The sequence below is a fragment of the Camelus ferus genome, chromosome 5 (assembly GCF_009834535.1).
Source record: "Camelus ferus isolate YT-003-E chromosome 5, BCGSAC_Cfer_1.0, whole genome shotgun sequence".
Taxonomy (NCBI): domain Eukaryota; kingdom Metazoa; phylum Chordata; class Mammalia; order Artiodactyla; family Camelidae; genus Camelus; species Camelus ferus.
The window spans coordinates 83,178,884-83,323,062 of record NC_045700.1 but is presented as its reverse complement, the minus strand read 5'-3'; positions in this window follow the sequence as shown (position 1 = coordinate 83,323,062).

Here is a 144,179-nt window from a genome sequence, read left to right as displayed (position 1 = left end):
CTTAGACTCCACAGCCATGTGGGTTTGGAACAAGACCCCAATGTCACTGCGTGTTGGAGACTGTGTCCCTAGTTCTTTCTCCTCTTCTAACAAGAGGCATCATGTTTCTCCGTCAAGTCCAGGCCTTCCCCTTCCTACTGCTTAATCAGAGGCAGGATAGGACTGATCTGGTATGTTTTCATCTTATCTTGGAACGCTGTGCCCTTGACCAGACTCAAACCCAGACTCTCCGTCAGTCATTTCAGATGGCCTTACTGTTTATCCTGGGCTGATACCTGTTTATCTGGAACAGCCACTTTCTCTCCAGTCAACATTTAATATCAAGTGGCAGGTAGCCCGAGAAGGATTTAGAAGATGATAAATTAAATGAAAAGGAAACCAACGAAGACAGGGAATAAGGAAACTTTGTAATCATGGCAGGAGCGTGGGAATGCTAAAGGTACAGTCAAAACACCCCAAATACGTGAGAATAGGAGCCTATGGAAACCTGAGTGTTTGGGGGAGGTGGTGGTGGTGGTGGTGGTAGTGGTGTCAGGCTGACCCTCATGGACAAAGTTTTTAAGTGCTTTCTGTGTGATAGAGACTGGGTTTAGCACTTTTCGTGGATCGTCTTATTTAATATAGGCGTCCTGCTGAGTCAGATGTTACCACAGGCTCTATTTCATGGAGAAATCATTCACTGAAGATCCCATAGAATAGCAAATGGCGGGGGAGGACCTGAGCCCTGCGCTGTGTGACTGCGGGACCCGTGTCTAACCTCATCCCCACAAGCCAACCACTCTGCCTTTTCCCTTTAGCAGCTTGATCTTGGGCCTCCTGTTTATTTGGGCTTGCTGGACATTTCCACCTTGTGACTTTATCAAAGCTCTGCCTGGTCACACTTGCTACCTTATTTCCCAGTGTTAGCACAATCTGGATGCCAGCTGTAACTTCACAACGTACTCAGGTATGAATGGTTATACCCGGGGAGGCAGGTGGGCAGAGAGCCTAGGTTCTGTTCTGTGTGATTACCATACTACTGCTGCTCCTAAGCCTCCCTTGCTCAGTAAAACAGCACTCACCTCATCTGCATTTGTTCTTGGTTCCTGCTACGCAGCAGCTTGGCACCACCCCCTCAGCCTCACAACTGCAGACTCTCAGTCAATCTGGCTCCTCATGTCAGCACTCCCTGCCTGTGACTTGCTCCCACACCCACTCCTTGGTGGGGCCTTAGTAATCCAACCCAACTGTCCAACTGAAGGGCCCTGCCATGGGCGGGGGAGGGGGAGCAGGGGAGCAAGGAGAGACGGTGACGAATGGGTGAACGGTCAGTCCTTTGTCCATTCCTCGGGTTGCCATTTCAACATCTTTGCTGAAACGGAATTTGAATTTCAAAAGGTTTAAAGAACATTTCTCAAACCCACAATTTCCCAGCAGCTTGAAAACCTCTTAAAACATTACCTTCAATCTGCTGCTAGCGATGAGTGGATGTTGAGTACTTCTGTGAGCTGTGTCATGCTGGTTAGTCATGAGCTGCCTTCCTCGTCTCCTTGGCTCACCCACAAGCGAGCATTCAAACCAATGAGGCTCCCTTTGTCTTCTGGGAAGAACAATGCAATTCTCAGAAAGCTGCTACCTATGGCGTCTCCACAGAGGAATAATTCCCGAGCTGTGTAAGGGGAGCTCATCTAAATAAGGAAATGGAGACTTGGATTAGAGGGTGCAGAGAGGATTTACGCCGGAAGCACAGGGAGGGGGTTTCTCTTCCCCCTCTCCCTCCCCTGGGGTAGCCTTTGAGGTTGATATCTTGGTTGTGACCTATTTCTGGCCACACAGTCACTTTTATTTAGGGTGAAGGAGGCTGCTGTGAGAGCTTCGGTGGGAGTTCCATTGTCAATTCTGCATTAAAGGACCATTAAAATAAAGTGTTACTGTAAGTAGCTCTGTCTGTTAGATATTTCTCAGAAGAGTTTGTGCCTCTACTGAGGGCTGCTTGCTCGGTCTTTCCATTTTCGGGAGGGGGAAACATGCCCCTAACGAACAGAACCTTTTTAATTGATTATAAAAACAGAAGAGAACATAGCAGTGGGAATTGTTGGCAATGCTTTACAGCAAGTGGCGAATCACTGCATATTCATTTGTTTCTCATTGGCCAAGATGAATCCTCTTTTGGTATTAAAGCAAATGTGCTGTGAAGTTGCAGAGGACAGGGTTTAGCAACTTTTCCTGGCTGGAGGCCTGGGTAATTTTTTCGGTGGAGTGGGAGGAGGGCCAGGAAGTGATGGGGGTCGGGAGCTGCTCGGGAGAATGGGGAGCGATGAGGCAGACTGTTTTAATGAAGGCAAGAGCTGTGTAGAACTGAGATGGCTTCTGAAGTAGCTGAAAAGAATGGTTTTATCTGTGTAGGTGTAATGTGGGAGGGTTGGATTCCAGGGTGGTAATTGCAGGAATAATCTGACTGCAGAGCGGCCGTCCTGGGCATATAACTCACCTAGTTTGATAGTCCAAGAAACAGGACCAAATTAAAAATTTTAATGACAGAAGAGAGGAAGTAGTTCATCTGACCTCACTTTCCACACCTCCCCCATAACCACGTGGATACTCAAGGAGCTGGGCAGAATCTGGCTACATATTATAGGAACTAAGGAGACGATACGGCATCCTCACTCTCGTATTGCCCTCTGTGTCAGTCTTTTATAAACATCCATCTTCCTTCTCTTCCATCTCATTGTCTTCAACTCCCAGAGGTCCCCTTCTGCTCCAGTCAATCTGGACTCACACAGACTAGTGTTACGTTAAAAAGTCAGTTTCATCCTCCTTGGGACAAATGCTATTCCTTTCACCTGAGCCGCTTTTCTCCAACCCCCTGCTCCTTCCCGCAAGGCAGAACTGGCTCTTAATCATCCTTCCAGCGATAACTTAATGCTGCCTCTTCAAGAAAGCCTTCCATGGACCAGCTGGAGCTCTCCTGCTGGGGCACTTTTCACACTGTGTTTTTCCTTTATAGCAAGTACCACAACTTTAAATAATGACTACTTCTCCCCAGCATAATATGCATCTTTCTGGCAGATCTTAATAACTATTAATGAGAAGTCACAAATTATGTATTTCATTTATTCATTTCATCATGAAAAATTAACATTATCAGAGCTCAGACTTAGTGATTTCAAGGGTGGAATCCTTGAGATAGTAGCATGGAGTCCTCCCTGCCCGATCCTGGAAAATATTAGAAGATTCAGTCAGAGGTCTGTTCTTGTAACTCATCCAGGAGCTTTTATGAGTTCTGTAAACTCTTTCCTGCATTGCATTAAGTTCTGAAAAGGTGATGTATAACTAACAAGACATATGGCAAATATTTTAAGAAAAATTTCGAAAGGTTGAAGTGTGTGCTTGAAAATCTTAGGTAATTCTCATAACTAGTTTGTCAATTGTTGCTTATGAATCTGCTGGAGAGTTTCCCCCAGTCACTGAATGTTGTCTTGTTCTTTGGCAGCTCCAGCCAAAGAACAACCATATCCAGTGGAAACTCAGGGACACATATGATAAACACTTAATACTTAGAGGAAACACTTTCGGCTGAATCGTCCAAGACTGGTGGTTGGTTAATCATATCTTTTAAATCAGTGAATTAGGGGAAAAAATAAAACATATTTAAATATTCTACTTTAAATTGAAACATAAATATGCATCTGTTTTCTAACCTTCTGATGTCAAAGCGGGTCTTCTCTTTGAGTTTGGGTTTATTGACTAAAGTCCTTCATCATCTTTCTTGCAACAGTCACACACAAACTGCAAATCTGCATCTTCCAGTCTCTCTCCCTCTCTTTTCAAGAGAACTAAAAGACACTTGAGAGGGAAATCTGAAAGCAGAATCTTTTATATTTTAAGTTTTTCTCTTCCGTCTTTTACAGTTGCCTTTTAATTTAATACGTACACTTAGTAACTTTTTTTTAGTAACTTGTCTTTAGTGCATCTTTCTAAGCATTCAAATAGTTTTCGTAGAAACCACTGTTTTCACGTTCAGATTTCATAGATTTGCATGATACATATCTAAGTTATTTAACTACAATAAATCATACAATTGGCATCAATGAATTTAGGAACAAACACAACTGCATCTCGGAAAGCACATGACACAATTGATGGGACCAGAGAAGGAGAGCATCTTGGCCAAGAGTGATCAGTATCAGTTAATGTGAGCATCAGTCAGGACATTTCATAGACAGAATGGAGAGTGTCAGTTAATCCCTCAAACTGTTGCGCAGTGGTTAATTAAAAGAAGTCATTCTACGTCTAAATGTGTTTAATATTTCATTAATGTCAGTCTCTCTTGACAGATAGAAAGTTCCATAGAGGCAAGAACAGTTCTTTTGGGTGGTAGGTGCTCAATCAGAGCTTGCTGAATCAATGGATGGCCTTGCAGATGCAAAACTCACTCTCCAGTTCATGCTTTTGATAATCATTTCCTTCAGGTCATTTCCTCCCTGCAAATAACTTTGGTAGAACCAACTTTATGGTTTTATTGATTGATTCCCTGGTAAGGCCAAGAATCACAGGAGCAGCTATAGTAGTCTTAAGGGAAGAAAGTTTAACATTCCATTCTCAACCAAATAAAATAACAGAATAAGGATTGTCTACCATCACAGAGATTTTCAATTTTTAAAAAAATGTCAAATTATTCCTAGTACTAACAACTACATCATAAATAAATGTAACAAATGAAAATGTAATCACATTTAAAACCACAAAAATACTGGCACAAGAGATGCATATTTACAATATAGCTAGAAATACCTAACTTAAAATTAAAGGGTTTTATGGGGCTTGATTATCTCTATGTTCTTTTGTGGCTCTAAATGCTGACATCAGAAGAATGATTCTTGATGCATGACCCTGAAGTTACGAGCAGATATGTTATGGGAACCTACTGCTTGCCCAGTGCCTTGGCTGTGTGTGGGCCTCTGATGGCTTCAGATGGATAAGGTATGGCCTCTCTCTTGGACAAAACTAGCATCCAGGGGACCAGACTGATTGGGATATAAACATTTAACAAGAGAGAGTGAAAAAAACTGCCCTGATGAGAAAGCATGGAGGAATGAGAGATACAATCAAACTGGAGTGATTTAAAAAGAAATTTCTGAACCTACACAATGGTTTGCAACAGAGAAAATCACACTTAACCTGCTTGGGAATATTAACTAGAGGTGTTGGCTTGAAAGGATACAGGTCTCTGGGACACAGAGAAGAGAGAATTCAACAGCCTGGAGGCTCTGTTCCTCTTCTCATTATTGTTATTTATTTTTTTTTTTTGTCAGGACCAGAGTCTAACTTATCTTAGTAAAGAAGAGTAATAGTACCAAGACAATTGCTTTCCATGTGTCCAAGGTCAGCGGTCCCTCCTGAGTAGCAGTAAGGCTAAAGTAAGGGCAGATGGGTGGTGGGAGGTTTCTAAGGCAGAAACAGCAAATGAAAAACTGGAGGTTTCAAAATCTGTTACAATTTCATGAGTACAGTCATTAGCCGAGGTGTGTGGGTTTGGGTTTTTCCACAGCCATCTGTGGAAGTGACATTCACTGTGTCTCCTTCTCCATGGTCTGAGGGCGTGTGCTGAGGACAGATAATACCAGGGTTCCCCCTTCTGTGAGGTGACAAGCGTCTTTTCCAAAAGCTCAGGAGAAATGTCAGAGCAGTTTGTGGTAGAAGAATATGGCTATAATAAGAGGTCTAATTGACAGTAGGAAAGAAAAAAAAGCCTGGAGGGCAGGTAGTAAAATATCCCTTCTTAACTCTAGAATGAATGCTGGTGGTGATGGAAAAGTTAAGTTGTGCAATTAAAACCAGGTGCCGGGTGTACTAGGATGTTGATTTTGATCCAAGATTTTCAGCAAGTGTCTTCCGCGTTAGTCTCCAGAGATGTCCTGAGTGTAGTCAGGAGACAAATTAAGAGACTCTCCACTTACTCACAGTTTCCAACTTCCTTTTTGGTTGTATGCCACTTAACTAAGTGAACTTAAAGTGAGCAACTTAGATTTTAGGGAGAATAAACATTTTTTGTGTGATTTCCTGATATGGAATTCATCTTTACTATAATTATTTTTAAAAAATATTTTCTAGGATCATGGAAGAATCTTTAAGAATGTGAGTGACATAAAATGGGTAGTAGGAAGAATCTATTACTCTGATGGATCCTGGCGTCCTGTGGGAATTGTGCTGGTTGAGTAGCAATAGTTAATTTTCTTGGGTCCACAGATATTGGCCAAACACCAACCTCCAAATAGATACATCTATCAATGTTCTTCAAATGAAGTCCTCCTAGGCTGGTAAATTGCCAGAGAGTCCAGACAAATTTACCTTTACTTTGAATAGTGATCCAATTTTTATGAAACACCTAGAGGGAAATTTCAAGAAGCCACAAACCTCAGTTTTATTAATATTTCAATTGTGGAAAACTGCCTATACATCTGATTAACTAATGGACATGTCACAGCCAGTGAAAAAGCCCTAAAGAAACAGCATCTTTGTGATAAATAGCCCAACAAATTGTGGGAGCATTTTAAATATGTTGCATTATAAAGCAGGTAAGGGCCCTCTTTGATGACTTACTTTTTTCCACGCACCTCTCTTTCTAGTGTGGTACCTCCTCCTTATCTCACTTCTTCAGGCATTCAGAATGTTCAAAACTTGTAATCTTTGTTCCCTCTACCTTCATTTCCTCCTCTCAGAGACTGTTCTTAGAAAAGATCTGATATTACATGTATATTAATGCACATTTAAGTCAGTGTGATACCTGGCACTGGGGACAGGAAACATGGATGAAGGTGGGCAAGTGTTTTACATTTTAAACAATGGTAGAATGAGATTGTATTTTTAGTTAAATTTTTTGAATAGGTAATACATTTGTATGATTAAAAGATTTTTCTTGTTTCTTTTGCATCATTCCACAATTTTTATGAATATAAAAGAAAAATAAATACATTTTCTAATCCCCCTTTTATGCAAAAGGTCTCATATTATGCATATCATTCACATTTTATTTGCTTCAATTTATACATCTTGAAGATCCTTATCAATGCTTAGAAAGTGAGCTCATTCTTTTTTAATTTTTGTACCCATAGAGTTCCCTTTTATATGTATACCATAAGGTATTTAATTATTTTGCTGTTTAGGAACACTTGAATTGCTTCAATCATCTACTGTTAAAAACAAGGGTGCAATGATGAATTCTTTCATGAGCCACTTTGAACATGTACAAGTCTACCTGTAGGAGATTTTCCCAGGAACGGAATCTCTGGGTCCAAGAGTATATGCATTTGTAATTTTAATAGGTGTTGCCAAGCCACCCTCAGCTGGACTTGTACCCACAGACGCTCCTACCGGTGATGTTCAAGAGAGTGCCCGTTTCCTGGCAGCCCCAGGAACAAAGTGTGTTAAAGTGAAAGGGTTTAAACTCGTATTAAACAAATTTCCAGGGTTAGAGAGCTCTTGAGAAAGGAATTTGTTTCATAACTAAAAAATCTCAGTCTTCTGAACCCACCTCCCTTGGGCAGAAACAGCAAAGTCATACTTGCTACGTTCCAGGCGCTACGCCAATGATTAGGGGAAACAAAGGGAAATGTGTTAGGTTTTATGCTTTCTTTTCCTTCCCTGATGCCTCACCCAACCCCGGCAAGTTATCAAGGCCTATTGATTCACTTTATGTTTCAAAGTAGTTTATTTATCTTCTCTCCATCCCTATGTGTGTGACTGCAGTAGCATCATAACTGCTCGGTCTCCACTCCTCTCAGTTCCAATCTATCGCCTCTCTTTGCCTAAACAATTTTTCCAAGATATGAATTTAACCTTGCCTTTCTTGATCTCTTTATCTCTCCTCTTGGCTTATGGTTCAAGGTCTAAATTCCTTAGTTCAGCGTCTAAGTCCCCTTACAGTCTCACACGAACCTGCCCCTTCAACTACTCCCTCGGAGCTCAGCTCTGATGAACTGTGTGGTTTCCTTCCTCTCTGATTCTCTTCCTTTCCTTCTCTACCCAGCGAATTCTCTCTCATTTTCAAACTTTCCTTTTAAGCACCATCTCCTTTCATAAGTTTTCTCAGAACTCTTTTTTCAACTCTGCCATGCCAATTGGTGTTAACTTTTCACACCTTCCTCTGAGACCTATAATTTGTCCTATATGTTTGTTTCCCCTATTCAACTGTGAGCTCGTCGAAGACAGGGACCATTTCGTACTAACCTTAGACATTCAATGCTCAGAACTGTGTCTGGTCAGAGGCTCAATAACTTTGTTTAATTATTTAATAACAGCTAGTTGATAAAAGTTCTGGACCAGTTCCAAGATCGTATTCTAAAGAGAAATTATTTCAGTCTTTTAGCTAGTAGAAATGGACATGAATAACCTTGAATTCAAGGAGCCCTCTGTCTGAGTCTGTTTTGTCACAAACTTGGCTTGAATTTGGACGTTCAGATTCATGAATCTACCCAAGATCTGGGTAAGACTGCAGAAAATAAATCAACATTTTACACAGTCCCAGAGAATGGTTAAAGACTTGCCCAACCCATTCCTCTTCTTCCTGCATAAAGCTGGGTGGCCTCTCCCAGCCACCCTTAAGGACCATAGACTGAGTTCAGGCCAATGGAATATGGACGGAAGCAAGAAATGCTACTTCCAAGTCTAAAATCTTAAAAACTCCTGTGAAATTTCCACTTTCACTGTCTTTCCTCCTTCCTTGCCTGGATGCAGAAGGTCTTAGTGGAAAACTCTGAGGCCCTAGAACATGGTGGAATTGCATATCAGAACCACTACATGGAAGGCTACTTACCAAAGATTGAATTGGCTATTGATAGGATTAAAAAATAAATATTATGCTCTATTACTAAGGTAATAGACTTGTTTGTTACAGCATTTAGCTTATCCTGAAAATACACAGTTGCAAACACACACACACACATTCATGTTGTTTAATCTAATGACCACTCAGATTCTTCACCAGGAAAAATAAGGTGGGAGGTTCATGTGTAAATAGGACCAAATCAGAGTGGGCACATCACCTGTTCCCCTCCAGAGGGGGCACTAGGAAGACGCCTGCTGGTCTTTCTTGCCCTATTGCTGTGTGACCAGCACAGGAGTAAAATGGCCAATGGTGCAGAGTTAACATTCAAGTGCCAAGATGTCTGACAGTGAGGATTGGCATCATTTTAATACGTGCTTTCTCTTCTAATCAGCAGTGGACATTCTTTATGTGCAGCCACCAATTTTATTCTCTCCACACGTCACTTCAGTCCCATAAAAGCATTTTTGCATAACTTCTTTTCAGATCAACCCTACTTCACGGGTGAAAACCCATTGCTCCGAGTCCACTGTCACCACAAATCCTGCTTCCCAGCTTCAGAATACTGATGAGAAAAGGATTTGCCAAGGTGTTTTTTTTTTTTTAGCATTGCATCTGTCTACTTTTCCCAGATGAAGTTTATCAGCATAAATTGACCTAGACTCTGTGTTCTTTTTAACTAAGTACCATACATATAGATTTCTTTTTTTCTTCAATAATACTCATTCCCCAGGGAACCTATCCACTCTTGTGACTAAAATAACCTATGTGCTGATGACTCTCAAATACATACCACCAGGCTTCTTTCCTGAATTTCAGATGCTTCCGTCCAACTGTCTACCCTGTACCCTTAATTTGAATGTGTGGGCATCTACATTCTGAATTCAACCTACACGGTGAACGGACATCTCTAACTTCAAATTGAGTTCTTGGTCTTTCTTCTTTTCCCTGCCTTCTCTATCCCAGTGGATGGCAACTCCATCCTTCCGCTTGCTCAGATCAAAACCCTCTGTGTCTCTTCTCTCTCCCTCACCTCACTCTCTTGTCAGCAGCATACCTGGAATTTGATCACTTCTTACCATCTTGCCACAACCCTTGCCTTACCACCACTATTTTCCACCTGGACCAGTGCAATAGACACTTACTTCACCCATCTCTCTTTCCATTTGCTCCTTCCAAACTTGTAGACTATTCTTAACATTCCGGCTAGAGTTACCTTTTTAAATTGTAAGGCAGATGTCAATCCTCTGTTCAAAACCCTTCTAATCCACATCTGTATTAGTCAGGCAGGCCAGGCTCTGCTGTAGAAACAAATGTACCCTAACAATCTCCACGGTGTAATGTGGCAAAGCTTTATTTTTTATTCAGGTGAAGTCTGATGTAAGTCAGGTGGTTCTAACCATTTCCATTTGCAACAGTTGGATTTGGAGGACATGTTATTAGGGCAGAGAGATACGGAGGAGGCACAATGACCCTTTACTGCCTTGACCTGGAAGAGATAAATATCACTTCTGCTCAGAGCTAGGCACATGCCATGAACCACCTGCGAGGGAGACTGGGATATGTAGAAGAGTACTCGATTATTCTGAGATCTGACTCTTTGTTTACACATGCATCTCAAAGGAAAGGCTGAAGATCTTGCTATGAACACCAAAGCCTCTTAAGATCTGCACTCGTCTTGCTTTTACCCACTCTAATCTGTAATTCTCTGATTCCATTCCTACCGTTCTCTTTGATATCACCTCTGTTGCAGACTTGCTGCCTTCCTTGCTATTCTGTGCACGTGTCAGGTTCTCTCCACCCGGAATGCTCCTCCCCCAGACATTTGCATGCTTCTCCCCCAACTTCTATCAGATTCTAATTCAAAATTCACCTTTCAGCTCTTGCCCTAACATTTCACATCCCTCTTCTTTGCTCTATTTTTTCTTAGCATATTATTATCCAACATATATATTTTTCTTAATTATCTTATTTGTTAATCATACCTCCCACCAAAGCATAAGCTTTGAGAGATCAGACCTTTTGTTCCAATATCTAGAAAGAGTCTGGCACATAACTGACATACAAATAATTGTTCAATAAATGAATAAATCATTTCTTTCTAAACTGTCCTATGTCCTCTCTTATCTTTTCTCTCACTCTAAAATGATACAATCCTAGATCTCTAAGTTTAGCTCCTTTGAGGCCAGACTTAAGCAAACAACCTACAACATATGTCCATGACAAAAAAAAAGATAAGAGAATCAATTCACAGGGCATGCCTTGTTAATGATATAAGTAATGATATGCTGTATACAGACAACATGATATTTAACTCCTATGTCCCCATATGCCTATCTCTGTTGAAATGTAAAAACTCTCAGCAATAGTCCTTCCATGATATATTTAACCTGAATATGATTTAAATGTTTTTCTAGTTTCCTGTCATGCAGAATAGCACCTCCCACAAGCAATGACCTAAATATTTAGAGAATAAGAAACCCTTCAATCTTACGGCTGTATATTATGTTACACATCTCCTCTGATCTTCCTCATAAGTGCAGCTTCACATCCTTAAAATTATTTTTAATTGTTTCTGCTGCTTGTTATTGGAGAATTAAAGTGTACATGTGGACAGAGCCAGTTGGAGGTAGGAAGTGAAATCATGGTCTAGGTTCTTCCACGAAAAGAATGATTCTGCTGGGAGCTGCCCTCATTTAGTGAGGGATGGATAGCACCTACCGTTGGTTTCCTAGCAACAAGAAGCCTTCCTGCAGCTAGAACGGAGGGTCATTTCTGCATCTTCTCTTTAGATTCTCTTGGACTCTCTGAGAAGAAATTAATCTGGAAAATTCCCAGAACATAAGATGTATTGAAAAAAGTGTGTGTGTGTCGGGGGAGCCAAGGGGAGGTGGCTGTGCATTTGGAGAGGGAGATGAGGAAGAAGGAAAGTAGGGAGAGCAGGGGAAGAAGAATGACATAAAGGGAGTGGAGAAAAAAATCAATGAAAACACCAGAGGGGCCAGAAGAATTTTAAGAGTCTGTATTCTCATCGCCGCCCGAACAACCTGTATTCTAACAGAAGACATGACAAATGAGGCTTATTCACCAACTTGCTGTTTATTTTATGTCATTTTACTTTAGAACTCTGATTTTTGTTTTTCTTTTTATGAGCCAAATCCACAGGCTTTCTCTGTCTAAATTCTGTGCGTCTTTGATACAATAACTATATTTGAATGTTGTTTCCTATTTGCCTCTGTCCAGAGAAGTTCGAAAACATACCAGTTTTGGGACTCCAGATAGGTCTTGCCTCTTTGTCTGATATCTACCTGTTAGCTGTATGACATTGGTCAATTATTTAAGCTCCCGAAATCTCAGTCTCCTCATATGAAAATAGGAATAATAATGCTTGCCTGGGCAGACACTGCTAGTGTCTTACCGCTATCTCTTTGACTTTCTCTTTGTTAACAATGCTCTGATTTGGTTTGGATCAACACAGTGTCTAGCTTTAAAAGAAAAGAAAGTTCAACTTGATTTTCCAGGGTTCCTTGCAGGGAGAGTTACGGATATTTCCTGCCAATTAGATATAAACAGAAGTCTATTTGTTAGAGCTTCCAGGAAAGAAACTGTTTTCCTGATTAGAAAGAAAAGAACTGACTCACTTGGAACAAATCTCCAACCTAGCTCTCTTCCTCAGCACTGAAACTCTAACAAAATACCTAGAGGTGCAGCAGTGATGGGTAACCATGAGCACAAGAACCTTCCACTAAGGCTGGAAGAACATGAAGTCACAGGAGCCCAGATCCTTATTGATTTCCTCCAGTGGCTGTACCCAGTGTCTACCTCCAGGTGGGTTTTAAGATGACAAAAACAAGCCTCTATGGTTAAGCCCCTATTTGTTGTTTTCCTGTTTGTTGAGTTTTCTGCTATTTGCCATCAAACGGATACTCTGCCTCGCAGATTGGTTGTGAAGATCAGTTCAATATGATAATTAGCTAAAGTACTCACCTCATGGAAGGGGGCACGCTAGTAGTTCCCTTGCCTATAATTTCTCCAGTTCTATATTGTTGCTAAACTATTTTCTGGGCTTTTTATTTTACAAAAATGTTTTGCATGAACATCAAAATGAAAGAAGACTATCTTGGATTCCGTATAACTTTTGCCATTATATGTATTGTTCACCTGATAACAATGCCACGTATAATCATAATTTTCCCTCATCCCTCTAATGTCTCCTCAGTCGTAAAGAGTGTAGAAAATTCTGGTTTTATTGGTCTAATTCTGTCACTGACTTGCTTTGTAATTTTGCATAAATTCATCTCACTAAGTCTCTTCTTCACTTTAAAATGAGAAAATTAAAATAGGTCAGTAGTCTATAAAATGTGCATAGATATTTTATGAATAAAGAGTTCTATAATCAAATAACCCTGGGAAATGTTCTGTGCTTTTTCCATACCTTTCCTGGAGTGCTATACACTTTTTATACGCCCCTCTTAGAGGTGCACTAAGTATGTTAGTGTTTTAAGGAATGTAAGAAGGAAAAATAGGACAAAGATGTGATTTTAGCTTATGTAACCAGCACCTCCCAAACTTGTTTGATTAGACAGTTGCATTAGCCAATATTACACAATACCTGCCAACCTAAGGGTTTTATGATCACAACTTTAGGAAGCCAAGACCAATTGATCCCTAAGTTTTATTCCACTACAGCATACTGAGTTTATCTGGGATTTTAATTCCCTGATATTCTTGGGAATTCCCACCAACTCTTCTGACTTTCAACCCCATTTACTCTAAAGCACCAAGTTACTTGGAGTCAAACACAATGGGTGGTGAATTTTTATTGAACTCATGGTATCCAAGATGTTTATCTTTATTCAGTAATTCTATAATACTTAAAATAAAAAATTGCTCTAGGCAATCTTTATGAGAGATTTGTAAAGGGATAGTTGAACATCAGCTGAGTATGGCGAGCATAAGTTTTCCTTTCTTTTTAAGATCTACAACTCTTTTGGGTCTTTAAAAAGATAGTATCTATTTGAGGCCTAGATCATAACTTCTTTTTTTTTTTTTTACTTTTTAAAAATTAAAGTATAGTTAATTTATAATGTTGTATTAGTTTCTGGTGTGTAGCATAATGATTCAGTTATACATATGTATACATATATTCTTTTTCATTGTAGGTCATTACAAACTACTGAATATAGTTCCATGTGTTAAACAGTAGAAATTTGTTGTTTATCCATTTTACATATAGTAATTTCTATCTGCTAATCCCAAATTCTTAATTTATCCCTCCGCATCCTCTATTTCCCCTTTGGCAACCATAAATTTGTTTTCTATGTCTTTGAGTTTGTTTCTGTTTGTATTTGTATCATTTTTTAGATTCCACATATAAGTGACATCATGTGATATTTGGCTTTCTCTGTCTGACTTACTTTACTTGGTACGATAACTTCTAGGTCTATCCATGTTGCTGCCAATGGTATTATTTCATTTTTTATGGTTGAGTAGTATTCCACTTGTATATGTGCCATTGATCTATGTGTCTATTTTTGTGCGGTACCAAACTGTTCTGACTACTGTAGCTTTGTAATATAGTCTGAAGTCAGGAATCATGATGCTTTCAATTCTGTTCTTCTTTCTCAAGATTATTTTGACTATTCGGCATCTTTTGTATTTCCACATAAATTTTAAAACTACTTGTTCTAGCTCTGTGAAAGATGTCATTGGTATTTTGATAAGGATTGCATGGAATCTGTATATTGCCTTGGGTAGTATGGTCATTTTAACAATATTGATTTCTCCAGTCCATGAACATAGTGTACCTTTCGATCTGCTTGTTTCCTCTTCTGGGTCCCCTGTTAGGGGTGTGGGTCTTGACTAGATTGCTTCTCCTCCTCTCCTACCAGACTTTATGTGGTTCTTTCTTTACAGCCTTGGTTGTAGAAAACCCATTCTGCTAGTCTTTCAGATCATTCTCAGTCAGAGTTATTCTACACGTTGTTATAGTTTTGATGTGTTCGTGGGGGGAGGTGAGCTCAGAGGCTTCCTACACTGCCATCTTGCTCCTTCCTCCAATGTATTTTATTTTTGGAAAAGAAGTAGGATCTTTTTTTACAAATGTATCCCTACTGACTTAAGGTTGTCTGTGTGCTGGATTTTAACTCAATGCCTCTATGATGTTTGAGTATCTTCCTTCCTTTCACTCACATTAAAACTCATAATAATAATTTATGATGGCTGTGAGTCTCTATAGGATCCAGGGCAACAGATCTTGTGGCAGAGTGGTCTATTGTGAAACACCTTGAGGCAAGCTATGTGGAAAAAGCAACTTCTCATCTCAGTGCATTTTGCTTTGCTCAATTTCACTATTTTCCTTTAGCAGCTTGAGGGTACTGCTGACAAGTTTTTAAAATTGTGATGTTTCTGTATTTATGCTGATAACTCATTTTGAAGATTGTTAATATTTTATCAGAAACATATTTCTCTATCAATGCTGTTTTAAGGACTTTATCACATTCTTATTTGGTTTTATTTCATTCTGTTGATGTCAAAAACATGTGAATATCTCTCATAATTAAATGAAAGCTAGTAGAAAATTGGACTCATATACAACTGTTTGTCTGTTTATTGACATAACTTCTGATGTCAGATGTGTGGTGTTTTCTGACACCATCCAATACTCCAATTCTCTGATTTTCTGAGCCACACTCGATGTCCTGAAATTTAGTTCAATTTTGACACTAACTACCTGGAATTAGCACAGACCTTACAGCTCAAGGGCTCAGTCCCACCAGACTGCTCCCTCTTCAGATACCAGCTGCAAATGGTTTACTACAAATTCAGAGGTTCTCATGACCCCATCTGCAGGTTTGATAATTCACTAAACAACTCACAGAACTTAGAACTCAGAACACTTATGTTTGTCTGTTTAGATACAACTAGGAATAGCCAAACGGAAGAGACACAAAAAGCAGAGTGGGGATGGGGATAGGGCATCCTCCCAGCACTTCCACGTGTTCAATATTCTGGAAGGTTTCCAAACCCTCTCAATTAAGAATTTTTATGAGAATTTCATTATGCAGGAAAGATTGATTAAATCATTGGCCATTGGTGGTAAACTAAATCTCTAGTGCCTTTACTTTCCCTGGGGGGAAAGTAAAGACGGGGCCAAAAGTTTCAACTCTCTAATGATAACTTAGACTTTCTGGTGACCAGCTCCCATCCTGTTTAACTTTCTAGGGGTTTCCAGCCACCAGTCATCTCATTATCATACATACAACATTCTTATCACTCCAGAGATTACAAGAGTTTAAGAATCTCTGTGCTAAAGACAAAGACAGAGTATATATATTTTTATTACATCACAAAATAATTCTCTTTTTAGGCAATTTGTAGGAGGGATGCACTCATTCGTTAAATGGGATAACACTGTTACTTCCAAATTAACAGTCATAAACAAAGGAGGGATTTAGATTTAAAGAAATACATATTTTTTAAATTTAAAAATATGTTTAATGAAAATAAGACATATGTGATGCTGACCAGTGATTCTTAAACTACATGGTGAAGGAATGTGTATTTTTTTAGGGCTAATCCATTACAGATTAACGCTTTTGTAAAATGCAATAAAAATGAATTACCATGAAAATGAAGTAGAAAAACATGAGACGTACAAAATGTAATCCCCAAATTTTTATTGTAAGATCCAACAGATGGGGGAATTACTATGTCAAATTGCTAAGAACTTTTCTAAATGCTTACTTTTAATCTCTGTATTTATCTAGTTAAGGGCTGGTAACAATTTGCAGACCATCACACTTTGAGTTGCACCGACACACACTGCCAGATATTCTCAGGCCAATTTAATTGAAGTGATAAAATTCCATTTAGTGAGAACCCCTAGTATAATAATCATGCAAGAGTTTATTAATTTCTTTTTCAGTTCATCTTTGAACATTTTCTTAACCTAAAGAGCTGCACACTATCATTGTGCATTCTTATTTCAGCCAGAAGTAATCTTTCTGTTAAACAAAGCCTCATAACACTGAGCAGCATTTGCCTGAGCACCTTCTCTCTGTTGTCACTATCCATGTGGCCTCTCATTTACTAAACTGTAAGTATTCTAGGGTTTAATGCCGTGATGTGTTTTTTTTTTTCTTTTCTTATTCAGGCCTTACTCAGTTTGTGGTAGACATGGAGACACCCTCAGTAGACACTACAGATGCCCTACTGAGTAATAGTAGTGTGGATTCCAAAAACCCAGCCATCATGGCCCAAATAAGGACACTCTAATGGACAGGACTAGCTTCAGAACAACCTGAAATTCAAACCACACATTTGTTGGGCTTGAGTTGGAGTGCAGCTTCTCCCTTGCCCAACTCTGCTTCTTACTTTCACAAGTATTGATCCCTACTAAATACCTTGAATCACAAACTCCGTATCAGCATCTGCTCTGGTGAAACTGACATCCAGTACAATCCTTTACACGCTCAGTGAGTAACTAAACAAGACTCCCATGCTCAGCTTTATCAGTCTGGTTAAAAAGAGCTTTTTGGTGGAACTGGATAGAAAGAAGGATAATAATTGTTGGCATTGACCTCAGAGTAAAAGGGGTTGATGATCTGGCTAAAGAGTTACATAAGGACGGTGATGATGATGATGATGATGATGATGATGATGATGTCAATGATAACAGCTCTCGCTGTGTGATAGATACACTTCCATGACAACACGATGAGAAGGTACTATTATCATTCTCAGTTTAAAAATTAGGAAACTGAACAACCCCTCACCTAGTAAGTGGTAGAGCCAAGGTTTGGACCCATCTCTTAGCTATTACTTACTTTGGTTATGTAATACTGTATGCTCCATGAAGATAGAATGTTTTGTCACTTTTCTTCATTACTGAACCCACCCCTACTCCCAGAACCACAACAGTGACAAGCATATCATAGGAGCTCAGTAAATATTTGTTAAATGAGTGAATGAATGAATGACCTTTAATTAAGACTTTCAGATCAATTTCAGAAAATGCTTGCTTTGGTGGCAGGGGTCAGTTCCTTTTTAATAGACCCATGTCATATAATACAGTATTTTGCACATAGTACATGTACTAATGATGTGTGCATATTAAACTAAGTAAAAGTAGAACTTTCTATTGACTGATGTCACATGTGCTAATTTTGTACTTGCTAACTTAAACTTTGCACATTACACTTGAGGTGTCTCCTGGACTGCCACCCTTCTGGAGAGCCTCAGAAGATTCAGTGTTGCTATGCACTGGCAAAGAGCCTGCATCTATGAGACACCTCTTAGAGGAGACTTCTGAGATGCAGTACTTTCCTTTCTCAAGGCATAGCTCCTGGGGCCCAAGGTTTGACCCTTAGTGGCTATGTGTACACTCAGGAACCCAGGATAGTTACCTGGCCCTAGCTGGACTAATGAGATATTCTCTCCTGAGAAGCTAATCATGGAACAAAGAGACACCAAATCTGAGAGTCTTTAAATCTAAGTTATGTTAAGTATAGAACAATGATTAGAAGGTCTATGAACTCTTGCAGCTGGAGCCTCCCTGGTTCCTTCCCTAGCTAAGTCTTGCTGGTGACTGGGAGACACCATAATTTCCTGGTATCAAATATCCTCTTTAGCCGAATCACCAGTGTTGATTTCTGTGACTGGCAATGTGAAGAACCGACACAAACATGCTGTGACTCAGGGGATACCCATGCTCATTTAGCGGCAGGGCATAGCATAAATTACCAGATATGTTCAGCTGATCGCATAAAATGGGAGGGGCCTGGGTTTGATGGAGATGCACACAGGATCTGGAGTGGAGGTGGGAAAAAAGGTTGTGGTTTCCTGGGGTCTTTTGTTTATAACTTCAACTGGCCAATTCCAGCTCCTGTGCACAAAAAGGAGAGAATAGCAAAGAGCAATTGTCTGAAGACTGTTGCTTTCAATTTTGGATTCAGAGAAAAGCCAAGTTTCTTAAGTTACTATAAGCTCAAAGGGTTTGCTTAATAATATTTTTAAAGTTCTATTGACTTTTTTTGCCTTTTGTTTTCTGCTCTAAAAGATCATTAAACTAAGCTCTCTCTCATGCCATGTTGGCATTCCCAAGGAAGATTCATGATTGGATTATGTTCCTAGGCCATATAAATCAAACCCGATGGCAGGGATATGTTGATGGCTTGAAGTAAGTGAAAAATAAATTAGGAAACGAGAAGGCCTGGGGTAGCAAAGACATAAATTTAAAATTTAAATCTCAAAAGATGAAAAGCTTGGAAAAGCCATTTTGAAAACCTGGCTTAGACTTTTCTAAATGAGTGAAAATGGGGAGCAAGGGGAATACGTTAGGAGATGTGAACAAATTTGGTTTACAGATAAGTCCTTGTAACTCGAAGGAGAAAATCTACATGTTTAAGCGATACAGGAAAGTCCTTTCAAAAGTTATTATAGCCTCAAGAGAAATAATTTAGAGTGTTTTAAAAAATGTTTAACTAATAGAATAGATTACTTGTGGCATTTGAAATGAGAACTTCATGTTGAAGTATACAGTCATCAGGCTATACAAACCTTCTCCGATAAATGTATTATATGCGTTGGTCTACATTATTCCCAACTCAGAGGATTTGGCGAAAATGAAGGAAGAGATGTACCTAAATCAAATATCACAGTGCCAGCTGGCAGTTGATACCTAATAATTGTAGATTATTAATAGATCCCTTTTCCTTCCCTCTGAAACTTGAAACTTAACAAAGCAAGATTTTAATTTATGTAAATTTGTCCTAGTTTAGAGAGAAACAGCTCCCTTGTGGCAGAGATAAGGAGGATGATTATAAAGTTCTACTAAATTAATAAAAAGGGTGCATTTCTAATCTACAGAGGTTTCATTTTACTAAAACTTATTCAAAGTTTCCACATCTAAGAGTTTATACACCCTGTCTGCATGCCTGCTGCTCCTTCTCACATTCCTTTTCTAAGGATAGGGAGGGTGGGGTCAGGTTGGATATTATTCAAATTGGAATTGAAGGTGAATTGCATTCAGAGTATTTTAGATTTAGAAAGTTTGAATACATTTTGAATGAGAGCTTTTTTCCCTTTATGCTTAAAAACTGGCTATCTAAACTTTACTCCTAAAAAAAAAATAGTTGGATAAAGAAGTTACAGTATATAACAGTATATACAGTATATACAGTTCCATTTATATAATGGAATACTACTCAGCCATAAAAAAATAAAATAATGCCATTTGCAGCCATATGAATGGACCTGGGGATTGTCATCATAATCTGAAGTAAGCCGGAAAGAGAAAGAAAAATACCATACGATATCACTTATATGTGGAATCTAATAAAAAAGATAAATGAACCTGTTTACAAAACAGAAACAAACTCACAGATATAGAAAACAAACTTATGGTTACTGTGGGGGTGGAGCTTGGAAAGGATAAAGTGAGAGTTTGAGATTTGCAGATACTAACTACTACATATAAAATAGATAAACAACAAGTTTTTACTGTATAACACAGAGAACTATATTTAATATCTTATAGTAATCTACAATGAAAAAGAATATGAAAATGAATATATGTATGTATATAATTGAAACATTATGCTGCACACCAAAAATTGACACATTGTAAACTGATTATACATCAATAAAAAAATAAATAAATAAACCTTACTCCAAGCTCTTTTTTCATATTCTCCCCATCCTCAAACCATGACATGAAGATAAAAATGTTTCTCTTTGCTGAGCTGTAGATACATGGGTCAAGTCTTATGTAAATGAATTGCATAAAATAATAAAGGCAAAAAAAGCAGGCTTTCAGATATTGGAGTGTCTTGTTTGAGGTTGGGTGTTACTAGTCAGAGATCTAAAACAATTTGAAATTGACACATTGTAAATGACTATACATCTGTTAAATAAATAAATAAATAAATAAATAAATAAATAAATAAATAAATAAAACAATTTGGGTAGAAATGGAGTAGAGAGGAGGATTTGATTTAGTTTAGTTTACATACAAGTTTTAATGTTGCTCTACATATTCCAAAGAATGACGTAAGGTGTTCTCTGAGAGGTGTTGGAGTTGATGGAGTTGTGAGCTCTCTCACATTCCTCCCCTGTGCTGAGAACATTCCAGTGTTCACTGAAGAGCTCCTCTGTGGGGGCTACTACTTCCATAAAAAGGGGAGTCATTGCAGAAATCTGCCCTCTTTGGCCAGAAATCCTGGGTGAGGAGTTGCTTAAAGCGTTTTCAAGTCTGCCTTACTTTATAGATAGAATGATAAAAGGACCTCGTTTGAAGGCGAGGGGCCTTCAAAGTTAAATAAGTTTATATTTCTTTTATAATATGCATGCTTATCAGGGAAAAAAGTAGAACATTTTAAAAGTAGAGGGAAGAACAGCAGCTTCTCATAAGTTTACCACCCAAGGGTAGTCAGTGATAGAACAGTTGTGAATTTCTTCCCCCAAAATTTCACGGCTGCCCCAGTAATGGTGGAATGAGAAGCCCTGAGCTATTGCACACTCACCTCCCCAGTCAGGCTACATAGAAATGATGGGTGAGGGGGACGCATTGGGGTGTTGGAGACTCGCTATGGGTTGCAGAGACTTGGTTCCTTTCCTTCCATGTTAGCCTGGCTCTAACTGATTCGTCATCTTGGCTCAGAGTGATGGGTAATACTCACCTCCTTTGCTCTCACCTTATGGCCCTTGTCTCTTGAGCACATGTGAAGCCTGCTTGTCTGCTGGTTCCTGTCAGTTTTATGTGTGGCTGTGAGGGTGTGCCAGTCCCCTCAGGGCTTGCTGGCTCACACACAGTCTGTATGGATTCTTGGAGAAGTCTCAAAAGGGAGGGTATGATGGAGCAGGGCAGAGCCCTCATGATGCCAGAGCTTCAGAAAACGTTTGATAAGCCTTTCCATTTAGACTAGCTGAACTGACATTTTTCACAGGACATGAAATTTCTCAACACAGTCAGACACAATTCCATGAAAACTGAGATTTAATAGGACAAGTTCCTTTCTCTCTGTGCCAGGGAGGGCACAGAGCTGGTTCCTTGCAATTATGGGAAAGACAAACCACTGGAATTTACTGAGAGGGCTGTGGCTAACAGCATAGGCTTTTAATTAAATAATGCATGCTGGACTGGGTTGGTGAACACAGGAAGATCTTCCAAGCATGCCTTCCTTACCAAACTTCTTACTATGGAGAAATCTGAGTCTGGGCAGAGAGAAAACAAACAAATAAACAAGTTGTAATGAAATTGTGAATAAAAACCTTAGAGTCCTCATATTCTTCTTAATTCAGAACTCTCCTAGGTGACAAGCTCAGGAATGAAATACTTAGAAGTAAGAATATGCTATAAATAAACTATCTGTGTATCTCTTTTCTTCTCCCTGAATTGGAATACTCAAAAATGAGATTCTTCGGGAACGTAGAAGCCCGACTGTGAGAACGTTGTGGCTGATAATTTTAGGTTAGCTCTCCTAAGTAAGACACAAAACAAAGGACACACTCATGAGATAGCTGGAAAGAAGGGGGATGACCAGACCGAGGGGAAATGAGCTCAAGACTTGACCGGTCAAAGACATTCACTTCCCCAGATTCCACCATCTTTTAAAATCTCTTTAACACCCACATGGACATCCAGTTTAACAGTCTGGACTTTCAAGTTGTGGAATCCTTCCCAGTTAACCATCATCTCCAATTATCTTCAGACTTTCAACCATAGGGCCAAAATTTGTAGCTTATGATCTCTCCAAGTTGTTCCACATGTGAGATGTTGCACTGAAAAACCCTATTTTATGACCATCACCTTTTATCCTAAAAGCTCTCTTACTTAGCTACTCATATAGCCCCTGTGCTCAGATCTTACTGAGATTTCCAAAATTCCAAGTCCTTTTTCACTACCCAACTATCTCCTGCCTGTCCTTCCTTCCCTACTCAGTGTCTAGGGTCTATCACTGTAATCATTCTCTTATCATTCATCTTACCTCTTATTCTCTTATTTTTCTAATACATCTGCCTGTGAAAAATGCAAATCTAGAATGCTGTGTTAACAGTGCTGGTAGCTAGACTAAAGAGAGTGGAGAAGGAAATCTACACACCAACAAAGATCTGTGTCCATACATTCTCAGTCATAAACCCAGCTCAAGGGGATTAGTGTAGTGGTTAAAGAAATGACTCTGAGATCAGACTGACTAGATTCAAATCCCAGTTTACCATTACCAGAAGTGAGACCCAAGGCAACTTAATCAATTTTTTTTTAATTTCTGTGACTCCATTTCCTTATTTGTATGATAGGAATATAAAAGCCATTGTCTCAGTATCCATTGTGGTTATTAAATGTCATGCACAGAAAGCAGTATCTGCTATGAACATTTAAACCCATCACCATCTATCTTACTTTCACAAATGATACTTTCCACTTCATAAAGAAAAAGAGAAGCCATTAAGTAAGAGAATCTCATCATAGATTTATAAAAATTCAAGGAGCTGTTATTGTCTTTAATTTGAAAGATTTATGATAATATTCTAGGACATGCAGAAAATAATCTTGACATTGTTCTACTCTTCATGTCCAGAGGGGGAATAAAGTACCTTATAGACTATGAAGCTGGCATTCCCATCATTTACAAAGATAATATTAGTCTGACAAATATGTATTGAGTAGGTATTTGGTTGTAGACACACAGCTGGGCAAAATGAGGGATACATGGGAAAGTGGAATGGATATCATCAGGGGCTGGATTTTTCTTGAATGTCTAAATCTTGTCAGTTCCAATTTGATAAAGAATTTCATGTGCTTTTTAATCTTATCCTTTCTTTTTCCATCTTGAAAAAAATTTACACCTCCCCCAATGTTTATAACTCCATTTGAGAGGTTCGCTGCTGGAGAAATCACTTTTAAAAGAACCAAACATGTCCAGATATGAAATGGAAATGAGCTATGTGCACTAAAGTAGACGACAACTCTTACTCTCTTTAAAATTCAGATGTTTGAACAATAAAAATGGAGACCGTGGAACCAGAAAATTTCAACTTGGGGGGAAATCAATTGATACACTTGGATACGCTTTTCTTTGGAAACTAGCCAAAGATTTACAGCAAGCAAACAATCAAGAAAAAGGTGGCTGAATCTCAGTAGGGGAGCCTTGTGGTGTTTTAACTTACTTTGGCCCCAACATGCCTCCATAGCTCAAGAGTAATCTTGAAGATGGCAGCCTGCACTCCTGCTGTGGGTTCCTGGTGCTGGCTGAAGAAAAGAAAGTCTGTTATCAAAAAATTACAATTGTGGGTTTGACCTGTCTGTTGGCTCCCTGAAGGGCTAGCTCAGGGGGCACACCTTTATTTTACGTAACTCAGAAGTCTCCCAGACAGCCAAAATAATCTTGAAAAACAAGAATAATGTTGGGAGACACATATTTCATGACTTCAAAACATACTACAAGCTTCAATAATCAAAACAATGTGGTACTGGTCTAAGGATAGACATATAGATCAATGAAATGAAATTGAAAGTTCAGAAATAAACCTGTATACCTATGGTTAATTCATTTTTGACAAGGCTGCCAGGACCATCCACTGTGAAAGAATAGCCTTTCACAAATAGTGCTAGGACAACTTGATACATGCAAAAGTATGAAGCTAGACTCTTACCTCACACCATATACAGAAATCATCTCAAAATGGATCAAAGATCTAAACATAAGAGCTAAAAGTCTAAAACCCTTAGAAGTAAGCATAGGTGTAAATGTTCATGACCTTGGATTTGTTACATCTATACAATGGAGTACTATTAGGCCATAAAAGGGATGAAGTACTGATTCCATCCATGCTACAACATGGATGAATCTCGAAAAAAGTATTTCAAATGAAAGAAGACATATAAAAAAAAATTGCATGATTCCATTTATAAGAAGTGACTGTTTAATGGGAACAGAGTATCTGTTTTGGGTGATGAAAATGAGAATTTGTGGAATGATTTCATAATGTTGTGAATGTACTGGACGCCACTGAATTCTACATTGAAAAATGGTTAAAATAGTGAATTTTATGTCTTGTGAATTGTACCTCAATTAAAAAAAACCAGGGACACACTAAAAAAAAAATGCTTCAAATAAACAAAAATAAAATAAAGATTTAAAAATGGACTAAAATTATCTAGACTTTATTGTTGAGTGATAGTCTTCAAACAAAACCCTTTATGTTTCTTCAGTAATCCAGCCTTTGCAGTAGAGGCATGCATCATGCTGCTATAATTAACACAATTTCCTTGTGAAATTACATTCACAGAACTATAGATGTGCTTTCAGTTGTCTTGTATTCCTTCTGGATAGCACACAATCATATATTATGCCAGGAGCTGCAATAATTTAATCAATATTATAATTAAACAGTCCCCACTATATTTATAAACTATGGCGTTGACAACTGGCTTTTAAAGAGTCTAGAGTTTAATAGTTTTTTGCATCATTTACAGTTCCCCTGCACCACTGACATGATGAATTAGCACCACCACAATAAGAAATTATGTCTTCTGCAGAATCCACCCTGTATTGGGGAAAATTGATTATATTTCCCTGGGGAGGTTAGGTTTCATAATGCAAATGTTAATTAATTTTTTGTATTAAAAGCTAAATACAAAGATTGAATCACTTTTGCTAGGAACTTCTTTTAATGAATTCATTGCCCTTTGAACCCAAACAGTTTATCTTTTTGCGCATACATCCTATTAAAGAACAAAACAATTGATTGTGCAATCATCAACACGGAGTCTCCCTACTAGGTTATAGAGATATGCTGCGATGGCTTCTCAATAGCTGTTAAATTTAATCTCAGACTGTTAGTGGGTTTCCTTCCCTTGATTTTCCTCTTTTCTTCTCTCTCTTTCTCTTTGAAAAATAATTTGAAGAATAAGTCAGGAAGTTAAAATGAATAGCATCATTTTACCTTTTAATGTGAGGGTTTAGAGTGGAATGAGACTACATATGCTATTTATTTCAAATATATTGTACTAGAAAAGCATTATGTCAAAAACCATTATGGTTATGTAGATGGTGGAACAGTCTATAATTAAACTAGAGAACTTCTAGGATATATTTCACAGGCTTTTCTGGGTAATGAAAGTTCATGATTCTAATGGAGACCACCTTGTATGTATTTTACCAGAAATTTCACTCGAAATGTAAATTAAAGTGTAGCAATGGTGATTTGCAGTTGACTGCTCTTTGCAATAACCGGGTCTGTCTTTAAGATGTGCAGAGTTGTGAAACTCTGTTATGATCGGGCATTTCTTTGTTAAAACTCTTTTTTAATTAATTTGATGAAACATTGGTTACCATCCTCTATAAGACAAGATTTCTGGGACTAAGTGTATCTTATTCAATTCCCCCCAGCATGGGATCATTGCCATGGTGTATTTGCTTAATATTGTTTCTGTCTTCTTTTAAAATTTTTGTAAGCCTGCAATTAGTTTGAAAAAATCTCATTAGGTATCAAATGAGAAAATCGTTAAATGTGCTCACTTCAGAAAGCTTGCCATCCTTTGAAATCTACATTACTTGGAGTGTTTCACTTCAGAGCCCAGTACTAACCAGGCCATTAGAGGAGGCTTCATCAAGGGAGCATCTCTTCTTTCTGCAAATATGTGACTCATCTGACTCATCTGTGTATATTGATGATGATAAACATTTTGGGCCCCCAATTTTGGATTAATTATCTCAAGGCAATTTTCCTTGACTGTATTAATGATTTTATTTTATTTTTTTAAACATTTTTTATTGAGTTATAGTCATTTTACAATGTTGTGTCAAATTCCAGTGTAGAGCACAGTTTTTCAGTTATGCTGAAAAATACATACATTCATTGTCACATTTTTTTCGCTGTGAGCTACCACAAGATCTTGTATATATTTCCCTGTGCTATACAGTACAATCTTGTTTATCTATTCTACATATGCCTGTCAGTATCTACAAATTTTGAACTCCCAGTCTGTCCCTTCCCACCGCCCACCCCCTGGCAATCACAAGTTTGTATTCTGTGCCTATGAGTCTTTTTCTGTTTCGTATTTATGTTCAATTTTTTTTTTTTTTAGATTTCACATATGAGCGATCTCATATGGTATTTTTCTTTCTCTTTCTTGCTTACTTCACTTAGAATGACATTCTCCAGGGACGTCTATGTTGCTGCAAATGGTGTTATGTTGTCATTTTTATGGCTGAATAGTATTCCATTGCATAAATATACCACAGTTTCTTTATCCAGTCATCTGTTGATGGACATTTAGGCTGTTTCCATGTCTTGGCTATTGTAAATAGTGCTGCTATGAAAATTGGGGTGCAGATGTCTTTTTGAAATAGGATTCCTTCTGGATATATGCCCAGGAGTGGGATTACTGGGTCATATGGTAAGTCTATTCCTAGTCTTTTGAGGAATCTTCATACTGTTTTCCATAGTGGCTGCACCAAACTGCATTCCCACCAGCAGTGTAGGAGGGTTCCCTTTTCTCCATAGCCTCTCCAGCATTTGTCATTTGTGGACTTTTGAGTGATGGCCATTCTGACTGGTGTGAGGTGATACCTCATTGTAGTTTTGATTTGCATTTCTTTGATAATTAGTGATATTGAGCATTTTTTTCATGTGCTTATTGATCATTTGTATTTCTTCCTTGGAGAATTGCTTGTTTAGGTCTTCTGCCCATTTTTGGACTGGGTTGTTTGCTTTTTTCTTATTAAGTCATATGAGCTGCTTATATATTCTGGAGATCAAGCCTTTGTCGGTTTCATTGTTTGCAAAAATGTTCTCCCATTCCATAGGTTGTTGTTTTTTTTTTTTACTTATGATTTCCTTTGCTGTGCAGAAGCTTGTAAGTTGAATTAGGTCCCATTTGTTTATTCTTGCTTTTATTTCTATTACTTGGGTAGACTGCCCTAGGAGAACATAGTTGATACGTATGTCAGATAATGTTTTTGCCTATATTTTCTTCTAGGAGGCTTTTTGTATCTTGTCTTATGTTTAAGTCTTTGATCCATTTTGAGTTGATTTTCGTGTATGGTGTAAGGGAGTGTTCTAGCTTTATTGACTTGTATGTGCTGTCCAATTTTTCCAACACCATTTGCTGAAGAGAATGTCTTTATTTCATTGTATACTTATTAATTATTGATGTCTTATAATTAATGAGACATAATATGATGTCTCAGAGCTTTTTCTCTAATGCCTCTGTGTCATGGTCTCACTGGAACAAAATGACAACTTGCGTGGGCTGTGTTTGGCATTATTCTTTCCACCCATCATTCTCCTCTCTATTAGCATCTTCTCTGATTTCTTATCTTGGTGTCTAATACTTCTTGCTGCTTTACCACTCCCAGACTTCTTCAATATAATGTTCTACTCAGGCACATTTCATCCAAACAGTACCCGGCTTAGGGTCCCCAGAAGGTCTTCACCTCCCACCCTTGTCTTCCAATGCCCCAGAGAGGGGACAAATTATAGCTTTCAGAAGCATGATAGTACATGAAGTCTACCTCATAAATTAGGAAATAGAAATCAGGGTTTTATTTGCTTTGCCGAGTATAGGATTACACTTTTTTAAGAACACAGGGGAGGTGATAATAGCAAGTTTCAATAATGTATCATTAATTTATAAATATTTTCAGTCTCCTCCCTACTCTATTACTCTAAGAAAGTCCTCTCTCTGCTGGCTGGGTCAGCTCCTGGTGTTTGGAGGAGCTGGGGGCAATGGGCAAACAGCAGCCAGAGATCTTAGATAAATTTATCTGCATACTAAATATATCTACATACTAAAAAGCTGAGCCAGAGAGGGGAAGGGTAAGAGACAAGAAAGTCTCCAGGTGCTGGGTTTGTGAGAATGCCGGGGAGCTTGGAGTTGTGAAGGCAGGGATACTGGAGTAGCTGTGGCATGTGTATAAATTGGAGAGTGAAAGAGATGGGAATAAAGACTTTTAAGTTTTGTGTTACATTATAAATGTGCTTTTTCTTGGATGGTTAAAATATACTGGAGTAGGGTAGATGTTTTCTGATTATTTTGAACGGTGAACTGATGTATCTCTGAATGGTAGTCAACCAAGGTAGGGCTGGGACCACAGATGATCCAGTTTTGTACCTTACAGGACTGTGATTATGAACGCCCTCTTGTGGGGAGGTTGACTACCACCTGGATGGGCATATTTTAGTACAATCCTCTGCCCTTCCCAAGTATCGTCTCAAGCTTTGACACTCTGATTGAATTTCAGATCCTTTCTCTTTGATCAGAATTACTTGTCCTTGACCAGTTTTTTGTTTGTTTACTTGTTTGTTTTTAAGAATCTGCTTTCTGCTGCCTACCTGCTGGATTCATGTGGATTAATGGTTTTAATCAAGGTGACAAATTTTCCACCTGATTTGAGTTTCTAGAAAATGACTCAACTTAAAGTTTCCAATTGTGGAAATTCCTGGTATCATAACTTGTCAACGACACTTGTTTTTCCCTGACCATCAAAATACATCAAATAGGAAACTGCTTCTACTTTGTGTATTGCTTCTTACCTGATTCTTTCTTCAGAGAGATTGAAGATGTGTTTCCTTCTGTATTTAGGAATTGGAGAGGCTATTCAGTTAAAGAGAAGTCAGAGTAAGACTCACACATGTGGTCAAAATTTGTTAAATATAGTATTTTGCTAAGTGCTGGAGTTGTGGTAGAATGCAAAAAGACAAGTTTCCTACCCTTAAAGAATTTGTAATTAAATATGAGCGATGAGTAAAAACCAAATAACCACATGTGCAAGTGTATATTCATAAACTATGCTAAGTGGTATAGAGTTAAGAGAGGATGCTATGAGAGTAGGTAACAGAGGACCTGTTCTAGAAGTCAAGGAAGGCTTCTCTGAGAAAGTAACAATAAAGGCAAGATAGTATTTGTAGGTGTTAACTAGACAAAGGGGATGAAGGAAGAGTGATCCAGTCAGCCATAGGGAGTAGCATGTGCAAAGGTCCTGAAGCAGGTCAGAGTAGAGAACATATCTTCAAGAAACAGTGGGAAGTCAATTTGGCTGAAGACTTGGCAGTGGTAGAGAGGACGCCATGTGAGCTTAAAGAGACAGAGGGGGCAAAATCATGTTGCCTTTTGTGAGCTACATAAAAGATTTTTCTTTTTCATAAGAGCTGGGGGAAGCCATGGATGTGTTTTAAGCAGGGAAATAGCACAATCACATTTGCTTTAAGAACGTTAAGTGAAGAAGGGTGAAAGCTGCAATGTGAGTTGGAGACTACAGAGGTGTGATGGCAGCTTGGTCTAGTTCTGTAATGTAGGTGACAGAATTAAGGAAAAGACTTGAAACATGTATGGGAGATAAAAATGTCTAAGTCTGAATAATGAATGGAACAAGGGCATTAGGTACGAGTAAGAGTCAAGGATAACTCCTAGGTTTTTGGCTTCTGCAGCTGAACAGAGAGTGGGGTCATTCACCAAGGCTTCAAACAATGGGAAAGACTAGATGGAGGAAGAAATGGGGATGGCAATGAAGCGACATCATTAATGAGCTCCGTTTGGTCCTGCTGGACTTTCAACTGTCTTTGGGTTGCCCAAATTGAGAGCGTACCATCTCTAGATTGAACCTGATAATGTCTGTCCTATAGGATGTTTCTGTGTTTTCCAGTAGTATGTGAATCACAGTTCCTGTCACTGAGAAGGCCCTCAGGTGGTATGTGTGTGTGTGTATATATATCTCCCCTCAGCCATAAAAAAGAATGAAATAATGACGTTTGCAGCAATATGGATGGACCTAGAGATGATCATATTAAGTGAAGAGAAAGACAAATATCGTATGATGTCACTTATATGTGGAATCTAAAAAAAAAAGAAACAAATTCTATTTACAAACCCAAAACAGACTCATGAACATAAAAAACAATCTATGGTTACCAAAGGGGAAAAGGTGGGGAGGGATAAATTAGGCGTTGGGGATTAACAGACACATGTTACTATATATACAATAGATAAACAACAAGGACCTATGGTATAGCACAAGGAACTCAGTTCCTTGTAATAACATATAATGGAAAAGAATCTGAAAAGAAAAAAAATATATATATATATGTGTATATGTATAACTAAATCAATTTGCTGTACACCTGAAACTAACATTGTAAATCAACTAGACTTCAATAAAATTTTTTTAAAAGGCCCTCAGTAAAGGTGAGGTGACTCCCTGAGGATGACATTACCTGTGCGTGTGCATACGTAATCTTGCATGCCTGTATGTAAATAATCACATCCATACTCTCCATTTACATTTAAATTCAGCCGACATAAAGCTCCTGTTATACAGAGGATAGTTCTTGTGTTTCTTATTAACCTCTGAACTTCTGAGTAATTTAATTCCAAATACAAGATTGACAAGATAATATATCGCCAACTTGTGTTGTGCTAGTCTATTTCTGCCTTCACTGGATGGAGCCTATGAGTTCACAAAGTCAGTGAAAAATAAAAAAAAAATGGCATCCTGGTTCTAAATAATTACAGTATTTTAACTTTAATTTAATTACAGCGCACTGAACAGTCGACCTTCAAAGCTATGTAGTGACTTGCCTCAGCGAGTTAGACTAATCAGTAAACCTCATTATACTCAACACATAAAGGGATACACGTCTCCCACTTTGTAACACTTCCTTAATGTGCTCCCACAGTGCTGTCAAAGCTGATGCTCAAGCATCTGCAGAACTCATAGTCTCCCTTTGAAAATAAAAATCCCCTAGTGTGAGGCTTTGCAGGGAAGAGCTCTGGAGAAAGGAAGCGGGCGAACTGAGAAATAAGCTCTGTCTTGGCAGCATCTCGACTTGGAAGGAGCCGCAAAGCATTGGGAGCTTAATTTTTTTTTTTCTGACAGGTGACATAAAGATGATCAATGGAGCCATCACTATCTGCATGTGGATGGGAAAAGAATATTAAGAAACTCCAAGTGAAAATAACATTGCAGTGGACATTCAGGGATGCTCCCCTCCATTCCTACATGAGAGATTTCTACATGACTGGATGTTTGATGCACCTCCTTTGGAAAGTCCTGGACTAAATTAGTGTTATGGGAAGATGGATAAAGCATTAATCAGCTAAATTAAGTGAAGGTTTTTTTTTTTTTAATGGAAAGAACAGGTTTATTCCAAAGGAAAACAGCTACCAAAAACAGAAACAGTTTTTGACCTATTCCTCCAATTCTCCATCTGTTTAACTGACTGACTGTGCAAGCACTAAGAGTCGGGGATGGGATGAGCAGAAACGTGGACGAGCTAAGACTCAAGTTATTAAGTGAAATTTAAAGAAGGTAAATTAGGTTAAGCAATCGGACAGTGAGAACGACTGGTCAAACGATACTCATGTTGATTGACTTGACTGTGGGAGCAGAAGATGAAGTATTTGGGGCAATGAAAATACAGCCCATGACTTGAAAGACATCCAAACTGGAAGGGCTTCTGGCCCAGATGGCCCCCGCCCCCTACCAGATGGAATAAACCTGTGGTGTTAGCATGACGTGGTACCAGGGTATCTGGACTGGTACCAAATAACAGGTCTAGAATCCCTGGAATATTAAACAGTGACATAGCTTTATTTATTTACTGATGAATTGTCAGGGATGGTCTGGCCTCTGTGGTTTGGATAAAAACGCACCATTTCTTTTTCTTTTCCTGTTTCTCCTATCCCCGCCTCCATTAGACTTTGGTCTAGACTTGCATTGGTGGGGGCCTTCCAAAGAGGCTGGAGTCGGAGAAAAGAGATTCGCACACAGAGCTGCACAAATCAGGCAGTGGTGAGACACGCCCAGAGCCCACTGCAGAGAAGGCCCTCTGCTTTCTGCTGCTGAGTGCTTTCCACGGCCACCCCTGGAGGATTCAGGAGTTTTCTCCTGCAAAAAGCAGATCTCGGAAAATTTTTTCAAAATGATGAGAGTTTGGCATGCGAACTGACTTCATCTCTACTCTTACTTTTTCTTTTTTTTTTTCCCCCTCTGGCCTCCGACAAGCCTGGTGGGTTTTCAAATAACATACATGGTTTAAGAGGGCTTAGTGGGAAGAACAGTATTTTTCCAGGACTCAATAAAGTCAGGGCACCTGTTTATTGGTAGGTGTGTATTTCAGTCCAGGTGACATTCAGGAATTCAACTCGCCTCCATTCCCAGTGTTTCTCTCCCTGACTTCTTCCTAGCTGTGCCTTCAACCCAAGTGGAGACGTCTCCAGATCTCATCTCTCTCTTCTAGTTCTTTTTTTTCCCACATGTTTTGCTTTTTTTTTCTTTCTTTTGTTTCATGTGGGAGAGGTAATTGGGTTTATTTATTTATTTGTTTATATTTGGAGGAGGCACTGGGGATTGAACCCAGGACCTCCTTCATGCGAAGCATGTGCTCTACCACTCAAGCTGTACCCTCCCCCTTCTCTTCTAGTTCCTACCTTTCCACTTCCTTGGGTCTAGTTTCATTCTCCTCGTCAGAAACAAAACACCTTCCTTTCTACATGGATCCCCACTCTTTTCTCACAGTTCAGCCTGTATTAACCTGTAAGAAGTATTCTGACTTTCCCGTGGGGCCATACTCCCCTATGACAGTAAACATGTCTCTTACTTTTATACTTTCCGTGGACGTTTGCTGCCAGCCTGGAACATTTTCCCCTAGTTCATCCTTTCCTAGGTGACTCTTGCTGACTCCAATGACCAATTACAGCCTGCTTCTGATGGTTCTTGCGCCCTTTCAAGTTAGATCAGATCTGATTTCTGTTTCTGCAAACAGTTTTCCTTTTGTTTTCAACCTCCACCAAGACCCTTCCTCCTGCCCTCCCTCCCTCTCCCTCTCTCTCTCACACACACACACTCACACTCACACAACAGTCAGCAGGAACATGGTCTGCCCTTAGCTGATACTTCTGAATTCCCACATGAAGCTTCCAGCCACTGAGCCCATCATTCTTTTTCTACCCTAACATTTCTAAAACTATTCGGCATTTGATAATTTCTCATAGGTCCATTGGAACAAAAGGAACGTGTCAATGTGGTGGGGGGAGTCCCACTGCCACAGATCTGATGTCAGCTGCCGTCTACCCACGGCGACGGTTCAGAACGTGTGCGATCTGTACCAGGTTCAGCTAAAGACACAGACAGCACATGTAAGGAATCTCATTCAAAGCAGCAGGGCGCCTGTCAGGGATATAAATACTGCAGCTCCACAGTTCCTTTTATGATTTTTACGATTATTTTGAATTTTCCGTGGCTGTCTCTACCGAGTCAGAGTAGTAATGACTTGTTAGCACGATGTGAATATAGGACTAGATGAGGGAGCTGAAATGAAATATGTCATCCCGCACAGATATAATGACACTTTCATACCAGGGTGATGACTGTTTTTAAAAACGCACATTCCAATAGCAATGGAAGTCATTTTCTCTTTTATTTTTCCTATCCCTCACCTTAAAATTGTTCTGTTTTATGCGATATAAAGATAGTGGTTTCTATCCAAAATTTATAAATAGAGCCTGGGAGGATGAGTTTTTATAACTGGAAAGTGAATTTCCCTTTTTATACCCCTGCTAAAGAAATAATGATACATTTCTCTGCTTCCAAAATAAAAATATTTAAACATTGTTTAGTTGTGTTCTGTGCCTTAAGTGTTTACTCTGAGAGAAGATTGTATTTTCTATTCTAGGTGCAGAGTTGTTTTTTGTCTTTTTTGTTTTGTTTTTTAATGTTTCCAGTGTTGATACAAAAACATTCAATTTTTTTTTTTTAAAGGTAACTTCCAGGTCTAGGTGAAAATGTCTTTGGAAAATGTGGGTTTTGATCTGTGTGCCCTGAGAGATAATGTGCAGCTTCCTCTGCATTATTGGGAACAGAACACAGGTGCTGAGGGAAGCAGAGGACGGTAAACCTGGGTCTGACCCAGGATGGGCAGAGTGAGGAAACTGAGGGATCAGCTTCCCCAAAATGGTACTTCCCCAAAGGCACAGTGCATCTCAATAAATGGAACCTGCCCCTCAACCACTGAGCACCATGTGGTCGGTGCCCTTTCCAGAAAAGTCACAGCCCTGTTACCTGATTGTGGACATGGAGTCTAAACAACTGTCCACAGTTGCTCCCCCAACACATACATCTGGGCTCTCTTCACTCCAAACAGAGCTGGCCTTTGCTCACAGGAAGCTTGGAGTCCTGTCTGTCTCTCAGCCTCCCTCCTCCTTCCCTTTCCTATGTCTCAGCACCAATAACCTTGGGCCAACCTTCCAGGTTCCTCCGTGGTTAGATCCAGAGATGGCACTGCCTCCCCCATCTTTTTGCCCCAGCTTCACTGAGGTATAACTGATATACCAAAAAACTGCACATAATTAACGTATACGATTTGGTGATTTTGGACATATGTATATACTTAGGTTACCATCATCATCATTCAGGTAATAAACATAACCATTGCTTCTAAAAGTGTCTCTGTGTCTCTTTGTTTTGTTTTGCTTTCGTGGTGAGAACACTCAATGCTTGACATGAGATGTACCCTTTTAGCAAACTTCTGAGAGCGCAGTACCTTATTGTCGACTAAGGGCACCACGTGGTACAGCAGATCTCTGGAACTTACTCCTTTTGTGTGACTACAACTCCTTTCCTGTTGACCAACCATTCCTCGTATTCCCTCCCACTGCCCCTTGGTAACCACAATTCTATTGTCTATTTCTCCGCTTTTGACTATTTTAGATGCCCATATAAGAAAGATCACACAGTATTTGCCCTGGTGGGACTGATTTATTTGGCTTAGCATAATGTCGTCCAAGTCCATCCATGTTGTCACAAGTATCTATTCCCCGATTTCAATATGAAATGATGATCATCCGTGGCTCCTGGCATCCATTAGATTGACAAACCACAATCTCACCAGCCTTGATCTCCTTATGTGGTATAACTTAGAGACTAGAAGTTTCTTTTCCCACCAGGCATGAGAACAAGAAGACACTGAACTGGCAAAGGGAAAAAAAGAAACCATCTTGTCACTTTAGGCATTAACTTTTGTTTCAATAACCATGAATTTGGGCTATTATGTTTAGAATTTAAAGTAGCAAAAAATTAATTTGAGCCTTCTTGAGATCTTGGTTACATAGAAAAAGCCTCCTTTGAGTCTGTTTCCTTTCTACTTTTTGACATCTGCTTTTTTTCACCAGGAAACTACATCTGCTCTTTTGCTCACAAAGAAGGAGCAAATAGAGTTAAAAAGCTGCTAAGTCACTTATTAAAATCTCTATCATAAGTGACTGGCAGAACAGGGGTTAGAATTCAGAATTCCTGGGGTGTCTGAGTCATCAGCCCAGGTAACCCTAAGTTCTGAAAGATCCCTTTGAGTATAGCTAAATTTTACCCAAATTCATCTAATCTGTGAACAGCTCAGGAATATAAGGAAAAGTCTTTGACCCACTTAAGCCAAACTAACTGACGCAAGTAGTAGTTGATGCCCTGTATTGTCTTGTTTAGAACTGAGCATTTCTACCGTGAGTAAGGAAATTCAACTGAACATTGAGTCGTCTACCATTCAAAGAGCAAATCTGATCCTTCTCAGGACCACCTGGCTTTGGGCAAGATGGGTACCAGTGCCTTTGCCTGGGGAGTCACACAGAAGCAGCGCTGGGTACAACGAGCGTATCTCAGGGTGCGATGTGTTGGTCTCCACGGTTCTATCAGTCCATCATACAGTTGGCAGGCAGTTTGACAGTTTCAGAGGAAATGCAAAGAATGATTTATTCACAGACATTGCTAAATTTGAAAGGTGCGATGAATGATTTCATTCTGAAAGAGCCTGCTTATTCTACGAGCACCGCAGTGGCCCTTTCCTCCCTGCCGGTTCACTCAGTAAAGAGGGCGTGGTTTATCTTGACTAACTCACTCTCGCCTCATTTGCATATTTTTGTTTACTTTTGTTAGATTTCCACAATTCAGTCTTACTTTTCTAAGGTGCTATATTCTTGATGCACAGAAATGGATCGGGGGCTCAAAAGTTGTTAACTGAAGCATGAAAAGTAGAGATGAAACTAGTAAAGCAAATGCCACAGCTTTGAACAACATCGCAAATATAAATAGTGAACAAGGGCTTAGATGAAAATACAGAATGTGATTCTGCCTGTGCTGAGGTAACTGAATTTCTAAATGTGATGAATTCTCACAAGCTGTAAAAGAAAAGTGCAAATAAGAACAACGGATGTCTGAAAATCTTATTCTGTTGGACCAACCTTCCATTTTCCCTCAAGATTTCAGTACTCCATCTAATATCAAACTTTGTCAAATAGTGGCATAGGGCCACCAAATTTTCAAATTGTTCTGAAGTATAATCAACACACTAGACAGTTCATCAAATTTTTTTCAGAACAACCATTCAATAACGCTTTCTGCCATTCAATGAGCAAATTTCATTTCTGAAGGCTGAGAAAAAGCCCTTCTTTTGTAGACAAATAAAGTGAAACAAAACATGCAAAAAACAAAAACAAAACACTGTTCCAATAGCAACATGGTTGACAAGCTTATAACATTTAATGACAAATATTATACTGGGAGAGGAAGTAGTACGAGCTACTGGGAAAATCCTATTATCAAAGGATGCTATTGAATGTCATGTCATATCAGTTGCATGGGAGCAGATACTTTGCTTTACAGTTACTAAGACCATTGATATCCGAGTATGTGAATCAGCTCTTGCCAAGTAGGAAAAGGTATTCGAGAAAATAGAGCAAATATTTACTGAGAACTTTCTCTGTATTATGTGCCTCGGAGTTCCATCTCTTTAGTCAACCTCAAAGTCCTAAGAAGTAGGTACCATTCTTATCCCTCCTTGACAGCTCGGCAAATCACAGCCTGGCAAGGTTAGAGGTACAGCCAAAGAGCTTGACCACCACGGAGTCATCTCCAGAGCATAAGCAGTCACAATCCATTGCTTAAGGGGCAGAAAACTTGATGATGTTTTGCTTTGTTTAACACTGAAAAATATGTCAAAGGGACACAATTACTCATTTTAACAGAATGACTTGCCAAGTACATTGGGATCAGTATTGACGAAAACCCATAGAACAAACCTCAATTCCTAAGCATATTTTTCCAGTTTGAGTTCTCTAGGAAGCAACCTCTGAGAGGGAAGTTAGCATTCAGGATGTCTGTTAAGGATTGTTCTTGGAATTATCTGTGACGTGGAAGGGAAGGACGGCAGGATCGGGCGGAGGGAGACGTGAACAGCGCCATTTAAATCCTCGGCGGACTTCTTGGAGATCTCTGGAGGAGCAGGGATGGCTCGTCACATTGTCGTAAGTTTGGGCAAAGGGGTCAGGCTTTTATGACCGTGTAGATCAGGCATTGGCTGTGGGCTGCCCTTGGAAGGAGTTGTTACCTCTAGCACCACAGAGGGCTGACAGGTGAGGGTCCCCTTCCAGTGGTGCTCCCAGTAGGTGGATGATTAAGTCTCTTATTCCCAAAGGGGCCTCTTGTTAGAGCACACACTCCAGTGTTCTCAGGGGAAATGGGCAGTGACGTCAGTCCATTGCTTTTCTACCGTAGAATATTCTCATTGTCGAGGAAAAGAAGCACAAACTTAAAAAAAAAAAAAAATGTAATGCTGATTGAATCAGTTACAATTCCAATTGTTTTTCAGTGAATGTGTAAATTGTGTATCACAGTCATATTCAGTATCTAGAACAGCCCAATCTCCAGGGCTGGTGTGCCATTCATTTTAGCTGGATTATAAATATCAGGACTTCTCAAAAAGCCAGAGTTGGGGTGGAAAGTCTTAATCACTAATAGTTTGCCTCTTTTTAAAAACATTTTAAAAAATTCAGTACCGAAACACCCAGGGAGGTGCATTTGGGTACATTGGAAACACACACACACATATGCACATGCACACACACAGTCCACATATTAAAGAATAGGGCATGGAAAATGTAACAAAGAGGGGACACAAAATCCATTTGTCATTACTTTCCAAGTTGAAATATTTAACCTTGCAGCTTCTGAGAATAAGCTTTGGTGAAAAGGGGACTGTGGTTAAAAAAAAAAAAATTCTGTAGTTTCTGGATCTATGTTTTATCTGAATATATGGAACTGTTCGGCATTTTAAGCAGCCCATAATTGTGAGGGTGGATTACCTAGCTTGGTAAAAATAAAATGTAAGGTAAGAAACTGTAGAATGTAAAAGCAGCCCAGGGGCTCAGGATCTTTAACACTAAACTGAAAGCCCCCCGTTGGAAGAATTGCAGGAGTATTGTTCATTCGCTGATGAGAATGATTATCATCATTATTCTTAATTTTGAAATATTGTATTTTTAATACATTTCATAATAGTGGGAAACATTTTTTAAACGTACTTAAAATGAGTGGCCAGCCCATGTGCCAAATGTTGGCTGAGGGATCCAAAGAAACGACATCACTGAGAAACACAGTTAACAGAAGGAAGACCAGATACTGGGTTCTAATTCTGACTCTGCTGTAGTAGAGCTTTGTGACTTGGGCTGATCGTTTACCAATCTGGACCTATGTACTTTCATCTTTAAAATAAAAGGGTTTGTTTACGTCAGAATTTTTCAGTTTCAGCAGATCAACATTCAGGGCCAGGTAATTTGTGTTGGGGGAGACAGTTTCCTTTTGCAATGTAGGACGTTTGGTAGCATCCCTGGTCTCTACCTACTTAGAAAGCAGTAGGACCCCCTCCTCCCTTCCCTGCATTATGAGGACCACAAATATATTTAGGCATTGCCAAATATTCCCTGGGTGACAAATGGTCCCCAGTTGGGAATCAGGGGTTCAGATATTTTCCAAGGCCAAATCAACTTTGAAATTCTATGAATTTCATGAACTCTCCCTGACACATATGTTTGTGACTTTAAAAACCAGGACTTGATGATATGAAAAATTCTCAATATTTCTATATGGCATGTGAAACTAAAATTAAAAAAAAAAATGTTTCTAAAAGCAAGGCATGAGAAAAAGCCAAAGATGTAGCTGTACAACATTTCACTAAAACTTTTAGTAAAACTCTGAAAGATCAAAAGCTCAGAGTACTCAGTAGAAGGAGCTTGAGGGTCATAGATCTTCTCCATCAAATGAAGCTTAAAGACATTGTCTCTCAGCCATCTCAGCAGAAGCTAAAAATAGAGAAGAGATTATCCACAGATGATCTGTTGAAGAACCTTTCATCTAATGGAGTGAACATCCATGAAATCCATACCCACAAGGTTCCTGAGAATTTTATGTCAGTGTAAATACTGCCAGCCTAAACGGAAAGGCATAGAGAAATTACAAAGTCTCTCAGACCCTTCAGTCTCTTGATGGGAGGCAGGTTGATAAAGCAACTCAGATGAAATTGCATGCTACCATTTTCACAAAAAAGGGAGGATGAATCTGAGGGCAAAACACAGAGGATGAAGCCCAGAACACAGATTAGAGTTGAATGCCACAGAAAGCTTGACATCTAGAAAAGTTTGACCAGCTGGATTTCAAAACTGCTTTGTACCAGTGATTACTTTATATTTTCCATTTTACCCCTTTTCAAATCTGAATGTCGTATAACTGTTATCCTATGGCTGCCCTACCCTTGTATGTTAGGTGTAGATGACTTGTTTCTTTAATTCCACAGATGCACCGATGGAGGTAAATTATGATCAGGAGCTTCAACTGCATTTGACATAGATGATTGAGATGATGAGATTTAGGACTTTGAGATGATGAGATTTAGGACTTTGAGTTGATGAGATTTAGATGAGATTTCTGGGGGGGGGGCTTTTAGTAATATTATCATGGGATGAGACCCTTGGAAACCTTCAGAGGGTGTGAATGTATTTTGCATTTGAAAGCTATGTGAATCTTTGGTGGCTGGTGCATGAGTTGTGGTAGGCAGAATTTCTAAAATGCTACTATCTTCCCCAAATATGTTCTACTTCAATCCTTGGAACCTGTGAACATGATGAGATATCACTCTATGATTACAGTATGTCCCATGCATGGCATAGCTGACTTTAAGATAGGGAGATTTACAAGTGGGCCTGATCTAATTCCACAATCCCTTAAAAGCAGAAGAGGAAAACAGAGAGCTCCAAAGAATGAGAAAACAGATGAGTGGCCTTAAGGAGCTGCAAATGACCCCAGTATACATAGAAAATATAAACAAAATTGTTTCCATAGCGGGAATAATGTGCAAAGTTTGAAAAGAACTCAGTCATGAAAAAGCACCAGACCCAGATAGTTTTACAGAAAAATTCTACCAAGTCTTTATAGAAATAACCCCAGTGCTACTTAAAATGCTGTCGAATATACAGAAAGAAAGAAAACATCCACATTCTTTTTGAGACAAGTACATAAAAATCAATATTGGAAAAGATTGAGCAAAAATGAAACCATAAACTAATCTCACATTTGAGTATTAATGTAAAAATATTTTAAAAAATGTAAACCAATATAGATACCAATAATCTTTTTTTTAAACTTTTTTATTGAGTTATAGTCATTTTATAACGTGTCAATTTCCAGTGTAGAGCGCAATTTTTCAGTTATACATGAACATATGTATATTCATTATAGTATTCTGAGCAACAATCTTAAAAATAATACATCATTACAAAGTGGGGTTTATTGTAAGAATGTAAAGATGTTTCAATATTAGAGAATCTATAAATAATCTATAAGTGCAATATTAAAAATCTAAACTCATCATATTAATATATCAGAGAAAAAGTCAGAGAAAAAATCATTTCCATAAGGGCTTAAAAGACTTCACAAAATTCAGCATTCATTCCTGATAAAACCAATCAATAGAACAGAAATTATAGATACCTCTGTACTATAATTATATATGCATATACATAATCTCTGAAATCTGCCTCTTAATGTAGACATATTAGAGGCATTCTTAGTAAAGTAAGAGACAAGATAAGAATGCCCCAAATAGCAAATAAATGTAACATGCTTTAAAAAGTATGAGCTAAAGAAATTAGATGAGAAGGAAATTAGATGCATAAGAGTTGGAAAGAAAGAAGCAAACTTTCAAAATTGGGTATCTGGGAAACTCAAGAGAATACTGAGAAAACTATTGCAAACAAAAGAGTGTAGTTTAAAAAGCAGATTTTGCAATTAACACATAGAAATCAATACAGTTTTGTATATATAGAAGTTAGATGATGTAATGGATGAGAAGACCCAGTTAAGGATGCAACAAAGAAAATGAGATCCCTAGTAATAAACTTAACAAGATTTACAGAAGTTAAATGAGAAAAACTTTAAAATAACCCTGAGAGACCCCAAATTAGATTTCAACAAGTGGACAAACCTACGATGCTCTTAGATAAAAAGACGGAGTATCATAAAGATATTACTTCTTCCTAAGTCATTTAATAAGTATAACAAAACCCCATAAAAATACTGAAACATTTTAAATGATGGTACCCAAATTGATTTTAAATTTTACATGGAAAATAAACAAGCGAAGATAGAGGCAGAAGAACCTGAAAAAAATTAGGGTTTCAGTGGTGGGGATGGTGACTCGCCCCGTCGGATAGTCTGATGTTATAAATCCTCTACGTGAGATGACATTGGTGCATAAATAGATAAATGGAATACAGTAGAGACTTGACCCCATGCAAATGGAAATTTGGTATGTGATAAAAATGGTATTTCAAATCTTCAGGGAAAAATTAAACCTTTAAATTAATGGTATTGAGATACTTGGAAAAAGATACGATTAGAGCTGTACCTCATTCCATATACCAGGATAAATTCCAAATTGACCAGAGATCTACACATAAAAATCGAAAGCATACAACTCCTGAAAGGAAGTATGCATGAATCCTTCACAAACTGGACTCAAGGATCCTTAGCAACAGTGATTCAAAATCCATAAGCAATTTTAAATAATTGGGTTCAGTTACATTAAAAATGAATGATTGAAATCACCATAAGCAAAATTTTAAAAAATGAAAACATTTGCAATTTATACAAAGGGCTATTATCACTAAAATACAAATAGCCATTATAATTGAGGAGGAAAAGACTACTAACCAAACAGAAAAACAAGCAAAATATATGAACAAGTAATTCACAGAAAAGATCATTAATCTCACTCATAACTGGAGAAGTACAAATTAAATTACACTGTCATTTCTCATGTGTCAGTTTGATAAAGATATAAAAATTTGGAAATAGAAAATTTTGGCAAGGTTCTGGGGAAACAGCCACTCTCATATATTTTGTGGGGCTGCAATGTTGTACAACCCCTATGGAGGGGCCTTTGCTAACATCTACAAAAATTATATATGCATTTATCTTTTTCTCAGAAGTCTTACTTCTAGGAATCTAGCTTAAAAATGTAGCAGAAGAATACGAAATGACTTATGCTCAAGATGATTCGCTGTGGCATTTTTTATAGTAGCAAAAGATTGAAATCAACCCCAATGTTCATCAACTGGAGACAGGTTGAATAAACTATGGTGCATTCATACAATGTAATATTGTGTAACTATAAAAAAAAAAAAAAGAAGAAGGTCTTTATGCACTCATGTGGCTTGAGAACCAGAATATAATTTAAGGGAAAGCACAAAGTACAGAAAAATATTTATGATATGCTTCTTTTTTGTGTAAGAAAAGGGATTAAATGTGTAAATGGAAGTGCAAGTAAGTATATTTGAAAAATAAATACTGAAGAATTAACTAAAAAGGAATAAAAGTTACTACCTGTAGGGGAAGGAACAACAGGATGAAATGTAGCCTCTCTGAATTTAATCAGTTATGCTGTTTGCCTTTGGAATCATGTAAATGCTTTACATATTCAATTTTAAATATAGTAAAAAAAAAAAAAGAAGAAAGCAATTCATAAAGATTGAAAAACTTACAAACATCTGTTACTGACAGGAATACAGAAAGAGTATTTTCTCACACATTGGTGGTGTGAATTAAAACATTTTTTGAAAGCAACCTGCCTGGCAATATCTATTAAAATGGTGTGTGAGTGTGTGTGACTGTGTGTGTGTGTGTGTGTTGACCTAACAATTTTATTCCCAGGAATCTGTTATCAGAGGAGTAAAAACATCCAAGGATATTTGGATGCTGACATTTATTGCAGCAAAAATCTAGAAGTAAAGCTCTTGTTTTTATGGGAATGACTGACAAAATCATTGTGCCTTTACACTATGGAATATTATGCAGTATTAAAAAGAATAAATTGGAACTCTACTAGGAGACATGGAGGGATTCCTACAGTACTTTGGGATGATAAGGATAAGATACAGAAAAGTATATAATCTTATTTTGGTAGAACAAGTGATAAGGAAAAAATCATAAAGGGATGTATGTGTGTGTGTGTGTGTGTGTGTGTGTGTGTGTGTGTGTGTGTGTGTGTGTTTTGACCTAATAATTCTGCTCCTAGGAATCTATACCAGAGAAGTAAAAACATCCAAGGACATCAGGACATTATTTATTGCAGCAAAAATCTGGAGGTAAAGTTCTTGTTTTTATTAGAATGACTGTGTTTTTATACTATGAAATACTATGCAGTATTAAAAAGAATGAATTAGAACTCTAATAGGAGGCTTAGAGGAATTTCTGCAGTACTTTGGAATGATAAGGACAAGATACAGGAAAAAATACATCCCCGTATTTTTTTTAGAACAAGCAATGAGGAAAAAAATCGCAAAGATGTATGTGTGTATAAGTGTGATTACATGATCATGAGGCAAATATGCAGGAATGCATAGGAATAGGAATTACCCGTGGGGTTGGGACAAATGTTAGGGAATGGGAAGGACAACTGAAGAAAAAAAAAGTGGGGAAAACAAAACTGCTTTAAAATGGATTAAAAAAAAACAAAGTTTGTTTGCATTGCCATAGTTTGATTGCATTGTGCTTTTTTGTAAAATTACATACATGTGACTGTGTGACCAGGCCAACATTTAAGAAAAAGCATGCGGTTATAATCTTCGATCTAGTATGCCTAATTAATGTTGACTCAAAGCTTTGAAGAAAAAGTATGAGAAAAAAGGAAAAAGGGGAAAAAAGATCAAGACTGGAAGCCTCAGAGGAGATAGAAATTTGGAAAAGTGTGAGAGGTAGGAGGCTTGAAGAACAAATGCCCCAGGAACCAAATGTCAGCCTCACATTGTAGTGTAGTGCGAGGTCTAGGTTGCTAACATGCCTGCTTCTTTGGCAGAGCCTTTCCTCTTGAGTCAAGCAGAAACGATGGCTTTCTTCCTAATACCACCTGTGATCTGGTGCGTACCTGCAAGTACCTCACTGTGTTGTATTATTTCCAAGTGCTTTCGCTCCTCTGATCTCCTCATCATCTTCATCACTAACATTTTTGTAAGCCCTATGTTTATGTCAGTCTTGTACATGGAAGGCATTCTACACATATTTATCAAAATAATTATTTACATTAAATGCATAAGGTTAGAACCTATGTTTTCTTTCTCTAAGGCTACTCTGCTGCCCTGAAAATAATCTGTATGTTACATAATGCAGATTCCATTTGAAGGGTCTGAAACACCTATTTGCAATATCCCAAAAGAGCAGGGGAGCTCTCCTGGGAAGTAAAGGATGGAGACACATGCAAAGGAGAAAAAAGTACATCTAGCTTCGCTTTCTGGTCTTTAGTCTCTGTGGCTGTGGAGCTCTGTATGTAAGTTAACACAGCAGTAGAATAACTGAGTCATCCGTTCTCCTATTGGAGCAGCTAAGCCTAGCAGAAGGGCTCGAGTACCCTCTTTGGTTACGGCGTTTGCAAGCTCAGAAATAACAAGTTTAGGGAATCGAGACAAAGGCAGTCTCTTCCACCCCTAGGGTCCCAGGAAGTGATCTGTACTGTGCACCACTTCCACTTTAAGAAAAGGAAGACCTGGGCTTCAGGAAGCTGAAAGCTCCCTTTCCGTCCCCACCTTTTCATTTTACTTTCTTGCCCCGTTCTTAGTCTAAATCACACTTTTGTGCTGCGCATGCCCTCTCTCTCTCAGACTGAGGGCGCGTGCCTAGCGCTGCGTGAAAGCTGCTCCGTCATCACCGTTTCATTCTCCTCGTTCCTACTGACACCACAAGCTTCGGGGCTTAAATTGCCTACGTGTGGTCTTAATTCATTCTAAAAATACTAAATCTATTCAAGTTTTGAGTCATAGAAACAGGGTGATAAAATGCGTGCCTTTCCATTTCAGAGATCTGTGTGCGTAAATATCTCTAAGCGATAAAATCTTACAGCTTTATACTTTTCAGGCGGTAAGTTCCTTGTGTGAAGTTGGAAGTCTAACAAAAATGTTATGTTTTCATAATACAGTATTACGTACTTAACTATTTCTGTCACTATTTCAGTATTTCTAGCCTGTGTATCTTTTTTCTTATGCATGTGGTTGGAAACAGGAAAAGATTTCTAACTCCCAAAATAAAATAATGATGAAGGCAGCCCTATGATGGAAGAACTATCTTGGAATAAACCATATGTAGAAAAATAGAACCAACTGGATATATATGTGTGTGTGTATATATATAAATTTGATTATATCTATCTATAGGGATTGTATAAGCATAAATTTTATTCATATTGTATATAGATGTATATGTGTTTTTATTTATTTATTATTATACATATATAACTTATACATATAAAATCCATATATATGTGTATGTATAATATATATGCAGAGAGACAGAGACAGAGAGGAGTGTAAGGATTTGGCTCACATAGTCATGGAGATTGGGAAGTCCTGAGACCCGGGAGAGCTGTTGGTATGGTTCTAGTCCCAGTCCAAAGGCCTGAGAACTGTGAGAGCTGCCAGTATCAAGTTCTAGTTTAGGGCAGATGAGAACTGATGTCCCAGCTCAGGAAGTGAGGCAGGCGAATTTCCCTCGTACTCAGTCTTTTTGTTCTATTTAGGTTTTCAACGAATTAAATGATGCCCGTCCACATTCAGGAGGGCAATCTGCTTCACTCAGTCCACCAGTTCAAATATCAGTCTCATCCAGAAACATCCTTACACACACACGCCCAGAATAACATCTGATCAAATGTCTGGGCGTCTCGTGGCCCAGTCAAGTTGATACACAAAATTAACTTCCGTATTGTATGAACCACGACACACTCTGAAAAATATCCTTTGAAGGCATGGCTAGAGTATTAAAGGTATTTGACTTCCCTTAAATAACACTTATAAGATATTAGAACTTGCAAATATGGGGTGGCAAGCCATTCTTAGGGCCTGGGATTGCCACGGGCAATTAATTATGTATTATAGGTACAATTTATTTCATGTATTGTTTGGACTGGAGCTCAACACAAATCTTGATTTGGCACCATTTTGGTGTGATTCCAATTCCCATTATTAGATAGATCAATTGCTCTTATTTAGGAATGTTTTATGTAACAATTTTCCAAAATAGTTTTTAATAAATTATCTGTCTGACAGTCTTTTTTCTCACCAAGATAATTAATTTTATATTTTCTCCCCATCATTAAATGTTTTAAATATGCAAGTCTGCTGGCATTTAGTTCTGTCTATCACAGCAGTGCCAAAAAAGCCTGCAGAAGCTGGTTTTCAGAGATTTTGTTCACAAGCTTCCTTAATAGGGTATAATTTGCATAAAATAGGCTTAAATTGATTACATACTTCTGATAAGATTTTCTATTTCACAAGACTAGAGTGGGGAAAGGCGTGTGTGTGTCACCACTGGCTGGTTTCCCTCCCTCTGGTAAATGGCTGTCTGCCACTCTGTGCCCAGAACAATGTCCTGAAGTCATGACGTCATTTGTCAGTGTTCTTTTTAACACTGTGGTTGTGCATTCCACGATTGTTAAACTTACACATTCCTGACTAGCAAACTGTAACCAGAGATAAGAAAAAAGAAAAAGGAAAAACAAAAAAAAGAAGAAGAGGAAAAGCTTTTATAAATAACCCACCAAACCCTGAGCTTCACTGTAGTGGCACCAAGGGTGCACAAGACAGGAGTTTGGGAAACGTTTGTTTGGATTCGGGGGGCAAATCACAGTAGAAGTTATTCATTCAGTACACAAGAGTCAGTTCAAAGTTAAAAAGCCCATAAAATCTTAAATGTATTTTCCCTGCCTGCTCAGAAAATCATAAACATTCCCTTCCTTCAACAATATTTATTCAACAAATATTTAGTGAGTTTCTACTAGTGGCAGTGCTAGACACTTGACTAGAGAAAAAAATAAAACCTGCTTCTGCCCTTTAGAGCCTACAGTGTAAGGGACACCCACATTAACTAAATAATCACTCAGTGAATATAAGATTACAGAGACAGACTGGAAGAAGAAAGAGCTACAGACTGACCCAAGCCAATTTCTGAGTTCGCAATGGTAAAGTTATTTACGGTAGGTACAGCATTCTCCCCACCTACCCCCTCACAACCAGGTATCAGCGGCAGTCAGCCTCAGAGGGAATCCAGTCACACAGAAGGTTGTCAGTAAGCTGACATCCAAAAAGAAACACAAATGAACTCATTCAACCTGGTCTGCAACGTTGATGAAGTCCCCATCTTCAGTCCTTAAATGTGTGCAGTGCCTCTCAAACATCAGTGTGCTTAAAAATCACCGAAGTTCTTGTTTAAATGCAGTAGGCCCGGGGCTGGGGCCTGAATGTCTGCATTTCCAGCCAGCTCTCGGTATGGCTTGTGCCACTGTCCCCAGACAGTATTTTGGGCAGCAAAACTTTGAGATACTGCGTTAAAAGTCCACTTGAAATTGATGTGACAACATTCCCGCAGCTGCATTCAGGGGTCAACAGCCTCTGTAAGTGTTACCCAGAAGAGAAACGGAAAAGACCCCGGTTCTTGTCATACCCGAGAGGTAGGATTATGGACGGGAGATGGAGTGCACTGTGCAGGGAAAGATTTTAAAGGAGTTATTTAGGAAAAGAACAGTGCACCTCCAAGAAAAGGAGACGGGCTGAGCCAAGGGAGGGAAAATCAGCGCCCTTTGGCCCTTTCTCTATACTCTCGCTTAGATGTGGTCTTTTGGTTGATTGGCGGCCCTTGCTCCTGGAATGCCTAGTCACGTTTAGTCCCTTTGCACATGTCCTTACTCATGGTGCACACAGAAAAACCCATGCGGGTGGGGGCCTAAACCACAGTATTGATTATAATACAATGAGCATTGGGTCATGTCTGGTTAAGTCCTTTCTTTTACTATGTAGTCGTGGCTTTTAGATTCTAACCGGTTTCTTGCCGGCACTCATTTAGAAGAAGCAAAGCCCCTTTATGCTGGAGGCCATCTTCCGACCATCCTCCCTCTCCTCCACCTATCTGCCCGGCGCCCCACTTATCTAACTACTTAACATTAGCAACTGGATCGAGAACCAAGTGAATCCCTAAACTTTACATCCATTTGAAGACTTTATGCTACTGGACTTACTCAATTCTTTACCCTGTTTCTGCAGAGGCAGGCAAAGGTGGACAAGATTTCTAACCAATCCGTGGTTTTAAAATACCACTCATTAAACCAATGAAATGTTATTTTAAAACATGCAATTTGCTGATTATCAAACTCTCTGGTAAATTAGAGATAGTTGAAGCCTTCATGTAGCTGCCTCTGGAGTGTAGATTTTTTTAATTAGTGCTTTTAAGGGCTAACTACCACATCCTGCGTGTGCACTTCACATTAAGATCCTTCAACTATGAATTTAACATAGTCAAGATGGAAATCAAGACACACAAACACACTGTGTATGTGGAAGCATTTCCAAGTAATTTATGGGAAACATGGATGGTCTATACCCTGGGTTCTACACATGCCCAAATTAAAGAAACATGGCCCAGACTGGGGATGGCTTCCCTGGGCAAGGGCTGAAAGCTCCAGGATGAGGAGGGACCATCTTGGAAGTGAGAGCATTCCAGGCAAAGGGAACGGCATGTGCTAACAATAACACATAGCAAGAGAGAGACAGTGCCTTACAGTGCACTGCCATCAGATGGTCACGTAGGTCACAGCTATGCTCCCAGAGTGGACAAAAGAACACAGCCCTTTTCCTTCCCTTGGGGCATAGCATCTCAGTCCTAGAGTGTACTTGACAGCTGCAGAATCACAGTTCCCTTTGTGATTAAGCTGAAAACGGACCCTCCTTGTCACTCAGTTTTGTCTTCTGCCTAACTGATAGTGCACTGGACAGGCAATCCATGCTCCTCTGGCCTCTCAGAAATACCTGTGGCTTGTGGGAGAGAAATTCCGTGAGTCAGCTAAGAAGACCAAGCATGGTTCAAGGAAAACCATCTGTTAGCAACACAAACTTTGCATTTGTTTCAAGGGATGCTTTCATATGTCATTCAAAACTCTCATGATTCAAAGCTAAACCTGGTGACAGATGAGTTATTTTTGATGTATCCACAAAAACAGTACATGGCAATGGCATAAACACAGGTTATCATGAATGAGTTTTTGATTTGGGGAAATTCGTAGGATATAAAATTTGTCCTTAAAGTGAGACTTTATTAGTATTCTTAAATTATGCTTTTTCTAACTAACCTGATTCAACTTAATATAAAATGTGATTACACACAATACACAAATATTTGTCCTTGATACCTGACGTCCCTCAGAACACATCGGCAAAATGGTATGTCCTTTGAATTCTTTTCCTTGGACTTAGATTTTACTAAACTTGCTGACAGTTATCTCCTGACAACCTTTTCCTCCTCCATCACATCCTAATAAATAGAGGTCATGATGCATGAAGAAGAGGAAGGGACAGGGTAAGGCTCACAGGTCAGCTTCTGCAGCAAAGCCGAAGGTTTTGTTTGCTTATAAAACTAAGGAGCCTGTTTGGAGATGCAAATCACCGTCTTCAGAACTATATTTTAACCTCAAGAAGCAACACAACCCAACAAGTAGATCTGATTTTACCTTAAAAAATACATATATACACACATGTATATTTACACATATACATATATAAAATTCATCTTTAACTTAATGAAGATGAATGTCCAGACTAAGTTTATTGAAGCTTAAAGTGGGGAGAGCTCTCATACGTACACATACATACCTTATCTCCACAAGCCTAGCTTGTACGACGAGTCATAAAATACTTCATGTTAACTTTAGTTCTTTAAAAGACGTACTTACCTTTGACTGTGTGAGGATTTATTGGTTTACGTAAAAATCTCTTCAGTAATAAAAAGAAAGTTGTACCGGCTGAACTGCTAATTCCACTGCTTGGCTTTGGGCTGCGTTTCACCAAAGTTGTGTTTAGTTGGGGGTAAAATGTGTGCTTTATTATCTGTCCCACCACCTCCTGATTCAACTCTGTTATCTCCATGGCCTCTCCCGGACTTCTTCAAAACTGGTGCAGGCTAGAAATAGAAATGGCTTCAAAAATGTTTAGATAAACTCATGGATGAGCTGTGTAATTCATTATTAAGGGAGGCTGGCATGGTTTGTGTTACCTCCCTTGCGTTTTTATGGTTGAGATCAAGAGGCAATAAACACACTCTCCTGCCAAATTGCTGTCAGAGACAAAAAGGGTAACAGCAGGCACTGACCTCATGAGTGAACACTTTATGACCTTTTAAATCACCTGCAATTTTTAAGAAATGGAAAAACACATAATATCTTGGGTAGATTCGCTTAAGTTCAGACTAAGTTTGCTAGAAGGAAGGGGCCATTATAACTGAGCAAGGCAGGACACGGTCTTGAAAGGTAGTGTTGCCAACACTGCCAAGCAAATAAGGCTTTAGTCAAAATGTAACAGTGAAGCACTGAAATAATTTTCTAGTTATGCAACTATTTTTATAGTCATAAGCTTCAAAAGTAATTGTGAAACTGTCTGATGGTGCAAGGGAGTTCATTATCCCATTCTACTTTTGTATATGTTTGACATTTTTCCATAATAAAAATTTTAAAGTAATTGTTAGCAATGTCATTATTGAATAAGAGAACTATAAAAGTGCATGTTTGGCCTTACCAATTTGTAGCAAAATCTGATATTACTTAGTCAAGTTTAGCATTTGATCACTCAATGGGCCATGAGCCCACGGAGATTTGAATTTCAGGTGTCACAGTTTCCAGGCTAACAGCAAGACTGGGTGGCCTAGAGCAGTTTGCCAGGCAGTCCGGAGTGGGTTACTGCCAAGATCAGGGAAAATCTGAGAGACAAGAGAAGTCATCTGGCCCCCCAGCGTGGGCATAGTCAAGTCCCTGCTAGGACTGAGGTTGCAGATCAAGAATCTGGTTGGTATCAAAGGAGAAATAGGAAAGAAAGAGCTGAGAACCACCAGAGAGGTGAGGGGTTAGGTCAAAATAAGCAGAGACTGCAGGGCTGACCCCAGGCTGTCCCTCCCGTGCTGGAGCTTGGTACAGTGTACTGAAGTTCCCCATCATCTGAGAAGCACTATGACCTGCATGGAATCAAGACCAGCCTGCTCAACCCTACAGAGTCCTGAAGGCATTTGTTCCCTTTGGTATCACAGACTTGGGTAGACATGAATAATTCTCCCAGTCCGAACATCACCTAAGGATTTCACAGAGATGATGGAAATAGTGAGGAAGATACATTCTTTGAATGAATAAGTAAATGAATCCTAGTTCTTCTAAATACTCAGCACAGATCCAAGACATTAGACGCAAAAGGAAAGTTCCGCCCATGGTTACTGTGTTCCCCCTGATTCCCAGCTTTAGCCTGTTCCTCTGATGTAGGAAATAGAGTTTCACTTCAGATTTGGGCAGGTCATACTGACAAGTGTTGACAATGCCTGCATCTGATCAGTTTGTGGAGGCTGTTTAGAATTTGGCTTTATTTTAAATTGAAGTGTAGTCGATTTACAATGTAGTGTTAGTTTCTGGTATACAGCATAGTGATTCAGTTGCACATATACATATATATATACATATTCCTTTTTATATTTTTTTATTATTGGTTATTACAAGATACTGAATATAGTTCCCTGTGCTATATGATAGGACCTTGTTGTTTATCTATTTTATATACAGTAGTGTGTATCTGCATATTTTGAACTCTCAGTTTATCACCCTTCTCATTCCCCAATAGTAACCATAAGTTTGTTTTCTATGTCTGTGAGTCTGTTTTTGTTTTATAAGTAAGTTCATTTGTGTAATTTTTTTAGATTCCACGTATAGGTATATCATATGGTATTTTTCTTTTTCTGTCTTACTTCACTTAGAATGATAAATCTCTAGGTCCATCCATGTTGCTGTAAATGGCATTATTTTATTCTTTTTTATGGCTGAATAATATCTATACACACATACACACCCACACATCACAACTTCTTTATTCAATCAACTGTGCATGCACATTTACATGTCTTGGCTGTTGTAAATAGTGCTGCTATGAATATAAGGGAGACTGTGTCTTTTCAAACTGGAGTTTCCTCTGGATATATGCCTAGAAGTGGGATTGCTGGACCATAGGGTGAGTCTATTTTCAGTTTTTTAAAGGAATCTCCATACTGTTTTCCACAGTGGTTGGACCAAACTACATTCCCACCAACAATATAGGAGGGTTCCCTTTTTTCCACACCATCTCTAGCCTTTATTATTTGTGGTCCTTTTAATGATGGCCATAGAGTTTAGCTTTTTATCTCATGTATGTCCTTCATTCAAGTTTCCATTCAGTCTACATTCACTGAGTATCTTTGTTTTGTTTTGTTTTGTTTTGTTTTAGGCAGAGTAATAGGTCCTGAGGATAAAAACTTGAAATGAAATATAATTCTTATTCCCAAGTGCTTATAGATTTGTTCTAATGATGACTTTTTGGCAGTTCCAGCATTGTGAAAACAGAGGATGCCTCTGTGGTTTGCATATTAGGACTTCTTATTGCAGATCCTCTACTCTTTCCATTATCTTCATCAGGTGACAAAAGGGGGAGGTAGCCAAGAACAAGAAATACAAACCATTCTGCTTTACCTGACTGCTCCTGTTAGATTTTCTATTTTTTGTGATTCTTGTTGCCGAGTAAATGTTCACAACTTAATCTGGCCAAGATCAGAGATAAAACAAACTCATCTCCATGGGGTAGCACAATGCTTTGCAGCGAGGAAAGGAGCCCCATCCACCTTTCTAAGACCGTCTACATTCGTCCTGTCACCAGATGTTTGCTGGTTCCAGAAACCTCACAATGGGGCTGTTAAATGTTTGCCTTCCATTGGCTTAAATTTCTCTGAGCCATTCTTACACAATCCCCTTCTAGAGTGAGTTGTATCTTTCATAACAAGAAACATGTTTGGCAAGCTGCAAATTGAGGCAGAGACAGTTTTATCTAGAGGACTGAATATACTCCTAGGGTGATATTTATCCAGAGTTGCCTTTCCACTTTCACTGCCAATCTTTACCAGCTGTAACAGCAGTGGCAGTTGCCTGGGCTTCAGCAAATAGAGACGCTGTTGTCACATCATTAGATGTTAGATTTAAAAGGCTAAAATCATTCGCTGGGATGATTTTCCTCTTTAAGGCAATTTTATTGGTTTCCCTTTCAAACAAGAACCAGAAATGGGAATGATATCTACCCTAATTTGACAAAACCACTCGAGCAGCTCACTTTCTAGGTCAGCGAGTTTTTTTGTGCTTTTCAATTTTTCCCTTTTTGGTAAGTAACCTCATTATCCGCCTTTGTTTAGCTTCCAGTAGATTCCTGGATTTGGGGGAAAGTGCATTCAATTGATAATGGGAAATAACCAACACTTTTGTATTTTTTGGAACTTACCTTTCAAGAAATAATAAAGGAAAGGTGTTTTCATTTCACAATCACAGCAGTTCCTCTCAGCTTCTGACCCTGGAGTTCTTTTTGCTGTTGATAATCATGTCTTTGTGTTCACCTGGTGCCCTGAGCTGTAGTAATGATACTAATAATTGCAACATTTTACTTCATATGATAAGCCAGGCACTGTGTGAGGCACTTTACAAACATTTCTTTTCTCAGCCCTTGCAACCTACCTGGAGGTAATTATTGTGACTTTATACACCACGAAATGGAGGCACAGAGATGTTAAGAAAATTGCTCAAGATCATATAGCTTCATATTGCCTTCTGCTTTTAAGGTCCTCAGCCATCAAAATCACCTCACTCTTGAAATGTCCTCCTTACTCAATGTGTGCCCATCACACACTTTAAAACACATAACTCAAGAATAGCATGAGTAAAGACAGCAATAGAGGTATACAAAAAGAGACAAAGGTCGGCCAAATTGCCTAATTTCTGAATTTTCCTTCTTTCATTCAAGAATGTGAATAATCATATTTACCCTTCAGGAATTTTTAGTTTATATAAATTATGATACATCCTGTCACATATTAGATGCTCAGTAAATATCAGATCCCTTTCCTATGTATGATAAAGGCTTTGTGCCCCCTTCCTTTCTTGTGTACCCCACAGAGTTAATCCCAGGGAAGGAGGAGTGGGTGTGGCCAAAGCTTCATCAATCAGAGTACTCCATTCCTCTGAACTCAGTGATTGGTCAAGGGAAGAGCAAATGACTCAAGCTGGACCAATAAGAATACTGCTCAGGAATTTTCAGACCAAAGTTGGCAGGGATGACTCTGCCTTTCCTCCAGAATCATGGGCTTATTAGGATGTAAATTAAGAGATGGCTCCTACAGTCATGGTCCCTTCTACGTGGAGGGGAGTCAATATGTTTGAAGATAGACTAAGTCAATAAGGAGAGAAATGCAGGGATAGAGGTGGAAAGAGAACAAGGGCAAACCAACAGTGCAAACTGCTTTCTGGTCCCCAGATACTGCCATTCTTAGGGCTATATTCACCCATTTCCCACTCAAAGCTGGTGATTTTGTTAATCCTTTCACTTTTAGGCTATCCTACTGTAAGAAAATAATTTTATTTGAACTGCTTTCCACTTTCCTCCCTCCTTCAGAAATCTGAGATTTTTCCATCTAATCTTTCTGTCATTAAGTTCAGAATATAACTGAAAATGTATGATGCTGAGCATTTGCTCCAAATAATACAAGTTTAGGGTAGTGGATGAAGGTGTAGATGGGGTGAAATTGGCCCTGGGTTAATGGTTTTTGGAGATTGTGTGATGAACACATGAGGGTTTAATACACTATTTTGTTTAGTTTTGTATGTCCTAAATTATTTATAATGTAAGTTTAACAAACAAAAAGCAACAACAATGATAAAAAAACACAGATCAGTCTATGACACTGAGTCTTATGTCCTCCCAAAAGATGGATATAACATAAGAACCGTTTCTAACAGATGGAAAAGGAAAGCCCTTTTGGTGCTTGGAGGAAAAGACTGAAAGACAAGAGAGCAGGGCAGGAGCTCAGTTAAAGACAGTTTGGCTCCCTTTCTGGGTTGAAATCTGGAAGGAGTGGAGAATTGGAAGGGAAAAGAAGCCTTTCTAAGTCAGTGGGCTTTTGATATTTTTCAGCTTTTCCCTTGACATACACCACCACCCGCAGTGGGCTCTGTGATGCAGTGCGGCGATGTGGCTTTGGGGGCATCTCCTTGTGCATGCATTCATTCATTTAGGTGCTATTATCTGACTCAGGAAAGCCTTGCTAATGCATGTCTGGCGTGTAAGTGGTGCCCAATAAATACCTGTTGACTTAATGAGGGGTTGGAGGGCTACACTATAAAGAAACACCTTTAATTATGGAACTCTTTTGACATTACATCAATATTCAGTCTTCTACATTTAGAACCTGCCAGAGTCTCTGCTGCAAATTCTGCCTTGAAAGTTGCAATAACTTGGCCGGGATCACGTTACTGCTGAAATTTTGCATAGGCATCCACAGCTTGAAATTTTTTCGAAGTGACAAGAGTTTGAAACCCCTAAATCAACTTTTCTGGCTTTGAGTGACAAGGATGTCAAAAAAATGAAAACTAATCTTTCAAAATATGGTTTTTACTCGTTGAACTGAAAACCTGTTATTTTCTTCTGGGTAGAGAAGCTCTTTCAGAATGATGAATTCATGATGGAGACAATTGCCTTAGCAATTTTAACAGTGGTTAATTTTTTAGGGGATGTAACAAGCATTGTTATGTTTAATTGATGAGACTCTAAATTGACTATTATATATTTTCTCTTATTAGATGTGTGTGTTCATCGATGCCTTTATTGATAGCATTCATTTGAACCACAGCTTTTTATTGAGTACAAGGTACTACATGCTGCATGAAAGAATAAAGCATGGCTTATACCTTCAAAGAGTTAATAAGCTAATAGGGGAGAGAAAAGATATAATTTGGGGCTGCTTTATAGGCAAGTTGGTTGCTTTAAGAATAAACAAGGAAATTGTCATCAATTATGTGCTGCTGTCTGGCATGCTGCTCCACCACATTCTTCTCACCAGGCTGCATCCCCACAGGGCAGTACACAATGGTAATTCTTTATCCCACTGTTTCTATTTGTCTTCAAACATGCGAAGGTAAACATAACGGGAGCTAAGAAAAATTGAGGAATCAGGAACGTTTGTGTAACCCAGGTGTCAAAGATATGTCCAGCATTCCTTTTACAAAATAAATAAATAAATAAATAAAATAGACTCTGTTTTTAGAACAGTTTTAAACTTACAGAAATGTTGCTAAGATTGTATGGTGCCTTTGTATAATTAATGAACTAATATAGATCACTATTAATAGCTCAAGCCCATACTTTATTCAGATTTCCTGAGTTCCAGCACTTCCTTTTCATCCAATAGAAAGGATAATCTGAAATTGAGAGAAAATAGAAAGGAACAATATGGGGGGAAATGTAGGTTGAACTGGCTACTGTGTGACTGTTATCCACGGGACCAAGACCTTTTCATGCGTACAACTACGGGATCATCTTGTCCTTGGATCCTGCCCCTGCCTCCACCTTGAGAGGGTCCATTGATTCCTTTTCAAGTCTTGGCTTGAAGTAGTCAAAAGAGCTCATTGAAATCATTTTCTTCATCTTCTTTATCCAGTCATCTGTCAGGGGAAATTTAGGTTGTTTCCATGTCTTGGCTATTGTAAATAGTGCTGCTATGAACATTGGGGTATATGTATCTTTTTGAATTATAGTTTTCTTTGAATACATGCCCAGGAGTGGGATTGCTGGATCATATGGTAAGTCTGTTTTTAGTTTTTTAGGGAACCTCCATACTGTTCTCTAGGTCTAACACGGTAATGTAGGAAAACCTAAATGTTCATTGACAGATAACTGGATAAAGATGTGGTATGTATATGTGTGTGTGTGTGCATGTGTATACATATATACACATGTATACACACACATACATATACACAAAATGGAATACTAAGCCATAAAAAGTCTAAAATAATGTCATCTGCAGCAACATGGATGGACCTAGAGATTATCATATTAAGTGAAGTACATCAGACAAAGACAAATATCATGTATCACTTATATGTGGCATATAAAAATTGATGCAAATCATATTTACAAAACAAAAATAGACTCACAGATATAGAAAACAAACTATGGCTATGAAAGAGGAAAGACTGAGAGAGGGATAAGGTAGGAGTTTGGGATTAACAGACACACATTACTATATATAAAATAGATAAACAACAAGGACCTACTGTATAGCACAGGGAGCTATATTCAATTTCCTGTAATAACATATCATGGAAAAGAATCCGAAAAAAATATATATGTTTATATATACATAACTGAATTGCTTTGCTGTACACCTGAATCTAACATTGTAAATCAACTACACTTCAATAAAAAACAAAATTTAAAAATAAAAGAAAAATGATCCTAAAACAGAGGAGTGATTTGTCCTCCAAGTTAAACTCAAGTCTACCTTTCAAAAGAAATAGAAACACTATTTTTAAATTATTTCACTGACCCATCCCACATCCAGCCATCAAACTAAAACCAATATAGATAAAAATTATATTTACCTTCATTACTCTGGGCCCCTCTTTGATATCTTTTCCCCACCATGTGCTGACTCAGAAATGCCCTCAGATATTCAGTTTGGACATTCCAGGATCCTAAAGCTTCCTCCTAACCTCAAAGATGTAAGAAATGTATAAGAAAGTGAAAATAACCTTCATGGGACATGCACACATCCACACCAGGTATCAATTCTGCTTTGACTGGCAAAGTTCTGTTGGCCCTGCTAGAAGTCCTCCATCAGCCAGAGATTACTTCTTCCACCCATGGTGGTAGAACCATGCAGAGGTGGGAGGTGGCCACCAGAGGACCCTAGAATTGGCACCTGGGCAACCTGGAATGTAAATATCAACTCCAACTTCCTGCAACTGCCTTTGTGTTCTCTGTAAGTAACCATGTGTCCTCAGGTCTCTGGTCAGATCTTTGTCTGCTCTTTGAATCAGTTTTCTTGATTGCAGGTCCAAGGATCCACAGTTGGGACATTTGTTGCCAATCTTGACCCCTGAACCTATATGTGGTCTCTATTCTACCCAATCACTTTTTTTGCCTCGAGACTTCTAAGAGTGGTTTGTCAGATCATTTGTTCTAGTTTTCATTGGGATTGATTGATACATTCCTTATTTTCTGACATTTCATTCCTATACCATCTGAATTAAGCTTAAACCTGAAAATGGACTGTCAGACCAGCTGAGGTCTTTTGATATGTGAGAGTCTATTGAAAAACAGGAAAGAGAATGCCACTGTGGAGCGGGTTAAAAAGTTTAATGGAAGAGTCTGGTTTTAGGTTGGCCTTGAAGACTGAACAGGCCTTTGAGGAAGGAGAAGGCAGGACAAAATCAGGGGAGCGAGGAGACCAAAGTCATAGTCGTATGGGGTATGGCAGACATCCTGCCTGAAGCAGATGTTCTATGGGAGATGGTAATGGAATAGAGTTCAAAAAGTGAAGTGGGACCACTTGACCAAAGGTTACTGATAGTAGGGCAAATAGGAATGAACCTCAGGCAGGTCTAAAACTGAACCTCAGGCAGGTCGGCTGAGGGATGCCATACCTGAGAGTTTGACTTAATTCAGCCAGGCTCACAGCAACCTCTTAGAATTAGGCTGAGGTTGTCTTGTACCCTTGACTTGCACACGAGAGGCAGGTGGAAGCACGGTCCATTTCCAGAACAGCTAGATGATGGTGGAGAGTGGACAGGAGAGTGTAAATATGCCTGTGAGGATAGCTAAGCTGAGCCAGGGCCAGGCAGAATCCTCACTCCACGCAGTGGTATCATTACAGTAGCTCTGTGGCCTCATGGGGACCAGGAATTCCACATCAGTGCAGGGCACATACAGTGTCATCTCCTGGTCTGTGTGACCTGTTCTGTATATATTTCCATATCTTCTGCCTTTGAAGAAAGTGTATGTCCACTGACACTGCTGAGTAAGAAAACAGAAAATCGATATATGTTGGCCACTTAGCCAATCCTGTGCAAGGTGCCTCTTTGCCATTATTTCATTTAATTCGCACAGTAATGAGGTAAGTATGGTGAGGAATCCAAGATGTAGAGAGAACCAGTCTCACATGGCTCCAAAACCCTCTCTACGGTACCACACAGTTTCTTACAAGGAACTTACCTATGCTCAGCAACAGGACATCATTCTAAAAGAGAAATTTTTAGGTTAATCTAATAGCCAGACTGGAGTTGAATGAAGACAGCTAGTTAAGGTGTTATTTCAATAATGTATTAGCTGTTTGGAAATTTCTTTCCAAAGAAAATGTTTTTTATGAGCTTATTTTGCTTGACAAGCTAACTCTAAAATTTTTATATGGAAAAGCAAAAGACCTAAAATAACCAAAACACTTTTGAGAAACAAAGTCAGAGGACTCACACTATCTAAATTCTAGACTTGCTATGAAACTATAAGTAATTAAGACATTGACAGAAGTATAGACATATAAATCTAGAGAACAGAACAGAGTTGAGAAATGGTCAATCCAAGCAATTCCATGAGGAAAGAGTAGTCTTTTCAGCAAATGATGAACAATATAAAAATGTTAATAATAATAATAATAATAATTAATAATAATAAAAAATAAAACTTGACCCCCCCAACTCACACCAAATACAAAATAATTACATGAAATGGATCATAGGTATAAATGTAAGAACCAGAAGTATAAAATTTCTAGAAAACACATAGAGAAAAATCTTTGTGTCTTGGATTTGGCAAAATTTTTTTAGATAGAAACTAAAAGCATGAACTAAAAATAAAATGGATACTTTATCAAAACTAAAACATTTATTCTTCAAAAGGCACTGTTAAGGAAATGAAAAGGCAAGCCACAGGCTGAGAGAAAATGTTTGCAAAACACACATATTCTGATAAACTAATCCAGAATGTATGTAGATTATAGAATACATAGAATTTTAACAACCTAAAGAAGGCAGACAACTTGATAAAAAGTATGCAAAAATTTTGGGCAGAAACTTTACCAAAGATATATGAAGCAAAAAAGGCACATGAAAAGATGCTCAGTATCATTAGTCATCAGGGAAATGCATATTAAAACCACAGAGATACAACTACACCCCCACTAGAATAGCTAAAAAGCTTGACAATTCTAAGCATATCAAGAATGTGGAGCAATTCCTATATATTTACCCAAGAGAAATGAAAGGATATGTCCACACAATTACTTGTACATGAACATTCAGAGTGGCTTTATTGAGAATAGCCAAAAATTGGAAGAATTATACATTAGCTAATGAGTGGATAAAACAATGTGATTCACCCCTCTATAATGTACAGAAGAATTATATTAAGTGAAATAAACCAGACATAAAAGATGATATATTGTATGATTTCATTCATACAAAGTGATTGAAAATGAAAAATACAGTGACAAAAAACAGAACAGCTTCCAGGGCCAAGGATGAGGGGGGGAGATGGCAAAGGGGCAGAGGGGACATTTTGGAGGATGAAACTTCTCTGGATTGTGGTAATAATTACATACATCTTCTAAAATGTACACTTTAGGGGAATTTATTATGTAAATAATACCTCAATGAAGTCAATTAAAAGATAGTTTTATACCTTAAATAATTGCTAGATATTTTCTCTAAATAATAAGAATTATGTAGCATATCTTATGCCCATGTTTACTTTAGCTTCAAGGAAGTTTATAGATAAATTTAATATTTAGTCCTAGTAATAATGAATGCCCTTTGAATTAGCAATGTGCTTTCTATAGGTGTAGTTGACATTTTCTATTAATTATTTAATTAATTAATTATTGAAGTATAGTCAGTTTACAATGTTGTGTTAATTTCTGTTGTACAGCATAGTGATTCAGTTATACAGATATACATTCCTTTTCATATTCTTTTTCATTAAGGCTATTACAAGGTATTAAATATAGTTCTCTGTGTGAGCTTCTTGCTTATCTATTTTGTATATAGTGATGTGTGTCTGTTAATCCCCAACTCTTAATTTATCCCTCCCCACCCTGTCCCATTTGGTAACCATAGTTTGTTTTCTATGTCTGTGGGTCTATTTTTGGTTTGCAAATAGAATTTGTATCAGTTTTTTAGATTCCACATATAAATGATATCATATATTTGTCTCTTCTGTCTTACTTACTTTACTTAATATGACATTCTCTAGGTCTGTCCATGTTGCTGCAAATGGCATTATTTCATTCTTTTTTATGGCTGTGTAATATTCCATTGTGTGTATATACCACATCTTCTTTATCCAGTCATCTATTGATGGACATTTAAGTTGCTTCCATGTCTTGGCTATTGTAAATAGTGCTGCTATGAACCCTGGGGTGCATGTGTCTTTTTGAATTATAGTTTTATTCAGATATATGCCCAGGAGTGGGATTGCTGGATCATATAGTAAGTCTATTTTCAGTTTTTTAAGGAACCTCCATACTGTCCTCCATAACGGCTGCACCAATTTACATTCCCATCAAAAGTGTAGGAAGGTTCCTTTTTCTCCACCCTCTCCAGCACTTATTATTTGTAGACTTTTTAATGATGGCCATTCTGACTGGTGTGAGATGATACTTTCCCTATTTACTTTAAAATAAACCTAACTTTTGCATGTTTTCTATTATCAGACACTTAAGAGTCATTTTAAAAACAGGCAGAACATAAACTTAAAACATACATATAGTCATTATATGTTCATGTATAACTGAAAAATTGTGCTCTACACTGGATTTTGACACGAAATTGTAAAATGACTATAACTCAATAAAAAAATGTTTAAAAACAAAAACATACATACAGTCATAAGGAGATAGGAGCCTTATTGAGATTAGCAATCAAGAGGATAAGACAAAATCGTGTGCCCTTCGGTAAAACAAAAAACAGAACAAAACAAACAAACAAAAAACCAAAATCACCTTGACCAGGCTTGTTACTTATTCCGTTTGCCTCTCTCTGCTACTGGACAGGTCTAAGGTAAAGCAAGCCACTGTTGTGAAGATGCTACAGATGAACAGACTACTCAGGAACGGATGCCAACAGAGACATCGTTATAAAGGATAACTGCTTACCTGCATATAATCCTGAAATTATAGCTCAAGAAAGGCCACCTTAATAAAAGTACTTTATGAGGTTTGGCACTTTCAGTGTGCTGGGATGTACATTTACAGGGTCAAATGACAGTATCTTTTCACTGTGCAAAGATGTAGCTCACTCATTCAGTGGAATGTTGCTCATAGGGCTTTGTCCACTCTGGGAACTGGAATCTTCTCTGTATCTGTCAAGGAGGGTTTACCTGTCTAAAGTCCCCATGTATGTCAACACCTGGAAGGTTCTTCTTTTGGGAACTAAGATAATAAAGGATTTGGGGCCTGAATCTACACCATGGAAGGAGAAAACAATATACAATAATGAGTGAAAGAAATTACTGCAAGAATTATGAAGGATATAAAGGAAGCCCTGAAATCAATTTCTAGGTCCTTCTCACTGTAGAATGAGTGATAATTTTAGGCTGTGTGCTCTGGTCTTGAACACAGTTTTCTCCTCCCAGGTTCCAAGGTTCTCCCGTTACACCCGTCTCATCCTTGTCTGATGCGGTCTTGGATGTGACATCCTAATTAGAAATCTCTTACACTTTTCATATTATTCCCTCTCTTTGTTTACCTGATTGCACAAAGCTTAAACAAAGGCATTATTGTATACCTTTGGTAAAGGCTTTGCTTTGGCTGATATGGTTCCAAAGCGGGCTTTCTCTTTCCTGGGTTTCTTGACTGCTACGCTTTTCTATCCTGCAGACTTCTCTTCCGCCACTTGGCCTGCCATTCTGCTGCAATAGGAAGGCTTATCATCTCTTCCTGGGCTGGGGGGATTTCAGTTTTTGATTGAGGTCTATCTCAGATGTCAATTTCTGCTATTAGTCATTGCCGCGGCCAAGGCATAACACACCATTATGTCCCAGCAGCATTAGCTCAGGGGACCTACCATTTAACCACTGCATTTCCAGTGACCTAGAGGCAACTCTGGAGTACTCCTCAACTCCAAAGTTGACAGCAATTCTGCAGAGCCCCTCAGGGCATAAGCCAAAAAGGGTAAGGCCAAAAGGTGACCCAAGAGAACAGACCATTCCAACACGACCTTGTGTTCAGGTCTAAGACCGTTGTTGGAGAGGTCACTGACCTCGATGGGGCAAGACGTTCATCTTCATCTTTTAAGCAAATCTGTGACTACACAGCGGAGACCCTGCCTTTTTTGTTGCACCTACATCAAGCATGGCTCTGAGGAGCAAGTTCTTAAATTTTAGTATGTTTCAGAATCATCTGGGTCATTTGCTAAAATGCAGATTCTCCTGTAAACCCTTTATAAAATCAGATTCAGTAGGTTTTGAGTGAAGCCCAGGAATCCAAATTTTCAGTGTCCCTCTAGGACATTCTAACATAGAGGGACCTTTGACAAAAGACTGAGAAACACTGACTACTCTAAGAGAAGCAGTGAGTCTAATATAGTCAATGAACCTGAGAATCCTGAAAAGACCGAAGGTCGAATCCCAGGATTCAGTTCTTGCCTGTGAGCTTGTTGGGATGGAGGTAATATCAATATCCAGGGTGTTGATTAAAAACATACAAATTAGTAGCTTCACCCAGACCTACTGGGACTAGGATCCAGGAGCCTGCACTGAAACAAACATTCCCAGTGATTCTCAGGCACATTGAAATTTGAAGACCACAGAAGGAGAGCTCTTGTACTCAGCCAATTTCACACTCATTTACCAAGAGTGCCCCCTGAAAGCAGGCTGATTAGTAAAGGACCATGGTGTGGTTTCTTCTAGCAAAATTTGGTAGCAAGCAGCAATGCTGTAATTGACATTCGGATCTCATCTCTATTTCTAAAATTCAATTCCACTGCCATGACAAAGAATTACCTCTGCATAATGAAAAGGACTGAGGAAACAAACTTGAGTCTGAGATTTGGCTTTTCTCCCCACCCCCCTCACTGTTTTGAGCAAGTAATAATGTCCAGCGTAGTAACCTCAACAGTTGATCTTTGGGTCATAGCCCAGAGCCAAGAATTCACTGTTTTCTTTTTCCACTTTGATATCTTAATGGAATGAATGTGATATTATTTATCAACTGTGAGCTTGATGGAATATATCATATAAATCATCTCAAATGCTATTTGCCACCTGCCTGCCTGTTCTGAAATGCATGCCAGCTTAATTAATCTAATTAGTCAATGCACAGATCAGGAGAACATTTACAGCTTCTCTGTCATCATAAATAAACCAGTTTTGTTTTCATAGGCTAAATAATTCATTTTAAGGATGGGTACTAGGAAGAATCCGAGGGAGCTGACCTCTATTACAGTAAAACGTGGAATAATGATGACAGGGTTTTCTTTTTGTTCTGCATGCCCTCCATTAACCTTCAATTAAAATACACCTTTGTCGGGGAGGCTGGTGGGGAGGACGTGGCACGTGGCAGAAATGTCATGCCCTCCCACCTGGAGAGGCATACCTGCCATTTGCTAAGAATGAGCTTACCCATTTTAAAACTCATGATTGAAAGACACGTGGATTCTCAAGTACACGCATGTGCATTAGAGAGCTGAAGGAGCCCAGATGCTGTAAATTCAGGAGCCCACACTGCTGGCTGAGGACAAATCCAAGAGGAGGAAAGGGTTAGAGTAGCAGGTGAGAAATGAGGCTAAACACAGTGAACAGGTTTAATGTCATGAATCAGCAATTGTTCTTTTCGCAGCCACAGCTCTGCGTCCCCAGCTCCGGGAAGCATGCTCGTTTGACAACTGCGTAATGGAACCATGCGACATGGCAGCCCTGACAGACAGCCCACTGCAGTGTAACAGTGAGAGCCCAAATCCAAAGCTGGAGAGATCTGGACTTGCACCCCATCTTCCACTGTTTATCTGCTGTGTCCCTTTAGACAAGCTACTTAACCACTCTGTGCCCTACTGCTCCTCAGTATAATGGGGACACCTCACAGGATTGTTTGAAGCATTAAGTGAGATAATTCAAGCACTTAGCATGTTTTCTGCTGCTGATATATTTGTGATGCTCCAGGCAAGAGCATGAAAGGATCCCTCCCTCCCAGGACACAGCCTGTTGTCCTTCCTCCCCCTCCCCCCAGGACCACCCAGTAAACAGCCTTCCCTTGGCTGCCCCTCAGCCTTAGGAGAAGGAACCCAGGGAAGAGGACCATGCTGGACCTGGAAGTGTGTTTCGCCCATCTAGGCAGGTAACTTCTGGGTCCCGGTACCCAGAGGATGAGCAAGAAGGCAGGGGTGTGGTGGTGTAGGGGTTGGGGGCTGGTGCAGGCTCTGATAGCACATGCCCACTTGCCCCAGAGATGTTTTACCCCATGGGGGTGCCCAGGTCTAAAGGCAGTACTGGCAGCACATGGTACGTGGTACCCAATAAGTGCTCAGTAAGTATCAGCAGTTATTATCCCTATCATTGTTGAATTTCAGAATTCATTAATTTGGCAAGTCACCATTTGGCTGTAATTCAATGTATATTGTGGGGGTGGTTTGTAAAAAATAGAAATCCAAAACCACTTCCTTCAGAAGTTTATATTCTATTTGACAAGACTAAGATGTTAATAACAAATTCATAGATAATATAGAACATTTCCTGACTTCTGCTAAGAGAATGAAATTCACTGTCAACGTTTATGCTTAACAACTTTAATATCGTATCACTGGTGGCAGAAAACATTCAACTTTTTCAGTCTGTTATGCAGCCTCACCTCACTGGTTCCCCCTACGTGGTAAGCAAAATGTCCACTAGTGTCAGCAAACCTTTCCTCATGGTCAGTCCCCTAAATGATCTTGTGGACATCCCAGCGACTGCTCGTGTGAGCTCCTGGCCTCTCTCCTTCTAGACAAACTCTTTGCCTTAGATTTCCTGGATACGTCTTGGTCTCTCCTCTGGATTACGAGGCCCCAAGGACAGGAACATGACTCACACATCTTTGCCTTCTGCAAGAGAACATACCAGAAAGGCCTGCACAAAATGAGCTTTCAGTAAATAAGTGACTCTTAAAAGCTGAAGGAGAAGATTCATGGAACAGGCGATGTTGGAATGGGATCTTGAAAGACGAGGTGATTTGGGGCCTTCAGGCAGGGGGCTTAGCACATCCGAGGCAGGGAGGTATGGAACAGCATGAGTGAAAAACTGTACACGGCACGGAGCATGACCATATGAAAGGGACAGGCCCACCTGGAGGAGAGGGGTCAGCCTGCAAAGCACCCGGAGGTGTTTTCTGGGGAGTCAGTTCATGGAGAACGATCCAATGTGCTGAGCTCATAAACAAAAAATTGAAAATTTGCTTCCATTTGCGGTCTTTATGCCCTGTGCCCTTTACCTTGATATGTGGGCCCTACTTAATAAATAATGTCATGTTCTTCTGGAATACCACCTCAGCCCCTAGCTGGGGTTTAGTATTTTTAACTACCACTCTCCCACCTTCCTCTTGGGTGGTGTACCAGCAGAAACTTACATTTTCGCAGCACTCCTGGACTGGAGCATGAGTCATAACAAGTACTCCTTGGTAATAAGGATGATGCAGGAAGGCCTCCAACATAAAATTTTTCCCAAAACCCACCCCTACTGTACCTACTGGTTTATTTTAGAAGCTTGAATTTTTTTTTAAATAGAAAATGAAAAAAAAAAATCTCTCAAATCAATAGAACTGCAAATCACCAGGAGTGAACCTTTATGTATGCAAACTAAAGACAACAACAGTAATAACAACTCAGCACCACCAGCAGCCAGAATGGGGTGCAGACTACGGCACGTGAGTCTCACTGGATTGCAAACATATGTTATAACTTTACAGAAGAGGGTGGCGGGTAAGGGGGCTGACTTAAGCCACTCTGGAAAAGTGTTCTGACCGGGAACTGTAAGGATAACACTGGTTTCTAGCTGGTAAATTTGTTTCTTCTGGTGATAGGGGTTAATGATGCTGAAAATGCCTTATGTGTGTCCTGAGGTTGAACACTCATACGTAAATGGATGATGAATGGTAGGGCTGGGCTTCTCACTGTTAAGAGGGAAGTTACAGATGAGCAAGAAGAGAAGGTCAGGTGGAACCCTGTGGTACTGACTTAGAGTCTGGGACATCAGCATGAACTCACGTTTTACTTAATATACACACAAATGTATCAATGCAGGAACTACTAGAGATATGAGTATAAACGTTTCTTGGTATACACCCACATATTACCTATTTCTGTTAGCTGAGAGGGTCTGGAAGCAACAATGTCCCGATCAGAATGAGTACATACAGCACCCAGATCTTGATTTCAAAATTCTCTTCTTTCATAAATGGAACCAAAGTTTCATGGAGAAATGGCTGATTCCAGGGCTGAGCAGGGAAATTCCAAGATAAGCTTGGAGGATCTCGTAGTTCCAGAAAGTAAGGAAGCCCTCAGAAAATTTAAGGATGTGGGCGGATCAAAGGTACACGAAAGCCAACTGAAAGCGTTCCCAACAGCCAAAGCTGGAATTTGAGCAAGAAGATAAATAACACAGTATGGGATTATAACCCAAAGCACAAAAGAAGTATACATGAATAAAAATATAAACCAATGTATAAAAGAAGCATACATGAGTCTATAGTGATATAAATAAATAACTGAATACATAAATAAATGAATAAGAGAAGACGAATCTTCCCTACAGAAGAATTTAAGATACTATGTGTAGATCCTCCCTACTCCAGGAGATACGATTTAGTCACCGCCCCTCCCCACCTCACTTTGAGCTGGATTTAGAGACTATCTTCCAAACAGTTAGGTATGGGAAGGTGAGAACTGTCACAGCCCAGAGGAGATTAAGGCGACACGACCAATAAACACAATAGAATATCCTAGATGAGAGCCTGGAACAGAAAAAAAGACGTTAGTGAAAAATCCAAATACATCTGGGGTCTAGTTAATAGTCATGAATTAGTGTTGTTTCTTTTGACAGAGGAAAGATGAACTGGCTGAGGGATATACAGGAACTCTGTACTATCTTCACAAGTTTTCTATAAATGCCCATTTTTTCAAAAATAAAAAAGGTCATTAAAAAAAGACGGTTACAGAGGTAGGATTGCCTGGTGCAGCTCACATATATTGTCACGTTTCCCAAGCAGATGGGGACCCACCTAAAGACTGATTTTAGAACCCTGAATTAAATTATAAGGCAAGACCAGTTTGGACCACTCTTTCTCATGTGCGTCCCAAACCAGACCTCTAGGTTCTGGATTAGAACAAGATTGCCCGAGAGTTTGAGATTCAATCCAGTATTGTAAAATAGTGAACTGGACTTAAACCCTTTTGGCTAATGGTCTTCTAACATTCACTGCAGCTGCCACACTTAGATGATCTGGTAGAAGTTATTCAATTTTCCTTTTAGCAAGGGAATTGTCATTACCTACAGTACAGAGTAAAGACCTCCAAGTTCCAGAGAGGTTTTTGGATTTCTTATAGTGGAGCTGTCCCATAAAATCTGCCAGCATGATTCCAGTTTGCTGGTTGCTGTTTAATTTTCTCATAGCTAACCCCCAATTCAAAACATAGAAACAATGAACACTTCATCCAATACGTTAAAATATGATTCTTGACCTTTGTAAGATTAAATTACATTAAGTGGCTACTGAATTTGGTAATCAGAACACGATGGCATCTTACCTCTTAATGGACATTGGCTAGTTGTCAGACAAGGGGATTCCTAGAAATCTAATCTTGATGAAGGGACAACTCCATTGAATTTCTGGACTCCTCCCTCCTAAATTCTAAAGTAGTTCTGCATCTTCAGGGTCCACAGGTCCCGCCCGGCACCCCTTCTGATACACAAAACATGGGCAGTAAATTAGAAAACCTCAAGCAGTAATTAATCTGGGACTTGGTTATTTCATTCCAATTGGCATCTTTCATTTGACTCCCAGTCAACACAATGACATATTTACATTTTGTGTTAAGCAAAGAGTAAACTCTGGGGGGTGCAGCTAAGAATCAACTTTCCCCCATCCCAGTACGCAGATTTAGAACAGAGCTGTCTGCCAAATTAAGGTTGAGGCAGAGACAAACTGTTTAATTGGCACATTGGAGTCACAGGAGCCATTTATTGTGAATGGCTTTGGGGACAACAGGCGTCCTCTGGTTACATTCCAAGGATTCTGGCTGTATTTAAACATTTCCCTTGTAGAGTAACACTGATAATTTTGTATGCTACATTTATTTTCAGTTTAGCCTGTTTCTTACTCTCAATTATTTATAAAGACCCTCATGGAATCCTGAAATAAGGCTTCCCCTGCCCCCACTACTGCTGTTGTCTTTTCTATTTCATCCTCTAAATTTCTTCCGGTGATAATAATCACAGAGGGGCTCCTCTTGGGTTCCTTGTCTGTGCAGCAATCCCAATGGTGAGGCCAGGGAGAAGGTTAAATTAAAAAACCGATTTACAGCAGCTTGGCAGCCGGCCACTTGGCCTGGTGGCACCGAGCATGAGATGGAGTCCCTGCTTTCTTCCAGGGCACTTTGATGCAGCAGGAGTTAGGAAGGCAACGCTCCTCTTGTGGGTCTCTGTCAATAACTCTCATGGTGATTCCCTCTGGCAGCTTTATCTGCTTCCAGGTGATTCTAGCAAACAATTGAGATATCAACCTGGTATAGATTTTTTTTTTTTCCTTAACTGCTTTGCTAGAATGATGGATGCACCATTTCGACCTTGGGGTAAAACACATATTCTTTTATTCATCTGATTCTTTATTCACTCACATCATCAAGATACAATTTTTTTTTTTTTTTTTTACTTTACCCATCATAGAGCAAAGCCATTGGGTCTCAAGTGAGATAGGGTTGGGTTTCAAAGGAATTCCATGATATTCTGTGCTGCTTTATGCAAGTGACAAACTTGAGGACTCTTGGTTTTCTCCTCTGTAAAATGGGCATTCTACCACATGTAAAACTGCAAAGATTAAGTAAGTGATTTACTTTTGGCGATTAATACAATGTAAAGCCTTTGTGCCAGGTGCTGAGGACACAAAATTATCATCAGACTATTCAGAAGCTGATAGAATAAAATGTGAAAGTGAGAAAAAGAAAAAGATAAAGACGCAGAAGCCAATGAGGCTCCCTTGTTACTATCCCTTGAGGGGAGAAATAAAGCATGGTGATGTGAAAATGATTTATTTTGACCATGTAAGTAAAACTAAAAAATTGGCTTGGTTTGACCATGAGAGTTCAGAGTGATCATGCTAATGTTCCAACAATGAAAGGAAATCTTTAGCTTGTTAAGGTATTATTTTTCTTACTATGGAATCCTCACATTTGGGCTCAAGTACGAACTGAGTAGTTGTGGAATCTTAGACAAACCCCTGGACCCCCCCTCTGGGCCACCATTTCCTCATCATGAAATATCATGGTTGGAACAGGGCACCACGTCTTCTCCAGTGTTAACCCTCTATAGTTTAAGGATTTCAATTTTCCTTATCAATGGAAGCTATAAGAACAATAACAACAGAACATAACCCAACAACAAACATGGCGCCTAAATACTTCCTTACATAATCACATTTCCCCTACTTCAGGTTGAAGCCTGAATTACCACTGTGAGGACATTAATCTCAAAATCCGTTAAGATACAATGCAATCAAAATACAGGGATACTGGCTGTAGCATAAATGAGATTTTGGAAAACCCACTTTGATTTTGTGTGCATCATAAGTTTAGTTAAAATATACACATTTATCAAAGCATTTGGAATTTTGTTTTCCTCTTTTCTGTAATTAGTAATTGGACCAAGTTGCAAAAGACCAATTCAGAAGGCAAGGGGGATGAAAAGACTAGTCAAAAAAATGGAAAATTGCAATAAAAAATGAGCAAGTGTTCTTTCTATCTCTCATTTTTTCCTTCTTCAATCCTTCCTTCTCTTTCTTTATTCTCCGTCCTATCCTCCTTCCCACCCTCCCTTGCTTCCTCTTTTCTTGCTGTACAGTAGAAAATACTCTCACTTTGCTCATCCATCTGGTTATGAAGACTGACTTCACTGCTAACTAATTTTATCTACTCAGGTAAGTCAGTTCAACTCTCCCAGTATTTATTTTCCTCATCAGTAAAATGGTGTGATCATAACGGGCTCTGCTGTAAGGTTTCTGTGGGAGGAAGACGAGGTAAGGGATGTACGAGTGTTTTATCAACCACGCAGTGCTTGCCTGCACTGATGTCATCCTACCTGTGTCTGTGGAGGGAGCCGTCGCCCTGCCCTTTGCCCTTCCCTCCATCACCCACACCTAGAAACCCCTTTCCCTTCTTTGCTCTAACCACCCCACCATACAACATAGGCTAATGTGGGAAAACTATAGAAACCTGGCCTGTCTCTTATTTTTGTGGGACTCATTTTGTTATGTAATAAGCATAAATGTTTCAGAAGCCATGTAAGAGTGGAGGGGCAGAGGTGTTGGTGCTTCCAGGTTAAACCATCCTGCTGCTTTCCTGGGGGAAGCTTAGGTAGGTGATGATTTTCAGTTCTGCTCAGTAAATTCCATCTCTGGTATCAATGGTTCAAATCACCTTTAGAGGACCAGTATGTACCAGGATTGTTATTGAAGTATAGTCAGTTTACTATGTGTCAGCTTCTGGTGTACAGCATACTGTTTCAGTCATACATATACATATATACATCCATTTCCATATTCTTTTCCATTAGAGATTACTACAAGATATTGAATAGAGTTCCCTGTGCTATACAGAAGAAACTTGTTGCTTACCTACTTTATATATGGTAGTTAATATCTGCAAATCTTGAGGGATAAATTGGGATTTGGAGAGTCGCTTACTATTTATTTATTTTTTATTTATTTAAAATTGAAGTACAGTTAATTACAACGTGTCAGTTTCTGGTGTACAGCACAAGTTAAGCATATACATACATATATTCATTTACGTATTCTTTTTCATTAAAGGATATTACAAGATACCGAACATAGTTCCCTGCGCTATACTGTTTACGGTTTTATTGATGGTTATTGATGGTGGGCCAATGACTCATAACTGACAGACCAATAATTTTAGTTCATCACATTCTTGGGAGGAGGGTTAGTTGTCAGAGTCTTTCTCTGCCCCCTACAGATTACAGTTGACAAAGAATTTTTGCATTTTTCCTCACCCTATTGCTGGGAGTTATACCCACTCTAAAAGATCTCAGTCTAGCCCTTAATGATCCAAGGGAATACTTCTCAAAACTTAATGCGTGTATATATGAGTCATCAGGGGTTCTTATCAAAATGAAGATTCTGATTCAGCAGGTTTGGGGTATAGCTCAAGGTTCTGCATTTCTCACAAGCTTTTAAGTGGTGCCCATGATTCTGGTCTGCAGATCACACCTTTGGCAGCTGGACCCAGGGGAGAGGAAAAAGGAACGAGGTAGCCCTAGTGCCGTTTGTTCCCAGTTCAGCGGACAGCCGAGCAATAATTTGGGGACTGTAAGAGGATGTATGGTATTTCCCAGGTATCATGTCCAGGCAAATGAAAACTGAATCTGGTGCCCCTCAGACCCACAGCGAGAATGCCCCATGGACCTGCCCGTGAAGATGCATGCTTACCGTGTGGTACTGTCACATTCCTAGCTACACACCCAAAGACACCAAGTAACAGGTCAAAGGATTTTGTCTCAAAATCTCCATCCTCCAGTTTTTCTTGCCAGCCATTCAGAAGGGAGTGAAAGGTATTGAGGTTCCCCCTCTAGCTCCAGATTCAACCAAACATTCCGTGAACACAAAGGAGAAAAGTCTTTCTAGCTCCCACAGGGTCGTAGTTAGGCTCCATCTTCGTTACGTCAAGCAAGAGCTCTTTGTGGAGGGAAGCAACCTCTGAGGAGAGACAAGACACGGAGCCCGGTGATTTATGGAAGACTCGTCTCACTGCCCTCCTTCCTTCCGACCCCTCCCAGCTCCCCAGAGTGGCACCTCCATCCCACCAAATGGTCAAGAGTCCACATCTGAGTGTGTGTGAGGGCTGGAGGTGTGATTTGATGGTTTATGTTCCTTTGTGGCTGTTATTTGAGAAGCGGGGAGAGGAAGGGAGGAAGGGCAGTGCTGGAAGCTGCGAGGGAGAATAAACGTCTCAGGGCTCTCGCCGAAGTTTATGGCTGCTTCTCTGGCCAGTGAAGCACGGAGTCAGAGGCTGTATTTCACATTCTCAATCTTTATGTATTTGAAGGACACAACAGATAAGGCTTTTTTCTTCTTGCTAACCCAAGAATGAGGTTTCTTGTTCTCTCTATATGTAATTCCCATTCTTATCCAACCCTGTTTGGAAAGCATCAGTTTTGAAATAAACAAAAGTGTGATTCTTTTACTTACTAGCATGAGATCTTGGGTAAGTTATCCAACTTCTTTAAGCCTGGTTTCTTCACCTCTAGTACACCCATAAAAATATATCCTGTTGGGTCTCTATTTGAATTAAATTACATTAAATGAGGTAATGTATGTAGAGAGACTAGTACGCTGCCCGCTGTAGGCACTTGATTGATTTTACTATCATTATTCTAAATAATTTCATTTTTTAAAATCAGAATGGGTGTCCAAGGGCTAAGGGTTCTCCAGATCACTTGAGAACTTGCTTACCTTGTTTTTGAGTGTCTGTGTGTGGCGGGGGCTTTGATGGCTGACCTGTTCATTTCCGGGATGATGGAGCTCAGTGAAAGTGTGCCTGTGCTGTTCGCATAAGCTTCTATTGTGTGTTCAGAATTAATCGAGTGTGACTCTTGCTTACTTTGGGACAGGATTTGGGTTTTGATTCTGTCTTAGTTGGACTTTACCTGGAGTTTTAGCTATTGTACTATTGATGATGATAATAATAATACTAATAGCAATTATAGTAACAGCTAAGACTTCGGTGATGCTCAGTGCATGCCTGGTACTTCTCTAAGCCTTATACATGCATTAATTCTTATGGTAAATGTGTATCGTAGGAACTATTAGTATCCTCATTCTGTAGACGAGGAAACTGTTATTATCAAAGTCACAGTTATTATCAAAGGCACTTGGATTAACCATGGGCTTTTTGATTAGCCTTAGATCCACTTTGATATTAGTAAGCACAAACTTCACTTTTGTTTCCTTTAATGTATTACATACTGACTATCTCTCCCTCTGGGCCAGAGTCACCACTTACTTATGTGCTCTATTTGTGTATTCTCATTGCAGAAGAAAATATTCTTTGTTTTTCAAATTTGAAAATGTAAAATCCAAGACTAAGTCTTCCCAGCCCTCACTCTGGAATGTTTCCAGAATCTGACCACTCCTGATGAATTCCAATGAATCTGCTTAATCAGTTAAATACACCATCATCTCTTGTGTGGACGTTTGCAGTATCCCTCTCTGCTCTCCCCGCTTTCATGCTTGCCTCCCTCAATCCAAACTCCACACAGGAGCTTGACTGAGCCAGGCGTACATCAGATGTTAACAGTCCCCTGCTAAAGACCCTTCAGTGCTTACCCATTACATTTAAAATGCAAATCCCAGGTCATGTCCCAGAAGCCCCGCTCAGTACAACCTCTGCCTGCCTCTCCACCTCATTTTGTCCCTTTCTGTGGGAGGGTGCTCCAGAGAAACAGACCAATAGGATGTGTGTCTATATAGAAAGAGATTTACTGTTTGGAATTGGCTCACACAACTGTGGAGGCTGACAAGCCAAAAACATGGTGGGTGGGTTGTCAGGCTGGAGACCCAGGAGAACTAATGTTCCGATTTGAGTCCTAAGGCCATCTGCTGTAGAACCAAAAAGAGCCGATGTTGCAGATAAAGGCAGTCAGCTGGAGAATTCTCTCTTGCTCAGAGGTGGCCGGGCTTTTGCTCTATTCAGGTCTTCAACTGATTAGATGAGGCCCACCCACATTATGGAGGGCAATGTGCTTTATTCATAGTCCATAGATTTAAACTTTCACCTCATCCCAAAGCACCCACACAGAAACACACAGAATAATGTTTGACCAAATATCTGGGCACCCTATGGCTCAGCGAAGTTGACACATAAATTAACCATATTCATTAAACCTCAGCCAAGCTTCTGTCTTCAAGCCTCTGTCCTCCTTTTCCTCCTCCTTAGAATTCTACTCTACTCTTTCTAGACTAGAATGTAAGTTTCCCACTGGGAGGGACTCTACTCTGTCTTGTTTACTGATTTAATTCAGTGCCTAGAAGCAGGGAAATGCCCAAAAATTAATATCTAAGTAGTGGATGAATAAAGTGATTAATTAATTTGTTCAAAGAAAATAGTATACCTGGACTTGAAAACCCAAGTGGTCACCTATGTTGTGCGATGTTGGAAGTGCGATGTTGGAAGTGCGATGTTGGAAGTGCAATGACATCCAGTCTTTATCAAAATATCTCCCTTGTGAATCAGCACAGTAACATCCATGTCTGCTGCCCTAAATCACATCCTTCAAGTCACCCCTGGTTGGATGACATTGTGTCTCAATGATCTTTGCTAAGTGTGCATGTAACCCAAAGTCTTCCCTTTCATTTTTGTCATGTAACTGTATCAATTCAGATTAATTTGCTAAGGGATTCCTTGCGTGACCATCTTCAAAGACCCTGACATCCTGATCTTGAAGGAATGATTCTGAGAATGTCAGAGGTGGAAGGAAATCTCAAGATCACCAGATCCTGCTCTTCTTACAGATGAAAAAACTGAGGTCCACAGAGGGTTAGTACTTTGTGTAAAGCCAGGTAACCAGCTAATGAAAGTGCTCAGTCCAAAAGTTAAGCCTTTTTGGTTTAGGATTCTACATAACAGGACAGAAGATTTTTAGTGGGGAGAAATTTTGCATCCAGCAGTACTGAGTGACAAATCTGAGCAAAGCAATGTTTTAAGAGTGTGGGAAAGAGGAATGTGTGTATGAGTGTATATGTGTTGATTAAGATAGAGTAACCTTGGAAAGACAAAAAACATTATTCTTTCTTCCTCTTTAGCCCAAAATCATTAATAAGTCCATGATAAAGATCAAGAGATGAAGATTTTAAAAATTTGCTTTATGACTGATAATGCTGATTGGAAAACATTATTTCATATGTGCAGCTGCAAGACTTGCCTTCCCACTGTAGACCTCAAGAAAGAGTTCACTCAAAGGAGAGTTTTAGCCTGAAAAGCAGAAATAAATATCCAAGATCCCCTCTTACCATTGGTCCAGGGTAGGCATGGGACAAAGAGAGTGAATCTCCATTGTTTATGACCTTTGGATAAATGAACTCCACCCAGCCCCTACACACGGGGGTATTTACCAGATCTGTAATCCCCACAAATCCAATGGGCTGCTTTTCTTCTGTGTTGAGGAAAAGGGGGTTTAGGGACCTTGCAGGAGTAACTCTACAAGTAGCAAGATCTTTCTGGAGGTAGGGGGGTGGGCAGGAGGACTGACATGAAGACTGTGTGTCATTGCTGTGCTGAGGAGGGCAGTCCTGTTTTGATGGGATGCATGGATGGGAAGGACTGTTAATCTTCCCTCAGGAACAGAATTCTTAGCACACCAAGTTTATTGTCTGAGTGACTGAAATTCTTGCTAGATCATCTACTTTAATGCATATGCCTAAAAGGTAGGGGTTCATCTTTGTATTTTTCTTTGACTCCCTAGAAATTCACATGCTCTGATTTGATGCATGTAGAGCAACAGCTTGCTAAACCTTTGAGGAGAGTGATGGTCTCAGTTGTTCACATTATCTCTTTGTCTTTCCTAATTCCCTTTGGAGAGGGGCTCTGGCATAAGATATGGGTTCTAACCCTGCAACTCCACTTACTATGCATGTGACCTTACAAAACTATCTCTCCCCAAGAAGTCTCTATGTTCCTATTTACAAAATTAAGATTATAATATTGCAGGGAGGATTAAATGAGATGTTAAAACAGTCTTCCCAGTGCCTGGAATATAGAAGCCACTAGATTTTCATTTTACATGAGCCCGGCAAATTTCGTAGCTAGTCCCGATTAAATAGTTATCCTGAAAGAATTTGGGCACAAGTTACAGGGAAAGAGGGAAAGCCAGTGAAAGAGAAATGAGAGAAAAGAAGGAGGAAGGGAGTGGGGGAAGAATTGTTGGTGTGATCCAATTTTCGGCAGAAAAATTAAAATGATAAAAATAAGAATAAATTCTCTTTTTTCTTACAGAAATATTTCCATCAAAATGGGGAATAGGGTGCAAGGAAATGAGACGTTAGTATGCAGGTCAACAGATGGATGAGCTTCTAAAGGAAAATGTAGCCTGGCTTACCATCTTGCTTAAGGATTGCCCAGAAAAAGAGGCAAAATCAAGAAGTCCTTTTGAATAGACAAATCAAGAACACAATGCCAAGAAAATCAATGCAATAATATAGAAGTCTCTGACTGAAATACTTATGTAACTTTTTTTTTTAAAAATGCAGAATAATATACAACTTACCCATGCAAGTGAAAAAGCAATTTTTATAACATGGCATTCAGTGTTTTAGAATTTCATAGATTGATTTAAAACACATTTATACCTCATCAAAGAGATAGGCAATCTAAAATCTTGAGAAGATAGTAGGCTCTTTATCAACGCTTGTTGATTAGTTCATTAATCAACTCCTCCCTCCAGCCGAAGGAGTTCTCGCACAAAGCCCACACCTGCCTGGGGGAAGCTGCTTCCTCTGTTCCATGCGCTGTGTACTGCACACAACAGCCCACACCTTCAAGCCAGTCCCCCATCATCAAGGACAGTTCTTCATCCCTAAGTCATTTTTCCTCAAATTAAGCCTCCCCAGCCATCAGTCATGAGACATAGATTCTGCATCCTGCATTGTCTTTACCATTTCTTCTAAATAAGTTTCTTTTTGAAAATGCCTCTTAAACCATGGTGCCTGACCTTCAAACAGTCCTCTAGATAGATAGGCAGATGAGATCAGAATAAAGTAGGTGTCAAATCCCTACTTGCATTGCCTCAGATTACATTTATTTTATCTAACGGTTATTAGTCTAGCCATCAATAACACCTTGAGATGGGAATTTCTTCGCAGAACTCAGTCAAAGATAGGTTATTTGAGATATGTGAGATTTGCGTGTGATGTGTCCTAGGGGAGAAAGAGATCCATAGTTTTCGTTAGATTCTCAAAGGGTTTTCTCCCCTCACCCCCTCCAAAAATATTCTAGAAGCTTTTAAACAAGAACTAGAGTAGAAATTTTCTGGTGCAAAAGAGAATTTTTTTTTTAAATTGATGAAAGGGAGAAATTATAAAACCAAAAGATACTTTAAACACTTGTTTGACTTAAAATTGCAAATGCAAATTTTTGTCATTTTCTTTTTAGGAAAGGGCAAGGCTATTTTCTTTCCATTTGGGTAAGCTGGCTGGAATTCTGTGTTTGGTTTGTCTTGTAAAAAGTACACCATTTAAAGGATCAAATGTGAGTTCCAGTTTCAGTTTTTTCAAGTTGAAAAGACACACTAGGGAAGTAACATGAATGAAGAATTCTAGATTTTTATAATTTTTAAATGAGCAGTTGTCACACTAACACTTCAATCAATAACATTTACTGAATGACTTGCCTTTGTCAAGTCTTTCCAAAGTATTCAATTGAAACAACTACAGTTACATTTCATCCATGCAAGTGATGTTCAATTAAATAATGTAATTAAAATTATTGGGGTTTACAAAAATAGACTCAATAATTAGCACCCCTCTTTCCTACCCAGGTTCCAAATAAGTTGAAAATAAAACCAAGACTTCAATGTTTGAGGTCAGACTATCACTTTCATAATGCTAGAAGCCAGATGGAAGGACTAGACTTTATTAGCCAAGTTGGTAGTGCAACCATTAGGCTAAGACTTAACTATCCAGTCCCAGGAAGCCTTGCCCTTGAGCTGGTCTTCCATCACAGAGACTGATGTCCTGGGTGAGCAGCACTAGTCATGTTTACCCAAGAGAGAAAAGCAAAGCTCAGCCAATCAACCATTTTTCTTCCTAATTTACCATGTGTAAATTACTCTACCTCCCCAGGGGCAAAATGAATGAAGGAGAAGAGAGAGATTGGGAGACTACTGGGGGAAAACATCCCTCGTTATTGAATGAAGGAGTGGGAGAAAAGAAAAAGAAATTACCCTCTAACCATAATGACCAAGTACAAATGGCTTCAACAGGTTCAGGAGCAAACCCATCTGTCACCGGGTCAGCACAGGACTGTCACAGGGGGACAGAAGTACATGGCTTTCCTAGAGGAAGCCTCCTGGTTAGGTGTGTCTGGCTGGCATGTTTTTTCAGAAGCAATGATGTATCAGTTAATCTTTCTGTTTCTAGAAGTCAGTTAAGAGAATTCTAACATCTATTGAGCCCAGGCCTGCCCCATCCTGTCCAGGAAAAGTTCATGCATAACTTAAATATGCATTTTTTTATATTTCATTTCATGTATTTCAAGAAGTGATTTTAGGTTATTACTCAATTCTGAGGAGCATTAGAAAACAACTTTCTTGCAGGCAAAACTGAAAGATTCCTTTTCTAAAAACTTTAGAACTTTTAGGATGCTTCATGACAGAGCAAACATATTTTATAACTAACAAAATTTTAATGAATGTAGTACAAAGGTATTAGAATAGTTTACCCATCAAGCTCTACAGTCAGATGACGATAATTATATTTTGTTAGGATTAAAAACTAAAAAAAACACATGAACCTAGCACCCTTTGACAAAAATTTATCTCAAATAAAGTTAATGAAATATATATGTATATGTGTGTATATATTTGCTTCAGAAATATTTCTCCAAATGGAGCATCTAAAAGGTTTTAAATATGATCCAGGTGAAAAACAGCATAAAAAAGATCTAATTATTTTTGAAAAATTCTTAATAGGAAAGTAAGTCATTATTTTTAAAATGCAGTTCTTATTTTAAATATTTCAGCCTTTAAGATAGAAATTGCGCACAGGCATCACAGAATTTGTATTAGATGTGCTCTGACTCACCCTAGGTGAGTCCATTTGGGAGTATGCTCTGAACTCTATTTCTTTCTAAGACTGAGGACAATCTCTTGTCTCCTTTGGAATGCAGGGATTGGTTTTTGTTTTTCGTTATCTAAAGTGAAATCTTTCCATTTAGACTCTCCTCCCTTCGCGCCACACCTCCACTGTCGCACAAAATATTTGAGACTGGGTATTGCTTCTGTGCTTTGAAAGACAGAACGTTTCACAAAGTAACTTTACAACTACCAGTAGGAATAGTTTTTAAACAGACATTTCTAGAAAAGGTCTGGGAGACTTAAGGGGAAACAGACTGAATAGAATTCTTCCTTTAACTTATTTACATGCATATACAAGTGTTATCATCTGGATTTGCAAAGTCACATCTAGCTCATAGAGTATGTAAAAACAGATGCCCACCACAGAGGAGATGACTATCCTTGGCTGCAGGAGAAATTGCCATGATCGCCACATTCTTCATTCATTGTGATCAAATGCAGTCATTTTCAAATTCTTGGTCATCAGCCATTACTTCTGTGGGAAAATAGTTTAGTGGATCTCAACTAAACTTTTAAAAATAAATAGAACATAATAGGAAAGAAAAAGGGACAGAGTACCTTGCCCATGGTAACAATAACTATTGTCGCTTGAAAAGCTTGTTTGATTTATGAGTTGCCATGTGACATGTACTTCTTACTTTAAGATCTTGGTGATGTCCCAAAATAAAGGAACAAGGATCACTGACCTCTTAACTACCAAATATGATCTTCACGTTTATTATTATTGTGTTTGATTCCAGTGGGACATTTTAGACTATTGCCCACAATCTCAAAGCTTTGTTTGAAAAGTCGTTCCTCTCTTGACTTCTGTAATGTTTCTCACCTATCTTCTCACTCTCCAGGTCACTCCTGATTAACTCTCCCTTACCCGTTCTGTTTAGTATTTCTTCAGCATAAAGTACAAATTCCTTAGCTGAGCAGAATACCCTTGGTCTCTGTCCCCTGCCTGCTCCTCTGGCCCCAGCCTCCACTGCTCTCCCACAAGCACACTATCCTGTAGCCAGACCCAATTACTTGTAGCTCCCACATTGTAGGGCTAGTCCATCCTCCCTGCCTTGGTCGAAACTGTTCCCTTCTTTCCTAACCCACCACCAAGTTCCCTCCTGGAGAAATACTGCCCAGAATCTTTTGGTCATCACTGCTTTTGCAATGTACTATACTTACACGGTGCATATATATACACATCATCTATACTCATACACTGGAAGTAAAAGTTTAGAGAAAGACTTAGCCTTTCTACCTTAGAGGTACTCATGTTTCCTTCTCTTCCTTTCCTTTCATGTTAGAAAATGGCAGACCTGAACCAAAAAATGAATTTTATTACCCAGTAACAGCTTTCAACCCAGTAATGGAAAAACACCATGGAGCGAACTGAAAACATTTTTTAAAACCAGTCTCCCTCCTTTGTGAGTCTTTTTCTAGGCATGTCTACCATATTAAATATTCCCTTTGCTTCAGAATCAATCACTGTGAAATCTTAGCACTTCTCATTCACTGATTGTGTAACTTGGGCAGATTCATTTATGCAACAAATATTTATCAGTGCTAACTATATCAGAAACACTCAGCTGCGCTCTAGAGATACTGACCGGAGATGAAGTAGACACACTCTGTCTCTGGTTTCACAGAGCCTGGAATCTCATCCATCCTCTGGAATGCAGACCTTTCTGTTAAAATTAACCTTATTCCGTTTAGCCCAATGATTTTCAAATGAAAAGTCAAGTCATATTTAGAAACTGAATGTTCCCAGAGGCATAGAGATTTTAGTCTCTATAGTTATCCGCAGTTAATGAGAATGTTCTCACATCTTGGTGGGAGTCAAGCGTACAAGTTACTGTCCCGACAAAGCCAAAGTACCTCTGATTAAGATATGCACAAACAGTCTACATACCTCAAGGAAATTATAATCTCTTTAAGGAGAGACAGAACCATATCTTGTATTTTTGTGTATTGTCCACAACTTGAATATGATAGGTCTTTAATAAATATTTTACTGACTAATTGATTGGTGGATGGAGTTAATAAAATACATTCTACATTAACAAATTCATCTGTAGGCAAAAAATTTTCTGACATAGCAATGTTCTCCTAGGGCAGTCTACCCAGGCAATAGAAATAAAAGTGAAAATAAACAAATGGGAACTAATTAAACTTATAAGTTTTTGTACAGCAAAGGAAACCATAAACAAAACAAAAAGACAACCTACAGAATGGGAGAAAATATTTGCAAATGATGCAACTGACAAGGGCTTAATTTCCAGAATACACAAACAGCTCATACAGCTTAGTAACAAAAATGACAAACCCAATCCCAAAATGGGCAGAAGACCTAAAGAAGCAATTCTTGAATGAAGACATATAAATGGCCAAGAGGCACATGAAAAAATGCTCAGTATTGCTAATTATCAGAGAAATGCAAATTAAAACTACAATGACGTATCACCTCACACTAGTCAGAATGACCATCATTCAAAAGTCCACAAACAATAAATGCTGGAGAACGTGTAGAGAAAAGAGAATCCTCCTACACTGTCTGTGGGAGTATAGTTTGGTGCAGCCATTATGGAAAACAGTATAGAGATTCCTCAAAAGACTAAAAATAGACTTACCACATGACCCAGGAATCCCGCTCCTGGGCATATATCCAGCGGGAACTCTAACTCAAAAACATACATGCACCCCAGTGTTCATGGCAGCACTATTTACAATAATCAAGACATGAAAACAACCTAAATGTCCATCAACAGATGAGTAGGTAAAGAAGAAGATGTGATATATTTATACAATGGGATACTACTCAGCAATATAAAAGAATAAAATAATGCCATTTTCAGCAATATGGATAGACCTGGAGATTGTCATTCTAAGTGAAGAAGGCCAGAGAGAGACAGAAAAATACCATATGATTTCACTTATATGTGGAATCTAAAAAAAGACAAGTGAACTTATTTACAAAACAGAAACAGACTCACAGACATAGAAAACAAACTTATGGTTACCAGGCTGGAAAGGGGATGGGAAAGGATAAATTGGGGGTTTGAAATATGCAGATATTAACAACTATATAAAATAGATAAACAACAAATTTCTACTGTATAGCACAGGGAACTATATTCAGTATTTTGTAGCAACCTATAATGAAAAAGAATATGAAAACAAATATCTGTATGCATGTGTATGACTGAACTATTATGCTGTACACCAGAAATTAACACAACATTGTAAACTGACTACACTTCAATTAAAAAAATGCATGTGGAAACAGAAGAAGTAACTACCAGGTACCTAGAACACCTAGGAAGTTCCTATAAACATCATTTTAACCCCCCAGTTTCAATCTGGAACATGAATGACAGTGTCAATAGTTAATATTTCTTATTTCATCGTATTCCTGTTTAGTGTAAATAATATACTTGAAACTAACAAAACCCACTGCTGTCTCTTGAGATTGCCTTTATCAGCGTTCAATACCAATCCTATTTTAAGATAATTACACGAGATAGTCACAGCTAATTAATATTGTTCCTTAAATAAAGATTAAGTGGAAAGAGTTTATCGGTTATCGACTTTAAAGTCGGATTGTTTTCTCAGCTGAGTGATTCCTGGACAGATTCACGGCTCTTCCTGAGTCACAAGCGTTGTCTCCTCATCCCTGAGCTGCCTTCAGCTTGCATTGACTTGATGCCTCTGATTGTATATTGATTGTAAAGCTTTTTGCCACCCAGTGGAACATAGTGACAGAACAAAACACTGAACTGGCATTGTTCCTCCCACAGGTCCTCCCTGTCGCCGTGGTTACCCAGCCTTGCTGGGCAAAGATAAGGGAGGAACATGGGGGTGGCCTCATTGAAGTCTGCTCCCTCAGTGCCTGAGCCTGGGGCTTACAGGTGATCAAGGACCCTGAGGGCTGAGTGAGCCTTCCTGTGCACTTGCTCCCAACCCCCCAGCTGGCCTCAGTCAAAGGGATAGTTCTCAGGGAATTTGATTTGCAAATTTTGCACTCTGCAGGGTGGGCATTGTATTGTAAGCTTCCTGTCACTGGAGGTTAATAGTTTATCCCTCCTGGCAACCTACACTGACGGAGTTTCCTGGAGAGAGCAGCTAATTGATAAGGCTGCTCAATCCAAGGCAGGGTGAGCACGTGCTCCCACGTGGCACCCAGAAAATGCATACTTTTGAGCTCTTGTACTAATGTTGAAAACCACGGAAATTCCTTTACTTATTCAGTAAATTTATATTATCACCAAATAAAGTTTCTCAAAAGCTCCCAGAAAGTTTTCAAACACACACACACACACACACACACACACACACAGAAGATATGGTGTCCACCCCTTGGCGAAGGAGTTAGCAATTCTAGTTTTATCCACATAGGTTGGTTCAAATGAGGCAACTGTGTGTATAAACCAACCTGATAATATGTTGTTTTTCACCCAGGAAAAAAAAGGCGGTTGGGAGACATGAGATGCCCAGTTAGTCTCTTAGTCTGTCTCTCTCTTTCTCTCTCTAATCTAAATACGCAGATAGACTCAATCTCAGATACTTAACTTTGATTCAAAAATAAGAGAGAAAAGGGAAAAGCTAGCCAAGTAGAGTAGAAGAAACAAGTTTTGCACACATGGTGTATTACCAAGCCCAGGGAAGCCACTGAAGGAATTCTTGTTGAATGAAAAGAATAATGAATCAGATGGACCTTAATGTAAATCCCGATCCTGGCCTCAGTTGCTGTGTGAACTGCTCAAGTTAACGCAGTGTCTCTGAACCTCACTATTCTCGTCTGCAAACTGAAGAGGGCATCACCACTGCTGTAGAGATTCAGTAAAGATTAAACCCAGTGAGATCACGTATGTGAGGTGCCAGGTCCTGACACAAGCACTAGCCTGCTCTTGCAAACGGTTGTTAGGATTTTGTTATCCTGTTCTTGGCTTTGCTATGAAGGCTTCTCTGTGAGCTTCCGGAAGCCAAAGCCCCATCCGCTTTATTCGGTCTTTGCTCAGAGGTGCTCAGAGGCACAGAGAGGTGCCCAGCTGATGCTCTTCCAGACACTCTGCCTTGTCCTGACCACTTTTACCCCCAGGAGGACAAGCCTCGTCTCTGCTTCCAGTTGAAGGCTATAAACCCCCTCATGGGCTTAGTCCCTCAGTGACTTACTGAGTTAGGAGGTCGTTAGGGGCGGTACCCAGAGCAAAGCGGTGCCCTCCAGCTGGGGAGCTGCAGCTCAGGGGTCTCTGCTCTGGGCCCAGGTGCTGGAAGCCTCTTTCCTGCTGCCTCTGATGTGCACAGTTGATTTTGAAGGTCTCGGGTCTATCCCAGTCCCATTTTTGCTTAACTGTGCGACTCAGTCACTCGTTGTTTGGCAAATATTTGTGCATCAGACACCGTGCAAGGCCAGGGGCATGGCAATCATTGAAGCAGCCTCTGCCCTAGAGGAGCTTAGAATCTGCTGAAAGAAAGACAAGCAAACTGATGCCAACCACACAAGGCTTCTGATTCTGGGGACAGAAAACAAGCACTCAGATCAGCGTGATTCCAGAACTTTGGACACAGGGCGGACTGTGGTTAACCACTGCTTTCTACTTACTGGCCATCAGATGCCTTAGTCTGCTTGTCTGCTACTGGGTCTACTATGCCTCTGTGTCTACCTTCTGGCTACTCTAAGTGGGGTCACTGGGTCAGCAGCATCTGCACCCCCTGGGAGATCTCTGGAAGAGCAGACTCTCAGGCCCACCCACCCTGACATACTGATTTGGAATCTGCATTGTAACAAGATCTTCAGCTGACTTGTATGCACATTGTTTGTTAGACTTCGATCTCTCTTTCAAGGCTTTGGGTAAGAAAAATGAGGTGACAGAGGCATAGTTGTTGGGACAATAAGTCATCACATAGTATCAGGTCCCTTCTTTTCTATAGGATTCATTTCAGATGAGGGACACCTTGAGTGCTATTAGAGTCATACCACAGCCTACAAGGCACTAGTAAGAGAAGTGAATGAAAGTAAGTAATGCCTCAGAGATGCTGCTCTCAGGGTCATCTGTAATGATGCTGAAAAAGAAGGAAAATATTCTTAGGTTGGACTTCAACTGGAAAATCAGTCCTCAGACCAAAGAGAATAAACTCCTTGGCTTTGTGCATGGATGCCAGAGAGAAGGCCAATACCAACAGGCAGAAAGCAAAGTGCAGTAGATAAATATGCATTATCACTGGGAACATTTGTCCACTGCAGAAGCGAACAGAGGTGGAGACAGCCATGGTCAGCTGAACACAAATATCAGAAAGAAAATCACAGTCCTAAAAAGGGCTACCAGCAAAGGGCCAACAAACATGGGAAAATATACTCAAGTTCAGTAGATATTAGGAACACACCAGCTAGAGTGAAATGAGGTAATACTTTCCCTTCCGACTAGCAAGAATTAAAAAGACTGCAACATCTAGTTCTAGAGTGGGTTGAGGGGATCAATGGGTCAATTTCTGGTGTACAGTATAATGTTTCAGTCATACATGCATATACATACATATATTCTTTTTCATATTCTTTTTCATTATAGGTTACTACAAGATATTGAATATAGTTTCCTGTGCTATCCAGTAGAAATTGTTGTTTATCTATTTTATATATAGTAGTTAATATTTGCAAATCTTGAACTCCCAATTTATCTCTTCCCACATCCTTTCCCCCATAACCATAGATTATTTACTATGTCTGTGAGTCTGTTTCTGTTTCATAGATAAGTTCATTAATGTCTTCTTTTTTCATTCTTTAGATCCCACATATGAGTGATACCATGTGGTATTTTTCTTTCTCTTTCTGGCTTACTTCTCTTAGAATGATGATCTCCAGTTCTATCCATGTTGCTACAAATGGCATTATTTTATTCCTTTATATCGCTGAGTAGTATTCCATTGTATAAATATACCACATCTTTATCCAGTCATCTGCTGATGGACATTTAAGTTGTTTCCATGTCTTGGCTATTGTAAATGGTTCTACTATGAACATTGGGGTGCATGTATGTTTTCAAATTAGAGTTCCCTCTGGATATATGCCCAGGAGTGGGATCGCTGGATCATATGGTAAGTCTATTTTTAGTCTTTTGAGGAATCTCTATACTGTTTTCCATAACGGCTGCACCAAAATGCATTTCCATCAACAGTGTAGAAAGGTTCTCTTTTCTCCACACCCTCTCCAGCATTTATCATTTGTGGACTTTTGAATGATGGCCATTCTGACTGGTGTGAGGTGTTACCTCAGTGTAGTTGTGATTTGCATTTCTCTGATAATTAGCAATACTGAGCATTTTTTAATGTGCTTATTGGCCATTTATATGTCTTCATTGGAGAATTGCCTGTTTAGATCTTCTGCCCATTTTTGGATTGGGTTATTTGCTTTTTCACATGCTTTATTAATGTGAAAAGTTAGAGTCTGTGAACAGCTCTTTCTCTATGTATATATATGCAAACTTACATACTTACACATACATATATCCTAACAGTGTTCAAAACAGCAAAAATTTGAATACATTAGGAACTTTCTATACTATGAACTCTTATGCAGCCATTGAAAAGAATAAATGGAAGCTATGATAGTTAATTTGCAAGGATATCTGCCAAGTGTTGTGGAGAAAAGTAGATGGAACAAAGTACAAATAATAGAATCCCATTTTTAGAAAACAAATAACAACAAAGACAATCCTAAGCTGGAGTACTCATTCCTCCCCTACACATGAACCCTTGACCCTTTCCACTCAGATCTGCACCCGCAAAAGGCTGACCTCCATGAATCAGACCACCTGATTCTATGAAGCTGATGACTTCCTGTCAGGCTTAGCCAAACAGAAGTGCTGGCAAGAGAGGGAAGTCTGGACTGGCTGAGTCTTTGAACAGCACAGCTTCTCACAAGATTGACCTTTCTTTATGACTCTTTTAATTTCTGGCAACTACTTCCTCCCTTCCGTGAGTCTCAGGGATGTTAAACAACCCTGGGGTTCTAGTTTTTGTTACTCTACTTGTACTTTTATAAATAATCCCATTATTAGGTTTTCTTTGAATGATCTGAATTAAAAATTGCCATCTGTTTTCCTGCTGAGGACTTGTCTAATACAACCTCTGCTTCTGCATATTTGTATATGTCTATTCATTTTGTATAACTAGATAAACATGGAGAACTACAGAAGGATCCGTAGTATGTGGTTACTGTGAAATACCGAAGTTGGGTGGAGGGCAGAGATAAGTAGGAATAATGGTGGGTAGAATGGAGGAGTGGGGACTGAGAAAAAAGGAAAAGAACAAAAAATCTGCACTAAATGAACCCCCCCCAAAATATACAAAATTATACATGATACCACATTTAACATTTTAGACTTTTATATGTATTCTAATCTAATCTAAAAATCCAATGGGCAATATGAAAAAAGACACTAAATAATTATAGATTTCCTGGCTCACAAGGTAATGGGGGAAGCATAGTGAGAAACTGAACATCTGGGTTTTTAAAAAATTATTTTATCATTTTATTTTATTTCCTTTTTTTTTTTTTTTACTGAAGTACAGTTGATTTACAAGGTTTGTTAATTTCTGGTGTACAGCATAGGGATTCAGTTATACATAGACATGTTTCTTTTCATATTCTTTTTCATTATAGGCTATTGCAAGGTATTGAAGGTATTCCCCATGCTATACAGTAGGACCTTATTGTTTATCTACTTTATATTTAGTAGTTGGTATCTGCAAATCCTAAACTCCCAATTTATCCCTCCACCCCTCTTTCCCCACTGGTAACCGTAAGTTTGTTTTCTATGTCTGTGAGTCTGTCTTTGTTTTGTTGAACATCTGGTTTTTAATGTAGACTGAAACACTCCTAATAAGAGGCAGGATGTCCCAGTGGAAGATGAGGTTTTTAAGCAAATTGATGGGTTAACAAAGAACAAGAATTCTTCTGTTAGTGATTCAATATGTTCAAAGGGAATAAAGAGCCACACATCTCAAAAAAAAAAAAAAAAAACCTTTTTAGGACCTTTCTTAGCTGTAGAAATGTGAGAAGAAACAAAATCATAGTTGAGAAAATGGCCCATTCTTATGTTGGAAGAAGTTTGTATTTGTAGGACAGAAACAAAGAAACACACACACACACACACACACAATTGGTCAAATGGTACTGCATTTTATTCAGTGATAAAAGGAAGACATGATGAGATGGGACACCCAGGATTTGAGAGAATGGCTGATTTGGCATAAGACCAACTTTATTAGCCAAGAATGACAAGACATATTGAACAGAGGTGTCAGAGCTGTGAGAAGTGTATAAAGCAGAAGTCCAGAGCAGAGAGGGCAGCCAAGCTAGCAAAGGCAGTGCTTAAACTCCAGAAGAATGGTTGTGCACTTAGTGTCTGTCCCTGAAATCAGACCCAGTGAGAATCAGAATCACTTCCCTAATAAGGCAAAGTAATCACATCATGATGGCCAAGGAAGAGGCTAGCACATTGTGGAACCATTTTGTAAGCCATTACAGGTTATTCTAAAGGTCTCTATGGATCCAAGGGTCAACTTTGAGTCTGAGTTAATCAGAAAACTAAAGGAGAGGGCTGAATTCTAGGACACTCACCCATTCCAGAGGAAGCCACAGGGAGAGGTCTAGTCATGGACTGTCCAGTGTACGTGCACAGACTGGAGAAAGTGGTGTGACCCCTCATGCACCTGTAATCTCCCTTTAACAGAAGAGTTACCTTATTGCTTTGTTCTTGACCACAATCTTTACTACCAGTTCATCTGGAGTTAGGTCCTAGCCAGAGAAACAGGTCAGCAAACAACCCATCATGAATAGTATGACACAATATTTCTTTCTTCCCCTGGAGAGTGTTATTTCTAAACAAATTAGCTCTTGGCTGTTGAATGTATTGCAAATGGAAGACATTTATAACAGATCAGCAAGTATTTATTGATTATCTCACATTGTAGAACTGTAGATCTAGAAGAGATCCCAAAGTTGATTTGCCACAAACCCTTTACTTTTACAGGAAGTATCTGAAAGACTCAAGAGGATAGGATATTTGCCCAAGATTACTCAGTAAGTTTTATAAGCAACATACTCTCAAAGTGGACCCATACTTCAGAAGCATAAAGGCATGACTTACTATAAATATAATAGCACAGTTGCCAGTGTAGAGCATTTGTTAATTACAGAAATCTGTACGATATCCTTCAAACACAACACACACACGCACAGCACTTATCATCCTAACAACCCATGGAGGCATATCCCCCTGCATTTGTAACCAGGGAAATGGCCTTATTTCTCAAACTAAAGAGACAATAGGGACAAGGGCCAGTATATGATTAAAACAGGAAGGCATTGTTCTCCAAGCTCTCTCTTCATTTTCTAAAATCTTAATTCCCTGCCTAACATGTCAGTTCATGGTACCAACTGATGTCACCAGTGTAGAGACCCATCCCAGAGAGCCCTGACGCCAGAAGTCCAGCCAAGAACAACGATGCTGTTCCTGTCTCACTTGCTAACAATGGTGTCACAAGCTTGGATTGACCACTGAAAAAGTGATCAATTGGAGTGACAGCCTTTCGGCTCTGCAGAAACTATAGAACCGTCTCAAAGAAAGGAAACAGACAGGAGTTTCTAGAGTCAGAAAACATGGATGCATTCACTCTCTGATGTTCCATCTCAGCCTGGCCCTGGGGGAGAGATGCAGGACTGTCAGTGACAGTGCAGCCATGGCAGGACAAGACGAGTGTTTGGAGAGATCCTGGTGGTCAGCCAAGGGCTGGAAGCTGAGCTTTGCTGGTGTAATAGTATTTCAGCTAAAACTAGTTAATTCAGTTAAAGCTCACATAAAGGGGGAGGGTATAGCTCAAGTGGTAGGGTACATGCCTAGCACGTGGAAGGTCCTGGGTTCAAACCTCAGTACCTCTAAAAATGAACCTATTTACCTCCTCCCGCAAAAAAAAAAAAAAAAAAAAAAAAAGAGAGAGATAATATAACTCCTTTTGTTTAGGTGAGAATGGTAGGATTGCTAATTATGCTTCTGGCAAATCCTTTAGAGGACAGCTACCCTCCATGGGCTGTTGTGAAAAGATCTGATCAAATATTAAGATCTGGTCCTCACCCATTAGCAACTGGGTGGGTCATCTAATCAAGATGACTATGTTCATTCAGATAGTACCACAGACAGCAAATAATATTAACAAATACCCTCATGAAAAAGTCTTATCCCTTCGGAGCATCTTCTTTTCCTGGATTTGCCGTCCATTCTTTCTTTTTGTCTTCATTTCTCGGCTTGTTTTTACCTAGTTCCATCTCATGACAAAGCGCTGAGGATGCAAACAGGTAAGCTGCATATATTTAGAGGCACAAGGAAGTTACATAACTTCTCTGTACCTCAGATTCCTCCTCCTTAAATGGAGGAAAATAGTAGTACCTATCTGATAGGATTTGGGTCAGGAGTAAATTAACTCATATATGGTGGATAATACTCGGTGCATAGTAAGCACCTTATACATATTCACTCTTATTATTACTTAGATGGGATTTAAAAGGCTTTGAATATTCCACACCCCCACTTGCCTGTGCCTTTAAGGATTTTAAATTTGTAAGTCCTTGAAGGCTTTCTACTGGTTCTATGGTCATTTCGACTTAACTGTGGTTTCTAAATTCTCTTCCCCTCTCTCACACACATAGACACACACAGTCATGATCTTTCTTTGTGTCTTATAACATGTATTAATTAATTCTCACATTTCACAGTTATATTAGCTCCAGAGGCTTCACAATGAGGGTCTCAACTGAGATCACCTCTAAGCCAGGTATTGTTGAAGTTGCTAGGGAAACAAAGAAAACAAGATATATCCCTGTGTTCAAGGAATGGATGGTCTAATTAGCAACTTGATACACTGACACATAATTGCCAATATTGTGACGAGTGCTATGATGGAGCACAAAGACGTTGTGAGTTCCCAGAAGAGGGCCCAGATCAAAGGGAGAGAGGTGTGGAGGAAAGGAGTCCTGAGTGCCAACAGCAGTTTAACAATAAACTAGGTGGGAAAAGCTGAGTTTTGTAGGTGGAGGGACTGGCGTATAGGAAGGAGAAAGATGTAAAAGTTCCTAGCATATGTAGAACCCTGTAAATCAGTAAATTACAGATGCTAAAATAAATTATACCTGTCAGAAAGATCCAAAGAAAGAAATGGCAGGAAAAAGGGCAAGAGATGAGGCTGAAAAGGCTGCCAGGTCAACAGAAGTCTCCTGTGCCATTCATGGCGCTTGGTCGTGATCCACAGGTGTAGATGATGAAGGTCCCTGGAAGGGTTTTAGAGAGGATCGTGCATGGACATCTGAGCCAAGTCGCACTGGCTGCGGAGTGGAAGACGGTTTGGGGGATGGGGGATGGGGTGGGGGAGGGGGAGCCGCTGCGGGAGCTGCTCGCGGTTCTGTAAGCAGCGACGTCACTGCTCCCGCCCTATTCCCGACCCTCTCTGTGGACTCCCAGACAAACTGCGCATAATCGGTTGCGCCGGCTCGCTCGCCCCGGCGGGTGCGCACGTGACCGCACTGGCCAAGGAGCTCTCTCCCTCTTCCCGTAGTTCCGCGGCCTTCCCAGCTGTAGCCCATCGGCAGGAGGGCCGGGAGTTAAACCCTAAGTAGGTTAGCTGAGCCCAGTCACGGGATGAGGCGGGCTAGAGGGAGATGATGGAACCCTGGACTCGTCTGGTGGAAACAGGTGGGGGGATTTACAAACGAGGGAGGTAAGCATTTCGCTCTCCTCCATTTGTGGGACGCGGGCTCAGCGTGCCCTGCTCGCCGGCTGTTTGAGAAAGGTGCCTTCGGGAAAGCAGTGACGCTCAAGTCCAGGGTTTCTAGCTCCTGAGCTCACTGTGGCCCGAAATCTCTGTTACTGTGAAACACCAACCGCTAAGAGGGCAACGCCGATTTGCTGGGAATTATACAACTGTTTCCTTATCAGGTGAGTGTTTTCCAACCTTGGAAGTTTTCAGAATTACCCACAGAGAGGGTAAGTAAACAAAATCCACGCTTTTAACGTTTCTGTGTTGAATTTAAAGCAGTCCCTAAATGTGTGCTAATGAAACTGTAATATTTGTGAAGTGTTTTTAATGTTTAAGAGATTTTGGCATTTTCAACCTTGTCATTAGTCATGTGATTCCAGTTTGAACGTCTAATTAAGTGGTTGGTTTTGGACTCAACGCTTTAAAGTTGAAAGTTCCAAGAGAAGTTGGCTAAGTCTGTAAACAATATTGAAAGATTTAAGAGAACTTTAGGGTCACGGTATTTAAAAGTTTAATTTATTAGATTTATAAGAACTGCTTAGGTACTTGAGAAAGTTTTGCTTGTTAGTCAAGCATTTGAAGTACTTAAAAAGAAAATCGTGTATATTACGTTTATAAATGCGGTTTAGATTGTTTAAGGGAACTTAATTGCCAAAATTGTAAAGTACCCCTTAAAAATTTATTAGATTTATAGATAGAATAATAAGATTTGTAGTTTGAACTTAAAAGCTTAAAGGAAAAAAATCCTTCATTACTTTAATATATTGAATATCTTAGAAACCAAGTGGTTGCAACCAGTCCTTTATGAGCACAAAGCACAAAGGATCCCAGAAAACTCCTACTGCCTTCTTCTTGGGATTCGTTTGAACTGAGGCGGGTGAGAGATTCCCTTTGCTCTCCAGGCTTGAGCTGAGAAGATGGTGGCCCAGGGCCGCTAGTGTGAAGCAGTCTTGCTTCCCTGAGTCAGTGAAGGTGATGGCGGAGTCTGTGCTGGGCATTTTGATCTCAGGTTCCAGTCAGCCCCGGGGCCAGCTCTGCTCCCACCTCGATCATGAGCAGTTTAGGTGAACCAAAGCATTCCCCTTCTTTGCTTCAGCTGGTTGGAGTTTGGTCTCAACCACTTCTCAACCACTGAAGTCACTAATTATTGCCGAGAACATGAAGGGAGGGACCTGTATTAATGCCCTTTGTGGGGAGAATTAACTGTAATTTGGAAAAACAAAACACAACAGCATCTGTTTAATATTTTGGTTTTCGCATAGCTCCTTCCTGAGTACTGGTTCCACCATCTTCTCGTCATTTAATGAGTCTGGATTATTTGACCCAGCTCTGCCCTCTCCATGGACTGTTCTCACCAAAGCCAAAGACGTGGTGGTACCAGGATGAGCCAGATGGCATATCTTTCTCCTTTTTTTTTTTTTTTTTTTTTTTTGTTCTTTAGTCTGAAGATACAAGCATGGGAGGAGGTGCAGGGATGTGAGAGAACCACAGGTCACTGTGTCTTTTTTCTCGGTTTATTATGTGACTGGTCTCCAGATTGAGAAAGAAAATACTCTGAAAGAGTTATGGATCTCTGATGAAGACTGAAACTCTGCCCAACAGAATAGAGTTGAGGCTGGTGTCTGCATCCTAACTTCAACATTTTGGGGACTGTGGTGCCATTAATTGAAATTAGGAACTCACAGGAGCAGATTTAAGGATAAAAGGGGTTCTGTTTGGTACAGAAAGAATTTGAGGTGCTGTCTGATATCCTTTATGCAGTGAGGTACCTGGTCCTAAAATTCAGGAGGCCAGCTGGAGTTGGAGTAGCATGTGTTAGAGTGATTGCTATTAAGTTGGTTTCTTGTTTTCACTCCAAGTTGATGGTTATAAGGCATTTTGCTAAGCACTAGGCGGGGTGCTGTATCCATTCTAGGAATGAGTTTGGATCAAGAAATATAAAAAAAAAAAAAAAAGAAGAAAAGAAAACCGTTACAGAATAGATCAGATAGGGATTTCTTTCTTTCTTTTTTTAAGAAATATATATCTAATTTATTTGTATTTATTTTTATTGAGATGTAATTGACATATAACATTATATTCATATTAGGTGTACAACATAATGATTTGACATATGTATCTCAAAATGATTACCACAGTAAGTTTAGTTAACATCCATCATCACACATAGTTACAATTTTTTTTTTCCTTTTAATGAAAAGTGTCTTCATTATCACCTAATGAAGTCCCTGGAAGGAGGCACTGCTGATACTATTTCTATGACTCAGTGATGTCAGAGCTGGTGTGTCTGCCATTGTCTTGGAACTTCCCTTACAGTCTCTAGATGATTCTCGCATCTCCACGCACAGAATCTGCATCTAAGGCAGGGACAAAGGCGGATGCAGGTTACAGTGGCGTCTTTTATTAATAAAGAAGAGTCATCCAGACCATCTCACTCTGTTCATGAGACTTCTGTGTGTATTTCATTGCCTAGCACTGTGTCACATGGCCGTCTCTAGCCGCAAGCAGATGAAAAGGGAATTCAGGATGATTGCAGAGTCGGCCTATGAAGTGTGGTCCCTGCCGCTAGGAGTTTACAGTGTCGTGGCTGTTATTCCCTGACCCAGGATCCAGAGCCCAGGCCCGGTCCAGTGTGGATGCCTTTATTGGGCTGATGGCTTAATAATCGGCTTGATCTCCTGGGATTTATTTTCTTCCTCTCGAAACTTTCTCTATACTCTGGAGCTCAATCAGTCATTTTTCTAAAGTCCAAGTAAGAAAGAAGGCATTGTTAATATCTGACAGGCTTGGATACACAAATATACAAAGAGTCTGGATAGTCGTGAAAGGCTCCAAATTATTCCCTCAAAAATGTAGAAGTAGTAAGAACTCTGACCCGACAGAGAGGCTGTGGAAATGGCAGAGAACTTGTACTTTTGACTAGGACTCTGAGAAACCTCGGCCATGAAATTCCTTTGGGGATTATTCCAGGAATTTGTAAATATGGGACACCTGGCTGTGGAGGGCTTGTCTGGGCAAAGTGATGCTTGAGGCTGGAACACTGATGGCATGGTCTTAAATTTGCCGGAAAGCTTCAGTTTCTGTCTTGTGCTGCGTGGACCAGGAAGGTCTCCCTCCTAAAATGGCAATATTGCAGCAATCAAGTGCCTTATCACAGCAAAAAAGAAAAAAAAAAAAAAAAGAAGAAGAAGAAGTAAAGAAAAACCCCACAAGAAAAGAGCAAAACTCTTCTGTGGTTTCTTCAATGCTCAGAGCTGTTATTTTTAACAGAAGAGGTCAGTACAGGATCCTAGGGTATAAATGTTAAATCTATAGTGATTTTCGAGGAACGCATACAATCAGAACCTCAGTCAGAGGAGCTTCCGTTTTGTGTTCAAACCTCTCTATTGTTTTGGAAACTTCACTGGGAGCCTTGCTTTAGTGCTGTGCTCATAGAAAGACTCCTGATTCCACCAAGTTCCAATCTGGAAGGTGAGTGCTGTTTATATTACCTACCGCCTATCAGAAGCTGTGAAGAACTGCCGTCACTAAATGTTAATCTTACAACTTACTACTTGCCTTCCAATCTGATTTTCTGTTTGGTTCCATATAAGCAATACATGCCATTTTCCTCCTGGTAGGAAGCTTATATGTGTATTTAGTTTGACATACATCTTTTTTTTAAGTGGCAGTGAATATTCTTTCCAAAATTTGCTTCCCGTATCTGACATTTAGAAATCAAATATTTTTCCACTGATTTTTATTATGCATTTAGAAATGCTTCGTTTTCATTTCTGATTGATGTTCAATTGGCAAAAGGCTCCTACTGCTCTAAGCATAAGATATCCTCAGCCTACAACTTCTGTGGCATGTCGTTAATATTTCATAGGATCTGAACATGCTCTAGGAGCTTATTAACCTATATAATGAGATGGAGCATTTTATTCACTGAAATTCCAGGGCCTGTTCTCCATGAGATTAATAGCAGTCACAAGACTTCCCCAGGGGGCTCTGCGGGGAGCCGGGGGTCAGGAGTTGGAGTGGATTACATGAGTGGAATGTCTGGCTGGGAAAGGAGGAGGGGCAACTGGCACAGTGATGGTACCCGGGGAAGAAAGAGAAAGTCAGACAGATACTGGAGAAATGCACACAGAGAGAAGCTGAGATAGATAAACACATGCAAAAAAAGAAATGTATGAGTCAGAGCAGCTCCCATGGAGTCTCTTGGCAGAAGGATGTGTCATTAGGAATTTTAGGATGATTCACTGTGTAATGTGCTATTTAAACTCATACACAGCTCCTTCAAGAAAACCACATAGAAAGATTTAGATTCTTCATCAAGACTTCTGAAATCAGATGTGTGTTGTCCTGGGTGATACATCAGTGGATGGAGACTGGTTTCATGGCCACCGAGATATATTTGGGTTTCATTTATGATTTAAGCCTCTTTCCTTCCCTCCCACCCCTTCCTACCTAGTCTCCAGTTGCTGGGAAAAATTATTTTTTCGAAGTGAGGCATCCCCCAAATGAATTATGATTTGTTCTAGACAGCATGTGTAGAGTGGAAAGGGTATCTTGAACTTGGAATTGGAAGTCCTAGTTTCTGATGCCAGCTGTGCTATTTACTAACGCCTCACCTGAGTTTTTTACCTGTCATTGAGGTTACAGCACAAGGTTGTAAGAAATAAGTGAAAAACATGTCTGTAAGCATTCCTTTCACCATGGCTGGCACATGGTGAGTTTAATGGCTCCCACATCTGGATCGGTGGAGAATACCTAAATTGTACCATCAGGCTGTTTTTACCCTGATCTTCTCACGCAGGGTAGAAGTGAAGAGTCATTTCTATTTCTAAAATGATTTTCTAATCAAGAGCTATCTCTGGGGTCATCAATCTAAAAAATTCAAATTAGTATCAACAGACGCATTATCCTCCCCTTTAAAATATAAAACTAGTTAAATGTTGCTGAATTTTGTACCAATAGGAAAATTAGCGGCGGAGTGGGGGGAGTTGGGGAATAAAAGCCACATGCATTCTGCTCCATATGTATCTTCAGCAAGCCCCCGGGGGAAGAATCTTTTCCCATTAATAGAGCCAAAGGAAATGTTTGTTCCCTGAGCCCCTGGAGCTCTGATGGTAAGATGCTCAATGTACATTATGCACCCAGCAGTTGTATTCAAGGGCAGGTGGCCTCTGACCCTCAGGACTCAGAGTGGAGAGAGAGAGAGAGAGATGAAAGGGATGAAATAGAGCATCTTGGGCTCACTTTTCAGAGCAGGGCAGGCACCCTGTCTTTCACAGCCAAGAGTCCTTGTTGAAGATAGTGATTTCTGAGGAGGGCCCTCACCTCACTGCCCCTGTGCATTTCAGCTCAGTGTCGCTGTCTGGCCTAAGGAACATCTGGGATGGCATCCCCGTGCAAACTCTTGCGAGGAATGTCAAAGTGGGACCTCCTGGGACGTACCTTGATCTCCAGCCAAAACAATGACATCTCACTGTTAATTAAAGCTGCATAAGACTCCAGGGTTTCCACCAGGGAGAAAAGCAACTGAAGTCTCTAGTATCATTTCTTAAATTGATGGTGATTCCAGGAGTAACTTTGGACACAAAAATACACTATTGAGTAAGAATGGTGCACACAAGGACTGAAAGGGAGCTAGAAAGGTGTTTTTCTTCTAATCCCTGTGCTGTCGATCCACAGGTGTTACACGGGGTATTGTCCTCCTTTGGTGACAGAGCCAGACGACCAGAGGACCCCAGTTCCACCCTTGCTTTTCACGTAACAGGAAGCTGAGGCTGAGGCCACTCATCGTAAAACTAAGGTCTCCCAATTGTTACAGCAGCGTGTTGCTTTTACCCCATTTAGCAGAAACGTGTGGGCTCTTGGAGGGGCAAAGGCAAACAAAGAAAACTTTCTAAAATATTTTCTTTAGGAAAAGGTAATGAGATTGCAATACTTGGCACTTAGCTTCTGAGAATGGCCACATCCAAAGAACTCTCAGACCAGGCTGCATGGTTATCTAATTTAAAAGGGGACTAGATGCTAAATATTACTAGATTTCAAATTGTGCGTTAGAATCAGGGACCTCTGACGGCCCCAGCCGGGCAGTGGTGGTCCACGGCTTCAAACAGAAGGCACCTTCACTCCCTCGTGTCAGGCAGGAGTGCTTGTGGCTAGCAGCACCCATTCGCACAAAGCCTGAGCAGGTGATTTCTGTGTACCTGTCAAATGAGAGGCACAGTCTAGCCAATACCGCACGGTTGCGTTTCTCTTTAATGCTGCATGTGGCTTGCGTTAATATGCAAATCGATGCAGCCCTAAGGCACTTTTGAAGTTGTCAGGGCTGTTCTCATGTGACAAAGTTCTCATGTCTCCCTTCGTTGTACAGTGCTCCCTTGATTTTAAAATCTGTGCTCACCTGATGTATTGTAATTATGGGATCAGAACTGACAGGACGATGCTATTCCGAAGTTAAAGTGAATGATAATAATACCTTAGGTTTATATAGTGTCTTTCTCCTGAAAAGGTAAAAGAGTTTCTGCATCTATTATCTCACATATCCTCTTGACATCCCTGCGAGGTGCGATCAGCCCCATTTTGCAGATGGAGGAGCAGAGCAGGTAGATTACCTGACTCGTCCAAGGTCAGCCGTACACGCTGGCCACTGAACCACCCCAGCAGGAAGCATTAAAGGCCCATGTTCACTGCTGAACTGCCTTGGTACTTAACACCCTTCACCTGGAGCAGGTGATCGTAGTGTCCCTCCAGTTCTAGATGGCACTACGATGTCTCATCTCTTCTGCTGGGTCTTTGACAATCAGGTCACCTTTCCTTCCTTTTTCCCTATCCCTCCTGCTTTTTCTTTCTCCCATAAGCTCTACCCATCGGCTTGGCATTCTGTTAGCTTCCACGGAGTTAAGGAGGGCTAAATCACGCTTCCTGCCCTCTGGGAGCTCACGGGCTGATGAGAGAGCCTGAGAAGAAAGTCGGGCAATCACCACACCGTGGGATGAGGGTACTCGGGCTGTTTCCCAAGACAAAAGGCTTGACAGTGGCTGGTGAGACACAGGACTGATCCAGAAACACCTTTCAAGAAAAGGATCCTATGTTAATCTTACTGATTAGGTTCCCAGACCTGCCTAGTGACGTGCATATGCAGTAAAATATTAGAATTTACTTTCTAAATCAAGCTCAAGGGTGGTAAAGAAAATCAGTTCTGTCTCCTACCTTGGCAAATAGACGTTTATAATGTGGAAGGCTGACTGCTCCGAGTTCTAAGCGGGCAGGGCAAGGAGAGCAAACCCCTGCCCCAGCCTTCGACACTCAGCCTGCTTCCCTTTTCCTTTCTTGTCATCCCAGGCTCTGGCTGCAACTGGAGGGGTGCGTGGCTCCTTGTGTGAACACCCGGCTCGCACGCATGAGCTCCGTCCAAACACCTTGCAGGCCTCGACCAGTGGCTTAGAGAGGCATGTACTGGGCTGTGGTCTGCCTTAGGGGGACGGACCCTGGGAAGAAGCCCAGGCCAGCCCTGAAAGTGGGTTCGGGGCCACTCGGCAGAGAACCTGGGAGTTCTGGTTACCTGGATCATGTTCTAGAAGAAAGGCAGGCTCTGGATGGGCACAGCCTCCTGGTGTCACGAACCTCACCCCATGCGAAGGAGTAGAGCTGAAGGAAGAAAAGCAGAGCCTTGAGCAAGGGCCCCTCTTGCCAGAGTCTAAGAACAGTACCATTAATTGTGTACTTCAGAGAATAACCCAGTGTGTCTAGCCACAAGCTGGAGAGGCCTTGATTTCTTTAGCTTTATTTTAAGAAGTCACACAGAATTTCTTTCTCACCAACCCATCTTAATACATAGCAGACCCAAGTTTTCAATGCCTGGGACCAAGACCCTATGGTCACCCTCAACTCTCTCTCTGACACCCCACATCCATTGGTGAATCCTGGCCAAACTATCCAGACTCTAACCTCTTCTCACTGCTCTCACCGCTACTGACATAGCCTAGGCTACCCTTCTTGTCCAGAATTTTACAAGAGCCTCCTAAATGGTCTTCCTACCCAACCCTTGTCCCCGCTCTTGTACACCTCACTGTCTACAACAGCATAATAGTCAGAAGGCACCTCTTAAAATCCAAGCCTTAATATCTTAACGGCTTCCCAACCCAATCAACATGAACGCTGAATTCTGTCCTCCTCCCCTCCCACATCACCTTCTGCTGTTTTCTCCCCTCCGTCACACAGCTCCTGCCACATTGGCCTCCGTATTGTTCCTGGAACCCATGAAGCACATCTCCACATCAGGGGCCTCCTTCTTGCTGTTCGCTCTGCTTAGAACACTCTTCTCTAAGATAGCTGATCACCTCGTCCCTCATTTCCTTCATCTCTGCTGAAAATCACCTTTCCAGACGATCACATACCTCACTCCCACCATGTCCTCATTCTCCCTCATTCTTTCCACTGCACTTACCACAGAAAGCATATACCATAAACACATCTTTGTTTTCACATATGCCACACACATACCAGAATGTGAGCTCCATGAGGTTAGGCACTGCTCTGCCAGAGCCTAGAACCATGTGAGCACATAGGAGTCACTCAATAAAATGTTATTGTATGAATAAATTCATTCCAGAATAATGTATCCATTATTGTTTAAGGATTAATTTTTTTTTTAGTTTTTTAAATTAAAACATAAGTGAAATGAATGTGTGATATTGGTTTTGGCTGGCATATTACCTCAAATCTCCAGATTGAAAGCATTGGAAGCTGGTGCTCGTAAATGTTTGCTTTATAGAGGAAAGGAATATATTCACATTAGGGTGCATCTTGGCACCTTGCCTGTGATTCTGAACCTTACTGTGTCCCATCTCCTATTCTCTTGGGTGTTCTATTAAGTCAGAGAAAGTTGATTGACCCCCTTACAACAAATTTAAGTAGTGTGTTGAGCTTCCTTAAGGTGACGTAGGATCCTCTTCTTTTCCTGGCTCTTGTCTTTGGTACGTTTATTTACATGCCCTTGTTTATTTGTTACTTTGGAATGTTACATCTAATTATGCCCTCCTAACATAACTAATTTCCATAAACCACACATAAAACCCTAATCAATATTGTCAAATTTTGCCTCAACTGATTGTAACCTCCTCAAATTCAACAGCTAAATCTTACTTGCTTTTTAGCTTTCACTTCTCACACCTCACATCAGTCCTTCTCCCATCATGATGCCAAATGAGTCATGGGGATGGGAGCCATTGCTCAGGAAGTTAAAGTCACATAAAAACAGAAACTATCTTTAGTAATTTGAGACCTCCAGGAAGCCTTAGCTCCAGCACAAGTGGTCAGTGCTCCTTCACACGGCCATCGGTGCCCTCTAAACAAAGTTCTTGTAAGATCTTAAAGCTCTTTATTATTTTCATAATTATCATGGATTGCTAAACTTAGGTCACTGAAAGCAAAGGAATGCAGACTACCCACACCTTTATTGATTTTTTTTCTAAACTGATATATATATATATATATATATATATATATATATATATATATATTTTTAATGGAAAACTTTGACAATATAAAGAAATGAAAGGAGGAAATAAAAGTGTTTGTGGTCCATTCCTGGGGGATAAGTGCTGTCAGTGTATTGATCTGTGTCCTTCTTTTATTTGATCATAATGTATTTATTGCTTTATTCCTAATTTTAAGTTTTTTAACTTATTTACACAAGTAGTAAGTCATCCTCAGTTTAGTAAATATAAATGCACAGAAATGAAAAGGGGGCCATCACTTATAATCTCACTGTCCAGAGATTTCCATTGTTATTATTTTAGGAAATATCTCTTTATAATTGCACCTACACTTACATATGAAAGTTATGGAATACGTATTTTGTTTCTATCAAAATGCTAAAATGTAATATATAATACTCTACAGACCTATTTCATCACTTAATAAACCATATCATTAAATATTTTCACATCGTCATGAGTTTGGGATTATGTGTTTTCCCATCTTATAGATGTACCAGAACTTATTTTTTCATCCTCTAGTATTGAACATATCTGTTGTTTCCAATTTTTTTTTCTATTTAAAGTGACCATGAATGCATTTTTTTTACATTTATGAAATTTTTGGATGTGGAATAGCCGAGTAAGGAGACATCAATCTTTGAGTTTCTCTCTCTCTCTGTCTATTTTTTTAAAATTTTTTCATATTTTCTTGGTCATGTCACTACACAGAACATGGACATCTCCTACTGAATCCTTTCCCTTATAGAATAGTTACCATATATAGGACACTTGCACTTGACTGATTCCTGCTATCAGGACATACATCATATTAAACATGGTTTCAATTGGATGGATGGACGCTTTGCAGTCTTTCTGAATCAATCAATGTCACCAACTCCCCCCATTCCAGGTACGCTGACACGTAGTCTTGTTAACTCCAAGACTGCTTGGAAATTAAATGGAACATGTTCCATTTATGAGAAGTACTTTGTGCTGGTATTAAATGCTACAGATTTTCTTCCATCAACATCAATTCAATACTACAACCAATATTACAAGGAATTAACTGCTAACTCATACTGTAGCCAATCTGCCAAATCTCACACGTGCATGAGTAAATATACTTATTGTAATTTTGACCTTTCATCTCGCTTTGGTCCTTAAGACAAGGCAGCGGGAGTCCCAAGCAAAGAAACCCCAAACAACAGTTCCTTCCAAACTCACTAGGGAAAAAAATGGAGAAAAATCATCGAGAGTCCACACTGCCTTGCACCTGAGTGCAGGTGAGGTGTGTTGAGATTGATATATGTGGTGTCATTTTCTGGACCATTAAAAATCCTGTCACCTCTGGAATGAAATGCTGCAGTGATTTACCAGCAGATGACATAACATCGCACTATCATTTAGAAAGAGAAATGAGCAGCACAAGTATTGAACTGAGCATATTTTTAAGTTTATCACCTTAAAAAATAAGATATTCTGTGCAGGAGAAAAACCTGTAAATTTATTCTCACCGATCAAGTTCTTCATCTTAATCATTTTGATTTAAATGACAAACTAAGCTTTGGGGGAATAAACAAGTGAATGAGAGAAAAATTTTGACCAACAGTGCCAAGAGAATGCCTGATAACAAACTGTAGGCTCTTTGATATAGCTTTTTCAAGGCCCTTTAAGTGATTTTTTTTTTTTTTGTCCTTAAGACTTCATTCACCTCTAGTCTGCAGCAGAATAAGATGACACCAATCAATTTTTTTTCTATTTCACATAAGCTTTATATGGCCCAGAAGTATCAATGACTCAGAAATAGTAAGCACCTGCCTATGACCCATTCAGACAAGTTATAGCAAACTGCACATGTTTCTATTGTGATCTTTGTGGTAAGACAGATGTCTACGTGTGGTCCAAGCAAGAGAGAAAAAAAAAACAGATTATGAAGACTTTTTCTTCTTGTAAATGGGCTCACTTATATTTTTGTCATGATGAGTCAGAAACATTATTTAAAAAAATAAAGATGGACAAAATTCACAAAATTTTGTGAAGAGCATCTATAAATGTCTACAAGTGGAATCAATATCTATCCAGGAATCATCTGCAGAATCTGAAGCCTTTCATGATCAGAAAACGTTAAGTCAGAAATGAACTTATTTACAAAACAGAAACAGGCTCACAGACATAGAACTTGTGGTTACCAGAGGGAAGTGGAAGAGGGTGGAGGGATAAATAGGGAGTTTGAGATTTGCAGATGCTAACTACTGTTTATGAAATAAGCAGCAAGGTCTTACTGTCTAGTAAGGGAACTCTATTCAGTACCTTGTAATAACCTATAATGAAAAATAATATGAAAAGGATATAAATACATGCATATATAACTGAATTACTATGCTGTACACCAGAAATTAACACATAAACTGACTACACTCCAATTAAAAAAAAAAAGAAAACATAGTCACATATATTTTGCCACAACTGCAGGTGCTCCATTTAGGGTTAAAAACAAGATATTTAAAGTTTATATTGTTTCTGCAGCACTGGCAAATTGGAGAGTAGCTGGTCGGGAACTTGCTGTATGAAAGACATTTGATGTTCCAGCTCTAAGGACACCTAGGTGGGATGGGATAGCTGAAGATCTGTCAGGTGAAAGAAGGAGCGAATTTATTTTTTGTTGTTCCAGAAAAAGAAACGAGTGTTCTAGAGAAGGGAAGGTCCCCAGAATAATTCCTGGCACAAATACTGAAAATGTAATTTTAGAGCACTGCCTAGTCTTTACTTTGTAAGTGCCCTTCTCGTTAGCACATGGCCCAGAAACATATACCTGCTGAATGATGCTAACTTCCAGGCCATGTTTACATAAGATGACCCTGCTCTCTTGGCTCCAACCAATCGTGGCAGGGGTCATGTCTCAGATTTCCTTTCTCAAAGACCCAAAGAAAGAAACTAGTCAACGGTGGAGGACAGTGGAACAGACTACAAGATCAGAGCTGGCTTAATGGCAAGTCAGTGTTACTGGAGCCTGTCAGATGAATCCAATCTGTGAAAATAAGGAAGAAGCAGATGTTTACAGAGAAGAGATAAGAGACTGAAAGCCCAGAGAAAGTGATGGAGAAAAAAAAAAATTGATGACATTCCAGTTTCTGAAAGTCTGGAACTAGATTAACCGAGATCATCCTGTATCCTTTTAATAACCCCTGCTCGCCCTCACCCTTTTTGTAAGTTATTTTGTGTAGGTCTTCTAGTCCTTCAAACAAACAAACAAAAAATCTTAAAGAAATCAACAACTTCATGTTACCTCTTTCCTTCTCCTTGTCCTTTAGATGCTAAAACCAGGACAGATGAGCATAAGTTGGAGGGAAGTGGATCTCATTTAATGATGGGAACCGTCTAGACCCAGAGTGCGTGGTTACTGAGGTGTTCAAGCAGGCGTTGTAATCCCCCCCTTGCTATCACAAGTAATGCCATTGGAGCTGCTTAAATTGGTTTTGTTTCATTTCATTTATAATCTTTGGTTATAGTCAGCACTGATTAAGGTTGAAGAAACAAAAGTAATTCCCTAACTTTATCTGCACATGACCAGTTGCCCCTAGATCCCACGAATAATTGTTTGGTTTACATAAGGTTTGTTGGGGAAATGACTCTGTGCATAAAAGCTGCTTGACCTTGTGAAGTTTTCTAAACCTTTCAAAGCCTCAATTTTGTCATCTATAAATTGGGTCTACAAACCCCTTTCTGAAATCTTTGGGCCAAAAATAGTTTTGATCTCAGGATTTTAAGACGGTAGATAGTTCATGAGGTTCCTGTGCTATATTTTATGTAGATGACTTACTGGGTTTGTGCAAACACCATCTAATTACACCATGTCCATAGTGAAACATTTGGATAGTCACACCATCTGGGATATAGACCATAAGTCTGCCTCACATCAGTTCAGGTCAGATTTTGCTATCAAGTGAGTTTGCCACAGACCCAATAAAACCCTTTTGTGTTTCAGAATTTTTGGATTCCAGGATTGTGGATGGGGCTTGTGACCTACCATACTTACCTCCTGGTGGTGTTATAAGAATAAAATGCCACCATGTCTCTAAGGCAGTGGGAACAGGCTCGCCTGTGTGTCTATTGCCACCGTTTGGTTCTGGTGGTTTCTTTCTGGTTCCACTTCCCTTTCAAACTTGAGCAATAGCTCCAGCCCAGCCAAGTCCACACTATGGGAGAGGCCTTCAACGTCAACTTCATAACCAGCTGAACTTGCTCAGAAGGGTGTTTGGCATGTAGCGAGCACTCTGTGGTGACCACCATCACCACAGCTACTTCCACCACTAACGGTGATATTATTGTCTTCTACCCCAGCTGCCGATGCAGAGCTATGATTTCTTTTTCAAGGGAAATTTACATCCTGAGTGACGTTTTACGGTCAACGCAGAAGCATAGAAAAAAAGAAAGATCGGAGAACAGTAAACAAATAGTGTCTTTTCTGGGTGAACGTATAGGTAAAAGGCAACATAAATCCAAGTCTGCCTTCATGGCCATCCTTATCTTGACTGTCATCACACCATCAGGGTCTAATGAGTTTCAGAAAGAGCACTGAAAACTGGCCATTTGGGTCACAGACTTTGACTGTTAAACTAAACCACACACATGCGTAGCCTTTAAAGAGCTATTTGCTCATTTTTTACTCCTGTGTCATTACTCCTAAGATGTTTTAAGACTGAAAACAATCAACACTCTTGCAGGGCTCTTAGTAGTTGCTTCTACTTTGGAAAATGCTGCATTTAAAAGTAGACACTCCTGTGGTGTCCAAAGGAGGTAAAGAGTGCTGTCAGCATTGATCCATCTCAGCTGAGATGCCCTGTAGGGCTTGGGGTTTCTATGTGCTGCCCTTTCAACCATTTCAAATTGTTGGAATTCTGATAGAAATTTCATTTTTTCCACCTGCCCCCTTTTACAGAAATAATTGCTAACTTCCGTCTTTGGCAATCATAACCGACCCCAGATCTAAACTTTATAAGCCTAGGGTAGACCAGCAGAGGCTAGCTAGGGAATTAGAAAAAGAAAAAGAAAGAGTCGAATACTTCATAAACACTAACAAGATTTACTGAGAGCACTCAGATTTACTGAGATCAGCAGGAAGTTTCCAGAACACACTCACAGATGATAGTCCGGGTAGGCGAGGCCAAACCTTCCTATGCCAAAAAGTCCTAATTTGTTGCATACCAACAAGAAAAGTATCTAAAAGCCAATTGATTTAATCTCATTAATGGCTAAACCCCCAAAGCACCGACTTGATAGGTTTTCCACAAATTTGCCTCTAAATAAAAAGAATAATCAAATTCAGAATTAAGCAAATTGCTTTAGTCGGCCATTTAAAAACAGCGCAAGTAATCGAATTAGCTGAATTTATTAGGAGTAAATGTGAATTAACTCAGAAATTGAATTTGGGGACTAACACTGGTGCAGCCTCTACATCAGCATGCCAGGGAACAAAGCTGGATACAAACTCTTCTTCTTTCCAGGGCTTGAAAATACAGAAAACAAAACAGAGGAGGATGTCCAAATAAAAATGACTGAGTTGGTTTCCACACCGTCTTATGAGAGCCAATGATATCTATTGGACTCAACAAACCCATTTCATGTAGTGTAAGTGTCTACTTACGTTCTGAAATTACTGACGGAATTGGGCTTCTCAGCCCAACCAATAGATCTTTTTAGTTTTTAAAAAGCATTTTGAACTTTTTTTTTTTTTTTTAATTCCCTGACTTTCCTCTGCTGATCCATCCTCATGGTTCAGACTTGAGTTCAGTTGTGATTGCCCAGGACAAGCCATTAGCAGTTAGTTTTGAGGGAGGGGTGAGCGGAAGAAGGAAAATGACATTTCAGAGGCTGGATGAGGAGAACTGTTGCCTCCTTTCATGTTTACAAAATAGCTGTTCTTTGTATTCCCGGCACTTAGGTGCCCACACCCGTGTCATTTAGGTAACAGGCAAAGGGAACTGACTTTTGACCAGTTGCTCTGTACGTGTATTAATACTGACCTCACAGCTATGTGGGGGGGGGTCACTGTTATTTCCCCATTTTGCAGATGAGGAAGCTGAGACCGAGAGATACTGGATCACTTACCCAGTGCCCTTCATCTATAAATGATGGAATTAAGACTCATACTCTTATTTCTCTGAGCTCAAAGACTGTTATTAAAAGTTGCTCAACAAATGCTTATTTAAATGGTTATATTTTGCTTAAAGGAAATAGTCCAATCTTCACTCCTAATAACAACAATAATAATGACTGGCTTTCTACTCTCAAGTCCGGTTTTTCTCCACTGCTTTTAATTCACAACAATCGAGGGTGTGGGTAGTAAGGAGAGTCGCCATTCTCATTTTACAGATGACGGGTCAGAGACCCGATGAATTTAAGTAACAAACCTAAAATCACACGTTTATAAGTAAACATGCGTCTCAAGCCCAGATTTGTGAGCTTAAATCCCGAGATTTATACTATCCTCCACTGCCTCCTCTATCTGAGGCAATGAAAACAGAATACAGGACCAAAGTCTATCTTCTGACCTCTGAGGCCTAACTGTTTACTTAGAGAAACGAAAGAACTCTGTGGCAAATGGCTGATCACTTAATTCAAATTAACAAGAGGAGATCAACTATTCTGGGGTCTCGTGGTTGAGTTGACAAAGTAGATTATAATTTGGGTCTTCTTGCAGGGCCCATAGGCATAATCCTCCTAGAAATAGAAAACATTGTTATTATAAATTACCTTCTTGGTTTATTTCATAAAGCCTCTGGGTTACAATTTAATCCCACCTTTGCTCAGCCCCTCAGGGTTGCTTTCCTGAATTACAGGGAAAGTGTTAAACCTGATTTTTTTCTTCAGCTCAAAGACCAAAGCAGTCAGAGGCAGAGACAACAGGGATCTGACAAGGCCAAGCAGCAATTACACGTGCCTCTCCTGTGTCGCCGCCTGAATGTTTATGTGGGATGGGGAAAGGACAAGATGCCCTTCCTCTTGTGAAGTCTCTGCTGATCACAGAAGCAGATTTCAAATAATCTTTTCCATTTTGCTCCTCTGGGCAACTTGGCTTTGTAAACTGTCAGCAAAGCTGTCAAAGCAGGAAGCTAGATCTTGCAATCTCTCTGGGCAGATGCTGCCCGAATCACGTCTGTGTGATGGCAGGCGCCGGGGCTGGAGCAAGAAGTACAATGGTGCTGAATTCCCCGGGCTAATTAGGACTTCACGTTCTTTTATAACGCTGGGGAGAAAAATAGCTACTTGGGGATTCCGTCAGAAGCTGCACCCTTTCAAGGTACATGAAACTGCCCAGGTCTTGCTGCCGGTAAAATGAAATCTTCTTCTCTTGATTTGAGATCATTAGCTTTCTGTTTTACTGCAAATCCTCTGCTGTGCTTATCTCCAGCCCAGGGGTACAAGGGACCTGGTTCACGCCAGGTCAGGAACCCCTGGGACGGCATTGTCCGTTAACAACTGTCCATCACGCCAGGTCAGGAAGTGAGTGCTGCTGGGTGAGAACTAGGAGAGAGAAGCAAAATAATAGGTCCAGGCGGAAAGAACCAGGTGCCTGAGTTCACTTTATCTTTCCAACAACCCTGTAGTGTAGATATGACTATTAGCCCCATTTCACAGGTTGAGAACACCAAGACTTGCCCATCATCAGAGTAATTGATGAAAAAGTCTTTTGAATGTACCTGCAGGCTACCTCTTCTCTTACTCTTTATAAAACAATTTTTTCTTAATTTAATGTGAAGGCTCGTTTTTTCAAGTGCTAATTCCCCACCAAGGAAACCACATTCTTTTTATTTCATAATATTTTAGGGAGAATCATTTTATTTTCTACATTAGCCTTCATTTATCTTAAAATCCATCTTCAAGAGAGCAGATAAAATGTATGAATAAGAAATTATTTAAAAACTGCCACTGAGTATCCTGACTAGTTAGACACCATAAATAAATATATAACAGGTCAACATAGTTACAAAATATCAAATCCTCATGCATTCAATCAAATGTCATTCAGCAAGAACTGAGTGCTAAACCCATGTTAGATGGTAGGAATTCATTGATAAAAAGGTAGATAACTTCCTTTTCTCTTTCATGGAGCTTATAGAGAAAAAAATACATTTAAAAATGTATCATCATAGATAAATAATTTTTTCTAAAGCTGACATATGAAATGAAACACAAAGCCCTGGTGGTCAACTTTTTTTATTATAAACTTTCATTTAAAAAAGCACAAAATGTGAATTACACAAAATAATGGCTTAAAAACAATTTTATCAGAGAAAAGAAAATGGTCACTATGACCCTTAAGTAGTTAGTAAAAAGAAAGAAAAAATGACAAATAGAAGAGAACATAGGCTAGAATATGAGAAACAATAATAAATATGTGATAAACAAAAAGATCGTTGACGAGCTTCATAACCATTGATAAGACTCTTCACTCGTGTGCCTTATTAGAATCCAAAACAGGATCTAGACAAACATCTTGTTGTACATATGCCAGGTGTACACTTGACTATCTCCATAGGAAATAACCTCTTAGCAGATGATGTTTTTCTGATGCAGTCTGGGTTCTGCAATGAAGGACGTCATTCAGTTATTTCCTAAGTTTGAGGAAAAAGGTTAAGAAGAATTCTAAGCTAAGCAGTTTCTGTTACCCACAGAGATAAACCAAAAGCATGGATATGATGTTCTTAATGGATTTCCAATCATTTTACAAAGACCTCGCTAAGCACACCTCGATTTAGAAGAATAACCATGAGACCTCCAATTAGAACTATAATTAAATGTCATTCAGGGACTAATAGCCACGCTCGCAGCATTCTGAGTTGATGACAGTGGGGAAGAGATGAGGTTGCACAGTTCAGCTTCTGGTCAGAAACGCTGGCTGATCATTATAGTCCAGTAAATTTCATGCACCAGTGTATTTATTGCTACCATAAACTGAAAATATGAAGGGAAGAAAAAGTTGAGATATATTGATTGCATGGTGAGCCTTAGAGGTTCATTCTGATATCCATTATTCCTTGATAAGAAATGTGCCTTCTGGTTTTACCCAATTAAAGCTTGTGTCCCTTTATTTCCACCCTTTTGTGAAGATGAGCATTTAAAAAAGCATCTAAAGAAATTCTATCCACTTGTGAAGGTCTAACTTTTTGTCCTGAAACAGTAGTCAGGCCCCGAACCTTTCCCATTGTGGAGACCTAGGGGCATTTAGGGCTTGGAATCTTGACCTTGAGAGATCTGGGCATTTTCTCTGTTGTGATTTCCCTGTAAAAGATGGGAATTTTTTTTTAATTTTATTTTTTATTGAAGTGTAATTGATTTACAATGTTAGTTTCAGGTGTATAGCAAAGTGATTCAGTTATACATATATATATATATACATATTTTCTTTTCATATTCTTTTCCATTATGTTATTACAAAAAATTGAATATAATTCCCTGTGTGATAAAGTCGGCCCTTGTTGTTTATCTATCTCATATACAGTGATGTGTATCTATTAATAGGTAGGAATTCTTAACCAGCTCTTGAGATAACAAATTGTTTAGCTACACTGGGTCTAGAAATGCTTCTCCTTGGGGTGCATATTTTTGAGATAGCTTCACAATATTTTGTTTTACTTTTAGACTCTTAGAAAAGAAACACATAGAAAATCAGAACTTGCCCGTCATCTTTATTGGTCCATGTTGGGCTCAAGTGCTTAAGCCAGAACTGAGAATCCATTGCTTCTCCATTGGTCTATCCAGAGATCAGAAATGGGAATGTGTGGCTGGAAAATAACTACAGAAACTGGAATACAGGGGAGGTTGGAAAAGCATTTGAGAACATCATGTAAAAGAAGCAAAAAAAAAAAAAATCACTGCACTTATTTATAAACAAATGAAGCAAGAAAGCACGGACTTAGGCTGCTGTGAGGACACAGGAAAAAAAGGACTTTTGTATAAATAGGAGTAAGTTGAGGAAGTTAGAGCATAAAGGATGTGGGAGGATTCAAGCAGCTCAGCTGGTGCCTGGTAGCTTTGCAGGACCTATTTTGGTAATCCCGGCATATGTGGTCATACGTCAGAGTGGACTTTGTGGGGAGTCCTATATTTACCAGGTAAGTGACCAGATGTCTTTGTTAACGTGTAATGATTTCTGGGGAAGGGATTTAAAAGTTCAGGCCGTACCACCCAAAAATAGGAAACTGGCTCTTCTTGCTTTGAGGAAATTTATGGACAATTGAAGATAAGACATCTGTGCAAAAAGAAGTACACATCCTACAGATGGTGAGAATTATAGGACACATAATATTGTTAATAGCAACATCATTTTCAGATGTATGAGAAATATATGTGTATGTGTTCACTGGGTCTGTTATTGCGATATTTTCTTTATTTACACACTGCAATACTAGACACATAGTAGGCTATCAATAAGTCTAGAAGGAGGGGAGGACGGAGGAAGGAAAGAAGAAGTTTTAGGGTTATCTTGGGGTTGAATACTTGTTATGTGTATTAACTGAAATTAAATATAATGTAATAGACCACATGACTGACTGAATTTGGAACCGAGTGTCATTTGATGGAGGAAAGGAAGTAGAGATAGGTGGGTTTTTTGCAGCGAAACCTTCTCCTCCCTTCAACACATGACTCTGTGATGTTTACCTGCTCTCCCAGTACCATGGGGTCAAAAGTGGACAGAGATGAGGTTGTCAACCCAGATCCTTCCAGGGTGGGCTTGGGCAGGAACCAGGAGCCATCATGCATCCTAAGATCGCAGTCACGTAGAAGAAGCATCAATCCTTCCTCCCACTGTGGCTGCCTCAGTGTGTGTGTATGTGTGTGTGTGTGTGTGTGTGTGAATTTTGATTAATTTTGCAGCATATTTTGACTAGTTTTGTTTTAACCCCATGTGATGTGCTAGAGCCAGCTTCTATGACCACTTGTTAAATTTCCAGGAGATGCGTGAGCCAGTTGCTGGACACTGCAAACCTAATTAATAAAAATCAAATTACATAAACTTGCAGTGAAATAGCTGGTATAAAAAAACAAAGGTAAAACAATACTCAGACTTGTTACTTCCAGTTACTTTAGTACATTGTCCTATGATCTAAGCTCCTGAGGTTATTCACTCCTATTGACTCTGTTACAATAAAATTATAAAACGGTTTTCTGCTGTGATTATCTTCCTGACTCCGCACCCAGTGATGTCACATGGGTAGCTTGAAACTGGCAGTGGTGGCAGTAGTCACTCTACAGAAATTGGCAAATGCTACACATCAGGGCTTCTTGTGTGAGAGAGGAGGATGATGGTTAAACTTCTGCCGACACACCACTGAGCAGACATCCCGTTTTTCACTGTGTCACTATCTGTTACTCCGTCTTCTGGAACTGCATCCTGCTTCTTTTCTCTCCACTAAGTAGCTTGAGTGGCTTCCAATTATACTCTCCCATCCTTTTGTCACAGATGTAGGAATATTACACAGGTTTGGCCAATAACAGTGACCATTCCCCAACCACAGTGACAAGCCCAGGGATAAGCATGTGACCCAGTCCAAGCCAATCAGTCCTGAGATTTTTCTGGACAGATCCTGGGAAAATTAAGGCTAGCCCTTTCCCTCTGGAGTAGCTAAGTTGGGGTGATGTAAACCTGAGGCTGCCTGTGACCACACTTCCCCCATAATCCACATCACACATAGAAAACTTTGAGACCAGCCATGGCGAGCAGCAAAGCCCTGAGACAGAGGACAACCTGGTAATACCATTTGAGCCCCTGGGTCCAGACCTGCCTGTTTATCCATATTCTTTCCAGTTAATGTAAATCAACAAAACTTGACTTTTTGCTTAAGCTCTTTTGAGTTGACTTTCTGTTACTTACAATTAAAATGTCCTGACTAATACAGTTAATGCGGGCTTATCCACTTATTCTTTCTTGTTCCCTGTTTCCTTGGATCATCAATTGTATGTTTGTATGAGTTGCATGTTGATACTTTAAAAATGATCTAGAGAAAAAAGCCATCCTAGGAAACCAGATGCAGTCAATCAGGAAATCCATAAATCTCTCTTACCCAGTACTTCCGAGATTTTGCTGCTGCCATGGGGATTGGGGTCATAAAATGCAGAGCTTTATCACCTTTAAACTCAAACTCTGCCAAGAAGAAACAAGGTTCCAACACTCTGATTCATTAGTGTTGCTCCAGCAGAAGAGCTGTACAGTGATGGGAATATGTCTCGGAAGGAAACCCTAATGAAAGGACTGTTTGCTTTGCTGTCTTGATTAAGTCATAGAAGCTGAATCATTACTTAACAGCAGAAATATGATTAATTGGTATAAAGGGGGAAAAAAGAGAAATTGAATAGAGAGAAAACTGAGAGAAAAGAAAAAAATGGATTAAAAAAAAAAGACCAGACACTATTTTAACTCCCTGTGCCCTTGTCCTGTCCTGTTGTCTTCAAGGAGTAGTGCCATACAACTCAGTCTTGGCTACTCGGCTACCAGTCCTATTGGTAGGTTGGCACTTACGAAAGGGTGTACCTATATGAGCCTTGGGGACATCCAGAAATTAAGTGGTCAAGATGCCCCATCTTATGACTGTGGAAGTCTTTTTGTCCAGCAGCCTTGATGCTTCTGGAAGAGGTGATGTGACATTGCTTTGGTGGCAGTGATGAAATCATGCAAGGCTCAACCGCAGAGACCTCTAACAGAAGCATCCTCTGTGTTTGGTGCCAGCGGTGGTGTATGTGCAGGCAGTGGCACCTACCACCTGGTGGCAGAAGCAGAACTGTCTTCACCAGACTGGTTTTGCACTGTGATTGTAGACATTAAACTTCATGACATCATCTCCAGACCCTCAAACTTCCCAGAGGTTCTGTGAGCTAATCAATACATTGAATACTTTTTCTTTCTCCTGAAATCATCCAGAGTCATTTTGTTGTTTATACTTAAGCATCTTGACTGACTCACTGTGGCAACACGGCATCAACGCTATGGTTAGGAAGGCAGTGGTAAGAATTAAGTCCAATGTGAGCAGTGAGGTTCAAAATGGAAGCGTTAGGGAAAGCATTGGAAGCCAAAGTGCGTGTGTGTGTGTGTGGACCATGTCTGGGTGTGCGGCTCAGCAGAAGGCCATGAGTGATCTACCGAAATCCCACCTACCGGACAGGAGTGGGTCCAGCGGCTCAAAACTCTGGGTCACACCAGAAACACAGGATGCTCAGACCTTTCCAGACAATAGAGATTAGAAAATGGGAAGATTTCAGAATGAATATGGTAATTTCCCTCAGAATTGATATTTTACTTGGAAATATTTAACTGTGGTAATACATCTGTTGAACTTTCAATGAGGCAGATAATAGGGTATAAAAGGTCATATTACTCATCATATACAATCTCTGTTCCAAAACACGTTGCTCAGAGCGAAACTGTTCTACAAGATATTACTGTGTCTCTCCTATCTTAGGAGAAGGTAAAAATATAAATAGTTTGCATTTTTGTTAAATGAACATTTCCCAGGAAAGCATCCACTCCTTTTTCTCTTTCCTTGGATTATTTAAATTTGAGTGAATGACTATCATAGAAATCATTTGCTAATTTTTTTCTTATTAATATTTAGCATTTAATAGCACTTTCTCGCCAGATAATGCTTTTCCTAGCCATTTATTTATAGTTAATTGTTTCCACTTACCAGACTGTTGCATCAGATTACTCTCCATCTTTTTTTTTTTTTTTAAATAAATTGCATGTTTCCTAAGTGATCATCAGGAGGCGCCACTATTTTGTCTCTGGTTAGAGGATTTTTCTGCTTACTCTGTGTGGACTTGTGACCATTGTTTTTATTTTGCAGAGAAGGAGGTGATAAAGGTGTTGCAAATGGAACTGAGTCATGTCACTAAGGCGCCATGAGGGCAACAAACTCTGGTAGAGAGTCATTTTCTCCACGAAAGGGACAGGCATTTGACTTCATGGCTTCTATTCTGAACTGGGATTGTGTGAGAGTGTATGGGTTGGAAAAATTGTGCTAGTAAGGTCTGGCAACTTTTGGACCTGGTAGATCTGCTGAGGTTGACTGATCCACCTTTGTCTACCCAAGGTTTATTCACCTTGGACCCTGGTTCTTGGGCTCCTTTGTCAGAAGGACAAGTTTAAAGACAACAAAACTTCCACTGACCCTGGAGTACCTACAGGTCAGGATCTATCTGAGTAGGAAAAAGACTCGGGGTGTTGGCAGTGAGGATAAGAACTTGACTGGAGAGGAATTAGGGCATTCTTTGAGAATAATCTGGAAAAGTAGATTATTTAGTATAGTTTACTTGACTTACAGTAAGCACAGAAACATTTCCTTTTCTCCTCCTTTTCATCCTTATCCTGTCTTTCCATTTTACACACTCACACGTTCTTTTACAGAATGTGAAAGGGCCAACGTAAAACAACGGTTGAGCAAAAATGTGGTTCTCCTGATTAAAACGCCAGCCTGTAAAGTCCCATGTTTCACATCAGACCCCCACATTTGTGTTGATGTCCAAAGTATCGCTTTCAACAATCAACTCACTATAAAGTATAAACCACGTGTTTGTTCCCTAACGCTAGCATACAAATGAGGTTGACCATAGTGAAATATTGTCAGATACATGAACTCAAGGATTTTCTTTCCTACTTCTCATGTTCCAAGTCTATTAAATAATTGATGTTCACAGCTGAATGCACAAAGGACCCATGGATATTTATGGGGTTGAGCTGAAAGGCTGGTAACAGACCTTCTAAGCACTGACGATATATAATGTGGAGCCACCCGACATAAACTTAACACTGGAAAAGCGAATGATATTTTGCTAAGAATGTGAACTTCAAATCTACTAGTGTGTTTCTAAATCACAGGCAGAGTGTTGAAATGGCCTTAGATCTTGGCTTTCTCTGACCGCATTTCCAGCACCAGTTACTCTAGAATCCATTGCAAAGACCACCCTACCTACATCTATGACCAGCTTTAAGACAAGGAATCCTGTGTTACATAGTTGGGGCAGTAGCAGCGGTTTGAGTAATCACTGAAGAAGTTAATTTTCAGTCTAAATGTTACTTGTGTGTGTGTTAAAAAGCCCACACCTTTACTCATTAGTTTATTCAACTTACATTACCAGACACTGTCAGGAAAAGAGATACAAAGATGAAGGATGGAGTCACTCCAAAGTAGGGAGGTAGGTAGGTAGATAATAACAGTTAAGTGGACAAGACAAACAAGGGCAATCTCTGACCTGTATGTGGTCAGTGTAACAGATATGGACGTAGGCACAGGCTATGATAAAAGCAATATAATATAGTGGTTAAAGGACTGGGTTTGGTCTCAAATGGTAACTCTTCTACATACTAACTGTGGTAACTTGAGGCAACTTCCCTGATCGCTCTGAGCATTAATTTCATCTGTGAAAGAGAAATAATGTTATTTACGTTTCAGAATATTTTTGAGGATTAAATTAGAACAACTATTATGATATTTCTAAACATGTTCTGGGGGACTCCTGGGGTCTCTGAGATTTTTTTCAGGGGTCTACTTTTCATTAAAATGTTTAGAAATATTTACCTTTGAACTGTCCTTTTGTTTTTATGACAATACTAAGATGATATATGCCCTTTTCTCTTCTTTCACGAGTGTACAGTGGAGTGTACAGTGGAGTGTGATAGCTCAACAGACTAAGTCCAGGAGAAGATGAGAAAATCCAGATGTCTTCCATTAAGACATTAAAGAGATTTACAGAAATGTAATTTTTTGTTTTGAAAGATGTATTATTTTTATGAAAATATATATGTTCCCATGTTTATCATCATTGTATCTGAATCATTATTTTAAAGTGAATTCATGAATATTTTGAAGTGTTCTAACTTTTACCCTATAATATTACACATATTTATGGATAGGACCCATGTAAACAAAAGCTCTTTGGGGGCCTCAAGGAAGGATGTTAAAGGGGGATGGACACCAAAATGTTTGAGAACAACTAAATTAGAACATTGCCTGGTACATATAGGAACCATCAAAATGGTCACTGTTACTATTATTATTAGTAGGAGACCTAAAAGCTAGATCGTTTGTGATGGGGATTCTGTTGGCGACTCAAGGGAGGAAGTATAGTCAAGGCAACCTAAGGATTTAATGCCTAAACTGAGTTAAAAAGAGCCAATCTATTCTGTATATCTGGATTTAAGAGGTGGTTAATAAATTAACCCAGACACTGACCATATTCGCTGCATTGCATTTGTCATGGTGGGGTTACAAGTGGAGGTGGGAGAGAGTGCTGGCATTGAAGTGGCTGAGAAGCTACTTGGAATGACAAAACTTTTACATAGAAAAGAGAACTCCTGACACAGGATTACAAAACAGGGGCCAGTATCAGCTGGTGGGTGATACGGGACAAAAAAAGCCCAGTAAGTGTTAAAGATTCATAGAAGGTTATCACTGAAAGGACACGTGGTTTTCTTTTAGAGCAAACATTTTATTTTTATATTTTAAAATTACAGAAGTATTGCAAGAATACATTTTCTGCACACAAAACATCCTAAGTTTTGGGAGAGTGGAGGAGGGAAGGTAAAATTGAACCTTTAGCTCTCAACCCAACTATCCTCTTCTATCCGGAGATAATTGCCATAAATAGTTTGGTAACTATCTTTCTAGACCTTTTTTTTTTTCTATTCATTAAATATAGAGAAAATAATAGTATCAAATTAGCACTTATCAAATTCCAGGCATGATCCTAACTCATTGATCTTGATCAACTCATGTGATCTTCACAAAAGCCCATGGAGCATTTGCCATTATTAGTCCTGTTTCACCAGTGGGGATGAGGCACAGAGAGGCTAAGCAGCCTGCCCAAGGTCACACAGCTGCTGTGTGACTTTATACCCTTCACTTAGATAAACAGAAGGACAGACACATAGATAGGAAGGTATATAAACATATCGTGTTTTAAAAAATTGTTTTTATACAAATGGGATTGTAGCATACATGTTGCTGAATGACTTGCTTTTTTCACTCCACAGTGAAAACAGAACCTGACTTTATTTGACTTAATAGTTTCACAGTCTTTTTAATAGCTCTATTATCAGCTTAATGCACATTTTGGACTTCTAGGATACAAACAGGAAAGTGTTCTTTTACAACCATATCCCGTTTGATTTCCCTTTCAAGCATCTTAATGACATCTGGGCCGGATCTCTCCGTAGTTTTAACAATGGCAAACTCACCATAGTCCAACTTAAGGCCCCCATCTCCTCCCCTCCCCATTACTGGTCTCTCCTGCAGAGGTTTCTGTTTCTCTGCTGATTACAACTGGGGTAGGAAGCATGGGTGATGGTAGTGGGACAAAGGGACAAATGTCACTTCATTTGCCTGTAAGGGCAGTCAGCATAAGGTGGTGGTCGAAACCTCTTGTTGTCAGGTGCCCAGACACTGGCTTCCTAAGGGGATGTGTGTGAGTTCTAGATCTTCAAGATATCTGTGAGGGGCAGGTGGCTGCAAGTAACAGCTTTTCATAAAGCTAGAATCCTTGAAGTCCTGATATAAAAAGGGGAGAACTGCACTGTCTTCCATGAGCTTTCATTGGAGAGGACAAGGTTTCCCATGAGAAATCAAAACCTCTATCCCAGGTTTATGGGATGTGAGTTTATACTACCATGTTGTCTGTGTTCCCCAAACAGCATAATTAATGTAGACAGGCATCTGGAATCTCTGGAGGTCCAGATGAGGCAAATGCAAAAACACTCTGTATGTTTGCTTTCACAAGCCAAGGCACCATCCTGCCAAAGATGAGCTCACACTGAAAAATCACAAAACACAAGAAGAAATAAACCATGTGAGAGAGAAAGAGTGTCTGCATATGTGACACACAGGAGAAGAAGCCTCCAGAGAACTAAAAATACTAGGACAATATGGAAGAGATGATAAGATAAATCTCTAAATGATTAAAACGAAAAAATTAAAACCCCAGTGAAAGAATAGGAAAAGTTAAAATGTAAATCATGTTCTATATTTTTACAATCTTTTCTGGAATTACTTTGTATATTTAATTCTTTAATCTACCTACAATTTATGTATTCAGATGATGAAAGGATCTAGTTTATTTTTCCAGATGGTTATCTATTTTCCCCAAATCACTTTTTGAATAGTTCCTCTTTTCTTCACTGATTTTTGAAATGCCAAGGTGATTATAATAAATTCCTGAATATTCCCTCTACATATGAATCTATTTCAAAATGCTGTTCTCATGTCTATTACTATACCAAGACACTCTTAATTAACATAATTTTAGCATGTTTTGATGTTAGGTTGGGAGAGTGATCTTTCATAATTCTTCTTCTGTATTTTTTTTCCAAATTACTTTCTACCTTTTCAATTCTATATCATGCATCCTCAGTGGGGGTGATGTCCCCAAGAGGGCAAAATTTAGTTCTTGGGGAGTGAATAACCTTACTCATTTTTATGTATAAGCACGGATAGATACACATACAGTGCTGCAACAGGTATGTTCTATATCTGTGGTATTAATATTTCATGGGGGGTGATTAAGAAAAATATTAAAAAGGTTCTTTAAGGTAATGATAATGTTAGTAGTAATAGTAATAATTAAAATATAATAATAACAGCAACAACAGTGTAATGAAAACACTGAAAGACACTTCTAGATGAACTTTGGAATTAGTTTGTCAATTTCCTGCTGATTTTTGCAAAAATGACTGTGGAGACCAGAGAGATGACATCACTTGACCTAGGTCATATTGCAAATTAGGAGCAGATCTGCAGTGAACACCCACTCTTGATGCTTACTTTTTACTTTAGCCTATTTTGGTCTATCTTGGCACCTCGAATATGAAATCCCTCCTAGGCTTTTAAGCAGCTCTGTGCACTGAACAGGCCTAACTAAGCACAAGTTGCCCATAACCCTCCCTCCCTAGTTCAGGGAGGCTGCATTTGAGTCTGCCTGTTGACATCCATCTTCTGGCCTTTCTTTCCCCACTGCCTCTCCCTTTCTTAGAAGCTTGACAGTAAATAATGACATCAATCAGCGTCCTCCAGAGACAACAGAGATAAGCATCCCACCGTGAGGCCCTTGGGTTTGGGCTTCAGGCTCTAGTGAAATCTACCCGAAGTTCAGACGAGGGGAAGACCTTTGGGCTATGTTGATTGGGAAAGGGTAAGAGATTGAGAGAAGATGAATAAGGCAAGGGAAAAAGAAAATGTCCATGAATAGGAGAAGGGGAGAAAAGACTGACAGTTACTGAAACTGGATTCATTATGCCTTTCTCTCTACTTTTGCATAATAAAAAAGTAAATAAAACAAGCAAAACTTTACGTTCTCATCACATTCAATCACTCTACTTTTCCACCCTGTTATACCTCCCCTGTATTTCTGTGGCTCAGCAATGAAGGGGCATTATCAGACTGTCTTTTCTTTAATCCACTTTTTCTGCAACTACCTCTCCTGCTTCTGACTTTTTCAGGGAGAGGAATAGCAGGACGAGGAAATAAAGGAGAATTGGGAAAAGCTCTTTTACTTAGCAGGTACTATCTGTTATTCTCTCTTGGCTATTGACCACACTAATCCCTGATGCCCACAGAGCACTCTCTACCTGGGCTCTTACAATTCTACCCATAACCAGCCAGATGTGCCCCAGGGATCCCCACTCCTGGGATTCTCCCTTGTGTAGTCCCCTACCACGTTGTACCAGGGTTGCTATGGAATACAAGAGAAATGAAGTTACATCACTTCCAAGATTAGACTGTGAAACACACTGCAACTTCCATCTCAGTCTCTTCTCTCATTGCTTGCTTCGAGGAAAGTCAGCTGCCAAAATAAAGCAACCCTATGGTGAAGCCAGTCTACTAAGGAGCTGAGGCTTTCTTCTAACAGCCATGTGGGTGAGGATGGATACAGATCCAGACAAGCTTTGGGATGACTATTGCCCTGGATGGCAACTTGAATGCATCCTCAAAGAGACCCTGAGCCAAAATCAGTCAGCCAAGCTGAATGATTCATGATCCATGGAAATTATGTGAGATATTAAACATTTGCTTTTTTACGCTGCTAAGTTTGGGGATAATTTGTTACACAGCAGTAGATAACTCCTCAGCTCTGGCCGTAGCAGTACATGTCTGCAGTTGCTTTATCCCTGAAAGGAGTCTTGACAAATGGTTCTTTAATTATAGATCTGTCCTAATTGTCCTCAGAAGTGTTCATGTAGACCAAGGAAAGCATGCACCCTTGGTCTGCCCTCTGTGCCACCGGCTCTGACTGTAGCTTTCTCTCTTCACCTTGGTGTAGTGGGGGGCAGACACCAGGCTCTGGAACCCCAAGCTTCAAGGAACAATAATCCTTCAAGAATTCTCCTGTGTTCCATTTCGACATGGGCCTGTATGTTGTGACAAATTCCCATGACGTTGAGTGCTGAAAACAACAAACTTACTCTCTTATAGTCTGAGACCAGAATTCTAAAATCAAGTGCCACTAAGGTCATGTTCCCTTCAAAGATTCTAGGGGAGAATCTTGCCTTTTCTCTTCAAGCTTCTGGTGGGTCAAGACATTCTTTGGCTTATGGCCACATAACTCCAACATTTGCCTCTCTCTTCGCATGGCCTTCTCCTCATATACACCAATACAAATGGGTGTACATGCAAACAGAAACAGACTCACAGATACAGAAAACAAGCTAGTGGTTACCAAAGGGGAGAGGGAAGGAGGGAGGGGCAAATTGAGGGTATGGGATTAAGAGATACAAACTAGTATGTATAAAATAGATAAGCAACAAAGATATATTGTATAGCATAGCCACTATTTTGTAATAACTTTTAATGGAGTATAATCTGTAAAAATACTGAATTACTATGCTATACACCTGAAACTAATATAATATCACAAATCAACTATACCTCAGTAAAAATTACTAGTGTATGGGAAATAAAAGGGGAAATAAAAGAGGAACACGGTAAATAATCCATGGGGATGTGATCAGCAAAATGCAGAGTATGAGAGTTTTAAAGGGCAAATGACCTAGTTTCTTGAACAAATACATTGCAAAGAAAAAAAAGTTGGAGGAACTTATAGATTAAAACATGTTTGACAAATATATCAAACAGATTAAAGATGTGGATCCTGATTCAAAATCTCTAACTATAAAAACTGTTGTAAGCCAAAAAAAATGTAATTCTCACTGGGTATTTGATTATACTGATGCATTATTTTGATATAATAATGATATTTAATTATATAATTTTAGAAAATAATCTTTATTTTTTTCAGATACTTACTGAAGTATTATGGCTGAAAGAATATGTCTGAGATTTGATTCCAAATAGTCCCGATAGATGCAGGGACTGTATATGAAATAAGATGGGATCATCTGTTGGTAAATGTTAAAGCTGAGTGATGGACATGTGGGGATGTGTTATATTATTATCTCTATTCTTGTAAGTGTATCAGTTAACTATTACAGTAATGCTTCATAGCAACCAGCCATAAGACTTCCCAGTAGCATAGAGTAATAAACATATATTGCTTGTACTTCTGGGATCAACTGTGAATTGTTTAGGTAGCACTGCTGATCTTGGCTGGGCTTATTCATACATCTGATGTTGGCTAGCTGTCTGATGGAGGATGGCCACGGTTGGAGCACTGGGATGACTCACCTCTGTGTCACAAATCTCATTCTTCAATAGACTAGTTGGGCATCTTTTATTGCTCTGATGGAGTGCAAGAGGGCAGATGAAACACGTAAAGCCTCTTGAAGTCTAAGCTTTAAAAATAGCTTCAGTCTTCTGGCCTCAGCATGTCCCATGGCAAAGAGGAGGCGTATGCAAAATACTCATGTGACAAAGGGGCTGGACATAAGGAAAGGTGAAAAGTTAAGACCAGTAATGTATTTGAAATTTTCCATAATTACAAATTTGTATATATGGCTGTGTACACTATAGACCACACCAACAACTGCAATGTTTTTGATACTAAAGCAGTCTACTTAAAGACTCTGATATAGTCATTGTTTTTGCTAATTTTTTGCATAAATCATTGATGAGGTAATACCTACTTCACGAAATCATTATAAGTATTAACTTAGGTTTTGTTTGTAAACTGCTTAGCGTAGTATTTGGCACCTGAGTGTTCAATAGATGAAAATAATAGCAACAACAATAATCATAATAATATTGATAATAATAGTAATGGCTCCTGTTACTGTTAGTAGCTAAAATTCCTGATCTCTGAAAAGATCATGATTATAATATGATACCACCTCTAATTTTACTTCTCGGTCAAATAAATCACTTGAATATGGGTACCATATCTCATTTGAAAATAATGCAAGGTAAGCAATTGTGAATATGCTGAAATATATAGCTGTCTGAATGTTTTTGCAGCATTATTTATGAAAGCAAAATACAAACAACAGAAAACCTGAAAATAATTTAAATGTCCAAAAAAAGGAATGCTTAAAAAATTTATGGTATATACATACAAGAATGCCTTGCTTTCATTGATGAGAAAGTTGTAGAAGCATATTGGATTATGTATAATGTAATCTCATTTTGTAGAACTATACATAATTTTTTTAAGATTTATGCTAAATGTTAATAATTTTCTTTAACTGTTAAGATTATTCTTTCTACATTATTTATAATAAAAATTTTAAGCAAGACTATCTTTATGAAATCTTGAGTATTTGATATACTGTTTGAGGAAAGTCCAAGCATCACTGATGCAGACAAAGCCATTAGCTACATCCACATGTGCATAATGGATTTAGGTGTTTACATTATTACTGTTGATAAGATAACAAATTGCCCAATGGCTAACTGTTTATGCTAACTTTTTAGAGGCTCCATGGAGTTAAAATGGTCAAATCAGTTGCATGTAGCCATGGCCTCAGACCATGAGGTGGGCTAAAATGAGCAAAACCTGGACCTTCTCCAAAAACACATCCCCCCTTAAGGCAAGATAGGATATGAACCTTGACTAGAACAAGAGGCATGTAGGAGTATTCATAGTGGAAAAGCATTCGCCAGTATTAGGTCCAATCTAGGAAGCCAAGGGGTGAGACTTACAAAACAAATTAGATATGTATTTTCAGGCTTCCACCGGGATTGAAACTATTAAACATGTGATGATTTTTATTGAGCTTTGAGAAGACAATAAAAATGACAACTCTTATTTTTGGTCTGTTGGCTTGGCATGAGATAAATATTCCAGAGCCTTCCTATAAAGGGTATTAGTAGAATGCTAGTGTGGTAGATACCAGAAATTAAGACACTGCAGCCAAAGCCTGAATGGTAGGGAGAGGAGGGGAAGCAAGGGATGGGAGGGCTGAAGGTAGGTTTCTGAGCACAACAGAAGACAACTGAAGGACTTTAAGCAACACTGATCAAGGAGCAAATGGGTCCCATGAAACAATGGTCCAATGAAAAAGTTTCTGTGTATTTCAGAAAAATATATATATAGATATGAATAGATGTTTTCCCCATCATCTGTAATACCAAGTTGCTGGAATAGTATTTGTGTTTTATACAAATTAATCGTGATTAATCTTTAAAATGGTCTTGATATATTCCAGAAAATTCTCATCCATTAAAGGTCTCTCTCCATTCCAGAAAATCATGCTTGCACTTGTTAAAATGTGCTTTATGATCTCAAAATGCTGGGTTAGAGCGTTTCCTTAAATGAGTTGCTATAAATTAGACTGAGTACTGCAGATTACTCCATAATTTGTTTTCTGCCAAACAGATAATGCATTCAGCACATCATATTTATTAGAGCCGCTAAACTTCTACCCTTTGCCCTCTAATTAGGTTTTTCTTGTTACTTTGTGTTTCAGAAAATAAGACTGTTCCATCCCTTAAAACTAATGAGCCCCAGCTGGGACAGGATTAGAGCTGTTCCTGCAGGAGTGGGTTTACCCTTTGTTGTGTTCATTCAGAGTCTGCAGTCTTGGGGTCCTGCTGCTGAATGGTAGGGTCTTGCCAAAATGAGCATGACTACCTTTGCATCACATGCCTGCCACTCAGTCCTGCCCTATTTATCATGGTAGCAGAAAGATGTCTCTCTCAGCAACATCTGGAAAGTTACTCGAGAAACTTCTTGTTGATCAGTTGTTCATTGTGAGACACCTGGAGGGTTGGTTAAGGGGAGACCAACTTGATTACCAGCGAGGCTTTCTGGTTTTTAAGACACAGTTAGAATTTTACTTTATGCCTGTAGACAACTTATTAGAAAAACACCAAACTGCCAAGAATATCACTGTTGGGCCCACATTTATAGTTTTTAATTTATATAATAAAAGTTCATCAAATGTGCTTCATTATGTATTGGGAAGAACACATGGAGGGATTCTGGGAACTAGTTACGTTCAATTTCTTGATCTCGGAGGGAGTTATATTGTGTCCCTTTTATATTTATTCACCAGGCCATACATATATGTCTTGTGTACTTTTAGCTATATGTAATATGTAATTCATTTGAATATGAAAATGTGGTGTGCATCTCTGTTAAGACAAAGAGTATACCAGAAATGTTATCTTTCCCCCAGATTCAAATCAAGTCTCATCTACACTAAATCTGCTGGTCACTTCATCCCCCAGTGATCCCACCACTTCAGCAGTTGGAGTCTGCACCATATACTTTTTTTTCCTCCATTAATTCTATTCATTCTTATTCTGTTTATTGCTTTACTTGGGTTCTTTATTTCTTGCAGGTTAAGAATATAAAGTTCTCAAGGCAGAGATCATTTCTTATGCTTTTTAAAAATGTTCTGCCGAACACATTCTAGATGCTCAAGAAATACTCGTTGATTCAACCTAGCAGATTTGAAATTGTTCTGTTTTCTCAGTAATGGGACCTAAAGCTAACAAATAATACTGGAGATACTTGTTCTACTTTTGTTAAGAAAAGAAGAGCAATACTGAGCAGCAGTTAAGAATGGGGCTCTAGAGTCTGATAGGCTTGGATTCAAATTCCTATTTCAACACTTGCTAATTGTACATCTTTGGGAGAATGAAGATTCAGCTTCTTAAAATGAAGATAAAGGTAACCACTTAATGTTTTTGTAAAGATGAAGTAAAGGTGATGCACCTGGAGCATTTAGAAAGCTACCTTGCACATTGTGAGCATGCCACAAATGTAAGCCATTATTATTATTATTACTACTACTACTACTACTTAAATAACTTCAGCATTAACCTGTAGTCAATTATTCATCTCAACTACATAAACTTCAACTCTAAAAACTGGAAGATCACCAGTGCTGTTTAAAGTTTTAATATACCAAGTTTTGGCATATACTAGAAAAAGAAACTCAAGTATATAGCCATATCTTTATCCACTTGAATGGAATTTTCTAAAATTGATAGACATCATTAAAATACACTGCATTCACAAATGACTACTCAGCACGTGGAATTCAGTGTCATGTGCTCTGAATGGATCTCATCCAAGAGGACTTAGTTCCAAGTCCACCAGAAGGATCTCATTATATCACAGTTTCACCTATAGCAAAACCTGTGTCACTGCTTCCAAGGGCAGCAAAACATCAAGGCGCTTGGGTGGTGATGTGTGTTGGCATCTCGTCCCTCTTCATGTGCCATGTGAGGTTAATTACACCCGTCTATTTGCATGACGTGTGCTGTTTTACCATTTAGGCATTATAAGGTAGAGCACTTTCAGTAATAAAAGCTACCACTCACTGAATCTGGAATGGTATCATTCAGCCAAGCCCTAGGAATTTTATTCTGGGAACGTAAAATTCAGCGGTCTCCACACTCTGCCAGCATTGCTGTGAACCACCTACCACGCCAACATTCCAGCAAGAAAGTGGAAGTGGGGTTTCTCATCTCAGCTTTTGATCATTTTCCAGATGCTAAACTCTGACCATTCAGCAATTTTCTGCTTCTTCCCACCTACATGTGCCTTCATCCAACTTCTCAGTGTCCTAATTCCTTTGTCTCTGTTATCCAGCCTTGCCTCTTCCTCACGACATGCCATTACTCCCATCCAGCTTAGATCTTCACCTTCTCTACTTAGCCTCATCCCTGGGACCTCCCGTGTAGTATGCAGGCCGGTTTGGGTCCAAGCTGTATTCCCTGCTGGGATCCTGATGTGTCTGAGTATTTCTGGGAGACCCGTAGGATGGTCCTTGCTGAAGTTTGCTTATATGAAGAAAGCGTCTCATCCTGAGAAATGAGAAAGTCAGCACCTAGTCAGTCTCAGTCGTCAGAAGGGAGGAATAATCCTGAGTCAAAGCACATTGTTACTCATTCATTCTTTCCTTCCTTCCTTCACTCCTCCGGAGGCTGCAGTGATCTGAGGTCATACCTCACCTAATAGCCTTGAAAGCATCCTGATAGGTGACCAATGATCATCTAATTTCAGCGTAAGCATCTGCATCATCAAGCAACTGACTACGTGAGCCTGTATCGTGTGGCTTCCACACCCATCGTTTTACACGAAGTCGAAGAAGTGCGTGGTGGAGGGAAAGGTGGAAATAGCTGTCATCTGATGAGAAGTAGGACTTCTCAAGTAGGTCACCGTGTCCTAAGGTCACCCTTCCTGCCTTGAAGGCTCTTTGACTTTTAAGAGGCTTCAGGGAATCTCTTGAGAATGAGGTCCCAATATGCTGTTTGAAAGAAGCTAACCTCAGTGATCCTGAGTCTCAGGCAGGAACCTGAACACCCGTTCGTTCATCTGCAGTGACACACTTGAAAGACACAGGAAACAAAATATCTGTTTTCATCATCTTCTCCTCATGGTCATTTTTATGCAAAGCCAAATCATGATCAGAACTTACTTTATTAATTATCCATGAGAAACCATATTAGAATCAGAAAAAATCTCAGGGGTCACGTGATCAATGCATACTTTCCCCCTAGGCACACCCACATGGGAAACCAAATTATAATCAGCAGTTTGACATGGATTCAGAATAGGGGATGGCAGATGGATTGAAAGTCTAAGGGCAGAGCTAAGGTTTAATGGCTGAGTCTAAGGGCATAGCTAAGGTTTAATGGCTGAGGCTAAGGGCTAAAACTGAGAATCTTGCCAGGGAACCTTGCATCTGCTGCCATGCTAGTGGTGGCTTTGTCGACAGCCCACGTCTGGAGGCTAAGACCCCTCGCTCTGTGACTCTTCATGTCTGTGTTTCCATGGCTGAGCACACCTATCTTCGCTTGTTAGATATGTTAATATATTCAAGCAGGTTATAGTTAGTTTTGTAGGTCTCAGCTTTAATGGCACTTCATCAGGAAACTTCCCTGACATCAATCTAAATTTAGTCCTTTATGACACTGTGTCGTGTCAATCTGCACATTTTCCTTGAGAGCAGTTTTCACCATTTGTATTAGCGCACTTATTTGTGTTTTTATTTGTCTGTTGTCTTCTTCCACTTAAACTTCTTAACTTGCATCTCTGTGATATGATCCATTGTGTATTGATCTTAAAATTTAACTACCAAAAGACGATGTTTCCTTATTTCCAAGTTAAGCATGAAGCAGGGCGGTGGTGATGAATTCATCAGTGTAGCCTCTCAATTGACACAATGCTCGTGTTCACTATGGTTGCTGTTTTTCTTTTCTACCCTCCTTAACATCTCTGCCTATTTATCACTATTTCTTGTTGGAATACTTTGTCTGGCATCTGTGGCTCTACAGCATGGCGGTTTTCTTCGTAATATTTTGGCTACTCTCCTTTCTCCCAAACACAACAAATGTGGCTATTCCTAAAGGTTTTACCATTGCTATACTCTTGTCTTGAAGAAAATACACTGAATGTACTGATTTGTGTTATTCCCATTAATTCACTGAGGATGTAGTTATTGAGAACCTATTATGTGCCGAACACTGAATTATAGGCTGCCTTCTGAAGAAGAGTGTGTTGCATGTCTGTAATCAAGTTGCTCACCATCCTGTTGGTGAAAATAGTCACTCTGTGTTTTCAAATATGGTTACTAACACAAAATGAGGTATTGCTTGGCCAACAGATGAGGAAATGATTGCCATTGAAAGGACAGATTGTTACTCATCAGTTTCCAGGAGGAGGGGGCATGCCACTCGATGGGGGAGCGGGGAAAGCAAGAGGCAGCTCTGTGGCTGTTCAGGAAGCAGAAAGTGGGAGGAAATTGTGGGTGAGAGCCTTTACTGTGGCTTCCATGAGCAGGAACTGGGAAGCCGGGTAAGCAGGTTCAGGATTGGCTAATTTGAATAAAGTCGACATGCTCTAGGGAATAGAGTCTGTTACTAGTTGTTTAGTACCTGGCCCTGGAGTGATCAGGGCAGGTGGGTAGAGGCCCAGAGTGTAAAACCAACAAAAGAGGTGGTTGGGATGTGGGTTCTGGATTGCTTGGTTTGCATTTAAAAAGCATGCTCACAGATGAGCTGTTTACATCTCTAGGAACTGGTTACCCTGGAAGGGGCAGTCTTTCTAGGGTCAGCAAGGCTCCAGATATCAAAGCATCAGAATGCAGAAGTTAATAGTCTTGCTTAATGCACTGTAGTATAAGTCAGGATAAGCTAAGTTATGTCGCTGTAACACAAAAATTCAAAACATCTTTTTTTTCCTTTCTCACAAAGTTGGCTGTGGGTCTGGTTGACTTTCTACATAGCTTGCCCTCATGTTGTAGCTAAATGATCCATCCTGCTTCCATCACAACACTCTGTTGCCTTAACTCAAGTTTTTCATGCTTATCATGGCAGAGAAGAGAGGTCCCAGAGGACTGCAGAGCCTTTTCTCACTGCCTGAGTCCCAAAGGGGCACAGCGTCTTCTCACAGTCCCTTGCTAGAACTATTCACCTGGCCTTACCTGTGGAGATGGAGCTGGGCTGTATTACCGCTCATTTGCCTCAAGAGTCATGGTGGGATGCTGTTGCTGACGTGACCAGTGGACAGTCCAAAGCTAGGGTTTGGATGGAGGACGGGACCAAGCCTAAGAACACCAGCAGCACCAGCAAGTGCCTTGGGGTCGAGACCGTATCGAAACAAGCCATGTGCTGCACCAGACACCGATACCAGGGCCCTGACAACAGACGCTGCTGTCCGGAGGCCCAGAAAGATGAAGTTCACCTCACCTGGAGGTCAGCGGGAGCCAGGGAGAACTGGGTGGCAGCACCGGATGGATGAACCCATGCTCCAGACCTCCTGTAGCCAAGGTGCCAGCTGGGGAGAAGAAGGGAAGGGACAAAGCAAGTGGCAAAAGTGAACGTTTACCCCAAAGAGGCTGAGTTAGCTCAGAAGAGGTTGGGTGTCAAATCAGAAATGGATCTAACTGAATGTGCAGTTGTTTTTTCCTATTCCCAAATAGAAACATGGGCTCCCAAACTAAGCTGAGTTCATTTATAAACAGTATGTGTATGTGTGTGTATACACACATACACATACATATATTTAGCATATTCCAGTTTGAGACTTTGCATTGAACACCCCCTACATATATCTAGTTTAATTTTCATTTATTATGAGTGAAGTTGCCATTCTTTGCCCGGAATCAAAATCAGGTTGTAGGTTGTAAGGGGGTGGGTCACCTATGTTTGTGTATATTAACTCTACATTTCAGCCATTCACAAGCACCTAGCATTTTCTTTTGACAAATATGTATTGAGCATCAGTTATGCTTCAGAAACCATGTAAGACTCTAAGGATACCATAGTAAACAGGACCAACATATTACCTACAATTATAAAGCTTATGGTTTACCACAGGACATTTAAAAAATTGCTCAAATAATAAATTACAGTTGTAATAAATGCTGTGAAAGAGAAGGTGGCAGTGCTATGAAGTGTATAACAAAGGAGTCTGTTGTACATTCCTGCTTCTTCTGACCTCTTTCTCTTGCCCTCTGCCTAGCATTCCCGCTCCTTATTTCTATGTATCAAAATCCCCAAGCAGCCTCCCATACAAACTCAAATTTGAGGTCTTCCCTGCTTATCTCAACAAGAATCACCCTACCTTCCCTTTGTACCCAGTGACACATCGATTACCACTTTCCTCAGCCAAGACTGAAAATGAGTGGCTTACATGAGAAGGTTTTTAAACATTTATCTACATGGCATGGACCAGTCTCCTGCACAACATTAGAAACCTCCTTTTGCCTAGTGTAATACTTTGCAAATAGAGATTCACAATAAATATTTGCTAACTAAATAAATCATGTTCAAATCCAAATTAGACAATTCTGTCTCTTGTGTATCAAAAATCTATTTCAATACTATTAATGTTGTTTATGACTGAATTAATGATATAAGCCCAATGTGGGGTATTCAAATAAAATGTAAAAAAAAAAGGGGTTACTTTTAACTTCTCTAAAAAAATAGTACTTAGTGTTTGGGTAGCATTGTCAAATTGAGAATGGCTTTTCTTGTTTTTCCATGTTGTGTATTTCAAATGTTCTACCTTTAAAAAAAAAAATGTGAGGGTTGGAGCACCCACCCTTCATTCAGTTGAAAATCTGCATGTCACTTTACAGTCAGCCCTATTTATCCATGATTTGCATCTGTAGATTCAACCAACCTCGAATACTGCTATCTGTAGTTTTTATTTATTGGAAAAGAAATTCATGTGTAAGTGGACCTATGCAATTTAAACCCATATTGTTCAAGGGTAGATATGTAATAAACTGTGTTTACTTGTAGTAAAGAATATCAACAAGATATTAGGATGCAAAAGAAAAGCTAACTGCCTTCATTCCCTAGACCCTCATTCAAGTTCATTTATCCAAAGGATCTCATTAAAGCCTCAGGAATATCTTGTGAGTGGACATTACTCTTGTCTTAATATCATTGGTAAGGGGCCCACGTGTCTCCCAAATTTAGTGACTAGACCAAAATTGAACAGTCAAATCATGGAAGAGCTGTGCCTTACCCAGGCTCTTCTGCCTGGATAACCTCTTGTCACAAGAAAGGTCCTTCCTTTGTCTGAGTTTTCACTTCCTTCACTGCTATGCCAGAGGTCATCTGCATGGTTTTGAAGAGAGGAATTTTTATTCATTCACTCATTTCTCTATGAACCAGACAGTGGGCTAGATATTGGAGCTGTAGTTATGAGCCCAAAGCAGATGCAGTCCTCACCCCATGATTATAACAGTCCAGCTTTGTGGTTTGAGAGACATGGAAATAAGTGAAGACCACTCCAATGAGAACCAGCAAGGCTATCTCAGGAAGTCAGCCACCATCACTTGCATTTGGCAGAGACTCAGAGGCAAGGAGGAGAGTGGAGAAGCTTTACAGTGGAGAGAAGGAAGGGTTCAGGTGTGCCTTGATTGGAGGCTGCTGGCCTGGGGATGCCATAGGCAGGCTGACTAGAAGCAGTGAGTCCTACGTGATTGGTCAGAAGTGGACACAGGGCTTTCTCCAATTGGTCCTAAGTCAGAAGCTGGGACAAGAATTAGGGAAGCTGTTAATATTTATCAAGACCAGGCTGCTTTGAGCTGACTGTTACAGGGACTATTGTTTGGTTGTGTGGATAAGTTGTTCCAGATAGTGGTTTGGTTTCTTGGATTGGTTACCGTAGACAGACAGGTTGGCTTCCTGGGCTGGTTGCTGTGGGTTGTAGGTCAAAGCCCTAAATTTATATATAATCTGGTCATTGTCTGTTTGCATGTTCATCCTCACAAGTCTATTTGACAGATTTCCCTCAAACTTCCCCCCTAAATGGGCTGTTTTCTATAAATTCATTTCTAAGTTGACAAATGTGGCTTACAAGCATGTCCCCTTCCCAAAGAGCCAATGATGAATAGCTATCCTTTATCAATAACTTAAGATATGCCAGGCTAAGCCTGATCCATGTAGCCTCTCATTCAGTTCTCACAATGACCCTGCATGGAAGACGTTAGTGTTTCCATCTTACAGACGAGAATTCTGAGACACAGAGGAGTTAAGAAACTTGCTCAAGGTCCTCTATGTTAGCAGTGTAGGAGCAGGGATTTTCTCTAAGTCAATCGAACTCTAAAACTTTGATTTTAACCAATGTACTATTGTCTCTGTACTACTGGTCCCCTAGCTGGCCCTCAGTATCTAACAATTCCCTTCTTAGAAAGTCAGAATGTAGTTATGGCCACCCACACAGTTGCAGGGGTGAAGGACAGGGCCAGAATCAGCAGGGACTCTAAGAACAGAGTACATGGATGGCTCCCCCAAGTACAAACATGAAGGGGCTTTGGTGGAGGGCGTGGTCCTACTGCAGAATGGAGCATATTTAAGGTCAGCTGTTCACAGTCAAGGACAGCTTTTTTTTTTTTTTTTTTTAATCCCTGACATTTCTGTGGTCCAAAGTAGAATATGTGTGTACTGGTTTTGCATGTCACATAGATGGCAGCAATGTGGCATGGACTGTCCATCACTCATCCTTGTGTCCCCGTCCCCTGCAGTACGGCCGCCTAGGGAGCCCTGTGTGCAGCTGCTTATGAACATTTTTCTACCTTTCTCATTTGCAATTATACCTTTACTTTCCAGGCATGGAAAAGGGTCGCCTGAGTGCAAATCTTTGCACACAGTGGGTGTTCAGTACTTTTGGCAGGGGTGCCAAGAAAGGCAATGAAAACCATTGGGATTTTTCTTGCCTGAAAGACAACTCCCTGGAGTCCTGCAAATCTAAATTATAACTTAAGCCAATAGTTTGCCTTAAAAGGGTATTTTTCATACATTGGTAGCATGAGAACTGAAATAATAAGGACATTCTCTTTAGCTATAATACGTAATATTGTTTCCTAGTGACTTGCCTTTTTTTCCCTTGTAATGAAAATTCAATCACTGTTGAGGTGATATAAATGTGTGGATTACTTTAGAGTAATTTTAAACATGTCCAACAATGTTTCTCAAGACTGTTACTGCTCTCCACTTATCTTAAAGCAGTGCTAATAAGGAAGCACAGCTATTATAAGGGTGTGATTGGATGGTAGGGTTTTGATGTCTTGTTATATCATAACCTTAACATTCCATTTGTAAGAAAGGACATGCAGACTTATTATTCCAGTGCAACTAAGCAAGGCACTTGGGAGGCTTCATCAACTCTTACAAGACTCTGATGTCCAATTTAGTAAATTATGGCTCCAGTGTACAAAGTAATATGTTTCCTTAAAGTTCCCATTGGAGCCAAATTCTTAGCTCAGGTCTAGAAATATCACTAGCCAGTTGGGAAATCCTGACATGAAGTTGACTGAAGATCGGCCATATCGTGGGTGTGTCTCTGAACAAGATGCACCCCTACATCTTAATCTAGGCCTGTGTAGTGGGTCTGGGCTGGAAGTGAGGCCACTTCATAGCAAAAGGGTATTAAGAGTGTTTTTCTCAAGGTACAAGTTGGCCATCGTGACCCATTGTCAGTGGGTGATGGAGTCTCACTCATTTATCTGTTTGCTCCTTCAGCATTCTGATGGCCAAGAACCAGCTTTTTCATGACAATTTCCCAAGGATCAACTTATGGAGAAGTGCCTTTTTGCCATCCAAGGCAGGACTTCTGAGCCTGGGTAAGGTGACCATCACTAATGCACGTGCCTGAGCTGATTCTTCTTGCTGGAGCCTGTGCTGGCTGTGCTGCTCCAGGCTGTCCAGGCTGGCTCAGACTACCTGCACACCAGACACCTGATCCATCCTCATTTGAGTCCCATATCCATCCAGGTCCAGCTTTTTGGTTTTGTTTCCAAATCCATCCTCAATTCCTGGCTCTGTATCAGATGAACTTTCTCCAACAGGCTTGGCTGTTCTCCTTGCTCACATTGTGCTAGAAAATACAATAGAAAACCCATCTTTCACTCTGCAACCATAGAAACCAGCTCTAACGCTAGCAATTTCATAGCTATGTCAATAGGAGCAGCCCCAGAAGTACGAGAGAGGAGAGTACAGAGAGCCTGTGGGTCAAGTTGAAGTATAAAGGTCAAAGATAGTATGGCATTTCTGTGGGTGGCTCAGTGTAGAAAATTAAAATATGATAATAGGGATTTGATACTTACTTCTTTTGATGTTGTGTTGCAGCTGTGAAGTTTAAAAACCCATAACTAGCCTTTTAATCAATGTGAGAAATGGGATGTAACCATTTCTAAACTAGTCTGAAGCTCTTCTAGTTTGAGAAAGGATATTTACAATAAACTTTCTGAAAGTCCTTTCAAACACCTAACTGCTGGAATTGACATCTTGTAAAATGTCACCTCATCCTGGCATTGCTATCCAAAGACAAGTGTAGTGTTGATAAAAGATGGAGGAACTCATTTGTGACTGTTGACTCAGCACTTTGATAACCTGAATTTAGTATTCGAGTAACACAATCAGGCTCCATTCCATCGCTTAAACTTGCTGCCTGTAGAAGACGGCTCCCTCATTAGAATGACAGAGTTGAGCCAAGGGACCCTGGGCTACACTGAGCAAGGCCAGTCCCTTCCTTCTCCTCCCCCTACCCGTGCCCTACTTCTTGAAAATTTAATTTTCACCTTAATAGAGGAAGCCAGCATTCGAAAGAATTTTCTCTGGAATGGGTAACACTCAGAGATTACCAAGGCTCTCTTAACCCCAAGAGAACTGTTCATTTAAAGGGTCAGGATCTCAAAAGGATTAAATGGGCTAAAGGATATAAAAATGCATTATAAAGTATAGATTTTATATGAAAAAAAAATGAATGAATGCATACGTTCAATTTGGGCATCACTGTTATGGAAATCCTGCTGGGGCTCCAAGGTACTGCTTAAGTCTCCCCTCTGCAAAGAAGCTTACAGTGAGTCCCAGCGCTTAGCTCTCTTTTCTGCTGAGCTACAGAACCACGGTCTGATACTTCGCCTACACACCCTGTCACGTGGCATGCCTGTTTTCTCTCAAACCCTTGAAGGGAGGTATCATGTATCCTCACAAAAGAGGCACCAGATGCATTTATTGATCAGAGGATCATGAAGAGATACATTTGTTGGGACAGGGAATTCCTAGACAGCCACATCTGATGCATCCACGTTCTTCCAGCCCATCTCACTTCTGCTTTTAGACTTGCTGACACCAACATCCCACAGTAGTTGTATCACATTCAATGATGTCTGTGGAAATTTGTTATAAGCTGTAAACAGCAAACTGACTGCAAAGGATTAATATTGTAGGGTTACCATCAAAAGTCCAAAACAGAATATGTCTATGAGATGAATTTAGATGATTCATCAAACATCAGGGTAGTATTTCCTTCCTCCAGGTGAGAAGTGGTAAGGTAGAATACAGTATTTTCTGGGATTCTGAAAATCTGGGCTCAAATTCTGGGTTTGCCGTTGGCTTTGTGTCTGGGCTGAGCTCCACTTTTTTTTCTTTTGTGCAATTAGGAAGTATGACATTTTGGTTTCTAAACTATCTTCTGGTTCTACAGGTAAACAAACTGTTGTAAGATTTAGCTTTCAGTCCTTCCATTTCCATGAAGTGTGGCAGGGTAAACACAAGAATACTGTATAGGAAATCCACCCAATTTTTTCTGTTCTATTTGAGTGGAGAAAAAAAAGCAATTTATTAATTAGATCTCTATGATTTCAATCTTGTTATAGAAGGAGAGGGGGAGAAAAGGAACATTTCATTAATAGACCATCGCAACAAAATAAAAGCATATATGAGGTTAAAAATGCCAGTTTCTCAGACTTAAATATGATCTTTCATTATGAAATTCTTTGGATATTGGATTCTCTCTGTGAACACAGATAATTCCAAAATTATTTTTATTGGAGCCCTTACCGGGTTTGTGGCACAAGATACTTGTCAGTGGAACAGGAGTTAAAATTTCAATGCAGAGAATCTCAGTTGAATCTAAGGAGAAATTTCATAAGTAAATGACACAAACATTACTTGGTAGAGGAGCTTAGAGGAGGAATGACATTTCAAACCGAGATGCCCAGAGAAAGCTTTACAGAAGAGTTTGATATGAGCTAGAAAGTATTAAAGAATGAAAGGTACGTTGAGTAGTGGATGCCAAGGGTAATAGTGCAAAGGTGGGGACATACAAAGGATGTTCTTCTGACAGTGAGTAAAGCAGCCAGATTGCAGAAGAAGGTCAGATACGGTGGTGGTGGGAGATAAGGCTTGAAAAACAGGTTCGCCCTAACTGGGGATGACATTGAGTGACATTGAATGGATGAACTTCAAAGGACTTTATCCTTTAGGCGGTGGGAGCACATACAAAACTTTTTTTTAAAACACAGTAATGGATTGAAATGTTTTAGTTTTAAAAATTTCTATCATTCAGCAGAATGAATTTAAAGAGGAGAGGGTGACAACGAGCAGAAAAATTAACACGTTTTTCCCAAAGTCCAGGTCTGTGTTGACAAAATCCTGAAAATGGTCGGGTGGCAGAAGGAGTTGAAAAAAGGCAGAGAAGCAAAATACTGGGAAGGGAGAATTGTCTGGGGAGGGGTGACAGGTGAGAGAAACAAGACAGAAATGGCTGTGAGGTTTTAGGGCTGGGAAATTAAGCAAATTAGTGGTGCTCCTATAAAGAAGAGAAAGGGAAGCAGGCATGTTTTGAGGAGTGTAACCAGGTCTTCAGTTTTTTGGGTACTGAATTTGAACAGTGGAAATGGAATCTCGGCGGCGGTAAGCACTGGTAGAAGAGCTAGCAGGTGACCATCTCTGACAGAACACAGATGTCACGGGGATGGCATTATCCAGGGTTGAGAGCAAGGGGCCTGTCAGGCCGGCTTTGCATTCACTGCTGTGTGAACCTGGCCTGGAGCAGCAGAGGTTGAGTTCTAGCGGGAGACGCTCAAGCCTTTCGCTCTCTGCCCTGACCTCAGGTAAATTTCTTAACCAGCTGTGCCTCAGTTTCCTCTCCTGTGAAAACAGACAATAACAGTGCCCACCTCTTAGGATTAAGGAAACAAGTCTGCATAAAGTGTTTGGGAGACACTAAGCTATTTTTATTAACTTTCTAAACCTTGATTTTCTCATGCATAAAACTAGAATTAGTTAGAATTATAATGGCATTTACTTAGGAACATACTCTGAGAATTAAATATTAAAAAAGTATGCAAAGCTCTGTGTAAAATGACTAGACTATAGCAAGAGTTCACTTTGAATACTACTTAACAAATCACTCAAGAAATAGTTATCTATATAAAATAGACAAACAACAAGGATCTACTGTATAGCACAGGGAGCTATATTCAATTTCTTATAATAACGTAATGGAAAAGAATCTGAAAAGAAAAAAGCATATATGTTTGTATGTACATGTATAACCGAATCACTTCGCTGTGCACTTGAAACTAACATTGTAAATCAATACACTTAAATAAAAAAAAAAAAAAGAAAGAAAAAAAATAGTTATCATGTGCCCAGTACACCAGGCACTTTCTTAGTAAAGTGAGGGTGTGTCAGTGAAGGAAGCGAAGCACTCGCATCTTAGCGCGGTGAGACAGGCAAGGGACAGATGGTAACACAACGTTACGTGAAAAAAGCAAAGCAGATTTAGGGCACGTAGAAGGATGCAGGTTGGCTTAGGCCGGGTGGTGAGGAGATGCCTCCCAAAGAGGTGACTTTTGAGCAGAGTTTTAGCGGAATGAAATGAGGGCGAAAACCAAGCTGTAATCCGCGGGGACCAGCTTCCGGACAGAGCCAATCACGCATGCGCCGTACCTCGCGGGCAGGTGCCTGGAGAACGCCAGGGCTGCGTGTGGCCGCGGCACTGAGGAGGGAGGTGAGGTCTAGCGAGGGCAGGTCTTGGAGAGCCGTGCAGTCCAAGAGAACTAAAATGCGAGCTACATACGCTGTGCAGCGTTAACTTTCCTAGCAGCTACATTTTTAAAAAGAAAAATGGGTGAAATTAACCCAATATATCCAACACATCTTTCCAACACATAATCACTATAAAAAATTTAACCAGAAATGTGTATGCTCTCTCCTTCCTTCCTCCCTCCTTGCTTGCTTTTTTTTTTTTTTTTTTTTTTCTTTCTCTTTTCTTTTTCTCTCTTGGAGACGTGGTGGGCACTTTCTACTTACAGCACATTTCAATTCAGACCACCCACATTTCAAGTGCTCAGTTGCCAAATGTGGCCATGGCTACCATCCTGTATGGTGCAAATGTGGAGCACAGAGTGTTATAATTCAAGAAAAGGAATTTGGGTTTTACTCTAAATAGAATAGGAAGCCATTGGTGGATTGAGAGCTGGGGAGGGTGTAGTATACGGAGTGAGGTGACGTGATTTGACCTTATCTTTAAATCACCACTCAGTAGATGTTTCATCAAGGGTGACTCTTGCTACACACTTGGTTAAACAAAAACTATCTCCTTGATTTATTTCTTTAAAATCAAATTAAACCCAGTTCCAAACTCCATCTGCTAGGCTGACAAGAAATGTATTCCCAAACATTGTTGTGATTCCTCTTCCCACTTTTGTTTTCTTTTTTACATCTTAAACTAGTTACTGAATTCAGTGTGTTTGTGATGGTGAGTGTAGTTACGCAGTCCCAAAGCACAGGAGGCTTGGAGCATTCCAAGCACTAATCCACCATGGCCATTATTGAGATGCCCATTTTTGGAGCCGAAATATTTCCAGAAAACTGTAACTTCCCTGCCATCCATAGGCTCTCGGCTGAGTGGGAGCCCTGCACCTGGTGCCCTGCCCGCAGTGCACCTTGTAGCTGTCCTGTCACACTTCCCAGGTGGTTCTTAAATGTATGAGATATGCTGATTTCCCTCTCCTTCTCAGGCCTGGGGACAAGTTTCTTCCTGTTTTTCTTTCTCTCTCTCTTTCCTCATCCCAAAGAATGCTTAGTTCCATCTTTTCAATCACTCACATTTCAAAAGGGACAGGAAGAAGTCTTGCCTTCAGCACATCTGGCTCTCCCATTCCCTGCTTCTCGAAGTCTCTGAAGCAAAGAATTTGAATGGACTTGACTTTCTGCTCAAAACAAATGAATGAGAAATAAAGGGAAACATGCAATTCTACCCCAGTGAACTATCCTGCCATACTAGCTGTTATTATTGTATACAAGACCTTAATTGGTTATTGAATATTTTTAAAAGTCTCTAAACAGGATAAAGTCACATGAGAAATATGATCTATGGGTAGCTATGTAAAAGCATGAAAAGCAAAGAAATGGTTTCTAAATGATTTATTACTCCTAATTTTCTTCGTGTCTGAGATCTTGCTACTCAGAGTGAGATCCCAAAACCAACAGCACTAGCATTTCTTGGGACTTAATAAATGCAGAATCCCAGGCACCATCACAGAATCAGAAGCTCCATTCGAACAAGATCCCCCAGGAGAGTGATGGGCACAGTCGAGTGTGAGAAGCCCTAATCTAAGACATGGTGGCTCTTCTGTGGAACTTACATTCCTGTCCCGCCAGTGGCTCCTCCTGATTAATTAATTCCTAATAATTCATCAGAGGTAAGAACCAGGTGCCTGTGATGTGTGAGGTGCTGACCTGAGGGACGGCGGGGATGCACTAACAGTGTAAGACAGCCTTTGCCTTCAGGGAGCTCATGATCTAGTTGGACAGATAAGATACAAACACGTGAAAAGTGAATAAGGATCTAACAGAGTACGAACAATAGCAGGTCAGTGGGAGTTTATAATAGCCAGGTGCTTAAGGATAGAAAGATCGGGTTTCAGCCAAGTCTGAAAGATGGGAAGGATGTATTGTTCCAAATTATAGAGCTTTATTCTCTTTGAATCTAAGGTCGTAGGAAGAATAATAGGGAGAAAAAGAAAGTTCCTTCTAGCGAAGAAGTGCCAGCCAAAGGCAGAGCACATTTCTGAGAAAAGCAATGCAGTGCCTGTGTCTTTCCTTGCACACAAACCCAAGAACAGCATTAGACAGACTCCAGAAGGTGACAGTTTGCTGCCAGATTTCTCTTTTCCTTGAGGCATGTTTGATAGCAGAGTGCTCAAGAGAAATAGCCCGCAAGACATCCTTAGAAGTGGCAACCATGTGTCCCTGCAAATGGGAGGCACATCTCAAACGTCAGGCGACACCCATTGTTTCCAGCCGATGTGGGCAGTTGGCAGGGGTGTGAAATTGTAAAGGCCACGAATATACATATTATCTTCTTCTTCCGCTGAAGTCTTCCACTTACTCCAACAGAAAAATCCCAAGAGAGGGATGCAGAACATCTTTCTCCCTAATGAGATGGCTCAGATGTGCAAGGACTTCTAAGCATTTGATGGTCACAGTCTGTAAGCATCCTGAGGTTGGAGTCACGCAGCAGACCAGAAAAAGATGCTATGGTAGGTCCCCACTGAGGCTCCTCATCCTACTTCAATATTAATAAAACGTAATGGAGAGTCCCTACCTTTTGTTGAACTCATAATCTTATTTTAGCATTTTAATGATTATTCATTACAATTTGTAGGGGCCACGTTGCCCATAAGACACAATTAGAGGTAAGATGCCCTTTCCGGGGTCACTGGCTCTACACAACTTCTGTAAATATGACTGCTGTATTATCCTTGTATTACTCGATTAGCTTTGGCAATCAGGAATTTAAGATCTAATTGGATCACGTCAAGTATATTCACATCGTACATGAATCCAAGAAAAGAATGTGATGAGGACACCATAGGTTTCATTCAGGATTATCTAATTGTTTTTATCCTAAAATATGGCTCCTCTCATCTCCCTGGAACCCACACGCTAAATTAGGGACTTCTGGCTGCCAGAATTCATTTGTGTTCTTGGATTTTCACTTTGAAAACTTCCAAAGGAGATGAGGAATCCTGCTGATAACAGAGTAAGCCTCAGCTATGGAAGTCAAGCTGGTGATAAATACGAGGAAAACCTTCATCAGTTTTAATGAATACAAATAGCATAATGCCTGGACCAGGGGAGTCTAGGGA